The sequence below is a fragment of the Lepidochelys olivacea genome, assembly GCF_965140295.1.
Source record: "Lepidochelys olivacea isolate rLepOli2 genome assembly, chromosome: 7".
In the NCBI taxonomy this organism is placed as follows: domain Eukaryota; kingdom Metazoa; phylum Chordata; order Testudines; family Cheloniidae; genus Lepidochelys; species Lepidochelys olivacea.
The window spans coordinates 116,775,571-116,897,466 of NC_140417.1; the positions used below are offsets into that span (position 1 = coordinate 116,775,571).

General features: G+C 41.2%; 1 protein-coding gene across 3 annotated transcripts; it reads right to left on the reverse strand.

The window, feature by feature from the left end:
* Positions 1-16,469: 16,469 nt before the first annotated feature.
* On the reverse strand, positions 16,470-118,989 carry SHOC2 (SHOC2 leucine rich repeat scaffold protein). Of its 3 annotated transcripts, none has more exons than XM_084633276.1 (10): positions 118,855-118,920; positions 117,901-118,082; positions 67,962-68,907; positions 52,605-52,742; positions 38,380-38,510; positions 32,483-32,671; positions 30,178-30,300; positions 25,064-25,201; positions 18,754-18,871; positions 16,470-16,727 (listed from the first exon to the last, which is right to left on the reverse strand). In XM_084633276.1, exons 3-10 carry the CDS (start codon positions 68,662-68,664, stop codon positions 16,519-16,521), a joined length of 1,749 nt encoding a protein of 582 aa, XP_084489402.1. In that variant the 5' UTR covers positions 68,665-68,907; positions 117,901-118,082; positions 118,855-118,920; the 3' UTR covers positions 16,470-16,518. The 3 variants fall into 3 exon arrangements, with proteins under 3 accessions (XP_084489402.1, XP_084489403.1, XP_084489404.1); XM_084633278.1 differs by lacking the exon at positions 16,470-16,727 and adding an exon at positions 17,224-17,596; XM_084633277.1 differs by lacking the exon at positions 117,901-118,082 and having other exon boundaries at positions 118,855-118,989.
* Between the last annotated feature and the right edge of the window lie 2,907 nt (positions 118,990-121,896).

Genomic DNA, 121,896 nt, shown 5'->3' on the forward strand with positions numbered 1-121,896 from the left:
TGGGTTGGTCGGGCATGGTGGGCACATGTACAGAAGGGTATTTGTGATGCAGCAGTTTTCAGAACAGCAGCTCCATCACATTAGCCACAATTCATAAGCTGTAGAACCAGGTCCCCAAAACCATCACAGAAGGCGCCCCCAGCATGCACGGAGACATACATAGAGATGACTTCTCAGTGTTTGCAGTGCATCACCTGGATGGACTCCTCAGAGCCAGAGGAGAAAGGCAGCCCCATGGCTCCCTCTGAAGGCCACAGCATTGCCTCAGCAAAAGGAGCCCTAAGAGCCTCATGGCCAGCATCAATTCCAGGCCTGGAGTCAACAGGGTGCCCTCAGCTTCCAGCAAAAGAGGGAGGCTGGAGTCTGGATCCAAAGTGGCTCAGGTTCTGGGACACAGCTCTCCCAGCAGACACATCTTGGCCTTATCTTGTTCAGCGTCTGACTTCACAGGGCTGGCTCTAACTCCTCTATTTATCACCTTTCCACACTGACCTCTGGTGGGCTCAGCTCACAGCCGGTGGCCGCATGGAGTCTGCTAATCTGCTTAACCACGGTACAGGAAACCCTCTGCACAGCTTCCCAGACAGCTACTAAGCATACGCCGTAACGACCACACCCTCTCCTGCAGAGCAGCGGTTCTCAGCCAGGGGTACGCATGCTCCTGGGGTATGCAGAGGTCATCCAGTGAGTACAGCTCTGGATTTGCCTAGTTTTACAACAGGCTACATAGAAAGCACTGGCCAAGTCTGTACAGACTAAAATTTCATACAATGACTTGTTTATCCTGCTGTATGTACCACACACTGAACTGTAAGTACAATATTTATATTCCAATTGATTTATTTTCTAACTATCTGGTAAAAATGAGAAAGTCAGCAATTTTTCAGTACTCGTGGCTGTGACACTTGTGTATTTTTGTGTCTGATTTTGTAAGCAAGTCGTTTTTAAATGAGGTGAAACTTCAGGGTACGCCAGACAAATCAGACTCCTGAAAGGGGTACAGTGGTCTGGGAAGGTTGAGAGCCACTGATCTAGATACCTGGGCCCCTGCCCATTGCCCTGCGCACGGGTGCAAAGACAGAGAATTCAGCTCAAGTCCACAACTCCTGCCCCCTGCCTCTCTCTCCTCTTTAGACTTAACAACAAATCAGTTGCTGGAGTACAAGCATGTGGGTTACATATGTGCCCCCTAAGCTGGAGCCACACAAAGACCTGACAAAGCAGCAGGAATTATTCTGCTTTCTGGGCTTGTTCTGTGGATTTTACAAAGGCAATTTTACTATGGCATGTAATACACTTCCTTCTCCCCACTGACCTCCCATCCCCCCACACACATTAATTTGGAACCTGTATCCCTCAAAAAGGACAGCCCTCTACTGTGTGAACTAAAGGAATAACTCCATTACTTTGCACCAGTGGTAGGCTATTCTCCTCTGCGTGAGCTAACTGCTGGAGGGACATGTATCATACCCTTGACGTGCATATTACCCTAACACTTCTTGTCATTCCCATTGTCAGCAGCAGGGGATGCCGGAAGGAAGCAGTATCCATAGGTTTCTGCCTTATCACTTAAGCCCTATGGAAAGTAATTGCTCCCACTCCATGGAAGAGGATGGGCTGTCACACCTGGGAGGGAAATCCTCTGAGGAGCTATAATAAATACTGCTGGGTGACACACTCAGAAAGAGGAAGCCAAGCAGCTATGCCTGGGCCACATCTCTGCAGGAACAGGCCAGGGGTCCATGTTTGAACTCTGAATGGCAGATGTTGCCATACGGCTTGCGTGTGCCTGCCTGCCAGTGTCCAAGCTACAGCTAAAAACACCAGATCTAATGGGGGGAAGGGGAAACCTCCTTTCTCAAGCCAGCATCTTCTGTCCTGGTATTGGTTTGTAGACTCCACAGACGTGTTTCAGAGAAAAAATATTCTTTTTATTATCTGCAATTTTATTTGTCTAGTGTTTAATTTCTTACTACACAGATCTGAGGGGTATTTGTTTTCATAAGATGCGCTGGAGAAGTTTAATGCTGACTTTCAGCTTTATCACTAATTCAGCATTACTAGTTGCTTTCCAACTATCTAAAATAGCTCCCTGCCCCAAAGAGGTGACAGTCTGAGATTCTACAGGTACAGGTTCTTTGTGTGTAATGATATAGACATAATACAGCAAGTGAAGACAAAGAGATTGGGAGGCGGCTGGGAGAAGGGTTACAACAAAGAAAGAGCACTGTCTTGCTTTGTAATTTGCACACATTTTTGTTGGTTCTGATTTCCGCTCCCCAAAGAAATCCTAGAATCCCTGGATGAAATTCTGGCCCCATTGAAATCAATAGTAAAACTTCCATTGACTTCAAGGGGGCCAGGATTTCACCTCAGGTCTTTAAATGTCACAGATCCATTATTAAAACTCAAGTCAGTGTGTATTAGAGCTAGGTGAAAAAATGGATGTTTTGGTTGGCTAGCCATTCTGAAAAAATAAAAATAAATCAAGAAACAAAGTAATTTCATGTCAAACTAAATGTTTTGTTTAGATTTCGTCCTCTTTAAAATGCTTTTGATTTAAAAAAAATAAATAAAAGGAAACTTTGAAATGAAAACTCATTTCAAACCAAATAATCAACACGTTTCATTTCAAAAGTGTTGAAAAACTAAACATTTCAATTTTTCAGAATTTTTTTAGGGTGTTTTTTTTTTTTAAACTGAAACAATTTGGCAAAATCAACAGAGATTCACCGACTGTTTTCATATTGCTAAATCTGCATTTCCCACCCCTTTTAAAAAAAAAAACCCTTTAGTGCAAAAAATGTCACACAGCCCCAGTATGTACATCCAGCACACACAGGTCTTTGCTGCTCTGGATTAACTCTTTTTCGTTATTCCTGGGGTGTACATTTCTACCCCAGCATAGAAGAACAATGCAAAACCCTCCTGCTCCACTTCAGCCTTTGAACTTGAGTGAACACCACCTTGAGTGCATATCCCCGTCAATGATTTCACTATCAACATCACAAATCACATTGCCTCTGCTCCCCAAGTCATCCTGGGAGCAATGCCATTTAGGGCTGAAGAGACATATTGTTCCTTCACTTGTTATTCTGCTATTTACTGTATGTCAGTGTGACTTAAATCGAATGGCAGTAGGATTAAAAGGGAAAATAAATTTCGGAGAAATGCTTACAACCTCCTACAGCTGGTTACAGCTGAACTTTTCCTGAACTCGGCTTTCCATTTATTGAGCCTGAATGATTTGCTGGGTTACAACAGTAATGAAGTGGCAATTGCCATATGGTGTCCAAGTGTTACTGAAAACCAAGAGAAAGGAGTAAATGCAGCTGAATGCATTGAGAAAAAGAGAACACTCTAAATCTGGCACAGTGGCCTAACAGATCGAAAACTCACCACCATACAGAATGGCGGTTCTGGTCGGAGTTTTAATTTATTCAAAACAAGTCTGTTTTAATTAGGCATTACTTACTGTACTACAAAGCAACCTGCCACCAGACCAGGAGTGGACAGTAATGACAGACCGACACAGTGAACAACCCAGCCAAGTATGTAACCCTAGCCTAAGCAGATTTCCGTGCATAATCCTGACAGATATCCTAGGCTAGGGCTCCTACCACCAGTATAGCTTGTTGGGCAAATAAAATCTGATTGAATTAAATTCACTGCTGAAAATTGTAGTAAATCCCTCACCAAAATCTGTTCTGGGTTTGCAGTCAGGTCGGTGTGAGACGACAGCAACAAGTAATTGTGGAAAATTTAACAACATCCTACTGGAGAAAAAGCTACGTCTTTCAATGAAGAGCCTCAGGGATTGGGAGGGGAGAGTGAAATGTATGCGTGAATTGACTAGGTTATAAGCTTTGTTAATATTTTTCTAATAAATGACAACACTTTAGTGGGATTATGGGGAATGTGCTTCAATAAAATTAATTATAATTATCAAACTATTTCAGAACTCTGTAAGGAACGGAAAATGCTCTGTATTTAAGGTACTAAAACTAATGTTTGTTCTGATTGCTAAGTGGTAGGAGGAAAAGACTGACCATAGAAATAATTGCTATTTAACTAAAACTCCTCCTTACCCAAATCTTGGCCCTGGTCTACACTACAGTTAGGTCAACATAAGGCAGTTTATGTCAACCTAACTATGTACACACTACAGCCTTGCTTCCACTGATGTAAGTGCCCCACTACACCAACATCATAACTCCACCTCCCTCCAGGAGGCGTGGGGCTTATGTCGGCGTAGTTGAGGCGACGCAGTGTCAATGCAGACCCTGCCTTCCTTATATCAGCTGTGGTTGCAGTGGAGCAGTGAAACTGACAAGAAAGCCTGGCTCCTCAGCTGGGCTGCTGCTGGGTCTGTGCTCCAAACTGGATTGCCATCCAGGCTCCTGGCTTGGGCTGCCCCACAGGGTCCCCACCGGGAGCATGGCAGTCGACTAAACTCCAGGTGCAGATCTCCGGGCCGCAGAAGCCCAGGGGTCAGCTGGGTTCCCAGGGGGGCATGTGCGGAGCTGAGAGACCCTGAGAGCTCTCAGCCTCCCCCCCCCACACACACACACTGCCCCTCTTCATTCGCTGGAAGCTCTCCTGGTGAGGATTTGCACCGTCAATAGAAGTGTGGACATCAGCCACCTCAGTAATTACTAGGTTGACTTAAGATTGTAGTGTAGACATGCCCTTAGTTATCTACCCCACACTGAATCACTTATTCAGAAAGCCCCGTGATAATCCAACCCCTCCTGTTTAGCTAAATGTCTGTGACATCCCTGAAAGTCCAGATCAGCGTGGTTGCACGCTATTTTTAAAGGTATGATAATCAAGTATCCAATGAATTAACAGCAAAGGTATGAAATAAGAAGCAAATCTTCTGTTCATCTATCCAGCAAGGTTTTTGTCATGATGCCCATCACTGCCACCCATCCTATAGGTGTGGTGCAGGAGACTCAGAGCTAGTTTCTCAACTGTTCTGCTCAAGAGTAGGCGGGTGGACACCAGGCTGTTTGTTAAGACTGCTGGCTCTAGAAAATAGGCGAGACTATGGTATGTGATTAACAGGAAGCCATGGGAAAACTCATAAAATGTCTGACCCTTCTTAGCTGTTATTTACTACAGTGCATTTAAAAAGCATAGTGGCTTTGGAATAGATGTTAAATGGGTATAAAATGCTTGCATCTATATCGCATTTTGTTAGGTATGTCCTGACTACTGGAAACACTGATTAACAGCTCAAAGAACAAAGAGGACCAGGCGCTGCGTCCTGCCTGCCTCCACTTACCTCCAGCTGGATTTCATAGCTTTCATAATGACTGGAAGGTATGATTAGATCATCTAGTCTGATCTTCTATATTTCACAGGCCATTACATTTCATCCAGATACCCCTATATTGACTCCATATTAAACTAAAGCAGCTGAGTCCTCATGAGAGTAAATTGTTATTTGCCACAGGCAGAGAACAAAAGAGACTGAGGTGCTACCATAGTCTAAGGCCCCTGAAGTGACAAGAAATTGTATAGGTCAGATATGCCCAGATGATCCCGGCCGGCGATCCACATTCTATAGGAGGCAAAAAAACAAACAAACCCAAGGTCCCTGGCAGTCTCACCAGGGGAAAAATTCATTCCTAACACCAAATCTAGTGACCAGTTTGACCCTGAGCATGTGAGCCAAGGTATACCAGCCAGATGTCTAGAAAAAGAATTCTCTGTACCACCTCAGAGAACCGGACTAGTGTCCTGTCTCCACCTATGGCCAATCTTTGATTCTTCAGAGAAAGGAAAAAACAAAACAAAACCCACATCAGAATATATCTTGCCAATTGTGCATCGGCAGGGGGGGAAGGGGGATTCCCTCCTGACTCCTGCAGATGACTGGCTGAAGGCCTGAAGCATGAGATTTGCTTATAGTCAGTGTCTTAACTCAGAGCTGCAAGAGTTATGAGCCTATTGAGGGTAAGGCAAGCAATCTTGTTCTCCCCATGGCCCGTGAAGAAAGGGAATGAAAAGGAGGGGTTCATAGATTTACAGATTCCAAGACCAGAAGGAACCACACCAATCATCCAGCCAAAACCCTCAAACACAGGCCATAGAATTTCTCCCAGAAGCTGGATTAAGCCATATTCTTTAGAAAGATATCTATCATTGTTTTCGAGACTCCACACAAGGATGAGTCCTCCACCTCCCCTAATGAACTGTTTAATGTTCAATTAGCCTCACAGCTAGGAAACGGTCTTATTTCAAAGTTGAACTTCTAGCCATTGGATCTTGTGATGCCTTTGTCAAAAATACTGAAAAGCCCCCCACGATCAGAGCTCTTTTCTGTGTGTAAGAATCTAGACACGGCAATCAAAACACCTCTCGATAAATTGAGCACATCATGAGGCTTGTTTTCCAGCTCCGGGATAATATTTTGTGGCCCTGCTTTCAACTCTCTCCAGCATTTCCAAATCCTTCTTGAAGTGTGGACACCAGAACTGGCCACCGTATTCTAGTAGCAGTCTTATCAATGTTGTTAACAGAAAGATTGCTTCCTTACTTCTACTTGATAGTATATTCCTCTGTTTATACAGCCAAGAATCACATTCGCCCTTTCTGCCACAGCATCCTACTGAGCGCTCCTGTTGATGCAATTATCCATGATCAGCCCCAAGTCCTTCCCGTTAACCAGGATGTTCAGATCACTCAGTGGCAGTAACCCTGCCCTCCTCATTGTTTACTAGCCCACCCATCTGTGTGTCATCGGCAAACATTACCAGCAAAGATTTTATAGGGTCATCTAGACCGCTGATAAAAATATTATATAGAATTCAAAAACAGACCCCTGGGAGAGCCCTCTAGAAACAGCCCCACTCATTGGTATCTCCCCATTAATACTACATTTTGAGATCAGTGAGCCACTTTTTAATCCTGACCTGTCAGTGCCCCACAGTGCAAGTTTGTAATCAAAACGTTGTATGGGGCTAACTCAAATGCCTTGGAGAAACCCAAGTCTATTATATTGACATAGTGGCAGCAGAGCTGCCTCGAAGACAGAGCTCCACCCTCTCCTGGGAAACAAAGGGCATGTGGGGACCAGGTACTGTCTGCCTCATGCCTCTCCATCTTCAACAGGCCTTATTTTCAGTAGCTTGCACTCCAGCTGCCCTATGCTCTCACTGTCCTCCCCAATTTCCCGCTTTATCCCCTTTCCTTCTCCCTCATCTCATTTCCCCTTCTCCTTCACGTTCATTGCCTCCGCACCTCTCCAAAGTCCACGTCAAACTCCTGCCCCACCCCACTACCTCCCATTGCATCTGCTCTCTCCCATCCTCCTGGTTCTGGACTGCTCTGCTCACACCTTCTCTCTCATTTAGCCCCTACCCTCAGGCACACTAACTTTGGCTTCCATGTTGATGGCTCATCCCATCTTCACTGGGTTTCCTTAACTTCCTTATTCAATCTCCAGTTCTGAACCATCTCTTTTACTCAAGGCCTTGCCCTGAACTCATCAAGCCTTGTTCTCGCTCTGCTCAAAACTTTCCAGTTCCCTCCCGCTGTGGTCTTTAATATTGCTCATTGCCATGTCCTTCATTCAGCCTTGCACTGACTTCCAACTCATCCATATCCATGATTACTCTACAGCTCTCAGTCCCATAATTCCCTCCATTGATTCCAGGATGCTTGTACCTCCACTCCTGTCACCTCTCCATCCATTCCAACACACAGATCTCGTTCCTCACCTGACGTTTCCTTCCTCCACTGATATAACTGGAGAAAATCCAAGGAGTCTAGAATTTAAAGAGGCAAAAAGTAGGAGAGGGATAGGACACGGGGACAGTCAGGACACAGATTGTTGGTTCCATATTTTTGGTTCTCTCTCCCAGTCCATCTAATTATCACTGCATGGAGAGGAAAGGGATGGGAAAACAGGCCTTGAAGAATTGTGATCTGAAGCAGGAGAAAATGGAGGCAAAGAACAGGACCAGAAACCATATGGAAAGAGCTTTCAACTAGAGCTGTGCAGAGCAGGTAATTCCATTTTGTGGAAGATTTTGATATGTTGATTTTTGGTTCCATTCCAATTTGGAATGAAACCCCAGCATTTCAGAATTCTTCATGAAAGGGAACAGACCCTCAGCCCACCTGGCAGGCTACCCCAGAGCCACAGACTCAGAAAACCATGGGGTCTTGTCTCCAAGGCAGTCCACTTGGAGGGTTGCCCTACAGCTCCGCACGCAGGAAGCCAAGTCTCAGCACTTGAGAGCTACAGCTTCTAGGGGAGCTCTTATATTCATTTTGATGGCTTACATGGGCCCCAAGAGTCAAAGGCATTAACATGACCCTGAAACTGTTGAATAAACAGGTTTAAAGAAGGTTATGGGTTTGGCATACAAAGACCTCAGACTGTTTAGTACCAGGGCAAATGCAGCCTAAAACACCTTTAGTGTTTTATTAAAGGCAGAGGAAAAAAGGGAGGGAAGGGTTAAAGCATTTGAAATGTAAAGTATTATGAAAGGCTTTCATTTTAACATCACCCCGTGTTCCCTTTCCCTGGAGAGGGTTTTCAGATGGAACCCTCCCCTTACCATCTCTTGGATGCTATTAACGATGGGAATAGCTGTTCTTTTGCGAAAAAAAGAAGTTGGGTGAGATGGACTGGTGTTGTCAGCGTTGCTGTGGTTGTTAAAGTCTGATTCCATTTCCTAGATGACAAAACAAGCCAAATACACACAAAAGGTGAAAGCAAAGATAGAAACTGCATTTTCTAGCTCTGGTGTTGATGCTCACTTGCAACCTCACTGCTGAAAAAACAAAGACACAGCACTCAGGGTTATCAGCCACTCTGACGCCTGCCAAACTTGTACCAGCATCAGGCTGCTTCGGGAGAGTATTGCTTTTAGCTGCCTCTTTCTAGTCACAGCAGTGTTGCAAATTATACAGTCTTGGCAAACTGAGCCAGACTAATTGAACCAAAGACAAAAGGAGGCTAGAAAAGGAGAAGAAATGGGGGCGGAGGGGGAGAGAAAAAGGACACACAAAGTAGGTGAGGACAAAGTGTCAGATCTCAGATGATGGTGAGAATTTAACTGGAGCTGGTGGAGGTGACCTTGAATTATATCATTAGTCTTTTTGTTTGCGCTTATTCAATCTGTCACTTTTTTGCATCTTTTCCCCTCAACATTTTTTGTTATAGGTTATTGTGACATTTTATGAACTTTCACCCATTTTTCACAGTTGAGCTCACAATTAAGGTACATTTGTAGGCCCATTTATCACAACAGACCCTGGCTTCATGGCAACCTGCCAGGTGAGCAGAAGAGGAGCTTAGGAGGATAATTAACATCATGGTGCAGGACGCAGGCTGGTCTCACAAACTATTGTTATACCCTTACTCCAAACCATCACACTGCCAATCTAATTACCTCCTGCTCTCAAGATTTTCTCTTCCTGCAGAAGTTGACTAAGATGACTGGTAAATTAGCTTTGGTGCCATCTGATTTGCTTGACCCATAGATATAAGTCTAGCTATGGTTAGGAGACTGGTTTTTTTTTCATTGATGCTCTCTACTCCTGGTGACAGACAATGGTCAGCTGTCCATGGTTTTATTTCTTGATCTGCAATCTTTGATACTGGTGATCATGTCCTGCCCGACTATGGTGCAGTGGAAGAGACTACTATTCAGTGGTTCTGCTCTTTCCTACTTGATGTGTTCCAAAGAGTAGCAGTGGTGTATTTCTCATGCTCACCAAGCTCTCTCTTGGGTGTTGGTGTGCAATTTTCCATTCTGTTGACCCTTTTATTTTATTGTCTATGCACCAACATGCCTTGTCTTGTACAAGACAATTTTTTTCAAAATCCCATTAGGCACCTATTGACATTTTTAGGTGCCTAAATACATTTAAATATCTAGCTCTGGGGCACTTAAGGCCCCGATTGGGTAATGAACCCTGTATGAGTCCAGAGTCCTAGATAATCCTCACCCCACATTCCTTCCTAGCATTTGGAATCACCAAAAGGAACTAATTTAAGAGATCCAGACTTCAGACTTGTTGGCCAATGATATAGTGTTTATGAGGGAGGATGCCAGAAACTGGAACTTTATTCATTTTTCACACCACCAAAGGCAGTTTCTTGAAATTCAGGACCTGGTCCAATGCTTATCAGTTCACTTTACCCAAAAACTAATCGGAAGAAGCAGCAGATCACGATTGGTTGGGGATGTTGTTTCTGAGTTCCGTTAAGTCTCAGTGGTTACTGAGGATAGTCTAGCTGATGCCAATTATCAGCAGTCCGTTACTAATTTTGGTCGTGGTTGTTTTCAAGTGGGCATGTCTTAAATACAGAATTTTTCTGAGAGGGATCCAGTAAATAAGGAAAATGTAAAACTAAGTGATGCCCTGTGACAAATCACCACCACAGAAAAGGAAAGGAAGAGCAACTGAAGAAAAAACACAGCAACAATGGAGATTTATAAATGGTTTCAGAAAATTCTGAACATTAAAAGCTTAAGAAAGGCCCATTAAAATATTAATAGCTCTCCTGTCAAGCAATGTTAAAGCCATATCTTCCAGCACCATGGACTCTCCAATAGCATGAAAAAGTGCTTCTACGACTCGTATAGATATTTCCTCTCACTGTGTTTTAATCAATAAACTATTTTAATAAGTTGAAGTCATTTAAAACGAGGGCAATTTCTATTTGTCTCAAAATTAACTGCAGGAGATAGTGTAATTCTTGCAATTATGGTTAATTCAATAAAGCATAGCAACTGCTGCAGTAGTTTCTATAGAACAGATTTAACCCCAAATTGATCATTTTGTAATGGGATCATTTTCCACTAATAGAATACTTGGCATTTATCTTCAGAGCTTTAACTAATTAATTTTCATGAAATACGTGTATTATCCCTATTTTACAGATGGGGAAATTGACACACTAAGAGGTGAAGTGACATGCCAAAGGCGACCATGGGAAAGAGGATCAGAGCTAGGATTTAGAACACAGGAGTCCCTGGCTCCTAGTTCTCTGCTCAGGTTGCTAGATCACTCATAGTATGCAGATTGACATACAAGTCAAAGATGTCATACTATAATTATCAGACACTCTGGCCAGGTCCTCAGCTGGTGTAAATTGGCATAGCGCCATTGACTTCAGTGCAGCAGGGCTCAAATACTATAGTGATAAGTAGCAGTGATGCCTGTATGCTAGTTGAGAATCTGGCTCACTATTTTAAAGATACTCAACTATGATTAGCATTTTGATAGGGGCTGACGGGTTGGAGGGGAGCGGCGGGGGATGCATCGAAGTTGAACCCTTAAGATGTTCTCATTTCAAACAAGTATTAAGAACTCTCTTTTTGGTTTGCAGAACATGATGTAAATATTTACTACTTGAAACACTGAAGATGTATCATACGAGCTACACATACTTGCAAGATAACTTTCAAAGCTACATAATAGCACTTTGAAAATGTTTTCTTTTATTAAACCAAATATTAAATCCAGGTGATTTCTTGTCTCTTAAGAACTGTAGTTTCACATCTATTTTCATGTATGTGGTTATTTGGAACTCATTTTGCACTAAAATCTATAGTCACGGTTTCTTTTTCCTTCTAAACAGAATGATCCTATATTGTTTTCTTTGAGTCTTACTGTATAATAATATAATAACATGAAAGTAAAAAGTTTTACCAACATTTGCTTTATAAAGGTGTGCAATTTACATTTTTATGTTTAGAGCAGTTACTGTCATGCAATTTTTGAAGTATAAGTTTCCTGAAATCGGTATACATTAAACTTCATATTTTACTTGGAAAAACATCTTCAAAAGAGTGAAGAGGTATATAATGAAAATGCAGTTCTCAATCATTTGTGACACTGCGAAAGTATGATTTACATCCAGGTTAAGTTAGATTTTAACACTAGAAAACTTTCAAAAGACTCAGTGGCAGCTCATTTACAAATATACTATTTATAATGAATGCATTGATACAGAATGACATTTATAAAAAAGCAAGGCAATCTTTTATATTATAGACATAACAATCAACATTACAATAATTCAGATTAAAAGTACATTTTTTTGTAGACTGTTTACACTTTTGTTTAGCTTTTGATCACAAATTAATGTGATCTGGTATTTTTCCACAGCAAAAATCCTGTGCAGACCTGTTTAAGACCGAAACATCAGAATAATAAACATAAATCTTCTGATCACGAGAATAAAAACAAAAACCGTTAGATACTGTTTGTAGATACTATCGTTTGTTTGTAATTGTCCTAACTGTGCCTTTTAAGTTTGTGTGTTGTGCAAATTACTGCCAACTGTACGTCTAATTAAAAGCAAGTTCTGGCATGCCGATTAAAGATACAATTGAGGTGCAATATTGACTATACAAAAATACTCTGCTGCATTCAGATTCCTTACTAATACAAAAGATATTGTAACACTCCCTTGATATGTTATGATTTTGTATTGATCCTTAAGAGAGAAACAAGGAAAGGAAGAAACATCTGATAAAAGTTTTTCCATTAAAAAAGGTATTCTGCATACGTCCAGGATTAAAGATGGTACTCCAAGTTTTTGTTTTTCAGGTGCTGCAATGGGTTCAAGTGCTAACCAGCTGGACAATGTTTCTACGTCCTGTTTTTTAAAACCACTTAAGTGAACAAACTTTATTGTTCTTTCAAGAAGTTTGAACACATGATTTCTTACACAACTAACAAAACTGCACAAAAACCCTAAAACCAAAAGAGGCACTGAAGCATCAAATATTCTACAACACTAAGTTGTTTTAAAATAAAGTAACATGAATTTAAGAGTTTCCAATAGCATAGGGCAAGTTAAAAAAAGGCCAGGTATACAACCATATGACCAAACTGCACAGGTTGTGTTCAGCTAGATGTTTTTGTTTAGGAAATTAAATGTGAGGCAGCCAGAGAGGGAACATTATTATTTATGAAAACCAAGCATTTTCAAAGCCAAGAATTAGCAGCCAAATTTCTATTTAGTCACTTTAAACACAATATAACTTGTTTCAAAACTAAAAGTCATATTGCCAATTATTCTTCCTTTACATTTAATCAATGTTTTTAAAAAGACAACCCTTATAATCAGTTTTATACTTATCAGAGTACCATAATACTATACTCTGTAGCATGGTATTTTGCTTTTGTTAGTAAAGGCATAGTTCATGAGTGTCCTATAAATACAAGTGCTGATACTTCCACAGGCAGGCAATAGAGGTCATGATTTGATTTGCACCCAGATTTCTAAAGATTGGCACACTTTTTATAATCTCTTATTTATTTCAGAGATAGCACTACCCAGAACAGTATTACAAGGGACAAAAGTTTTAACAGAAATCTGGCTCACCGCTTTGACCATCCTAGTCTTAAAAAGTACCCCTTAGAACCTTATTAGTCCATCTTGCTCATGCTTCAATACCATATATTTTTCAGGACTGAGTTCTTTCTTCTCATTTTTAATTTAATCAGCATGATCCAAAATTCTTAAACATATATACAAACCCCACTCAATGGCATTTGGCATTAAAGACAACCTAAAAACTGTACTTAGTTAACAGATGCACAATGCAACATCCTGGAAAATTAAAAAAAGTTATGTCAGGTTATAGAATTGTTTTAAATGATCAAGGTGTCAGATAAATAGCTGAGGGACTAATAACATTTATACATTAAAGCTTATTCCAAGCAATGATACTCACCCATTTAACACCAAAATTAAATAACTCATTTTATAAGGAAACTTCTTGAATTCTTTGAGTTAATTCTTTGCACCAGAACTTAATATCTCATGCTGTTTTACTCACACTCCCTCTAGACATTGCAAGAAGTATTTACTTCAAAAGTACAAAATTGAACTCCCAAACAGGACTCAGGAGTATTTGGCTTTGAAGCTACTATTTTAGCACAAGGATACATTGAAAAATATCCTGTTTTTAACATAGCTATGTTTTAATTCATTACTTTATTCCTACAAGTGTAATGGAGATGGGTTTTTTTTTTTTTTAAGAGTGTAAAAAGTATTTTTGGTAAGCCAACTTCTCATCCAACCAAGTTTTTGGAAGAGGGGGTCAGCTCCAATTGTACAGTCATTAACCATGTACCTTAACAAGATGAATAAAACAGATCAAAATATTTACATACTAAACAATCTTAATTCCATAAATGCAGCCCAACAGCATCTATACCTGACTGTCTAGCAGTGGCAATGGAAACGCTTCAGGAGGAGGCAACCTGCTATTAGATGCACTATTACTTGGAACTTTTAAGAAGCACCTAAAATGACTCCTCTTGGGCTAGTTTCCTACTGTATTACACACCTAAAATCTTGCTCTATTGTAACAGATCGAGACACAAGTTATCTCATAAATTAAAGGGCAAAATTGTCTCATCAAAAATGGGAGATTAGGGGTGCAAACGGGGAACACAACTGATATGCTTAAGACACAGGGGCAGCCACCTTTGTTTTAAGGAATCATATTAATCAGAAACTGTTTTCCCAAGTGAACTGAGGGAGCAAGAAGTAGGTTTCAGCAGTAAATTCAGAAGTTAGATTACAGTCTTCAAAGCTACACATTTCAGCATCTTCATATTTTAACATATTACTGCTGAGAAAGATTAACTCCAGGCAGAGCTGTAATAAACTAGTTTCTTTTATAATCTAAAATCTAAACTGAAAAGCTACAGTAGATGTAAAAAACAAGGGAGGGGAACGGACATTACTTGGTAAAATCCAGTGACATCTACAATAGTTTTACAGCACGTTTGAGCCCTCTACGGTTTTATATCTCCACCTGCCTTCCATTTAAAAGCTGTTCCTCGTTAATAAAAAAACATCAGACAAAACAGAATGCAAAGTTACTGTTAATGCTGGAAAAAACCAGACCAAAGGCAATACATAAAATTAAGCATGTCTAAAAGCCAAAAATTATACTCCCCAAACTTCTGCACGGGATATAGATTTTTTCTGACATCATTTGATTTAATTTCATTCAAAAGATAGTCATCTCTAAGTCACAATAGTCCAGCAGCAATTCCATTATAATGAGTATAAATTGGACAGTTTAATCAACATCTGAAATGTAACTGCCTTTAGAGTTTCCATCTTCTTAAAGAAAAGATCATCTTAAACTGATCTTGCAAGTGGAGTGATAGCATCTATTTCACTGCAGCATCTTTAGCTTTCTAAGCAGTCAAGCAAATTCAAATAAAATCGCATGTGAACCACGTACAGTGTTTCTTCTGAGTGATCAGCATCTGTGCACAAATGAAAAGGTGCCTCTTTTTAACAGAACGTTCTTTAATACTGAAATTGACAGGATGAGGTTAAAAAAACAGACGTGGTACTGAACTGAATATTTTGAAGCAAGTGCCCCAGCTGTGGGGAAAAGTGCATTTAGTTCAGCAGCAAAACAGCACAGTGTGGAGCTATTGTGCTTGGACACAGAAGTTCCATAATGGAAGGAGGTACAAGGCAAGTCAAGATATAAAACCATAGTACGTTGTTAACCAACCTTAAAACTTACATATATTGCAGTGTTTAAAAGTAAGACATTCATTTATTGTACAAGGTCTATGAGGAATCCTTAAAATTGCCTGTTGTCGTTTATGACCCAACATTATAACAACAAAAAGATAATATATATTATTTCCTTGCCATTCAACTGTACTGTTAGACCTTATGAATCTGTAACTTCACAAAACAAAAACTGCTCTTCACTGAGACCAATCTGAAAAGGTTACTTGTGCTAGAAAAGACCAACCACAAAAGGCTCAGTTCAGATATGTTATGCCCACAACTGATAACTCAGGGAAGCAAGACTTACAAGAATTCAAGCTTTTTTGACTGCATCTTTTCCACCTACCAGTTGTTTTGATGAGTAAATATTTTTAGTATACAAACCAGCTGATAAAAATTCTTCAACAGAAGCATATAAATTCTAGATTGATTAAAACAGAGCAAATCAAAACAAAACAAAATCCAGTGATTTACTCTGACTGTAAACAATATAAAAACACCGCTTGTTTCAAATCTCAAAATAAATTAAAGAAAATCCCACCAACTTCAGGATGTGTGACCCTACCAGGTTTTGACACATAGGAGAGGGAGGAAAACAGAAAAGAAAAGTTCACCATAAAAGATTGCGCATTTTTTGCTAACTGAAAGTAGATCTAAGTAAAAACTACTCTTTTCCCTTAAATTTAACAACTTTTGAATTTGTTGGCAATTGCTTAAAGTGAACTGGCATTTCCAGATTACTCAGACAAACATCCACCAAATTCAGCAAAGAAAACTTAGACAAGCATTTTTACAGAATAAAAAAAATCTAAATGGCTATGATTCCTCTATTAGCAGAAACACATAATGCAGTCTTAAATTTGCCTTTTTATATTATTTATATATTTTTATATATAATATAATATTATATGTATATTATATTATATATAATGACAACATTAATGCAGTTTGTATTTTGTACAGTGTATGGGACAATCCAATTTACATCAGACCATGGCACGATATGGTCCCTGCATTTTTAGGAACTGAATGATGAAGGAGGGTCCCCCAGCAACGATCTGAGGTGGAAGGTGGCTGAGTGGGCAGTTCTCAATACTCATTATTGACAGTTTGCTGCAGAGCGCCAGCTCAAAGGGAAGGCTGTGCAGATTGGGATTGTCATTCAAATACAGTTCTTCCAGATTCTCCAGTGTACCTGGTTAAAATAAAACATTCATAAATATAAAAGTAAAATATCCCTTTTGTTTCACATGGTAAGCTTATAACATATACGTAGAAGCTTTTAAACTCACAAGGGAAATTCAGTTGGAAATTCTCTACCATGGAAACAACCCATGTCCACTTCTATTTTCAAGCATAGCAACCTCCTTGCCCACAGGGGTCTAAGTAAGAGTCACATTCAGCTTAATTCTCTGTAGTGATGGTCACTGAAAGGTTTCCATTCAAAGTGTGATTTCTACACAAATCAACCAATATGATGTGCTAGAGAGCAGAGTAACATTCTCTTTCTTGCCCATGCTTACCTATCTTGGAGGCCAAAATCCAAACTACATCCCTGTATATAGATCCTTTCATTGCAGTCCCTACAGATCACGTATACAAATACTATAAGCACTGCTCCTGTTCTGAGGACCAGCTCCACTTTAGATTAATAAAAATGGTAAAAAAAAAAAAAAAAATACAACACTTGTTCATGGCAGTATAGTATTGCACCATTGGTTTGTCAAAGCTTCCCAGTGATGTTGCATTGGGGACACTGGCAGGAGCATTAACTGAGCAAAGACAGGTTTACACAGAGTAATTCTTTAAGGGAGTGAGTGGCATGTGGAAAATGATGTGCTTGGACACATACCGCAAAATACCAATAAGAGTTTCAATGCTAACTGGAAGTAGGTATTGTTAGAATTGTTTTACTATTATTTGTATTACTGTAGTTACAATTAGCAGAATTTTTTCTATCATGTAACAGTTCACAGTCGCAGAGTCAGTAATGAGAATATGTAAATCTCTACTGAATACTCCTGCTGCCTTACAACACTCACCTCTTGGTGAAACATCAAAGACCTAGAGGAGAAGCAGAGAGGGTGACAGGCGTGTTAGAGGGTTAAAGAGCATGTTGGGGAAGGAAAGGTTTCAGGACCACTGGTGGACTGGGAGAGCGTGCGAAAGGTTCAGAGTACAAGCAGGGGAACCACATGTAGAATCTGAGGAAGATTGGGGAGCCAGGGTGAGAGACTGCAAAGCAGAAAGGGCAGAGTTGAGCAGAACTCTGAGCGCTATCCGATAATTCTACATGAGACAATCAAATTTGAAAACTTTAATAACCAGTCTCTACCACTCACTAGAGTGTTTTAAACATAGTCATTTATTTTAACTCTATAGATTAGAGTATAAGGCACCTGAGCTCAACTAATTTATGATCTAGAATGCATAGGGCCAGGTTTAGCTGAGATTTGGCCCTTCTCACTCCAACACATGTGCAAGATTTGCACTGGCTGTGATGGTGTTTCACTGGAGGTGCTGACACTGCTGAAGTATCTGTTTCCCTCTTCTCTAGCCATGTGGCGCTGTATTTCTCACTCGTTTTCATGGCGTTTAGGTCTCTTTTATTCTCTTTCCTCTCCTTTCCCTGTATTTCCTTCTCCTCTTCTCTTGTCTCAGCAAGGCGAGCAGCAGTGTGATGATATGCAAATGGAAAGATTTGTAGAAGGAAAGTGCCTCTCCTAGATTCCCTCTGCAGCCCCTTTCCTCACATAAAATTTTACTTCTGCAGCATGGCCAGAAAGAAAAGTCATAGGATTAGTCTGATTCCTTTCCTAATGAGTCCTTACAGGGAAATGGTTGGAAAGGAAAGTTGTCGAAACTGACTGGCACTACACAATCCTATAAATTTATCTTTAGCACAGTGTGTGAAGAGCTTGATAGAGAAGGGAACTACTTAATCCAAGTCAGTTTCCCGCTACAAGTTCTTCACACACAGGTTAATCAGAAAAAGCTAAGTCATTTCTCTCATGAAAATAGAGAACGCATGTAATATTGTAGTGCTGGCAGAAATTTCAAGTAGGGGTGCATACCTCCTCACAATAAAAGTTTCTCCTTGAATTTTATGGTCTTTGTTTATGAACACAATAAATTTCTATCATTGTGTGTCTCCCAGAGGTATTTGGAGGTTATTGCTTAACCATCCTGTATATTTATATTTATCAGAAATAGCACCTTACCAATTTCTTCAGGAAGGTGTGTGAGAAGATTCTCTCCTAGCCCAAGATGTGTCAGATTGATGAGGTGACCAATTCCTCTTGGAAGGGTGGTCAACTGATTATTAGTCAAGACCAATTTCTGGTGGAGAAATAAGTTCTTAAAATTACTAACAGTGCCTTCAAACAGCCGAGTAACATCAGAAAATGTAGTTATTGAATTGACAGATTGTATCTCCAGCATAAGAATCTCTAGTTCTCTATGGCATTCAAATTCTCTGTTAACTATTATTAAACTTAATAAATAACATGCACTTTTATCCAAGGATATGAAGGCACTTCATAAGCTTTACTGAAACTTCAGGACAATTCTGTGAAGTCATTATTTTATTCATTTTATACCTGGTCAAACTGGGGCAGAGAAGAGAAGTTACTAAGTGTAACGGGAGGTTCTTCGAGATGTGTGGTCCCTATCTGTATTCCACACATAGGCACACATGCACCTGAGTCTGGAAGTTTTTCCAAGCAGAGTCTGTTCATCTGTACATGCACAGTATCGCCCCTCGTGCTCCTGACCCAGGGTTTAAAGGGTGGTGCGGGTCAATGCCACTCCATTTCCACCTGTTACCGCAATGTAACCAAGTCCAAAGCAGAGGGGAAGGAGGGCGGGTAGTGGAATATAGATAGGGACCACACATCTTGAAGAACCTCCAGTTATAGTAAGTAACCTTTCTTTCTTGTGCAGCTCCCTATGTGTATTCCACATGTGGGTGACTTGCAAGCAGCAATCAACGTGGAGTTGGGTGCAAGGAGGCTGGCAGCAGAGCTGTTTGTAAGACAGTCCTTCCTACTGCCACATCCATGGCTGTCTCGAGTCAGGACATAGTGTGCTGTAAATGTGTGGACAGATTGCCAAGTCACAGCTTTGTAAATGGGATGTCAGATAATGCTGTGGAGGCTGCTTGTGGTCATGTGGAGCGAACTGTAACACTCCCGAGAGGGGGAAGTTTTGCTATCTTATAGCATTTTAGCATGCATCCCCCTCCTTAGAAATCCTCTGTGAGGATATGGCTTGCCCCTTAATCTTTCTACTATGGTGACAGAGTCTCGAAAACTTTCTAACGGGCTTGGTTCTTTGCAGGTAGAATGCCTGGGTACATCTGACATCTATGGAGTATAGTTTGTCCTCAGGAGAGGCATGAGGTTTTGGAAAAATATAGGTAAGTGAGTTGATTGGCTGATATGGAATTCGGACACAGTCTTGGGGAGGAATTTGGGGTGTAGCTGGAGGGAGACCTTCTTCCTGGAATACTGTGTAGGGAGGGTCTGCCATCATGGCCACTAGCTCACTGACCCTTCTGGCCGAAGTGATGGCTATCAAGAATGCCACTTCCATGGGCAGGTGGGTCATGGCACAGGTTGCCATAGGTTCTAAGGACAGCCCTGTGAGAGCTGACAGGACAAGGTTAAGGTTCCACAAGGGCGTGGGTTTGATGACTGGTGAGAAGGTTCTGATCAAGCCCTTCATAAACCGCACTGTTGTCAGGTGTGCGAAGATATAGCAGCACTCTACTGGAGGAAGGAAAGCGATAATCGCTGCTAGGTGTGCACGCAGCAAGCTAAGGACTAAAACCTGATGTTTTCAGGGCGAGGAGATAGTTGAGGATAATCTGAATGCCCACCATGGCGAGGGAATGGTGACAGCAGCATGCCCAATCAGCAAAGTGGCGCCATTTAGCCCAGTAGCACATTCTGGTAGATTCTTTCCTGCTTTGGTTAAGGATCTCCTGGACCAAGGCAGAGCATGAACGTTCCATGTCTGACGCCCATCCAAACACTGGGCCATGAGGTGGAGTGAGCTTGGGTTGTGGCGCCTGAGCCTGTTCTGCAGATGGACAGATCCTGACGGGTGGATGTATGGACAGCCTTAGGAGATCCATGAATCAGAACTGTCTGGGCCAACAGGGTGCTAGAAGGATGATGGTGGCTGTGTCTCAGCGAATCTTCTGAGGAACTTGTGGTACAAGGGGAATAGGGGGAAAAATGTATTGGAGGTCACCCAAGGGAGCAGAAGAGTGTCACTCTGAGTTGCTGCCGATGGCCCTCCCGGAGCAGAACATGAGAAGCTTTCTGTTAATCTGGGATGCAAAGAGGTCCCATAGGAGAGTACCCAACTGTGCAAAGATGTTGGTCAAAACTGTGTTGTGTATTTCCCAGTCATGGTCTACATGGACACTTCTGCTTAGTCTGTCCACTACAGAGTTCTGAGTGAATGGGAGATACGCAGCCTGTAAGGAAACCTGATTTCTGACATACCAGATCCACAGTCTGACTGCCTCCAAGCAGAGGAGACAAGATCACACTCCTCCCTGTTTGTTTGTTTATATATATACAAAACCATAGTGATATTGTCCAATAGGATTTGCACGTGGAGGGAGCATATGATGGGAAAGAAGGCCTTGCAGGCTATGCGGACTGCTCTCAGTTCCAGCAGGTTTTTAGGCCACCTGGCTTCCCATGGTGTCCATGTACTCTGGGCCGCATGGTAGGCCAGGTGAGCGTCCCATCCTGTAAGGGAGGCATCCATCACAATGGTGGCCCCTCAATATGGGAGGGCTGCAGGGTGTTTCAACCACGGTCTGCGTCGGGTTGGACTACCAAGCAAGAGAAGCAAGAACTCCTGAGGGAACAGTAGCTCTGTAGTTAATGTGGTCCTTGGTTGGCCTGTAGGTAGAGTGGAGCTGGGCAAAAGGTGTCACATACTTGCATGCAGCCATGTGGCCCATGAAGGAGAGGCACCAACACAGCATAATGTGGGGTTTGCAGGTGATGTGCGTGATCAGGCTGCTCATCGTGTAAAATCTGTCCACTGGAAGGAAAGCTCACACTGAGACAGAGTCCAGCCTTGTTCCTATTAAATTTATTGTCTGTGTAGGTGACAAAATGGACCTGTCTTCGTTTATGCAGACACCTAAGGAGGCAAGGAGACATTGAAGGGAATCTATCGTGAAGACAACTTCTTGTCGGGAATGTCTCACCAGAAGCTAGCTGTGCAGGTATGGGAATACCGTATTTCCCTGGCATTGCATCTAGGCTACTACTACCGTGAACGCTTTCTTTCACAAAGCCCCGTGATGCTATCGCAAGACCAAAGAGAGGATGTGCAACTGGTATTGTTACTGTGTAATCCTGATTTGTAGGAATTTCCTATGTGATGGGTGAATGTCCACAAGGAAATATGCATCCTTCATGTCAAGAGGTGTGAACTACCCCACCCCCGCCTTCCTGGAGGAAGATGATTACTGATGCCAGTGTAATCATTGTGAATTTCAGCTTCCTGATGAAAATATTGAGCTGTCGAAAGTCCAGGATGGATCTCCACCTTCCACGGGGATGAGAAAATATGGGGAGCAGAACCTTCTTCCTCGCTATTGAGGCAGGATGCTCGCTATCACTCACTGGTGGAGTACGAAGTCTGTCTCTTGTTGATTAATCAATTGGTGGGAGGGGTCCCCCAGGGGTGGTCAGGTAGGAGGTTTGTGCGGAGAAAAGGAAAGGAAATCTTGGAGTATCCATGATGGATAATCTCCAGAACTCAACTGTCCATGGTGACCTCACTCCAAACGTGGGTGAAGGAGGTAAGGCAGCCTCCAAAGATGATGGGTGGTGAAGTAGGCATAATCAGTGGTGGTATGCAGGTCTTGATCTGGATATCAAAAGTGGCCTTTGGCTTGCAGTTGGGAGTACATGGACGGCGTGGTAGTGGTTGGAGCCGGGAAACAGCCTCTCTGGGATCTCAGGTCACTTGCAAGGGGGTTCAGGTGGATGATGGTAGTAAGAGAGATAGGAAGGTGGCCATGGTCTGAAGGGCTGTTTCTGATGTATTCTTGTGGGGGCTGAAGCACAGATATCAGAGACCTGAGGGTGGATCTCGAGTCATTCAGGGAATGCAAAGTCTCGTCTGCCTTTTCACTGAAAAGATTGGCCTCAGCAAAAGGGAGGTCCTGAATAGTATTTTGGACCGCCCTTGGGAAGCCCGATGATTGGCGCCAAGAGTTTCTATGTATGACCAACCCTGTAGCCAAGGACCCTGTAGCATCCACCATGACCTGGAAAGCCACCTTTGCCACCAGCCTCCCCTCCTTCATCAAGGAGTGCAACTGAGCCTGATCTTCCTCAGGGGCCTTGTCTTTGAACTCCGTCAGCCTGGCGTAGGTATTAAAGTTGTATTTAGCCAATGATGCATGGTAATTGGCTATATGAAACTGAAGGCCTGCGGAGGACAAGACCTTACTGCCCAGGAGATCCAGCCTCTTTGACCCTTTCTCTGGCAGGGTGGATTTCTGAGGGTGCTGCTGAGCCCCTTCCACAGCCACTTGCACCACTAGTGAATTAGGAGAAGGGTGTGTAAAAAGGAAATCAGCCCCTTTGGCAAGCTTGCTTCTGGATGGGGGCACACTGTGCAGCTATGGGCCAAACCATTCTGGCCAGTTGTAGTACGGCCTCGTTTATGAAAAGGGCCACCCTGGATGGCCCCTGGGGTTATAAGATGTCCAGGAGATGGTGCTGGGGGTCCTGGACCTCCTCCAATGGGATTTACAAGTCAGTAGGCACCCTTTGGAGAAGATCTTGATATTGCCAATGGTCATCTGGCAGAGAGGGTGGCAAAAGGGATGAACAAGTCACCCAGTGATGAGGCGGCTCCGGTCGGAACTGGTGGTACTGGCTCAGTGTCTTCCTCCTCATACACCAACGGAAGCAGCTGACAAGAGGGCGACGAGTGGCAAGATTCCTGCACCGGTGCCAGTGTCTGCTATAAGGGTGCCCAGTATGGACAGAAGGAGGGATCTATTGGTCACAGTGGGCCCACAGGAAATGATATCAGGCATCCCTGGGGAAGGGGGGTCATAGCCAGGAGGATAGGGCTGCTGCAGCTGTCTGAGCTGCACTGTGTCGGAGATATCAGTGGGACTGGCTCCTCCGAGTCTCAGCACAGTGCCATCGGAAACAGTGGTATTGTTGGTACTGGGAGGCCCCTGTATGATGGAAAGGGAAGGGGTCTCTCCTGTGGCAGTAGCAGAGGTTCATGCTCCACGGTAGGAACCTCCCTGAGAAGTGTCAGACCCAACAGAAGTAGAGACTGCAGATAGTGGAGGAAGACCTCATCCAGTGTCAGAAAAGCGTCCATATGGCCTGGAGTCCACAGGGTTCCCATCAAGACATCGGAGGGACCTGGTTTCACTGCCGGAGCTGGCCAGTCTCCATATTGCTGAGGCAGAACCAATGGTACATCCGGACTGGCGCTCGTGGACACAATTGGCCTATCTTTGTCCCTATCGGATCCCTCTTCCTCGCCTTACCCTCCAGCCGAGGGGCCCCGAGTGACAGTTCTGTGGGATCTGTACATGACATCTCACCCAACCTGGCATGGCTTGTGGAGCAAATATGCTTCTTATAGGCAGTCCGCTGTGTGGATATGCCGTTACGCCCATGAGAGTGTTTCTTACTGTCACGGGCAGCCCTGTGCTGTTGGGCTTCAGTGCCAGTGGCTCCGCTCCATTGTTCATGCTCAGAACTGTATTGCTGGCCAGCTGAGGCTGATGTACAGGGGGGTCTCCCAGGCCAAGCTCAGATCAAGGCCTCTTCCATCAGATGCTTCCTCAGCCTGAGTTCTTGAGCCTCTCTGGTTCTGGGATGGGAAGGACTTACAGATGCTGCACTTCACCGAGATAAGGGCCTCACCCAGACAATAGAGACACCACTGATCCGTGTTGAGGATGGAAAAGGAGCAAGGACAGGAAACGCAGTTCTTGAAGTCCAGGACCCTGGGCATAGTCCCCGGGACAAAGAGAGTTTCCCCCCCCCGACTTGGGGTGGGGGTGAGGAGGAAAGAGAAGATATACACACACTCTTTTAGAGACTTAGAGTGAAGGGCAGGATTTCAACTCAGGCCACGTGGCATCGACCCGCAACACCCCTTAAACTCTCAGTCAGGAGCACGATGGGAGATACTACGCACATGTGGGTCAATGGACACTGCTTGGAAAAATTGCTGGATTCGGGCACGGCACACATGCATACCCACATGTGGAATACACATAAGGACCAGCACTTGAAGAATTAAATGTTGTTTTCCCAAGGTCAACCAGAGACTCAATGGCAGAACCAGGAATAAAACTCAAGAGTCCTGATTCTCTATACTCTTCGCTAACAGTAAACTCCTTCCGTTAACTTTCCTTAAAGAGCTAGATACCATCAATTTAAGTGGGAAAGGTACAAATTAGCCTGTTGTAAGTAAAAGGCTTAGTATGTTTATCTCCTCTCATTGTTTCACCTGCAGATCCTTAAGGTAAGCAATTTCATTTGGCAAGGATTCCAGTTTGTTCTCCTCTAGATCCAACTCTCTTATTTTCCGTAGGTTTCCAATACCATGGGGAAGTTTCTTCAGAAGATTATTTGACAAGATAAGAACCTGAAGAAAAAAACAGGGAAAATTTTAAGTAATGCAGCAAGTGCGAACTAAAAGAGAATCCCTTTAGACTTCAGAATTAAGTGTTAAGTATTGCTTAAGTAGCATTCAATAGAATGCAAAATTAACACACTGTTTAACAAGTTTTGTAAAACTCCTGTGAAACTGAACTAAAGGACAAAGTTAAACTTAAATCAGTAATCAAAGTTAACAGGTTACAAAATTGAGTTTAACGGAAGTGAAGTTTAAATTCAGAACAACAGATTTCAGATTAACAGGACTATTTAAAAAATGTACATATTTTTAAAATAAACAGTGGAGAAACAAAGAGCTAAGCGCCCATTTTAACCAAATGAATCAAGACAGACTACTACATAATTCCCCTATCATTTATATTCTTTCACATGCCCGCCTCAGTGCTATCCCTTATGCTCAACAAACCTCCCCACCTCCTCTTACTTTTTATGCCACCTTCAAGAAGCTGGTTTTGGGAAGGGACTAATAACAAAATACTTGGCCACTCTACACACATGCATTGGTCTCCTATAATGACCTCCCTCATCAGTCCCCTTTTTTAATTCCTCTGGTGCTCTCAGTTACTGTTTGCTCTCATTTTAAATTAGGACTTGCTTACCGGGGGACATGCAGGAAAATTAACTTAAGGTCTGAATGTAAAGAGGATTAGTCAAACTGCATTAAATCCCTGTGTGAGCATTCTTATTGAGAATTCAAGTGTCATCGACTCAATTTAGATTAATTCACTTCCAAAATACATCAAATTAAGCCCACTTTAATTCTGAATAAGAGTGTCCACACAGCATTTTCTCAACTTTAACTAATCCACTTTAAAAATTATTTTGGATTAATTTTCTTGAGGGTCTCCATCTAGACAAGACCTCAGATTGTAAACTCCTTCAGGTAGAAAATTTGTCTTTTCTATGCTGTAAAGTCGCATGCTTATGTTCTTATGTTATGTTCTTATGCTCATCTACGAAGCCACATAATTCATTCAAGAATAGTTTGCAGTAATATAGCACCTTTCTCCAGAGCAGCTTAAGGTTGCTTACAGGCAACTCAACTCCTCAGTGAGGTAGGTAGTTAGGCACAGAGTGAAGGGCTGCATTTTTAGTGGTGCTGAGCACCCACAAATCCCTGTTAAATCAACAGAGCTGCAGGTGCTTAGATCCTGATAATCCATGCTCTAAAAGCAGGGGTGGGCAAACTATGGCCCGCGGGCTGCATCCGGCCCCCCAGCTGTTTTAATCCGACCCTTGAGCTCCCGCTGGGGAGTGGGGTCTGGGGCTTGTCCCATTCTGGCACTCCAGTGGGGGAGCAGGGTAAGGGGCTGCGCCGCGCGGCCCCCTCCAGCTTCTCCGCACACTGCCCCTGCCCCCAAGTGCCTCCCACACAGCTTCCATTGGCCAGGAACCACGGCCAATGGGAGCCGGAGAAGGGACATGCTGCTGCTTCCAGGAGTTCCTTGAGGTAAGCGCCGCTCAGAGCCTGCACCCCTGAACCACACACCCCCACCCCCGCACCCCAACCATCTGTCCCAGCCCTGATCCCCCTCCCGCCCTTCAAAGCCCTCAGTCCCAGCCCGGAGCACCCTGCTACACCTCAACCCCCTCATCCCCCCCCCACCCCATCCCAGAGCCTGCACCCCCAGCCGGAGCCCTCATTGCCCCCCATACCCTCCCCGTGCCCCAGCCCTGATCCCCCTCCTGCCCACCGAAACCCAGTCCCAGTCCGGAGCACCCTCCTACACCCCAAACCACTCATCCTCAGTGCCACCCCAGAGCCCACACACCCAGCCAGAGCCCTCACCCCTCCCACACCCTAACCCCAATTTCATGAGCATTCATGGCTCGCCATACAATTTCTATACCCAGATGGGGCCCTTGGGCCCAAAGGTTTGCCCACCCCTGCTCTAAAGGCTATTTCTACATTGCAGCTGGCAGCAAACCTCGCAGCCCAGGTAGACAGACTGACAGATTTGTGCTAATGGGGCTCCAGCACATTAAAAAGAGCAGTGTGGATGTTGCAGCTCCCATGGAGACTCAGGCAAGTCACCCAAGCTCAGACCTGGAGGATTGGGCAGGCTCAAGAGCCCAAGCTGACACCCAAGCCACAACTTCCACACTGCTACTTTTAACGTGCTAGCTCAAGACCAGCTAGCACAAGTCTGTCTAACTAGACTGGGAGGCTCGCTCCTTGCTGCAGTGAAGACTTACCCTTAGTGACATCACCAAGGCCAGACAGCTCTGGAGGGGTGTCCGGCTGTCTTTGGATAGTTAAGATCTCCCAGCTAAACCCAATAGGGTCTGGGAATTGATCCCAGCACTGTGCTAGAATTGCTTGATACTTCTCCTTTCCAATCCTACCATGTTATTATTTTACGATATTAACACACACACAAACACAAAAGTGAGTAGCTTAACAGTTAATGCAAAATTCTACAACAATGCATCATTAGGGTTGTCTGCAGTATTGTTGGAGCTGTGTCGGTCCTGGATATTAGAGAGACAAGGTGAGGGAGGTAATATCTTTTATCGGACCAACTTCTGTTTGTCAGAGAGAAAGCTTTCATGCTTACACAGAGCTCTTCTTCAGGTCTGAGAAGCTTAATCAGGTTAGGATTGCACAGTTAAAGTCAGGAAATGCCAAAGTTAAGGTTAGCATGTCAATAATAATGTGGTCTGGTTGCATATCCTGTGTATTTAAAGGTACATACTAAACAATATGAATAGTAACGTACTAAACTACGAATCTAAAAGAAAAACAGAACAGAAAATATTACTGTGATACAGGGCGTGGAGTTACACAACTAGTAGGTTAACTGATCCAGATTCAACCTTTAGAGACATATTAAAGGATATGTAAATGGTAATTAGGGCCATTTCACGTTAGATAGACTAGAATTAGAAATGCAAACCTGTCTGTTTAGAGAATTAGAGGTAATGCTAACTGTAAGTGTTTTTTCTTATATCTTGTTAGGTGTTAACCATGTAACCGAACAGTTCCTGTCTACTGCTGAATTCTGTTAATTCAGAGATCAAAAGAAAATGTTAACATTTAAATGAACTGTGAATGTAGTGATATCACTGTCAATCTCTCTTTGAAGTATGTAGCAAACTACCTGTAAATAACGGGAGATAGGCAGTTGCCTTATGTTAATCCATGTAGCTAATTATCAGTGATGCTTAGGAAATAGGAGGTCTACTTCAAAGCTAGGATAACTGCCTACTGTTCACCCAAGGACTGCATGCTGTCAAGAGGCTGCCTGGGAACCATACAAAGGGCTTTTGGGACCTGATCCTTTCATCTCAGATGTGCTTAAGCTTCATCGGGGGAAGTTTGAGTCCCAAAACGGAGATCTCCAGTCCCATCTGGATCACCCTGATATTGGACATTAGACTAAAACTATGGACTAATTCTGAAAGAACTCTTTGCAACTCTGAAGTTCACCATATCTACTATGAAACTGATATACATACAGACTGAATAGAGTTTTTAGAATGATCTTTCAACCAATACTCTCTTCTTTTTAAATAAATTTTAGATTAATTAATAAGAATTGGCTGTAAGCATGTATTTCGGTAAGATCAAAAATATTCAGTGACCTGAGGGTAATGTGTCCAATTTTTATATGATGAACAAGATTTTCAGTAATTCTCTTCATATTTGACTTGGATCTCTAGGAGGAAGTCCAAGGCTGGGCTGCTTTAAGGGAACTGTGTTTTTGGCTTCTGGGTAACCAGTAAGGTATTGTGGAAGCTGTTTTGTTGCTGGCTTGGTGAATCTAAGTATTAGAATAACCACCAGTTTTGGTGATTGTCTGCCCCATTCTTCGCAGTTTGCCCTAATTGAGCAATCTCAGCATAATTCCCCTGTGATCCCAGTCCACAATTACCAATGTGCAATGTGGCTGAATTAAAATTGCTGTACGAACTTTCACTTTTGCATAAACATTGCATAAGCAGTTCTGTTTAATTCCCTAGTGTTTTTACCTAATTTTACAACCTAAATATGCCCTTAGCTATTGCACTCTAACAACAAAATCTGTTTAATGGGCCAATTTGGTTCATGGATTCCATCTACAGAACTCTCTCTTTAATCTCTTGGTGGTTGGTTTCAAGGCCCAGTCCAATGCTTTCTAACTGAACTCAGTCCACTTTGTCATCCTTTTGTTGGAATATTTTGGCCCACTTTGTTTGCATGCTGGTCTCTCTGGGTGTTCAGCTCAGATTTCATTTTATTTTCTGCACTGTACATTTTGTGGTGTGACGTTGTCTATAGGTTAATAAATTAAATAGGCACACAGGCTTAAGGAACAAAACATTTAAAAAGCTATTCATGAAAGCCATAAACTCATGACAGGTTTCAGAGTAACAGCCGTGTTAGTCTGTATTCACAAAAAGAAAAGGAGTACTTGTGGCACCTTAGAGACTAACCAATTTATTAGAGCATAAGCTTTCGTGAGCTACAGCTCACTTCCTCAGATGCATATCGTGGAAACTGCAGCAGGCTTTATATATACACAGAGAATATGAAACAATACCTACTCCCACCCCACTGTCCTGCTGGTAATAGCTTATCTAAAGTGATCATCAGGTGGGCCATTTCCAGCACAAATCCAGGTTTTCTCACCCTCCACCCCCCCACACAAATTCACTCTCCTGCTGGTGATAGCCCATCCAAAGTGACAACTCTTTACACAATGTGCATGACAATCAAGTTGGGCTATTTCCTGCACAAATCCAGGTTTTCTCACATCCCCCCCACCCCCATACACACACAAACTCACTCTCCTGCTGGTAATAGCTCATGAAACACTCATATGTTCGGTTAGCACACTTATTATTGGGACATATACTTTTCTTTTTAAACTGATTATGCAAAATAATATTACTTAAATTTGAAATAGGAAAAGTTCATTTCTGAGGATTTGCTTAGTCAGATATTCACTGTATTCCTCTCACCTCAAGGGAAACTAGCCCAGACACATCCTCAGGAATTTTTGTGAGCTGATTAGTGGCTAAATTCAGTTCCACCATGCTGGTCCAAGTCCCAAAGTCCAAGGGGAGTGAGGTTAGCTGATTGTCCTGCAATTTAACAAATAAAAGATGTAGGTTTTGGCATGAAAAAACAGCAAGGTAGCCTGGAGATTAAATAAGATGAAGCATTTGGATAAATCAAAAATTTGATTGGTTCTTATATAAACCAATAGCAAAAACGTGGCTGAATCTCTAAAATGCATTCCCAAAATGTAATGAACACTACCCAATCTAGACATGTGGAGCTGCATTTGTATTACCAATGTGATAGACTGAAATGGAAACAACATATTACAGAGGCAATAACTCATGAAATTTCAAAGGTCTCAGTAGTTAATTTTGACTTCTTACTCTTTTCAACATTATGTACTGTTAGCTAGGATGTGAACACTTAAGATATGAATAAAAAAAACCACCACCACATCATGTAAAGAAGCTAGCAACAATTCTGCAATCCTAAGAATATGGAGGGTATAAGGTAAACAAAAAAACCTTAATAATAAAAGGTCAAGTACCGTTACAAAACAACTTAAACGTCAGACATTATTTCAGGATCTGGCCTAGGGCAGGCAGTTGGAACAGATACCAGCAGTGCTCACAGGCTCCATGTTTGCTAACACCGGGGTAGTTTTTAAAATAGCAAATACATCCAAATTGCTTATGTAGAAAAAAAAACTGGAATGAAGTTAGACACTCTCACTATTTAGAGTGCTAGTGATATAATTTGGTCTAGAGTGGACACTGTAAATTCTAAGAAATCAGGCTGTTCGAACAACTGGTACATGTGTGACATTAAAGACAGATTGGTACTTTTAAAGAAATGTTTTTCCAACTTAAGGACCCATCTAGATTACAAAAAGGAAGATGTTGCCTCTTTTGTCTGACTTTTCCACATTGCCCTTACACCTGAAAAAAACAACTCTTTCCAAATAATGTGCCAGGCACTATCCTCTCACCATTCAAATCTTTCCCCAAGACTAATTTCTGTTGTGAGGTCAACAAAAATTCAGTCATCTAATAATAGAGGTATTGGAGGAGAGTTAAACATAAGTTTTTACAATACAATAAAAATTTTAACCCCCTTGAAATGACTAAAACGTGCACCAGCCACTTTACTTTTATGTTGTGCCCTCTTCATCTGGTTTAGACTGAAAATAAAGCATAAATTTTTAACAGTGTAAGTAATTAACCATTAAAATAATTTACCAAGGGTTGTGGAGGATTCTCCATGAGTGACAATTTTTAAACCAAGATTGGGTGTTTTTCTAAAAGATCTGCTCTATAAATTATTTTGGGGAAGTTCTATGACCTGTGTTAAACATGAGCTCAGACTAGATAATCACAATGGTCCCTTCTGGCCTCAGTATCTATGAATCTATTTTTGTATTTCAGAAGGCAAGCTCTTCAGGGAAGAGACTATCTTACATAGCTTGAAAGTGCCTTGCACATTGTAGGTGCTGTCACAATTATATAAATATATATATTTAAATATATATAAAAATAATAATTGCTATCATTTATTGATAAATACATTTTCTAAAATTTAATTATATCAAGACATGGGAGGGGCGATTTGTCGAGTTTCAAAGATATATTGAAAATCTCTGAATGTGTATTCTGTTACATATTAAACTAAAGTCACTTCACTGTTACACTATCATCCCTCGTGGCTATTTTCTCCACCTTTAATCTGTCATCATATGCTTATATTGTGATCTTTAGAGGATGTAAACAGTCTCTTTAAAAATATACAGTATCTAACACAATGGGACATGAGTTTTTACTGTGGTCTCTAGGCTACCTCAACGCAAAAATAATAGTAATAACAAGGTCTTAATTTTAGATTTTGTAAATATAAGCTAAAAAAAGGCAATAGATATTTCTTTCCAGGATTCTGTTTTTAATTGAAATGAAATTGCTTTAAAACAAAATATTCTTCTGCAACGTTTGCAATTCAACCATTCAGGTTCCTGAACATACAAAGTACAACCAGCTTCACTGATTTTCATTGTCCAAATGTGAAGGCAATGTGAAAGAGCTAATAGAATAAATAGTGAAAAATGAAATGGATCAGTTACACAGGTAAAGGACGTGTGTCTATGATATCTGAGTAAGGTGACAAAGGGTCCCTTTCATATGCTACAAGTTTATTCTTTGTATCATTAAATTTGTTACAGCTCAAAGAATCTGCTATGGATGTTACAAGCAGTGGAGCATTGCTGTGGCTCACCTTCATGTTCAGCTTACTTAACACTTTAGCTCTAGAGAAAATTCCAAACGGGATTTTGCTGATGCGGTTGTGTTCCATGTTGAGAGAGTAGATTGTGGAGAACTGTGATGGGCCACCCACTGGATATGACTGGAAGCAGTTCCTGGCCAATGTTAAGCTAGTCAGGTTCACAAGACTCGATAAAAGACCCTGGAAAGGGAGAGAGGGTAGGGGAGAACCACACACACACAAACATTCAGGATCTAGTTTCACTTGAGCTTTGCGTTTAGATTTATTTTAACATGTATTCTTTCACTGTATTGGGTCTCTTAAAAATAGCTTCCCCCAGCCCACACAACAAGATAAGTGTTGCAATCAACTTCAGAAAAAGTTCTCCCATCCATACAGTCTCATCCACAATCACTAGGAGAGGACTGTATTCCTCTCCTCCCACACATTTATGGTGCTAGTATATAAAAAGTACCAACATTTAAAAACACAGCTACTGCTTTTTTTGTAACCTTTTTCTACTTGTAAAAAAAATAAAATAGTGGTTTTGAGCAACACTGATAGCACTGGCTAGAGCCACCCAGAGTGCAGACAGAGGTTGTCTGGAAAGCTCAGTGGGAAAAAAATCACATCAGTCCTCACCAGCATTTCCAATACTGGAGGAAATGCAACCAGTGCTGATGTGACAAATAGAATAGCTATTGTGTAGAGGAGGAGATGCAGCTAATGGTGCTGAATTGTCGTAAGTCATGCTCAAACTGGAAATCAGATATAATTTTTTTTAACAGTGAGCGTAACCAACCATTGGAACAATTTAGCAAGCGTCGTGGTGGAGTTTCCATCCCTGGCAATTTTAAAATCAAGACTGGCTTTTCACTCCATGCACCTGAAGAAGTGGGTTTTTTACCCACGAAAGCTTATGCCCAAATAAATGTGTTGGTCTTTAAGGTGCCACTGGACTCCTCATTGTTTTTCTCTCTCAAAGATATCCTCTAGGCATGATTCTGGGGACGTTCTACAGCCTGTGTTATACAGGTGGTCAGACTAGATGACTACAATGGTCCCTCCCGGCTGTGGAATCTATGAATATAGCAACTGTCCTTTAGAGAATCAGAGACCAAACTCATCCTCACTTTGATGCCACCTCAGTTGAAAATGGATGGAAATAGGTGTGAACCCAATATACTGCATTTCAATTAGGTTTTTTTTTAAAAAAAATACAAATCTGTATTAACTTAATAAAAGTCTATACTATGAATTGACTTGACATCAAGAATGAATTTGCTTTACAGGTTCCTACAATTACTACTAAAGCTTCAGCCACTGATGTCTGGCAGGTCCTTATTTTAAAAGCATCTTGAAATTCAGATAATGTACATACTAACAGAAATAGCCCCCACCTCACCCCCCATGTTTAGGCACACTTGAAAAAACATTTTTCAGAAACCCTAAATTTTTTCTGATCTTAATCCTACCATAAAATAATCTAAGTTACTTGTGTGTGTCTTTTTGTGACAAACCAAGAAGAAAAAAAAAATCAAACAGATCCAAAATAAAACCATTAGAATTAACCAACTGGGTGCTAAATTTTGTTATTCAAACCAACTGCTTTTAGTCTTGCTTCTTGAGAGTTTTGTGTGTGTGACTAATTAGATTGTAACATCCTTTAGGCAGGTGTCATAAATATAAGGGGAAAGGTAAACACCTTTAAATCCCTCCTGGCCAGAGGAAAAACCCTTTCACCTGTAAAGGGTTAAGAAGCTAAGATAACCTCGCTGGCACCTGACCAAAATGACCAATGAGGAGACAAGATACTTTCAAAGCTGGAGGGGGGCGGAACAAAGGGTTCTCTCTGTCTGTGTGATGCTTTTGCGGGACCAGAGCAGGAATGCAGGTCAGAACTCCTGTAAAAAGTCAGTAAGCAGTCTAGTTAGATATTCGTTAGATTCTGTTTTGTTTAATGACAGGTTTCAGAGTAGCAGCCGTGTTAGTCTGTATTTGCAAAAAGAAAAGGAGTACTTGTGGCATCTTAGATACTAACAAATTTATCTGAGCATAAGCTTTCGTGAGCTACAGCTCACTTCATCGAATGCATTCAGTGGAAAAGCATCCGATGGAGTGAGCTGTAGCTCACGAAAGCTTATGCTCAGATAAATTGGTTTGTCTCTAAGATGCCACAAGTACTCCTTTTCTTTTTGTTTTGTTTAAACGGCTGATAAAATAAGTTGTGCTGAATGGAATGTATATTCCTGTTTTTGTATCTTTTTGTAACTTAAGGTTTTGCATAGAGGGATTCTCTCATGTTTTGAATCTGATTACCCTGTAAGGTATTTACCATCCTGATTTTACCAATGTGATTCTTTTACTTTTTCTTTAATTAAAATTCTCTTTTAAGAATCTGATTGCTGCTTCATTGTTCTTAAGATCCAAGGGTTTGGGTCTGTGTTCACCTATGCAAATTGGTGAGGATTTTTATCAAGCCTTCCCCAGGAAAGGGGGTGTAGTGCTAAGGGGGATTTTTTTGGGGGGGGGGCGGGGGGAGATGTTTCCAAGTGGGCACTTCCCCTGTTCTTTGTGTAACACTTTGGTGGCGGCAGCTTTTAAACTAAGCTGGTAAGAATAAGATTAGGGGGCCTTTCATGCAGGTCCCCACATCTGTATCCTAGAGTTCAGAGTGAGGAACGAACTTTGATAGCAGGAATCTCAGGTTTGTATCTGTCAGTAAAGCACCCAGACACACTATTGGCACCGCAGAAATAAATAATGAATGTCATATTAATGCTGAAATATCATCTTTCGCTCATTACTATGCCAAGCTTAATTCAGCCCTATTTGTTTAGGTATTGCAGGGATTAAAGATTCACGCATGATGTTACATACCAGAAATATTACAATATCTTTGGAGGATTGGGCCAAAAGAAATCTGATGAGGTTCAATAAGGATAAGTGCAGGGTCCTGCACTTAGGACGGAAGAACCCAATGCACAGCTACAGACTAGGGACCGAATGGCTAGGCAGCAGTTCTGCGGAAAAGGACCTAGGGGTGACAGTGGACGAGAAGCTGGATATGAGTCAGCAGTGTGCCCTTGTTGCCAAAAAGGCCAATGGCATTTTGGGATGTATAAATAGGGGCATAGCGAGCAGATCGAGGGACGTGATCATCCCCCTCTATTCGACATTGGTGAGGCCTCAGCTGGAGTACTGTGTCCAGTTTTGGGCCCCACACTACAAGAAGGATGTGGATAAATTGGAGAGAGTCCAGCGAAGGGCAACAAAAATGATTAGGGGTCTGGAACACATGACTTATGAGGAGAGGCTGAGGGAACTGGGATTGTTTAGTCTGCAGAAGAGAAGAATGAGGGGGGATTTGATAGCTGCTTTCAACTACCTGAGAGGTAGTTCCAGAGAGGATGGTTCTAGACTATTCTCAGTGGTGGAAGAGGACAGGACAAGGAGTAATGGTCTCAAGTTGCAGAGGGGGAGGTTTAGGTTGGATATTAGGAAAAACTTTTTCACTAGGAGGGTGGTGAAACACTGGAATGCGTTGCCTAGGGAGGTGGTGGAATCTCCTTCCTTAGAAGTTTTTAAGGTCAGGCTTGACAAAGCCCTGGCTGGGATGATTTAATTGGGTATGGGTCCTGCTTTTGAGCAGGGGGTTGGACTAGATGACCTCCTGAGGTCCCTTCCAACCCTGATATTCTATGATTCTATCTACAATCACAGACAGAATAGCAGCAACCTCTCAAAAATTTCAATCAACTTCAAATATCTTTACTTTTTCTGGGTTGCAGTTTTAATATTACAATTACAATAACATTTTTATAGCATTGTTGTTTCAGGAATGAAAGTTTTTTGGTTTTTAAATTAAGGGTCGCTTCACATTCATTATATAAATAAACCATCAAATTATAACTTGCTTTGCTTCATGTCATGGCTCAACAAATTTGCAGGTATTTGAACACAAGAAAAAAAGTCTTATCTCAGAAAAGTCAGTGCAGCAATTTTTTTCCTAACCGTAAACAACAGAACTTTAAGTTGTAGAGATATTAGTCGTATTAAAATCTCATTGTTATTTAGCACAATCTTTCAAGAGGAAATCCTGCCTTTAGTGATTTTATTGTTTAGTTGGCATTTTTGGCTCTGTATTTTGCTACAGTACTTTGGGGTTCCTAACACCTTATGGTTTCAAACTGACCTTGGAATTCGCAAAGGCTGTTTTTCAAGTCTGGGACTATACATAAATGTTGTTGATAATATGTATATTATCTAGTGCATATAATTTTTCTAACAGCTCACAAGTAACTAACAATTAAAATGTCTTGGAGGGGAAGATGTAGAGCTTAGTTATACACAATCTAAAGAAAAACAATGCACTCAACATTTATGAAAGCTGTGGGACTGCTGCCTTTCCCAACATATCCTTTTAAGATACAATATTTATTAGGCATTGCATCACGAGCTCTGGCTCATTTTGTATTTCAGCAATTTCTTTGCAAATGGATTTTCTTTCTATTGCAGCCAAGAATGCTTAATTTTCAATGGATTACACTACTGCATTAATATTTGAGCTGCTCCTTTGTCACAACATATAACTCATTGTTAGACTAACACATTTAGGTAAAATAGCACTATTTGTTAAGGGAGAGTTTTTGATTAGGAGTCAACTTACTTTAGGATAAGCAATCAGTTCTCCAGTCAATTGCTTCTGTATGTGTAATCACATTGCAGTTACTTTCATAACATGCTTGGGGGGGTTGGTTCATCTTTGTTCTTAAAAGCAGCTGAGCAACTTTCTCTCAACAGCATTTTCTTAAAGCACAAGCCTACCACAATATTTAATTCTCTTTTGTTTCCAGTCAGTTGTTGCTGAATTTAATAATTCATACACAGAAAAGCAATTATTGTACTTGGGTGCTTTCAATGGTCCTCTAATTTATGTTCACATCTTTTCCCCCTGTATACATGTTCTCTCTTTTCTCATTAGGTAGATTTTAACGATATGATATTTGCAATATAATTTTAGATGTCATTCTTCGTAGAACAGGTTAGGTAGACTGAACAAAATAGTATTAATGTTTGGATCACTAACTGAAATAGAGCAGAATAAACTGTGTGTGTTTTATCATGAAGCCTAAAACTCACCAGTTCTACAGGGTTGAGGAGGGTGGAACGTCCTGTGACTTGGCTGAGGCAGGAGGGAACAGCACAGGACTAGCAGGTGCAACAGCAGAGGCAGGGAGCAAGAGAGCTGGTCCCTGCACAATCCTAACCACCCCAGGATACTGCAGACTGCAAACCTTTTGTAGCTAGTGGGTAGTGAGCCACCCAAGTGAGGGATGCACTGCACTGGGAGCGAAACATTGCTGTAAATTGCAAAGTCCTACATTACATTATGATGGAAATGTTAACATTAAGCAGCAATGACAAACATAGGGGCTTTTTGTCCACCTGTCTATCAAAACAGAACAGTCCTGCTTCAGTTGGAAGTGGACAGAGATCCCTCTTAGTTTTCGGTCTCCTTTCCCCCTGAGCAACTGCAACAGGAATCTCACGTCCATCTAAAATGATAGGCCCCTGGCTTCCTTGTTTAATTGTGTCATAAAAACATTTAGAAAATGGATAAAATGAGTTAGTGTCTTGTTGCCTGATGATTCATCAATTGAATTACTGTCTAACTGGTTAGATATACATGTCAATGTGGCAACACTGGTGGATTTATAGATCTCCAATGTTTTTTTTATATATATATATATATATATATATACACACACACACACACACAGGTTAAAGTGAGGCTCATTCTTTAAAGCTTTTGATGTAAAAATCAATCTGCAATATTTTGATGTGCTCACAAAACAAAAAAAAAATCTATTACATTTCCCCCAAAGTGAACATCTTGTGCCTCTCACCTCTGGTAAAGTGGAAATGTTGTTGTTCTCCAAATTCAGTTCATCAAGTTCACTACATTTTGCTAAAGACTTGGGGATTGCTGACAGTCTATTGTACCTTAGGCCAAGACGACTTAGACTGGACAAATTTCCTACAAATGCAAAACAAAGTGTTGTTAATATATGTCAGTTAGGGGTTAGGGCACAGGACAGAGTAAGGAGTCTTGTTCTATTTCTGATTCTTCCACTGTGTGTGCTTAGTCAAGAAACAACCTCTCTGAGGCTCAAGTTTCCCATCTGTAAAATGGAATTACCGCTCCCTTCACAGGGACACTGAAAGTATTAGCTGATGTTCACAAATTACTGTATTTCCTTAGATGAAATATGCAATAAAAGCATAATAATGCATGTGGTTTTCTAAAAGTTTCACAACAGAGAGATACAGTGAGCAATCAATAAGTCAATTTTGTAGATGTTCCACCATTCTGGTCTTTTCACCAGGAAGTTCAGCTTTTACCTGAAATTTTCCAGTTTTTCCCAAAATAACTCATCAAAAGTTACAGTATTTTTCCTATATGCAGTGTTGTTGTTGTAGTCATTTTACTACATTATTATTACAAACTATTACAGTGGTACACAAAACATGATTAGATGAAATGAGATGAAGTTAAGTCAAAGGAAAAGGAGGCTGAATATTAGGGAAAGTATAACCAACAGAGAGATCTGTTAGCTGGGGAATAGCTTCCCCAAGGAACATGGTGAAAGCCCCATTGCCTTGAACTTTTGAAACCAGACTGGACAAAGTGTATTATAAGAAATAGTCAAGTGGATAGACTGAATGATCTAATAGGTCTTTCCCATCTGTAATCTCTGATTCAGCCCAGTTTCTATAGAGACTTTCTGATGAGTCTCTTAATAAGGCAGGAGACACTGAGAGCAGTAGAAATATCTGCCCTGCAGATATTGGGCTGAAATCCCAAAGAACCAGAAGGCACATCTGTACTGGATATCTGTGGCATTTTGCCCAAGAGCACGGGAAAGTGTTTAATTAATTGCAGGTGAAGACAAAGCAAAAATTAGGGAAATGAAAGGAACAGTGGCTGAGCTGGTGGCATGTGTTTATAATTACTACTATTATAACTAAAATTGTTAACTACATACAAAGTTTGTATGTCCTAACTTCATTTATAACATAGGAAACATCTCATTTCATTTTGCCCATATTCACAAAGATCTTCAGGGTGAAACAGTCTAGGGATGAGTCAAAACATTCTAACAGCATTTCTCAGAAATGAAATAACTTAACAATCTATTCTATAAATGAACAACAGGCAAACATCACACAAAATCCATCACTTGTTTTTTGCTCTCCGACACGCTTCTGGAGATAGATTTTGAATTCTGAGTGGTGTCATCAGGCACTATGGAGGAGAATGCAATATGAAGTAGAGTAAAGGATATACATTGCCGACTGCTGTTTAGCAATACAAACGTGGGCTATGCCAATGACAAAATTGAAAACACAAAGTGTACTATGTCTAATCACACCAGCAATTTGGGAAAAAGGGAACCTCAAAGCAGCTGCTGTCAGAGGGTCAGAATTATACAGTATTTTCCAGAAAATAAGGTACATTGGAAAATCATTTTTAAATTATCAAAAGTATAAATACCACCTTTCAAACCATCTCCAAATCTGATCTTTGTTTCTACCCCTTTCCGTTAATTCTTCTCCTCCTAATGAAAGACACTTACTAGTGGCTTCAATACATCATACACTAGTACTGACCCTGCAGTGTGCAATATGCCTACTGCATCAGCACACACAGCTCTCCCGAGCCCAACAATTTGGTTGCTAGTCCAGGAGCAGTTAAGTGTCAGACCTTAAGTGGTTCTCATAGCACTTGCACCAGTCTGCTAAAGCTTTTCTTTAATCCAAGCAGGTTGATAAGAGACCTTAAACATCACATTTTTATTACTATCTTCCCCTCTCCCCCCTTTCATTTCCATTCCAAAAATTAATTCAGCAGCAGATCGCATGAATGGCTGGAGTTATGGGACTTGACTTTCAGAGATGTTGAGCATGCAGAGCTCCCATTAACTAAAACTGCAGTTGTGGGTGCTCAGAACCTCTGAAAATAAGGTCCTAATGCTTTGCACACCTATTTTAGCATTTTTATCATGCTCATCGAGACAGTCACTAAACTCATACTAGAATTGAAGTGGGATTGTGGGTGGAGAAGCATAATGGTCATCAGAATGAATATTAAGGTCCACAGAAATTGCATTACTGGATAAGACTAGTGATCCTGCTATTCCAGTATCCTGTCTATCTGTGACAAGTACCACATGGTTCAGAAGAAGGTTCAAATCCCAATTATGGAGCAACTTGTCCACAAGAGAAATTTCTTCCTAACTCCCCTCAATTAGTGTTAGGGAGTTTTGTTTTGGGAACATGAGGGTTTATATCCCTTCTAAAGATAAAAATGGGGAATAAGACTGCAGACAGGCTAACCATCTGACGTTATCACTAACAATAGGTAAACCAAAAACAGCATGTGTCCACTTGATTTATTTGGCATGAGTATGTAAAACGAACAGCAACTACAGAATGACTAGGTTCACGTTCAGTTGTATTTTTGTCATTAGATCCATACTTCAACAATTCTTCTAGGCATAACCCTGCAGATGTGCAGGCAGAATGTCTCAAAGGAGAGCAGCATTAGGTATTTATGAGCCTGTCAGTTTGGCATCAAACTGAAGAGAAGTATTAGAGAGGAAAAGCAGCAAGCTATCAATAAACAAGTAAAGATACCTCCAACTCCTCTCTACGGCAAATGTCTTTCAAAAATATTTATACTCCCAATTTTGTGATTCTTTGATACAACTTTTGTTAAGCATGACTTGCAAGCAATATTAAGCCTCAACTTATTGTTCTTCTAATGGAAGACGCCGATCCTAACAAAACCTCTGCAAAATTATTTTTCGTAACTTTCTTCATGCAAAATCCAGATTGCCTTGAAGAAATCAGATTTTAGACATCCACCTTTGTACCAGTTATTTCAGTTCTCTTTTACTAAATGCAAATTTGGTCAATATTAGAGCCTTTCGTTGCTCTTAGCAGGCTCCGCTCCTTTTCAGGAGGACATACCTTTCATGGGGTCCTAGTTTTGCAGCAGCTGAAGCACAGAATTCCCAATCGCTTCATTAGGGTGGCTAGAAAACCAGGTACTACATGCTTCACAAAGATGTGGCTATTTCATTTATACAAAACTGAATTTAAAAACTGCTTGGGAGAACACAGAAAAAATTCCACAAATTATTTAAATTCAATGTATGTTACTATAAGCAGAAATCTAAATAGGTTATTATAAAATAAATTCTCTGTTAAGGACATTTTCAGATGCCTGGGGGGAACAAAAGATTGATTGCTGCTGTCCGCCAGTTGCTAAGAGGGAAGGTCCGAAAAGAACGAAGAAATGCACACATGCAGAAAGATTACTGATCTGCAGAAAGACCATTTAAGGTGGTTTTTCAGTTTCTCCTACATGATCAGTTTCTGTTTGAGAGAGGAGGAACAATCCCTCTTCTACTCTTTCAAAATTTGAAGAAACATTGTCTAGCAGTCTCAACACAGAACTAGGAACTCCTGAATTTACTTCCAGCTCTGCTACTGACTCTAAGGGACTGAGCAAGGTCCCTCTTTACTGCAGCTTCACCATACTTCCCTCTCCCCTACCTTCAGTTATTTTAAGCCCCTCCAGACTCTTCAGTGAAGAGCACTACAGAAGTGTAAAGCATCACAACAAAGTGAGTAACGATTACTCTGCACTATGTAACTTAATTCGTTATAGGTTAGTTTGCAATCCATCTGGAATTTTTTTTTTAATGTAATGGAAGCACTCAGACCAACAAAATAAAATATGTTCACTGGAACAAGTGACTGTCATATAATTACATTAAAATACAAAGCTTTTTACGTTTATAAAACCTGTGCATTAAAAAGTCTTTCCATTATAGTTCTCTCCCCTTTTAAGATTTATTGGTTATCAAAGGATTTTGATAACCAATAAATTGTCTGCAATAGATAATTGCAGTCTGCAATAGATAATTGCGACAATACATCACAGAGAACACTGAAATCTATTAAACAGAATTGTTAAGGGGGCACATTTCAAATTCTGCAATTTTATAGACATTTTGCAGCAAATTTTGATATCACACTCTCTCTAAGTAGTCGTGTTAGAATGTATATTTGCATTATTATGTATCGGTACATTGTCCTGGTTCACTCATAGATCATTTTCTACTGACTGTTTATTGCTATCACATGTATGAAAGGGCAACTGATGCCATCTTTAACATAACAGGGAACTTGTGGGAACAGGTTAAGTCAAACTGCAAGGCATTTTTCAGATGACAAAAAGAATGTAGTATGCTTAATATGAGGTGTAGACTTAATTCAGGGAACAAAATGTGAGGTTGCAGCATGGCAGAATAGAAACACAGGTTCAGTCAAATATAAGATGCTACAACTGAATACAAGACCTAAAGCAGACAAGACCTAAGTGTTTCTAAAAAGTTGAGAAATGGTGTTTAGTCACCTTCTAGCAGAGGTTGGGTAGTCTTATAGGCAACCATCAATCCACTGGATCATGGTGAAGTGTAAAGGGTTTAGTCAAGTGTCTGATAAATAGTCTAGAGGTAGTCTAACACATATGCAGGCTATAGTACTGTGTTTAAACATGGTTAAGATGTTCCTAGTCAAGGTTAGGCACACAGTGTGGTATAGAAGCTGCCTAAAGCTTACTTACTCTATAGATATCAGACTTTAGTCTTTGCAGATGTCAATCAAGCACCATCCACAATCACTAAATGTTACTTCAAGGAATACAGCAAAAGAATACTCTTCCCCATATTTTTAAGACAATGATACAGACCACATAATCTTAATTTTGAAATAAGGAAGGAAGAGGGCAAACAAATGAACTGGTCACCAGTTTATAACTTTCATTAATGACTGTTACCTTCAAAGTGTGTGCACACGCAGTGGATATTAACAAGTTGCTCACAAATAATTAAGCACCCCAAAACCGGACTTCACATTTTATGTTTCATTTTTACAATATTGGCAAGCATAAAACATTGGCTCACACTTCTGGAATGTTTTCTCAGCTACGAAAACTAGACTTGATTTGTGGTTCAATCACTCAGGCTTTGAACACAGAATCATAGGTCTGGAAGGGACTGGAGACGTCAAACGAGTGCAGTCCCCTGCACTCATGGTAGGACTAAGTATTAACTAGACCATCCCTGACAGGTGTTTGTCTAACCTGGTCTTAAAAATCTCCAGTGATGGAGATTCCACAACCTCCCTGGGAAATTTATTCCCGTGCTTAACCACCCCGAAAGTTATGAAGTTTTTCCTAATGCCAACCTAAACCTCCCTTGCTGCAAGGCATCAGCACATATGCAGTCATATCAGACTTGCTTTTCTTCATTCTGTCTTGTTCCTTCAGATCTTTCTTACTTTGCCTGATGCCTCCTCCTTGCATGAATAAAATCATCTATTATTAGTTTTGTTTCTTCATACCATAAAAAAATACTTTTTAAAATGCTGAGTCACAGCTTATATTCCTATATCCATAAATATCATCTGATGGTACCTACCACTGACTAAAAAAATCCTATCCCCAACCTACCATGATGAATGAGTGACCAACACGAATAATATGGGAAATAAAGAACGTTAAAAACATATACACACAAAGCAAATGAAATCCAGAGTTAGTAAACCACAGTTAAGACATCAGAATCAATCTGATTTATACAAAACAACAGTATGTAAGTATTCACTCTATTTAATTTGTTTGCATTGGGGGATTCCTTTTAGATAAAATATGGAAAGTTTAATTTTTCCATTTCAGAGTCGTGGGTGATGGATCCAATAACAAAATGCTTTAGAATATATATTACGGTATTCTGCAGCAAATTGTAAAACACAAGCCAGGACTTCTTCCTCTTAGTATTTTAAATGAATTAATAATCATTAAAGTTTAGTAAAACTAAGTATTTCAATTTTGTTTCTCTGTATTTTTACTTGGTATTCACCCATCCCTCTTATTTAATCAAGGTGCAATGGCGAGTGTTAGAGGTAAAATCTGAAGTTAAAACTTTAACACCCTAAAGTAGCTTCCAGCAGAATTTCAACTGTCTCACACGCCAATGCCTCTTCCCAAAACATTTGGTCCCATGTGAGTTGCCATTTTAGCATTGGGCTCAAATACAGTGGAGTTGGGCATGGAGTCTAATTTCAGAACCTTGCTCTCTTTTTACTCCTGGACCATCGTTCAGAAATCACACCAGTATCAGAAAATGGAAAATGTGTCCAGCAATGTACCTTTTAATGCCATTAATTAAAGAATCATTTTGGAGCTACCACTACTCCACTTACAACTCACTATTCTTTTCCTAGTAAAATGCCTGTTGCTCTAAATATTCGTAAATATAAGACATATCTGACTATGATCAAGCTAAACAAATTTTAGAAGAACATGTACAAAACTGCAGAATGATGGAAGCAGGTAAGAAAGCTTGTAGATATAGAAAAATAATTTAAAATGATTTCTTACCTGAATTCTAATGTTACCTGTTGAATTTCTCCCTCAGATAACTTTTTTACCTTTTTTAAAAATAAGAAAACTATTAAATTTACATTTAGGGATGAAACTATTTAAGTTTGCTGAAGAGAAATTGTAATTGTAATGTGGTATTGAGTGAACAATTTAAAAAAAACTTGTAGTCCGATGGCCAATTAATTTAAACACTTTACTTCCCTCTGCCTCAAAGGTCTACTAAATTGTTCTTTACCTCATTTTGTGTCTCTTTTGGATGCTTCCCCCAAGTTAACATTAGCTGTACTTCAAGTTGGCATAAGGCACTTCATAACTAAAAGCAGATAAACTGTATATTTCCCAAATATGTCTTCAGCACAAAACATTGGCTCGTTAAAAAAAAATCACATTGTATCATAATTGTTTTCATTTTGACTCTAGACTGTCTCTCTCTTTTGCTTTATGGTACTCGGAAAATGCTAGGCTATTGCACAAAGCATATTTTTCTTACAGGAAGTGATCTACATGTAAAGTAATTTACTATTTTCAATCAACAGAAAATACTGATATGACTGCATTAAGCCAATATCTGTAGAACAAGACATTAGGTCACTTCCTGGTAACTAATATCTAAATTGCCATTTGTTACAGTACAAAAGTGCACTTGGAAGAAAGCGTTACTTGAAACAAAAATGATACACTTATACACAGTGACTAAACTGGCTTTGCTGCCCTTTTTAATCTTGGATGTTGCGTAGTTCCTTCCCTACCATTCCCTTCACTCTCCATTACAATTATGCCCTTTTGCTAGCAACTCTTCGTACAGTACTATTAATTTGTGAGGAAACATTCTTTTAGAGTTTTCTGTTTTTATTAGAAATCTTACAGCACACCCAGAAAGCTGTCTGCGGTAAGACAAGGCTCAGCTAGCTAACCAAGCAGTAAATGCTTCTTACCCAAGAAACACCCAGCAAGTGAACAGAAAACTTGACAAATCTTCCCTCTTATAAACAAAATAGGATTCCATTAAAAGATGTTTCCGGGGGGAGTCGGGGGAAAGAGAGAGAGGCTGAGCAAACTAGAAAGGCAAAATAAATTGTTACAACAACAGATTGATTTTAAATTAGATATTTATGATTAACAGATGTCTTTGGCTAAGTTTTTTGCACTGACTAAATCAGTGAAACAGTGCTTAGACATCAAACATGCTGGAACCTGGCAGTGTGTAGATGTTGCAAGAAACACTCACCACACCCAGCCACCAGGTAAGTGTCACAGCGGAAAAATAAAGGGGGTGGGGGGGACTAAGAAAAAGAGGAGAGATTCAAAAGTTGGAAAGAAAATTCTCCAGCCTAGAAAAACACAAACATCTGAAATAAAGCAAGCCAGACTTTGGATTCCAAGGCCATAGGCGATTCACCGCATCTATCTCCATGCTAAAACTCTCTCACTGAACTATTCTAACCACAAAACAAGCTATAATCTAAAAATCAAGCCACAACTTGCTTTAATGTTGTACCAAAACCGTCATGACTAAGAAATAAAGCCACTGTTGCTGAACTGGCTAAGACTGCCTCTTTTGTACTATGCATAAATGTAGGCCGATCATTATCAATCAGTGGAGTTTCGTTCCCCCCCCCCACTACCACCAGGACTTAATCGACTTATTCTGAACTTTATTTTATACAGCAACAAATAATGCATTCTGAATGATAGATTCATCCTCGATCAGTAATACTGATATATGACTTTCTGATAATGGCTGATAGAGATTTTTTTTTTCCATTGGTGGAAAAATATAATCAGACTAAAATCAACGACAGTTAGCACAGTGCAATGCTATCTTCCACTAGTCAGCATCTGACTTGGCAGACTGTAGAGCTGCAAAGCACTGATGTTCTGTAGAGATAAGCACCATGCAGGTACAGCTATACATTTAGAGAAAGACCACAAGTAACTTTAAAAGGCTATAAAAATGCCTTTAAAAGCCAAAAATGCGCCACTGGGAAACTTAAACTATCAAGAAAATGTACAGAAAAGCTATCTTTGGCAGATGAGGAGTTGATTCATTGACAGCAACATACTAAAGATGACTATCACTTTTTCAGTAAACCTCACGCCTACAAGAGGCCCGAGCTACTTCAACTGCATTGCCAGTAATTTCCCACTCCTGTTAACTTATAAACTGATTATCTAAAAGTTGTGTGACTCTTTCATATCCTCTTAAGACTATCTTCTGTAAGCATGGTCTTTCCATGTAGCCTATTCTAAAGTAAGTAATGATTGCCTTTCAACAGATCTTTCAATATAGTGTAATCAATATTTTGCATAGAAATTAACACTAATGGCCTAGAACAGCTACGTGGCAAGGGAAGGTGTTCAGGTATAACACATAGGTATTAGCCCATTTAATTGGAGACAATTCTTTCCATAGTTCTCTAGGTGGTAAGCTGCTACTAACCCTTACAAATAGTTTCCATCAAGCTGCTAAGGTAGAAAGAAATTTATCTTAAATATAACTTGACTCAGAAACCTTTTAACAGTCTTTATACTGACTAAATCAAAGGCTAAAAAAAAGAATGAATACATTCTTTTACTTTAATTCTTTCTAAAGAATGAACCACATACTTAAGGCTAGAGAATCACAAATACATTAGAAGTACTAAATGACAAGATTCTATTAGGGTGATGTGAAGAAAGGAACTTTAAGATATCCAAGCTCATTTTCTGGAATTTATATGTCAGTTAAAATTTCTAGAAATTTTGTGTAGAAATCTTTGAGGCATATTTGATGTCAATTAGAAGAGCATTTATTGGTAGAAAGTGCAAAAATAAAACAACAAGATAAAGGTAGTATATTAGGCGCGCACACATAAAAAAAAAGTTAAAATCAAACAGTAGCAACTAGAAAAGGAGTACTTGTGGCACCTTAGAGACTAACCAATTTATTTGAGCATAAGCTTTCGTGAGCTACAGCTCACTTCATCGGATGTAGCTCACTTCATTGGATGCATCCGATGAAGTGAACTGTAGCTCACGAAAGCTTATGCTCAAATAAATTGGTTAGTCTCTAAGGTGCCACAAGTACTCCTTTTCTTTTTGCGAATACAGACTAACATGGCTGTTACTCTGAAACCTGACAGTAGCAACTGTTTACTGGCCACATACTTAAGGAACAGAGGTGTAGCTACAAAGAAAAGCAACGGAAAGGGGGAAAAAAAAACAACACTATTTTTCCTGAAACATTCATATATTTTTTAAAAAGAAACGGACAGAGCCCTCTCCCACAAAAAAGTCCACCAAACAGGAAAATGATAAATATAATAGCTTTGAGAAACACCAGAAAACATTGCTGGTAAAAAGACATAACCCATAGTAGTGGAGAAATAATACTTAGGCTTACAGAACATGTTTCATTATCTTAAAGTGTTTTACATAGGCAAATATATATTTTTTTCCTTTTACAAAGGGGGAAAAGTTAGGCACAGAGCACTTATGTGACTTTCCCAAGGTCACATCCAGTCAGTAGCAGAGCCAGGAACAAAATCCAGGTTTCCTGATTCCTATGTGTTTCCACTACAAAAGAGCAGGTCTATGGGAAAAATACTAGGAATTCACAGAAACCATAAGTTAGAGAGCATATTAAGTGCTTATCTACACAAAAAAGTTGAACCAGTTTAACTTAAGGTGTGATTTTAAAGCAATTTAGTTAAACTACTTCAAAAGTCTTCATGTACACTTACTTTGGTTTATCTTAAATCAATTTCAAATCAATTTAATAAACTGAAGAACTGCTCTTATTCTGAAACAAGTGTTTATATAGGGATTTGCACTGTTTTAAAAAACAACTTATGATGAACAAGTGCACCTTTCTCATGTAGACAAGGCCTAGGTCATCTTAACCATCCTCTGGTAATGCAGAATTGTTTCATGCAGTACATTTTCTAGTGCTCTGTCTAGCCTAGCTTCACATGTTTTAGGATATGAGGTTTCTACCCTCTCGCTTGGAGATTATGCCTATAATTCTCACTGGTCAGGAACTTTTCCTAATTTTCCTGTCTGAGACCCTGATCCTCCAAAGCATTTAGGCATTTGCTTAACTTTACAGACTGATTTAAATAAGATTACTAATGTGTTTAAATTTAAATACCTGCCTATGTCTTTGGTGGATTGAGGCCTTAATTTAATCTGATGCTCTAATTTAGCTGAGATTGCAAGGCCATATACTCAAGGCATTTCTCTGTTTGTAACTCGATAACCTTTTAATACTGCATCTGACGAATTCCAAAATTTCAGGGAACATTCTAGGTATCAATGACCAGAACCCTACTGATTTTGGGAAAACTCAGAAACTGAAAAGGGAAAAATGGAGACCCATTGGCCCCTGGCCATCTGTTTAGTACTGCCACAGCCTCAAGCACCTCTGCAATGGCCTACAGATCAAACAATTGGTGGATAGAACACATTAATGCCTTCCAGCATAACAATAGTCCTATCTTAGGGCATGGCTACACTCGCAGAGCACTTTGAGTTAAACCAGGCTTCGGAGAGCGCAGTAGGGAAAGCACTGCAGTCTGTCCACACTGACAGCTTCAAGCGCACTGGCGTGGCCACATTTGCAGCACTTGCAGCAGCATTGGGAGTGGTGCATTATGGGCAGCTATCCCAGCATGCAAGTGACTGAAACGTGCCTTTCAAATGGGGGAGTGGGGTGGAGTGTGACAAGGAGCGTGTTGTGTGTATGTGGGGGGAAGAGGGTGGGTTTTTGGGGGGCTGAAAGCATGTCAGCATGTTGTCTTGTAAGTTCAGCAGACCCTCCTGCCCCTCCCCGCCCCTCTCACACACAGCATTCCACACTAATGGTTGTTTTGTCTCAGAGCAGATAAGTAGCCAGCTGTCTGAAACGGAGCTTTCAAAGGGCATATCCACATTCCTGCAGCGATTCAAAAACAATGACAAGAGTGGCCACTTGACTTAAGGGGATTATGGGACATTTCCGGAGGCTGATCAGAGCACAGTAATGCAACACCTCGTTCACACCGACACCCAGGCGTTTAAACCAAGGCGCAGCAAGCGTTAATCTTCTCGCTGAGGTGGAGTACCAGGAGCGTTCTAGCTGTGGAGTCAGAGCACTGTATGTGCCTTGCCAGCTTGGACGGGTAGCGAGCTAGGGCGCCCGGGGCTGGTTTAATGCGCTCTAACTTGCAAGTGTAGCTAAGCCCTGAGCTCTGCCCAGATTCCCAATAGAGTTTAACATGTTGACAGCCTAAGACTGTCTACACTGCAGTTGTGGTGTTAACTTTTGTCGGTCAGGGATGGTTTTATTTTGCCAGCAAGAGAGCGCGCTCCTGCTAGCAAAGAGTGGCTACACGGCGTACCTTATAGCAGCATCGTTGTAAGGTACACAGCATAGACACAGCCTAAGTGACTTCTCTCCCAGCAACAAAGAAAACAAACAACAGTTCCGGAGGGAGTGCACACAGTCCCTGGCATTGAGGGGAAGGGAGGCTGGTATGGAGGGACTACACAGAACCCTTAGCATGGGGGGGAAGTGGAAGACAGAACTCCTGCCAGGGGGCAAGGGGTGCACATGCAGCCCCATCATGATGGGGGAGGGAGGGTGTCAGATACAGAGCCCCAGGCATGAGGGGGTGGGGAAAGTTGCAAGGAATCTCTGAAACAGAGGAGAATGGGATGGTGATACACAGGGAGCTTGGTGTGTGGGTGGAGATGAAGGAATACAAGGACCCCCTGGTTTGCCAAATGAGCTCAGCCTACAGAAGCCACAAAGTATGTGACTCTCTAGTTCTAACTCTTGTACCATCCTAGTTCCTGTCGTTTTCTTGGTGTTTATAACCTTCAGATATTTGTAAATGTGTGTACCCTTAGTTTCTTTAGTTAACTAGGCTACCTGTATTTGCTATTTTTAATCTTTGAAATAAATCAATCCTTGCAGCCCCTGAAACGTTTTTCTGCCTCTCTCTAAATGCCCTCCAATTCTAAATCACTTTGACAGCACTTTTTTTTTTTAAACTCTAGCCCTTATCCATTTTGAAGACTCAAGGTTTGACCTTTCCAAAATCCTAATTACCTCCCTAATGTAGACTGACGCTTTACAAAATCTGATGGACATGAACAAAGATAGTGCAGTACACCTGTAGACTGAAGTTAGGACAATTCTATTTTGGTAGTGACGCTGCCAATCTTGACAAAGGAGTTAAAGTTAGAGCTATGCGTACAAATTGTGCAATCAGATGCAAATTCCAGCTGGAAAGAGGTCTCCCAGTTTTTAAACATAAAATTAACTGGAGAAGATGAAATTCAGCAACAGTGGGTATTTCATCCATATAAACTCAATTCAGGTAGAGCTCTCTGGGTAAAAAGGCCCAATATCTTCACGGTCAACAATCTGCTGCTAAAAAATAGTTGGTGTCTATCTAAATGGTTCTTCAGTCTTCTGCCCCCTCATCCATTTATTTCCCCATCATATATATAAAAATAATAATGAAACGTTCTATTAACATTAGATGTTGCCCTAAGTGGTGCAGTTTTGTCTTTTATTTAAGCTGAAAGAGCTTACAACCATGATGGGCTGTGTTTTTTAAACAATTTGTTTTATTCCACCATCTGTTCAACACAGATTTAATTAAATAAGAAAAGTCCTCACCTATGCAGTCCTATATGAGCTTCTGAAGCCAACTAGGGAAGAACCAGTTTATTTCGGTACTCTTATTCCCAATCCCAACATGAAAACCTGTATTTTACTGAGAGTGATAGTAAGTTTGGGAACTTGGAAGTGGATTTTCAAATTATATTTTTAAAAAGTAGAAAATACAAAGAATAAATTAGTACTTGAAACTGATTCTGTAAGTCTTTCCTATTTTTCTCTATTCAAAGCAAACACTGAAATACAACCCCCAGCTCTTTATCCTTAAACTAATAATTTTTAGCACTTATGTAGCACCATTCATCTACAAATAGATTTATTAACATGAACTACTCACTACTCAACTTCACTATGTGGTGGATAAGCAAACAGTATTCCTATTTTATAAATGGGAAATCTAAGACAGAGGTTAAGTGACTTGCCCCAGACCACAGAAAATGGTGGTGTCAGAGCCAGGTTTAGAACCCAGGAGTTGCTTGTTCTCAGCCTCATGTTTAGGCCACACTTCTCAGGGTACGTTCCCACTTAAAATGCTATAGCAACACAGCTGTAGTGTAGACACTACTTACACCAATGTGAGAACCTCAAGAGGTGGTAGCTAGGTCAATGGAAGAATTCTTTTGTTGACCTAGCAAGGTCAAGAAGGGGACTTAGTTTGGCTTAACTCTGTCACTCAGGGGTGTGGATTTTTCACACCCCTGAGCAACTTAGCTGGGTTGACCTAATTTTCAAGTGTAGCCCACCCCTTATAGTAGTTAGGATTAACAGCGCCTGGGTTTGAGAGAGTTTACATTTTTAGAAAGCGTATATCCCTTTGGGATCTTGATAGTGAAAATGCCCACAACAAAATTCCTATCCCTTCTATAGTTATGGGCCATGTTTTATTCTTAGATTTTATATTCTTATTGTTCAGTGACTTGAACATTTGGAAAGCTGTGATTTCTCTCCCCAACCCCACCTTCACATACCTATGGTTTCTGGTAGGTCCAAGAGCTCATTGTGCTGCAAGTCAAGGTTGGTGATTTGTGTGCAATTTCCAATCTCCTTTGGAAGATGTTCAAGCTGATTGTGCGCTACATCCAGAGTTATGAGGTTACACAACTCGCCTGTGAACACACCAAAAAACACAGACTTTTTAATGTCTAGTTCCACCAAATAAAACTACAACATGGAAGTAAAAATAAATGGTCAGACATACACATCTATGGTTTTAAAACAAAGTAGTGTGTACCTTAAAATTATGGCTGCAAAATATTTCTGATGTACCAGGATCACAATCTAGTACAGTCAGATTCAAAACCTCATCAGCATTCTTTGAAAGCATAAAGTGTAGATTCCAGATATCTGAATGAACCCCAGTGTATTAAAAAAGACCATGCTAGCTATCGCTGTTTTGTACTGTAAGCTCAGGAATGACATGAGAAGTATAACAGCTTGGTTATTCTTCTCATTATTCATCCTTCTCGGCTTAATCGAAGCTAGGAACATCATGGAGGTAAGCAGTTTGCACTGAATTTTGAAAAATTCATTACAGTAAATTACATATAGGGAAACCACCACCTAGAATTACTTTCAGGCTGCAAAGAACGAACAGCTTGTGAAACATCAAAACAGAACCAGTTATTTTGCTGACAAGCTGGAAAACCAAGAAAACTACTGCTGATTGAGACTTAAAAATGGCCAATTTGTTAAGGTAAACAGTAAACCTATTCCTACAGAATAATGTATTTTAAATACTCAATAATAGCCAAACATGTAAGGAAGGTTGAAATAAAATCTTAAGTCTTAAAGAAAAAGGGCCTGGATTCTCTTCTGATTTATATCTGTTTTACACCAGCAAAACTTCACACCGGATTTACCCTGATGTATGGGAGGTAAGAACCAGGCACAAATCTCTGCAAGGATAAAGTTTCATTGACTTCAGTGTCAGCAACACAAGAGCAAATATAATAGGTTTTTTTTGTATGTTTTGATTTCAGTGGAGCTGAAATTAACACTGCAGATTTTAATAGCTTTAACTTCTATTCACTGGATAAGTGACAATTTTTGGAACAGCAGTGAATCGATATTGCAGAAAGAAAGCCTATTTTAGAAATATACCCTCCAGTGCTATTTTATTCACCTCCATCCCTCAAGGGCCTTCTTGCAGACCTCAAGGACTAGCTTGGGGTAAGCTTTGATGCCATTTATTATGCTACACAGACTAGTAGGCCATGGATTACATTGTAAGAATGAATGGTAAATTTCATTACAAATTCTAAATACTTATGAATTTTGTTTACTTAACCTCTTCAGATGATAGTCTGGTACTTTTCTGAGGTAAAAAAAAATTTACACCCATTTACCAAAAGGCTTGCAAAGTTAAACACAGGTGGTCTATTCAGTTTTATTATTCTAATTTTCTCAGCTTATATCACTCTTATGCTCTGGAAAGATCTACACAGCTCAGTGGTACATAGTACAAATAGTATTTTGTCACCAAATCCCACACTATACTGTCTAGGTTCACTCCACTTCCCCAAAATACTCTCACATCAAGTATAAAAGTATTGCTTATGATATCCCACTGGATATCCATTTATGCATGTATTATAAGCAATGAGCATTGCAATGGAAGCAATCAAGAGAGGAGTGAACCCAACAATACATGAGCAATGAGCAGCAATCCCACAATACACAGAAGAGAATGAAAGAGCAAAGAGGGTAGGCAACAATAATGTCCTACAGTGCCCCAAGATTTTGGGAGTGTGTGCCCCACTAGACTATTGGGACATACAATTCCTCTTTTTATGATGAAATATAAAGGGGAGGGAGAGAACACTTTAACCTGTTTTTATACCATATTGCATGGGTTATTAAAGGTAATCTTGAGAATCTTGGCAGCATTTTAGGGCACTAGTTCTCAATTTATGATCAGCAAAGCTTAGGTTCGGAACAACATTCAAGTTCTGTGAGACAGAACAGTAAAGTTATAACCAATGAAAAAGTCAAGTTTATGCTGTGGCACAATTCCATTTCATCATATTTAATTCTCATCCTCCATGGCCATTTGTGGGAGGGAAGGGTCAGTATATCTGCTGAAGTTGGCGGAGCACTTTGACTTGGGGAGCAACATTCTCTCCACTTCATTCCTTGCACCTACAGAGAGAATTTTGGCAACAGACACACATGGTTGCGACAACACATACAGACAGTTCATTTTGTTTGGACACAGCTGCCTTGGATGCTAGGAATATTTGGATTTTGAGTCTTGGGAGAAAATTAAGTATCAGTACCTATCTAGCATTCTGACTCTATTCCAGATAGTTATAGATGAAGATCATGCTGCTTTTGCTTGTGTGGGATTAAAGACAGGTTTTATTTTAGACAAACTGTTGGTACAAAAAATGACATGTGCAACAGATCTTTATTTCAAGTAAGTAAACTGAATCCTAAAACCAAGTGAAGGCTGTTGCCCTATATAAATTAGATTTTAGAAAAGGAAGTGGATGACTTCATGACGTCTAGTGACTTGAAGAAAAGAATTTCAAGAGACACAGTGTAGTAAACACAGTATAATGACCACTGTTAGGCCTTCATTTCCACATAGCATATAGACCATGTGGTGAGAAGCTGTCAAACCATGTGATGGTCCAAAATAAAGTGCAACGTTTTATAATCTTTTTTTGGGGGGAAGGGGTTGCAGAGACGTGAAATATTTTTAATCTTTGTTTCATTCGTACTCATCGGTCCACACGGACATACAACTCAGCAGAAAGAGCCTGATGAAGCATCAAAACCAAGTTTCCCTTCTTGCCCACTTCATTGCAAAGGGAAAAATTCTCACATTGGAGATGCTTTCCTTACCGATATGAAAAAAAAAACACTTAAAGTGATTCTGGCAGCTAATATAACCAAAGATATTGGTAGAGTTCCACTGTCCAAGATCAATAAACTGGGTGGATTGAATACACATCTACTGACGACAACAGAGAACACCGAGATGCTATAAGAAATCAACTGAGTAAGTCAACAACCATAAGTGGGCATGTTCCACTAGATGATCATGACGGTCCCTTCTGACCTTAAATTCTATGAGTCTATTTGAATCATTTGCTTTGTGGACACAGATGCTCTCCAACAGCAGTTCTCTAGAAAGGAGAGCCAGAATGAACAAATGGAGTCAACCATTGTTATGACAAATAGCTATCTGTAAGAACAAACATTTCTCTGGCCCAAATATGTTGCCATCTGCTCAGAGTAGTTCTGATAACAGAAAACGTAAAGGGATTTGTGTCATTAGTGAAAAATCTATCACAGTAACAATATCTCACTGCATTCTTCACAAAGAATTTCTCATAGTCTCAACTGTGCCCAGTGAACTAAGTTGTGAAGATGATAAACTTCATCAGAATATAACTGAATTCTTGGATCTTTGCCTTGTCAACGAGATAACTGTGAGCAGAGCATTGAAGCATACAGAAGATGGCTCTCTCTCAAAGAAAGATTCCTGTAGGAACTACAAGAAGAAACATTGGTGAGCTAAGAACTCAATGATATTCAGACTAGAAGAATCAACTTTTTTGGCTCTCATGATTTCTGGTGTGCTAAATTGGATTACTTTTTGAAATGTTGGTATCTGAATCAATCAAACACAAACATGGGAGTTACAAACGTTCCAGATCTGTTGATTAGAGAATGAAATGAGCCTTATGGAGACAACATTTTAATGCATGGAAAATTGTAATGTTCCCATTACTTTTTGAGGAAGATCCAGAATCACCTCCACACCTGAAGAATATTTTGGACACTAGACGTTATCAAGAGATGAAAATGATTGTTTTAGGAAGAAAACCTACTCATATACGAATAATCCAAATTGAAGTAAACTTACTCTTTCAGCTACATCTAGCGGCTAAAATAAAACACAAACAACAAATTAAATAGAGTATAAAGTGACCTGCTAGACAAGTTCTGGCTGGTCTCATGGAAAGGTCATCTCACAAAGAAGGGCAAGATTAGTAAAATAATTGAGCAAGTGCCATTATTTGGGGCTGGAGGGGATATTCTCCCTCACTGTAGCTGACAAAAGAAGCCATGAAGTACAATAATATTTGTCACCAAAGCAGACAAAATTGTGTGCATCAGCCCTCTTGACAGAGAAAACCACTATATGGGAGCAATTTTCATATAAAATGCATTATGGAGAGACGAAAATTTCTCCATAATTAAAATCTCTCTTATAAGGTTAATTTTCAATTCCACAATAGCTTCAAAAATTTTAAAAATGCCCACTTTCTGCAAACTCTTAGAAGGTAAACTTAGTAGATTGTTCATACAAATGTGCAGAGAAATAAAGTAGTTACTTTGAAAGATGCCCAAGTGCCTTCTTTTTAAACACGTCCGTAAAGTGTAAAGACCAGCAAACACCTCACCATCATCTTCTCACGCACAGTATAAGTTATGCAAGCAGCATGACACAATCACACATAAATGCTGATTGACAATCATATTGTTATTATGAAAAGAATAATAATGTCTCCATAATTAAGGCTGAAACCTGGGACCCACATAAGGCTGATTTTGAATACCTGTCATGACAATGAGACCAACTAACATGTCCTACATCCAGAATTTTTAAAATGCTTGAGTTACTCAAAAAACAGAATGCAGCTTTGTTATATTATTTTTATGTTAGTATGTACATATGTATTATATACACACATCTACAGATTAATATTAAATTAGGGGGAGCAGTTATGTCAATATCAAACAGGGTTCAGTACCTCCTGCCAAAATTTACTTCGGGGAAAATAACCTTGGGCTGTATATGCAATTTGCAATATAGCCCCTTTTCCACTGGATTAAATCTTGTGACTGTCCATTCTCTCTCTTCCCATATTTAAGACGACTGAAATTCTGAAATCCTTTACTACATGGTAAATCCAGGACCCAATGACATAGCAACAGAATAAAGAGCTCTTGTTGGACAGTACAAGGAAGAGGACAGTGCTAGTATTAGTGACATCTTTTCATTTTAGTATCAATTAATGTTTTATTAAGTAGTATATCAAGTTGTATTGCTTTCAAGTTTATATTTTTTTAAAAATTAATCTACGTTCACTAGCGCCAGCAACAGATTACAAATATTTTCCATAACTGTGGTATTTATTAATCCCTCCACCCCCACGAACATGATACAGTTCTGTGGTGACCTAGAATCCTATTTTCGACGTCTCCGACTCAAGGAATATTTCCAACATACCTCTGAACAACATACTAATCCACAGAGACCTCCCTACCAACACTACAAAAAGAAGGATTCTAGGTGGTCTCCTACTGAAGGTCAAGACAGCACACTGGACTTCTACATAGAGTGCTTCCGCCAACGTGCAAGGGCTGAAATTGAGGAAAAGCAGCATCACTTGCCCCATAACCTCAGCCGTGCGGAACACAATGCCATCCACAGCCTCAGAAACAACTCTGACATCATAATCAAAAAAGCTGACAAAGGAGGTGCTGTTTCATCATGAATAGGTCAGAATATGAACAAGAGGCTGCTCGGCCTCTTTTTAACTAAAGCAACTACAGCATTTGCTCAAGAAACTCCCTGAAAAAGCACAACATCAAATCCGCACAGACACACCCCTGAAACCCCAACCTGGAATATTCTGTTACCCAAGATCCATAAACCTGGAAATCCTGGGCGCCCTATCATCTCAGGCATTGGCACCCTGATAGCAGGATTGTCCGGCTATGTAGACTCCCTCCTCAGGCCCTACGCTACAAGCACTCCCAGCTACCTTCGAGACACCACTGACTTCCTGAGGAAACTACAATCCATCGGTGATCTTCCTGATAACACCATCCTGGCCACTATGGATGTAGAAGCCCTCTACACCAACATTCCACACAAAGATGGACTACAAGCCGTCAAGAACACTATACCCGATAATGTCACAGCTAACCTGGTGGCTGAACTTTGTGACTTTGTCCTTACCCATAACTATTTTACATTTGCGGACAATGTATACCTTCAAATCAGCGGCACTGCTATGGGTACCCGCATGGCCCCACACTATGCCAACATTTTTATGGCTGACTTAGAACAACGCTTCCTCAGCTCTCGTCCCCTAACGCCTCTACTCTACTTGCGCTATATTGATGACATCTTCATCATCTGGACCCGTGGAAAAGAAGCCCTTGAGGAATTCCACCATGATTTCAACAATTTCCATCCCACCATCAACCTCAGCCTGGTCCAGTCCACACAAGAGATCCACTTCCTGGACACTACAGTGCTAATAAACTATGGTCACATAAACACCACCCTATACCGGAAACCTACTCACCGCTATTCCTACCTACATGCCTCCAGCTTTCACCCTGACCACATCACACGATCCATCGTCTACAGCCAAGCTCTGCGATACAACCGCATTTGCTCCAACCCCTCAGTCAGAGACAAACACCTACAAGATCTCTATCAAGCATTCTTACAATACCCATCTGTGGAAGTGAAGAAACAGATTGATAGAGCCAGAAGAGTTCCCAGAAGTCACCTACTACAGGACAGGCCTAACAAAGAAAATAACAGAACGCCACTAGCCGTCACCTTCAGCCCCCAACTAAAACCCCTCCAACGCATTATTAAGGATCTACAACCTATCCTGAAGCACTCTCACAAATCTTGGGAGATAGGCCAGTCCTTACCTACAGACAGCCCCCCATCCTGAAGCAAATACTCACCAGCAATCACATACCACACAACAGAACCACTAACCCAGAAACCTATCCTTGCAACAAAGCCCGTTGCCAACTGTGCCCACATATCTATTCAGGGGACACCATCACAGGGCCTAGTATCATCAGCCACACTATCAGAGGCTCGTTCACCTGCACATCCACCAATGTGATATATGCCAACATGTGCCAGCAATGCCCCTCTGCCATGTACATTGGTCAAACTGGACAGCCTCTACGTAAAAGAATAAATGGACACAAATCAGATGTCAAGAATTATAACATTCATAAACCAGTTGGAGAACACTTCAATCTCTCTGGTCACGCGATTACAGACATGAAAGTTGCGGTATTACAACAGAAAAACTTCAAATCCAGACTCCAGCGAGAGACTGCTGAATTGGAATTCATTTGCAAATTGGATACAATTAACTTAGGCTTGAATAGAGACTGGGAGTGGCTAAGTCATTATGCAAGGTAACCTATTTCCCCTAGTTTTTTCCTGCCCCCCCCCCGACGTTCTTGTTAAACCCTGGATTTGTGCTGGAAATGGCCCACCTTGATTATCATACGCATTGTAAGGAGAGTGGTCACTTTAGATAAGCTATTACCAACAGGAGAGTGGGTTTGGGGGGGGCGGGGGGGGGGGAGAAAACCTGGATTTGTGCTGGAAATGGCCCAACTTGATTATCATACACATTGTAAGGAGAGTGATCACTTTAGATAAGCTATTACCAGCAGGAGAGTGAGGTGGGGGGAGGTATTTTTTCATGCTTTGTGTGTATAAAAAGATCTTCTACACTTTCCACAGTATGCATCCGATGAAGTGAGCTGTAGCTCACGAAAGCTTATGCTCAAATAAATTGGTTAGTCTCTAAGGTGCCACAAGTACTCCTTTTCTTTTCACTAGGTTCTCTGACTGCAGAATAAAGCAAAATAATCTAGTCTACCCAGAAACCTATATGAGATACATTAAAGATAAAAAAAATGTCCTGACCCTAGGAAGTATTACAAAGTAATCGTATAACTTCAGCACAAAATACTTCCCTCTCCCTCCTTCCCCCCCATTGGATTTGAGTGCATCATTATAGTGGTTAGAATAAGCCTTTTACTGTTTATTTCTGACCGTGCTAAGGAACAGATGAGAACTACAAGCTAATGGTTTTGATTAATAAATGTCATTTATGTGAAAAATGTACCGAATAGAAAGAATTTAGCCTTTTGGAGGTGAATGGTCACAGTTATAATTGTTTTATCATTTTTCTGTACAATGGTTATAGCATTTGTATAAATGGAGTTCATGCATATTTTAAGAGAACTCGAATAATATTTTCTTTGAGTTTAATTTAGGATCTTCTTAACTTATAACATGAATTAATTACAGCACTCAACAGGAAGGAAGGAGGGTACACTAAAACCCCAAAATTGTTTCCCCACCTGAAACCTGAGGTAAAGGGTGCTTGTACGAGTGCGCCATGTAACAAAAGAAATCGATTACTTTCAAGTGAAGGTTGAAAAATTCAGGAAAGTTAGGAAATTTTCAGTTAATGTCCTCGCACCAATTTCCCAAGCAACACCACACCTTGGTTGCAGTTAGAATTCCTGAAATGGGGAAGGGGGTTCCTGTCCACAGTTAATACAAAATAAATAAATTCCCCTGTATTGTCAGATCCACTGAAAGGGGGAAATGAAATGGACGATAGTACTGGGCAGCCCTTGAACTGAAGTGTCATTGAATAGTAGGACACAGTATTATGAGATGGAGCTAGGAGGAGGACTGGCTATACCAGTGCAGCTGCTACACCAACTGTCTATACTAGTGGAGACTGAACAGGTGCAAGCAGAGACTGTATGTAAACTAAATGCAAAGTGGTGTAAAAACCGTAGGATGGTCCCAACATCTTGGTGAATTTTGTGTATGAGCAGAAGAGACATTCCAGGTCTAGAGTAAGCAGACCCTATGATTCCCAGAACTCCAATCCAAAAATATTTCCCTTGCAGCACAGACCAGACCAGCTTCAGCCTAGCATAAAGACTGCATTCACAAAGAAAACAGTATTTGGTCCCCTTAAGGAGAGAAGATAGGTAACAGCAATTTAAACTGTGTTGAAAATTTATTATTGATCTGTGTGCTAAACCAAAAAGTAGACATTTTATAAAATGCAACATTTTATCTCTGTAAAGATTAATATCAACATTTTTATGCAAGACATTTCTATACCACCACCATGAAAAAATGTAATAAAAAATGAGATCAAAGGAATGCACAAGGTTAGCCTAAGTAACAGGCTTGCAACCTGAAATGCTTTCTTGACTTTACCATCCAAGACTTTTCCTCTGGTTCTTCATACATCATGTGCACACAATCTGACTCACTGTTGCTTTTGCATTTTTCTGTCCCAATCTTCATCATTGTGACCTCAATGGAATAGAGATTTGCTAGAAATGGAGACTAAGCTGGAGGCCACCTTGGAGGCAGATTTCCACAGTTATTGTTAGGCAGTTTACGGAGCTCAGCATTAGCTACTGGCAGAAATATTTTTTCATTTGGTATCTTTCCCATGGGGAAGAACTAACGATTCAACAGCTAGGTGAAAAGAAAAAAGAGCTCTCCTTGGTATCATCCTCCACAGCCATTTTACTGACCTTCATTTCTTTTGTTTCTGAGGCTAGAGCAGAACATAACTAAAGGCAAGATTTCAAGATTTGCACTAAACCAGGGTACGTCTATACTGCAATAAAAAATCCGGTGCACTGAGCCTCAGCACTCAGAGCAACTGACTTGGGCAGGTAAGGCTGCTGGACTAAATACAGACATTTGGGCTCAAATGGAGCATGGGTCTGAAACCCACTCCCATCATGAGGTTTCAGAGCCCAGACTCCAGCCTGAGCCTGGATGTTTACACTGCAATTTTTAGGCCTGCAACCCGAGCCCCATGAATCTGAGTCAGCAGAAGGGCCTATGGCAGCTGCCCCATGGATCTTTAATTGCAATGTAGACCTACCCCTGTATCCTACCAAAAAATGGAAATGCAACACTAGTGAGGGATACAGAAAGGAATATAAATTATAGCAAGTAAAATGTAAGGTGGAAATTTGAAGTTAAGAGTAATTTTGAAGAGCAAGTAACCAAAAGCCTCCTAATTTTATGTCCTTCATAAAAATAAACAAAGCAATCTTTAAGCCTATTTAGAAGCAAAAACACTGCTGAGTCTACTGGAGCATAGGAAGCAATTAAGAAAAACAAGAATATTGCAGAGAAACTAAAGTTATTTCTTTACATCAGTCCTCAAATACAAGATGTTGGGGAAATAACTATTCAGAATCTACTTTTTCAGGTAATAAAGAAAAAGTACTGCCAGAAACTGAAGTGTCAAGAGAAGATGGTTCTGGAACAAGTTTTAAAGGCAACAGGTCACCAGGACCAGATGGTATACACCCAGCACTTCTGACTGAACTACAGGGTAGCAAATGAACTTAAGTTAAGTTACTTAAAAGGTATTAGATGATCCTGGGAAGTACAGAGCAGCAAAATAGTAATACAGCAATAGTTAAATTAACTAAAATGGCCATTATAATAGAACTATTAAACTGCTTACATACAGTAGAACCTCAGAGTTACGAACACCTTGGGAACGGAGGTTGTTCGTAACGCTGAACAAAATGTTATGGTTGTTCTTCCAAAAGTTTACAACTGAATAATGACTTAACAGCTTTGAACCTTTACTATGCAGAAGAAAAATGCTGCTTTTCCTAGTAGTCTACGTTTGACACAGTACTATACTGTATTTGCCCTTTTTTTGTGTGGGGGGGGGAAGAGGGGGGGGTCTGCTGCTGCCTGATTGCATACTTCTGGTTCCAAATGAGGTGTGTGGTTGACCGGTCAGTTCATAACTCTGGTGTTTGTAATTCTGAGATTCTACTGTACATGTGATATGACAGCGACAAATCAGCATTTGTTAAAGAAAGAAAGCTGTTAAAGAAAATCTCAAACCAATTGACATGATTTATTTGTATGCAGTGTATGTAGCTGTAGCCACGTTGTGATTTGTTTAAGACTTTTAAAAAGACTTCGACAAATACCCTAACAAGACTCCTTTGGGGGAGAAGGGATAAAGAAGGGTCGCAAGAATTAGTTTGGGAAAACTTTCTTTTGGGGTAAGAAAATTGTGCATTTGCATTTAGGATGGGATTGTGGAGAGCATTTGGGGGGGGAGGGAGAGAGAGAGAGAGTGTGTGTGTGTGTGTGTTGTAGGCAGGTTATAATTTTGCAATGGAGAAATTCTCTCACCCTACAGGGAGCATAACAAAAGTTCTGCTTCAGGGCCTGGGGAGAACAGCTCTACCAGACACAAATGAACCATCATCATTATTAGGGAAGAAGAAAGATGAGGGTGGAGTAAAAAACGGGTGAAATAGTTAGTGATGAGTACACAAATGAAAATGTAAATAATTCATTTTTGATGCGGTACTGTAGGCAGGCCACCAAGGACCTGTCTCATTCTGTCTATGAGGCACCTAGCATACTTTTGTGTTCTGCGTAAATACTAATTTGACTATATTTACAAAGTCCTTTTGCCTCTGAACGTGTGATCTGAGAATATTCCAGGAATGATATTTCTTTGGTACTATGAACATTTTATGGTATTGTAGAAGTAAAAAGTGGAGGGAGGTGGGGAAGAGAATAATGGTAACAAATGAAAGAGGTGATCAAATTATGACACAAAGCACCTGATTCTGAGAAGTGGTTCCTGGTTTTGACAATTCATAGCATTGTGAACAGCTAGATACTTGATTTGAGGGTTCAATCAGGTAGTTAGACATTATGTGCTATAAGAAAAGGAGTACTTGTGGCACCTTAGAGACTAACCAATTTATTTGAGCATGAGCTTTCGTGAGCTACAGCTCACTTCATCGGATGCATACCGTGGAAACTGCAGAAGACATTATATACACACACACAGAGACCATGAAACAATACCTCCTCCCGCCCCACTGTCCTGCTGGTAATAGCCTATCTAAAGTGATCATCAAGTTGGGCCATTTCCAGCACAAATCCACGTTTTCTCACCCTCCGCCCTCCCACACACAAACTCACTCTCCTGCTGGTAATAGCTTATCCAAAGTGACCACTCTCCCTACAATGTGCATGATAATCAAGGTGGGCCATTTCCAGCACAAATCCAGGTTTTCTCACCCCCCCACCCCGATACACACACAAACTCACTCTCTTGTGTGTGTATGGGGGTGGGGGGGTGAGAAAACCTGGATTTGTGCAGGAAATGGCCCACCTTGATTATCATACACATTGTGAAGAGAGTGGTCACTTTGGATGGGCTATTACCAGCAGGAGAGTGAGTTGGGAGGGGGGAGGGTGACAAAACCTGGATTTGTGCTGGAAATGGCCCAACTTGATGATCACTTTAGATAAGCTATTACCAGCAGGACAGTGGGGCGGGAGGAGGTATTGTTTCATGGTCTCTGTGTGTGTATATAATGTCTTCTGCAGTTTCCACGGTAGGCATCCGATGAAGTGAGCTGTAGCTCACGAAAGCTCATGCTCAAATAAATTGGTTAGTCTCTAAGGTGCCACAAGTACTCCTTTTCTTTTTGCGAATACAGACTAACACGGCTGTTACTCTGAAACCTATCATTATGTGCTATGAAGTACACCCACAAAAATCACAATTTGCACTGAAACCTATATATAATTAGAATCATACAGTGCTTCTGGCGAACAGAGCAGGAAAAACCCATTTTAGCATCCTTTGGTACACATTCCAATAAATCCAGTAAAATAGTCAAGTTTTGCTGTTACTTTATAGAGAGGACTTCAAAGTGGGATGGCAGTCAAATGCAGCTCAGTAAAAATGGCACATACCAATTCAACATTTCTGCACACTGGGTTTGAATCAGTTCGGCTTACTTTACTTACAAAATTTTCACTCCTATGGGCATAGAGCCTATAAAGCTCTGGAAGAGCAAGATAGTTTCTATTCTGCCTTGCACACAGTGAACTAAATAATCACTTAGGTACTGATGGAAGAACCTTTGTTACTGGTGATAATTTAAAAGGGGAATGGGAAACAGTTTGATTTTCAGATTGATTCTGCAGAACTAGCAACTGGAAAAAAATAATCTGATTTCTAATGTGGGCACATTTGAAGTACATTTTGATAAATATGCAATCTTAATGTTTTTACATTTTTTATTTTCTAAGTATTAGGATGTTGCAATATGACTACTGTTTAGCATTTTTTCTACAAAGAGGTCAGAGTTCACGTAGTCCTGTCCTATTTTCCCTTTTCTAAATTCATATTATTCTTAAAACAAACCTCACCAATTCAGCTAAAATCTTTGCTACGTTTAATTCTAAGTAGTACCCCTCTTTCAGAAGGCTTAGATTTCAAGATAATGCACACTGTGGCAAATCAATACAGTTTTAAAAAGGCTTTCAATAACACAATCATATCACCCATGCAGTTTTGCACACAACACTTTTTTCAAAGATATATTTACTTTTAATTAGGTGTTTTGTTTTATTTATTAGAAACCTGTTTTACAGACCAACAATCTCCTGAAGTCTTCATCATGAAGCCATCACAGTTATGAACTTTAAGGATATTCTCTACTTGACTGAAGAGAAGGCTATCACAATCCCCCATGCATCATGATAGTAGACAATGAAATTTCAGTTTCATGACATAATTCTACCCAGCCACCTTTGTTTTTTTTAATACCGCCTCTCACTGTAGCATATTAGCAATATTCCCGCCTTTTATGCAGCAGATTAGGATTCTATTCCCTGTCCAGGCCAACACTCTGTAAAACACACTCATTACCACAGGGATGAAACTCAGCACCTTTGGCATAGGATTCTACCAATTTAGCTAAATGAATTGGCAGCTGCAGTAGGGTCTTATTCTCCATGGACCAGCCACTAGCAAAACACACTTAGCCAGCATGTTACATAAATCTGCTTGCTAATATTTTTACCACCAGACATGAGAATCTTGACCCTTAGAACAATGTTATACTTAAAAAGTGAATCTGACTTGCACCATGTGATACTGTTTCATAAAAAGATAATGGTTCATTCTGCCTCCGGCTTTGGAACATAAATCTTGGACTATTTACAAACTGATATTACATTGCATTTATTATACATGTACTAGATCTCTATATATGAAAGGAAAGACTTAAAAGCATGTAAAGGGACTTATGTCAAATTTGGCCAAAAATATAGATTTTGAAAAAATAAGTACATTTGTAAAAGCTTAAAACCAATAAGAAATGCTTCAATGACATTTCTGAAAACTAACCAGAGGAAACAAATACATTTCTCTGCAATTCAAAAGATATGCACACTACATACTACCCAACAGTACAGCTTTGTGCTAGAATATACCTCCGTGAAATTGACTAGAAACTGATTACAAAAGTGAAACTGATTAGTCTTCTCATTGTTTAGGCTGAGAGAAATGCTATAACTGAACATAAGTGAAAAACATAAGACTTTTTTTCAGTGCTAGGTTCTCAAATTTAGGTGCATATGCCTAATTTATACACACAAACCAATTTTTTATTAACTGTAACCTGTTATATGCATTCTCATACAGCTGATTTGCACAGATCAGGTGAGCAAAAATTTGTAAGAGCCTAACTTTGAAAGCTAAAAATAATTTTTCATCTCTAATTCTTCAAGTTATAAGTAAACTAAGTAAATATCTTCAGCTTAAATTTTTAAAACTGGAAATACACAAAAAAAATCTTGTGATATACTCACATGCACACACACTTCATGCATGTGCGTAAGTACTATAAGGTATTGCTTAAAATGGTTTTCTGAACTGAGACGCTTTCCTGAATCAAGGCCTGTTAGAAGGTGGTTCAAGAATTCCCGACTATCACTACATCAATCACTGCTCGAAATGACTAAACAACATTAACTGATACCCCATTTACTTTAAAGTTTGAAAGATAAGTCTGTGTAATAGCTTTAGAATAGTTATTTGTGAGTTATATACTTTTTCATTCATTCAAAAAATGTGTATACTTTAGCAATGATGCAAGCAATACCTGGTCACAACACTAAAAGATTCCATTTATAAATAAATTCATTAACTGTTTCATAAGCAGCTGATGTTTCATATATGGTTGACCAATTGTTATAGATTGTTACATTGTCCAATATGTTTCTTATAACTTTTGCTTATAACCATCCATAATGCATTTTATTGACGTGCTTGTAACCATCTATAACACTTCATATTCATGCCTGTAACATGCTTATAACACTTATCAATTATTTATTACCCTTTATAAATGGAACCTAAATATCAAATGTGACCCAACATCTTTTTTAATTAACAGATATACATACAATATATTGATTATACCTCAGCATAATCTAACATTGTGGTAATGTGGATGAGAGCCAAAGAAACTAATCTCAGATTCTTCTTGATGACGACGACATTAAAAGGAGGCCAGTATCTATAAAAAATTTCATAAAGCAGGGATCTGTGTGTACCTACCTGCATTACAAAGTGAACTAAAAAAAAGGTTTACCATAAACTTTAAATCACAGTGTAAATGCTTACCAATTTCAGCAGGTAGTTGCTTGATTTTGTTCTCTCGTATGCTAAGCATGGTGAGTTTTGACAAGCTTTTGATATCCTTTTCCACAGTAGTTATACGATTAAAGCGTAGATAAAGAGTGGCAAGAGAATTTAGCCTGTACACCACTGAAGGAATTTCTCTAAGTTTGTTATGCCGTAGATCAAGCATGCGCAGTTTCTTCAAGTTATCAAGAGAGTCAGGCAAACTGGTAAGTGAGTTCTCACTTAAAGCCAGTGTCATCAGATTCACAAGACAGCCCACCTCTGCAGGTAGAGACTGCAATTTGTTACTGTATAAATAAAGTTCCGTTAACTGTGTCAACTCTTTGATAGATGATGGAAGCATGTGTATAGACCTCTTGGACAAGTCCAAGCGCATTGAATTCTCTTCTCGGCATTTATTTAGCTCTTTGATCACCTCAGCATTGCTGGATTTTTTGCGAGCGGCTGGGGCTGGATTAGGTCGTTTTATTGTGTTGTCTACTGAAAAAGCTACCCCAGGCTGTGCACTACTGGAGTCCTTTTTTCCATCTTTGGCATCTTTCCCTTTGGTCTTAGGCTCTTTTTCTTTGCTTTCTTTTCCAAATCCTCCAGAGGCCTTAGCCTCCTTCTCCCGTTCCTTTGCCAATGGGACTTTTGGATCCTTCTCTTTACAGTCTTTTTCTTTTCCTAGATTACTACTCATGGTGATTCAATGTTTAGCAAGCACCACATGAAATCCACTTTTTTCAGTTAACAAAAAAACAATTAATTCACTGCTGAAAGTGCAAGGATCCTTAAAACACAAATATGTTGGCTTGAGGGACCAACTTCAGTTGAGTGATACCCATTTGCTACATATTGATTCTGAAGACACTTGTTCCTAATCCTGATACTGAAAGGTTCAACTTTAAGAGATCAGATGGTCAAATGCTCCTTATTAGAATTTCTGCAACACAAGAGAAAAAAATAAACCAATGTTAATGTAAATATAACTTTCTTTTAGCTCAAATATTGAGTATTTTGATAGCAAGCATGTGGATACTTAATCAGGTCTATAACTTCCCCATATATTTCATATGAAGAACCCAATCCTAACGTTCAAATCATAAGAACACTGCTTAGGAATGATTGGTATGTAACCTAACACTTAAATCAGCCTCTGTACCAGATGACTGGAGAATAGCTAATGTAATGCTGATTTTCATTTTAACAGGCTGGTAAACCTGACTTCAGCACCAGGCAAAATGGTTGAAACTATAGTAAAGAACAGAATTATCAGACACACAAATAAACACAATACGTTGGGGAGAAGACAACATAGCTTTCATAAAGGGAAATCATGCCTCACCAATCCATTAGAATCAACAACCATCTCTTAATGTCAACAAGCATGTGGTCAAGGGTGATCCAGTGGATATACTGTACTTGGACTTGAGGAAAACCTTTGATAAAGTGCCTCATCAAAGGCTCTTAAGCAAAACAAAACAAGGTTAGTTTTCACAGTGTAAAGAGGTAAACAGTGGGGTCTCTCAAGGATCAGTATTGCGACCAGTGCTGTTCAACACACTAGTAAATGATCTGGAAAAAGTGGTAAACGAGTGACAAAATTTGCAGATGATACAAAATTACTCAAGATAGCTAATGCCAAAGCAGACTGTGAAGAGTTACAAAGAGATTTCACAAAACTGGATAACTGGTCAACAAAATGGCAGATGAAATTCAATGTTGATAAATGCAAAGTAATCCACATTGGAAAATATAATGCCAACTATACATACAAAATGATGGTCTAAATTAGCAGTTCCCACTCAAGGAAGATCTTGAGGGATCGGGGATAGGTCTCTGAAAACATCTGCTCAATGCACAACAGCAATCAAAAAAGTTAACAGAATGTTAGGAACCATTAGGAAAGGGATAGAAAATATAATGCCACTCAAAAATCCATGACATTTCCGCACCTTGAAAACTGAGTGTACTTCTGGTTGACCCATCTCAAAAGAGAGAGATTAGAAATGGAAAAAGTACAGAGAAGGGCAACAAATATGTACAGGTTCCATAGGAGCAGAGATTAAAAAGACTAGGATTGTTCAGTTTAGAAAAGAGATGACTAAGGGGAGATATGATTGAGGTCTATAAGTGTGGAAAAAGTGAAGAAAGAAGAGATATTACCCTTTTACATAACACAACCACCAAGGGTCACCCAATGAAATTAATACGCAGCAGGTTTAAAACAAACATAAGGAAATACTTCTTCACACGATGCACAGTCAACCTGTGGAACTCAGGGATGTTGTGCAGGCCAAAAAGTATTAGATAAGTTCATGGAGTATAGGTTCATCAATGGCTATTAGTCAAGATAGTCGAGGACACAACCCCATGCTCTGGGTGTTCCTAAACCTGTGACGGCCAGAAACTGGGACTGGATGACAGAGGATGGATCACTCAATAACTGCCCTGTTCTGTTCATTCTCTCTAAAGCATCTGGCATCAGCTTCTGTCAGAAGACAGGCTATTGGGCTAGACAGATTATTGGGATTTGACCCAGTATGGCTATTCTTATGTTCTTGTGTAATGCTACTTGACTGTGGAAGAACTGACTATTAAATATAAGATGAAAAAGAGTAAGCTTCCATTTTTATATGTAATATTGCCTTCATTAAAGTTTATGGGTCACTTGTTCCTGTCACTAGAAGCTAATGCACAACTTTAGTATATTCCACTGATCAGTGTGTATGGCATATCTCCCTCTGTACCTGATCCACTTTACTCTTTAGTAAATGTTTAGTAAATCATGGATAAGGGTCCATGTTACAACTTTCATCCGAAGAGCCTTGTTCTTTTGTTCAAGCTGTAGAGACTCGTTTTCAACTCTAGAGACCCCGGTCTAAGCTCTGGTGTTAGCCAAGCTGGAGCCGTCAAGTTAATGTTTCATATCAAGAAATCTCTTCTAACCTATTCTGAACCACAATCCTCTCTATTTCTGCAATGCATTAAACAAAACTACCAACAGGTTTGTGGATTTTGAGATGCAAACAAGCAGTTGAAATTAGATTTGAAGTTCAAACAATCGTACCAAAACAAACAAACAAATACATAAATTAACCAAAAAAGTTTTGAAGGGATATAAGCCCTGATCTTTCTAGACAGGCAAACCTGCAATTAAGGTGGTAAGGAAGAAACCTCTCCTACAGGCAGGTTTACTCCATAACTGCTCGTTTCAGGATATTTTGCATCTTCCTCTAAAGCATCTGGTATTGGCTAAAAGATTTGAATGACCTCTGGTCTGAATCCTGTCCGGCAATTTCTATGTTCCTAAATAAATAGAATTATTAATAGTTCCAATTTGATTCAATCCTGTGACAGTTATCAATCCTGTGAACCATCTGGTCATTTCAAAACTCACCACCAACACAATTTGAAGCTGCCCCTCAAATATAGGTCTATAAAAGACAATAAAATGTCATTTTTACCTTCAATATTAACCTGCCCTTTTGCCTACAAAAGCAACATACCTTAAGAACATAAGAATGGCCATACTGGGTCAGATCAAAGGTCCATCTAGTCCAGTATCCTGTCTTCTGAAAGTGGCCAATGCCAGGTGCTCCAGAGGCAATGACCAAGTGATCCATCTTCTGTCGCCCATTCCCAGCTTCAGGCAAACAGAGGCTAGGGACACTATCCCTGCCCATCCTGGCTAACAGCCATTGATAGAATGATCCTCCATGAATTTATCTAGTTATTTTTTGAACCCTGTTATAGTCTTGGACTTCACAACATCCTCTGGCAAGGAGTTCCACAGGTTAACTGTGTGTTTTGTGTGTGTTCTGCAGTATTTGTTAATGAGGAGTTTCTTAGCATTCTACAAAAGGGTTTTGTTTGCCTCAACCACAAAAACCATTTTCATTCTTATCAACACCACGTTGGGAACTGCGGTCCCTTTCTCCCACTTATCTTCTGTACTAGTCCATATGGCCCACAGTTACAGTCATAGCAAAATTAAATTTTATACCCTTAAGTAACTCATCAGTAAGAACTGAAGACACTGAAATCTTACAGCTAAACGCAAACTTCTATTAATGTTTAAAATACTCATTCACTTACTTATTATGAATAGGCATGCATGTGCACGTGCAGTTTTTTTGTTTCCAGGAAGCCTCTGATATCAAAGTATGATCACTCACTAACCACCATTTTCAGTCACACCGAAGTAGTATCAAAGATGAAAAACAAATCCAGTCCTCTGCTCTGACTTGTTACTTCTATAGCATCATGCTTATGCATTACGCTGTCAAGTAATCTCTGTGCCTTAGTTTACAATGCTTTGGAGAACTTGGCTGAAATGTGCTAATAATAATACTTTGTAGTCTGTAAAGTGGATTAAATTTACAGCAGCCTACGTGATACCACATTAGTCTCACTTTAATGTACTCAATTGATCCTGTTTTCTTTTAATCCCTTTCTGGGTTCTAGTTTTTTGCCTTTAAAAAAAAAGGATAATTCAGTTTGAACACTCTTATAATAGAAAATATCTCCAATGTAGATTCCTCTGAATGTGGGCCAAATGGGGTCAAGGAACATCAGACACATTTTCCATTATAAAGACTCCTGCGTGACTTTTAAAATACCCAATAACCTGCATTGTCTTCTAGCATTGCAACCCCACTATGTTACATTTTAAACAAATTTTCAGCACTGTATAATTTGTGTGCTTTTATGTGGGTAGTACAGGAAAAATATTGACAGAATCCTCAATACACCCAAATCCAGGTGGAGCTTAGATGCCTCACTATCAGCTGACTAAAGAGTAAAGTCTCAAATGGCAGTTAACTTGTTTTCAGTACAGTTGGAATAGAATACAAACATTTTGAGGCATAAGTCACAATACTGTCAAATACTATTTCGAAGTTTTGATAAATATGGGAAACTATATACATTTATTGTTAATAAAGGTCACTCAGGATCTAGGTCCCATTGCGCAAGATGCAGTAAAAGCCACACAGTTCCTGCTCCCCAAAAGAGCTTTCAATCTAATCAAATTTAAGACACGGCAAGTGTGTTTTGCCTAATACGTTATAGGCAGCGCAAAAGAGGTGGCTCTCAAAGGTATCTGAAAGAGGGGATAGTTCAGGGAGTTTAGTGGGGATTGGTCCTGCTTTGAGCAGGGGGTTGGACTAGATGGCCTCCTGAGGTCCCTTCCAACCCTGATATTCTATGATAGGACATTCTATGTGTAAGGGATGGCCTGACCTGAAGAGTCCAAATTATTATTATTTTTTATACATTTCAATTACCTATTAGCAATTAATCACAAGTGTACCATAAAATCATTTGTACTTGCTCAGTAACAGATTAAGGTTTTTTTACAAATATAAAACTATAATGAACACATACACATTTCCACCATTACAAAGGCTCTCCCACCCCCATTTTATCCCATTTTCACATCTGACACCTCTTTCTTTTTTTGGGGGGTGGGGGAGGTTCAGTATTCCTTTCTAAGATCAAAACAAGATAAAGGGTTACGACCAGAGAATTCAATCTTTCATAGCTTTTCTCAAAGCTGATGCTGTCTGCAGGCAGGCAGCTCTGCAACCAAACGACATGCAGAAATTTAAGACTAACGGCCAGATTCGCAGCACAAAACAGACATTCAAAACAGTAAATTAAAAGCACAGAATGGAAAAAGCTAAACGTTAAATTTATCTTATTTTATTTTATTTTTTAAGTTTGAGAATGGAGGCTGTACTAGAAACATACTGCGTCTTTTCAGACCCTGTCTCTTCAAATTAAATGTTTCTCCTACTCCGAGAAAGATTTGCAACTAGCTCTTTCTAGACAAACTTAAAATTAACAGAGAGGAAGCAGTTACTGAGAAGTTCTTTGGACAGAACATGCCTCTGAAACCAGACTAGAGAACACAGAAATACCGTTAAGTCTGGAAACATGGTTCTACAGAAGATAAGAATAAGGAACTGAAGCTGACTACACAGCCACTTTTGCCTAGTATCTTACATACTGGTAGAGCGCCCAATGTAACAGGGCCTTGGATCCTGATGAGCCCTCTGGGATCTAGCTCTATAATTGTAGGTGGAGCTGGTAGCATCCCCTATTGTTAAGGTTGCTTAACACTTCCCCTTATATGACCCAGTTTTCAGTTGGTTATAACTAGGGCCCGACCACATTCACTTTCCATTCTGGTCAATTTCACAGACATAGGATTTTAAAAATAGTCAATTTCCCGGTTTTAGATATTGAAGTCAGAAATTTCAGGGTGTTATAACCCTGGGGGTCCCAGCCTCAAAAAGGGTTGCTGCCTAGGCCAGTATCCTTTGTTCCTGTGAGGTTGGTCTGGGTTTGCCCATACATGCCCTGATGAGGTGTGAACTGCCCCTCTGTTCTTGCAGAGTTTTTGCCTGGGCTTGTTTTAATCCGTGAGGACACATTTTCAGCCACGTAACTATATACATGAAATTATAACCTATAACATTAGTATAACAACAATGCTCAGAGCATCATGAGGCTTCTGAAGACACCCGACATGACAAACTTTGGATTGGACACCACACAATCATTTTAAAAGAATGAACATGGGGGATGTAGGGAGTTTCCCGGAGGCACAGGGTGTCACAATGTGATCATAATTAAAAACTGAATCATAAAGCACCCACAACAGGGAGCCAAATTAAGGTTAATTTATACCTTTATAATAATTTAATTCTGGAATTTCTTAACTTTTGAATGCTTGAGTTTGCCACCTTAACAATGTTCTTTAAAATAGTTTGTGTGTGTAGAAATACAAATAGCTGACAATCTATATTGACGGTTGCAACAAAATTTGCATTTAGCAGGATTTTAGTCCTGCTATTTCACAACTTAAAGACTGAATTTAGCCATGAAAATTAATACAGTAACTTCAGGCTTTTTTCTTTTTTTTTTTTGGTAAAGTTGGTCCCAATCTTCCAAACACTTACGCAAGTGAAGTGCTTTACATTCATGAGTAGTTCTACAGAATCTTGACTTCAATGGAGCATCATTCAAGTCAAAGAGAATACTCGTGCATAAATTCAGAAATTTATCTAAGTGCTTTTAGAACGGGGGACAGAACTACTAATTTTACAGAGGCAACACATATATTCATGTTTCATTCACATTTTTCAGATCCCTGTAGCTAAAGAACCAGAGTCACCACCAATTCTAAGCTGCACACAAACAAACATTCATATAACATTTCAAGGAGAGGATTTTTTCAGCTTTTAACACTTGACCTATTTTTAGCAAAGCAAAGTTGAACAGAACTGGCCAGCTCTGCCAGCTACTTCTAGTTTTCAATGCTGTTCAGACTATGTTCCTGATATACAGAGAAAAAGTAGGTTAGGTGATATCTTTCATTGGACCAACTTCTGTTGATGAACGAGACAAGCCTTCAGTCTTACACAGAGTTCTTCTTCAGGTCCTGATATACTGACATAGAATATTTTTAAAAACAATAATATTAGGTGATGAAGGGCCTAGGGGGAAACAGAGGGTTACTCTTGCATAGGTGGGGATACCAAGCAAAAAAAGAGTTTCAAAAGAGTTAAACAAAAATCTCTCTCATGGTATGTTCTGAATATTACTTTTAAAAAAAAATAGATTGTGAGACACTGATATTGGTTATTCGTAACTCAGAACATTGTTTTTCTTGTTTTATATGACCAAAATATATTTCCCAGAACTTTTTAATCTAGTTTAACTGTGGAAGTCCAGAAGGAGACACAATTAAACTCTTCTAAACTAAGTCATCTTTCTTTAGTGGTCTGAAAAAGGACTAATACCACTTAGTTCTTATATAGAATTTTTCATCTATAGATCTCAATGCACTTTACAAATGGAGGTCAGTTTCATTATCCCCATTTTATAGATTTGGAAACTACCTATCATACATGTTATTTGCTAAAAACTTTAAAGATTTATGGGTAAGAACATAAGAATGGCCATACTGGGTCAGACCAAAGGTCCATCCAGCCCAGTATCCTGTCTACCGACAGTGGCCAATACCAGGTGCCCCAGAGGGCGCGAACTTAACAGGTAATGATCTGATATGTATAAAAGCTAAATAAAAAAATGTTAATTGGATCTAAGTTACCTTTATTTCACAGTTCAGGAGTGGTATAAACTTAGTGCCAGCTGTGATGCTTGTTTATGTGGTATAGTTCACTGAGACCGCTAAACTCATTTCATTCAAGCCAATGAACAGTGAGATGGTAACTTTCAGACTATATCAACCTGGTCTGAATTCAGTATGTAAACCTCTGAGCTCCATGGCACACACAAGCAGCAGCTTATGTCAACACACATCCAGCTCTGTGGGCTCATGTCAGGGGACAATGGGTTGGCTGAATGGACTGGCTAGGAAAACCAGTTCAACCAAATTTCTCTGCAGGGAACTCAAAGTGGGGAGTGGAAAATTCCCAGCTGCAGAACAAAGGAATCAAGTGTTGCTGGTGGAACATATTAATTTGAGAAACTCACTAACAGGAAGCTTTCGTTACAGAGTAGCAGCCGTGTTAGTCTGTATCCACAAAAAGAACAGGAGTACTTGTCGCACCTTAGAAGCTAACAAATTTATTTGAGCATAAGCTTTCGTGAGCTACAGCTCACTTCATCCGATGGAGTACTCCTTTTCGTTTTGAGGAAGCTTTGGGTAGGACAGAAGAAGTGACAGGCATGCTTTCATGGGAAGGGAGAAGGTATGGTTTAAGTGCAGGAGTGGCCAAGATCAGAGAGAGCTGGCTGACCTAGAAAGGTTCCTTGATTCTGAAGAGAAATCCTGAGCTACAGGAGAAGGATCCCAGACACCCCAAACCCAAGAATTCTCTAGAGCCGTGAGGAAACTGAGACAGGGAAAATCTGTATAGGTGTGTGTTATTTTGTCTCAATATGTGCATTTCCCACACTGCTAGGTAAAGATTAAGTCGTGTTTTAGAATCCTGTGCAAAGTGTGCCTGTTAGCATTCACAGTTATGTCTCTCTGAAGAGTTAAATTGTAAACTTGGAGTGCCTACGGCTGGAGATCTGGGGAAAGGATGTGTTTAAGCTGCGGGGAAGCCTGATGGGTCAGCTCTATTCCCAGGGGATAGGCAGATGGAAAGCGGGGTCCTAGCTCTCAGGAGGAGGTGATATACAGAGGAGCTGTACCCAGAGTATGCCGAGAGACACCAAGCCAGGGACAGTGCTTGGACTCTGTTCACACTTCTCAGACAAAGCCCAAGAGGCCCAACGGGCTGTGAGTGTCCAGCCAGACGGGGAGCTCTACTGTGTGTGCGCACAGAGCATGGGTGGCAGAAAGTATATTACAATGCCTCAAATTTCAAAACATTTCAGCCCACTACAGGATCCTTTATATATCATCAATTCCATATTAAAAGCCTAACAAGCAAAGCCAAAATGAAGGAAGAGTTATAATGAAAACAAAAAATAATAGTAGAAAGGCACCAGTGTATTAACATATATTATACATTCACATCTTTCTACTAAATACTTGTTTCTATATTTTCACTTCTGTCCTTTCTGGATTATCATCTTGCATGGTCAACATACAATATTCCAGTCTTAAAATACCATTTTGTATTGGTTTGCAAAAAATACCAGAACCCCTTTTCTGTGTATTTAGCATCTAACTCCTGAAAGCAGCTTGTATTAATACGTAGACTGGTAGCTTCTGCACATGTGGTTCCTCAACATGTACATTTTGAGTGTTCTCACTGTCGCCATGGTAATGTGTAGTGCCACCAGACAGTGTAATCTTGCATAAATTATGAAACCTGAAAACTACAAATTGTCATGTGAAGTGAGTTTGGGGCTCCCAACTCACTTCATCAGGGACACAACACAGTGCCGCGTGAAACTTAAGGAGCTCAGACAAGCGTACCAGAAAACCAAAGAATCAAACAGACTCTCCGGGACAGAGCCCCAGACACGCCGCTTCTATGCTGAGCTACACACAATTCTAGGGGGGGCAGCCACCACTACCCCACCCCTGTCCGTGGACTCCGATGATGGGGTACTCTCCACCATGCCTGAGGATTTTGCAGATGGGGAAGAGGAGGAGGAGGAGGACGACGAGCTTGGGAGAGCACGCAGCACACTGTTCTCCCCGACAGCCAGGATCTTTTTATCACCGTGACTGAAATACCCTCCCAACCCAATGAAGCCAGAGAAGGGACCTCTGGTGAGTGTACCTTTTAAAATATAATACATGTCATAAAAGCAAGCGTTTTTTAATGATTAAGTAGCCCTGAGGACTTGGGATGCATTCGTGGCCAGGACTGCTACTGGAAAAGTCCGTTAACGTGTCTGGGGATGGAGTGGAAATCCACCTGTCACAAAACCAACCTGATCTCCTTCTTTGAGGAAGTAACAGATTTTTTAGACAAAGGAATCATAGAATATCAGGGTTGGAAGGGACCTCAGGAGGTCATCTAGTCCAACCCCCTGCTCAAAGCAGGACCAATCCCCAACTAAATCATCCCAGACAGGGCTTTGTCAAGCCTGACCTTAAAAACTTCAAAGGAAGGAGATTCTACCACCTCCCTAGGTAACGCATTCCAGTGTTTCACCACCCTTCTAGTGAAAAAGTTTTTCCTAATATCCAACCTAAACCTCCCCCACTGCAACTTGAGACCATTACTCCTTGTTCTGTCCTCTTCTACCACTGAGAATAGTCTAGAACCATCCTCTCTGGAACCACCTGTCAGGTAGTTGAAAGCAGCTATCAAATCCCCCCTCATTCTTCTCTTCTGCAGACTAAACAATCCCAGTTCCCTCAACCTCTCCTCATAAGTCATGTGTTCCAGACCCCTAATCATTTTTGTTGCCCTTCACTGGACTCTCTCCAATTTATTCACATCCTTCTTGTAGTGTGGGGCCCAAAACTGGACACAGTACTCCAGATGAGGCCTCACCAATGTCAAATAGAGGGGAATGATCACGTCCCTCGATCTGCTCGCTATGCCCCTACTTATACATCCCAAAATGCCATTGGCCTTCTTGGCAACAAGGGCACACTGCTGACTCATATCCAGCTTCTCATCCACTGTCACCCCTAGGTCCTTTTCCGCAGAACTGCTGCCTAGCCATTCGGTCCCTAGTCTGTAGCTGTGCATTGGGTTCTTCCATCCTAAGTGCAGGACCCTGCACTTATCCTTATTGAACCTCATCAGATTTCTTTTGGCCCAATCCTCCAATTTGTCTAGGTCCCTCTGTATCTTATCCCTGCCCTCCAGCGTATCTACCACTCCTCCCAGTTTAGTATCATCCGCAAATTTGCTGAGAGTGCAATCCACACCATCTTCCAGATCATTTATGAAGTTATTGAACAAAACCGGCCCCAGGACTGACCCCTGGGGCACTCCACTTGACACCGGCTGCCAACTAGACATGGAGCCATTGATCACTACCCGTTGAGCCCGACAATCTAGCCAACTTTCTACCCACCTTATAGTGCATTCATCCAGCCCATACTTCTTTAACTTGCTGACAAGAATACTGTGGGAGACCGTGTCAAAAGCTTTGCTAAAGTCAAGAAACAATACATCCACTGCTTTCCCTTCATCCACAGAACCAGTAATCTCATCATAGAAGGCGATTAGATTAGTCAGGCATGACCTTCCCTTGGAGAATCCATGCTGACTGTTCCTGATCACTTTCCTCTCCTCTAAGTGCTTCACAATTGATTCTTTGAGGACCTGCTCCATAATTTTTCCAGGGACTAAGGTGAGGCTGACTGGCCTGTAGTTCCCAGGATCCTCCTTCTTCCCTTTTTTAAAGATTGGCACTACATTAGCCTTTTTCCAGTCATCTGGGACTTCCCCCGTTCGCCACGAGTTTTCAAAGATAATGGCCAATGGCTCTGCAATCACAGCCGCCAATTCCTTTAGCACTCTCAGATGCAATTCGTCCAGTCCCACGGACTTGTGCACGTCCAGCTTTTCTAAATAGTCCCTAACCACCTCTTTCTCCACAGAGGGCAGGCCATCTAATCCCCATGTTGTGATGCCCAGCACAGCAGTCTGGGAGCTGACCTTTTTAGTGAAGACAGAGGCAAAAAAAGCATTGAGTACATTAGCTTTTTCCACATCCTCTGTCACTAGGTTGCCTCCCTCATTCAGTAAGGGGCCCACACTTTCCTTGGCTTTCTTCTTGTTGCCAATATACCTGAAGAAACCCTTCTTGTTACTCTTGACATCTCTTGCTAGCTACAGCTCCAGGTGCGATTTGGCCCTCCTGATTTCATTCCTACATGCCCGAGCAATATTTTTATACTCTTCCCTGGTCATATGTCCAACCTTCCACTTCTTGTAAGCTTCTTTTTTATGTTTAAGATCGGCTAGGATTTCACCGTTAAGCCAAGCTGGTCGCCTGCCATATTTACCATTCTTTTGACTCATCGGGATGGTTTGTCCCTGTAACCTCAACAGGGATTCCTCACCTGGAATACTGTGTGCAGTTCTGGTCTCCCATGTTTAAGAAGGATGAATTCAAACTGGAACAGGTACAGAGAAGGGCTACTAGGATGATCCGAGGAATAGAAAACTTGTCTTATGAAAGGAGACTCAAGAAGCTTGGCTTGTTTAGCCTCACTTAAAGAAGGTTGAGGGGAGATATGATTGCTCTCTGTAAATATATCAGAGAGATAAATACCGGAAAGGGATAGGAATTATTGAAGCTAGGTACCAATGTGGACACGAACAAATGGATATAAACTAGTCATTGGGAAGTTTAGACTTGAAATTAGACAAAGGTTTCTAACCATCAGAGGAGTGAAGTTTTGGAATAGCCTTCCAAGGGAAGCAGTGGAGGCAAAAGATCTATCTGGCTTTAAGATTAAACTCGATAAGTTTATGGAGGAGATGGTATGATGCCATAATATGATTTTGGCAATTAATTGATCTTTAAATATTCATGGTAAATAGGCCTAATGGCATGTGATGGGATGGGATCTGAGTTACCCAGGAAAGAATTTTCTGTAGTATCTGGCTGGTGAATCTTGCCCATATGCTCAGGATTTAGCTGATCGCCATATTTGGGGGTCGGGAAGGAATTTTCCTCCAGGGCAGACTGGAAGAGGCCCTGGCGGTTTTTCGCCTTCCTCTGTAGCATGGGGCACGGGTCACTTGCTGGAGGATTCTCTGCTCCTTGACGTCTTTAAACCATGATTTGAGGACTTCAATAGCTCAGACATAGGTGAGAGGTTTTTCGCAGGAGTGGGTGGGTGAGATTCTGTGGCCTGCGTTGTGCAGGAGGTCGGACTAGATGATCATAATGGTCCCTTCCGACCTTAGTATCTATGAATCTATGAAGCTCTCCTGGAGATACTCTAAAAGCCTTTGCAGGAGGTTTCTGGGGACAGCAGCCTTATTCCGTCCTCCATGGTAGGATACTTTACTACGCCATGCTAGTAGCAAGTAATCTGGTATCATTGCATGACAAAGCCTGGCATCGTATGGTCCTGGTGTTTGCTGGCATTCAAGCAACATCCATTCTTTATCTCTCTGTGTTATCCTCAGGAGAGTGATATTCATGGTAACTTGGTTGAAATAGGGGAATTTAATTAAGGGGACATTCAGAGGTACCCGTTCCTAGTGGGCTGTTTGCCTGTGGCTGAAAAGAAATCCTCCCCGCAGTTAGCCATGCAGTGTGTGGGGGGGAGGAGGGCATTGGCGCTGAGCTGTTCACGTTTGGCTAGCAGGGATTTTCCCTGATACCAGCCAGGCGGTGGGGGGGGAGAGGAAAAGCGATCATCCCAGAGAATTGGATGGGGGGAGGGGGTTAGTTTGGTTTCTGCTGCTGCACGTTAACAGGAAAACCGCAGCACTAAATGGCCAACTCAATGGGCTTTGCTTGGTATGGGAAAGGAGGGCGCTGCTGTTATGAACTTGCAGAAGCCGAAAGACTAAGGCTTACCATGGCCGCCTGGAAGCCGAATTCTGTTGCCCGGCACTGCATGTGTGATCTCTAACACCAAAGCCATAGGCGCTCAATATAAGATGCAAAATGCGACCTTGTACCAAAATCACATGTGCTATGTAATGTGAATAGTGTTGTTCACCGTGAAAGAGTATAGCCATTGTTCTGTAAACTGTATCTTTTTAAATACTTCACTCCTTTTCGAAAAAAATGCACACGCGATGACATGTTCTCTGAGCTCATGCAGTCGTCCAGCACTGACAGAGCTGTGTGGAGGGACACAATAGCAGAGTACAGGACAGTGGCCGATGAACGTGAGGAGAGGTGACGACAGGAAGATCAGAGGAGGCATGAGGCAACGCTGGGGCTACTGCGGGATCAAACGGACATGCTCCAGTGTCTGGTGGAGGTTCATGAACGGCAGCAGAATCACAGACTGCCGCTGCAGCCCCTGCTTAACTGCCTTCCCTCCTTCCCAAGTTCCATAGCCTCCCCACCCAGACACCCAAGAACGTGGGGTGGGAGGCTCCAGGCACGCAACCACTCCACCCCAGTGGACAGCCCAAGCAACAGAAGGCTGGCATTCAACAAGTTTTAAAGTGGCCTTTTCCTTCCCTCCTACCCTCCTCCCACACCCCACCCAGGCTACCTTGTGAGTTATCTCCCTATTTTTATAATCAATTAATAAAGAATACATGTTTTTTAAATGATAGTGACTTTATTTCCTTTGCAAGCAAGCTGTGATCGAAGGGGGGAGGGCGGGTGGCTTACAGAGAATTTAGAGGCAACCAAGGAGGCGGGTTTTCATCAAGGAGAAACAAACAGAAGTGTCACACAGTACCCTGGCCAGCCATGAAACTGGTTTTCAAAAGCTTCTCTGATGCACAGCGCTTCCTGCTGTGCTCTTCTAACTGCCCTGGTGTCTGGCTGCGCATATTCAGCAGCCAGGCAATTTACATCAACCTCCCACCCAGCCATAAACATCTCCCCCTTACTCTCACAGAGATTGTGGAGCACACAGCAAGCAGCAATAACAATGGGAATATAGGTTCGCTGAGGTCTGAGCGAGTCAGTAAATGTCCAAATGCACACTCTACCACCATTCTGCACTTGCTCAGCCTATAGTTGAACAGCTCCTTACTACTGTCCAGGGTGCCTGTGTACGGCTTCATGAGCCGGGGCATTAAGGGGTAGGCTGGGTCCCAAAGGATAACTATAGGCATTTCAACACCCCCAACAGTTATTTTCTGGTCTGGGAAGTATATCCCTTCCTGCAGCCGTTTAAACAGACCAGAGTTCATGAAGACACGAGCGTCATGAACCTTTCCCGGCCATCCCACGTTGATGCTGTGTTGTACCAATAAAATAAAAACCAGCAGGATCTTATTAAAGGGAAAAAGGCAAAATGCCACATTTATTGTAAATATAATAAAGAAATATAAATCTCACACTGTCCTATCGTTACTTATTCCTTACTTAATTATATATATATATATATTCATTCATTCATTCATTCATACAAACACACACACATACACACCCACACCCACAGGTTCTGCAAGGTTGTTATCATAGTTACCAGCCTTAGAGTTGCTCATGCCAAGCCACTGGCCAGGTGGCCTGGACATGAGGAGGGAGCAGGGCCTTGTCAGATGCTCATCTGATGCTCCTGGAAGTTGGTTTGCAGAATCAGACCCCAAAATTCTCACTTTTTAGAGTCTATTTTTATAGGAATTTCTTCCTATGCCAGTCTATGGGAATTGCTTCATCATGCTGTTGCTGAATCAATCAGCAGATAGCACATTCCTGACGGCTCCAAGATGTTATCTTGTTCTTTGGTTCTCCCATTCTTGAGGCTGTTGGGTGGATTCCAGTCTGCCCTCCGGGGGGGGTCCTCTGGTTATTTCCACTTGACGCTTTCTTCAGCCGATGGACACTGGATTCTTAGGCTGGCACCTCCCTGATCATTCAGTTATTATCCACACTAAGCATCCATCCACATACATCCTCTATCTCTAGTTTAATCACAATGGTTAATACAACAAAAGGGTGGGGAGTCTCTGGGTGCTGTTTCTGTTGTTAGAGTATTGCTTTGAGTCTCTCTCTCTGTGAATTGCTTTGAGAACAGACTCTGTCTTAGAATGTACTAACACAATTAGCAGCTTGCAAGTTTCATACATAGAGGGAGAGAAACAGTACCAAAAACCAAGAGACCTCTTAATTAGTAATACCCTGGAATTTAAACTCTGGGGAATCAAACTCATTTGTGATTTCAATACAGAACTTCTTTAATATGATCCAACAGCTGGTGAAACATCCCTTGTGATCCACCAGTGCTTGCAGCACCATTGAAAAGTACCCCTTGCCGTTTATGTACCCCTCGCTGCCCTGGTGGTCTGGTCCCAAGACAGGGATATGCGTTCCGTCTATAGCCCCACCACAGTTAGGGAATCCCATTGCAGCAAAGCCATCCACTATGACCTGTACATTTTCCAGAGTCACTACCTTTGATAGCAGCAGCTCAATGATTGCGTTGGCTACTTGCATCACAGCATCCCCCACAGTACATTTGCCCACTCCAAATTGATTACTGACTGACCGGTAGCTTTCTGGCGTTGCAAGCTTCCACAGGGCTATTGCCACTCGCTTGTGAACTGTGAGGGCTGCTCTCATGTTGGTATTCTTGCGCTTCAAGGCAGGGGAAAGCAAATCACAAAATTCCATGAAAGTTCCCTTACGCATGCGAAAGTTTCGGAGCCACTGGGAATCATCCCAGACCTGCAACACTATGCGGTCCCACCACACTGTGCTTGTTTCCCGGGCCCAGAATCAGCATTCCACAGCATGAGCCTGCCCCATTAACACCATGATCTCCAAATCATGGGGGAACGTGGTTTTAGAGAAAAGCGTGTTCACGTCCTCATCACCATGCTTCCGTCGCCTCCTCGCCTGGTTTTTCAGGTGCTGGTTCTGCATAAACTGCACCATAATGCGTGAGGTGTTTACAATGGTCATGACTGTTGCGGTGAGCTGAACGGGCTCCATGCTTGCTATGCTATGGCATCTGCTCCTGCTGGGGTAATCCACGGGAAAGAGCGCAAAACGATTGTTTGCCGTTGCTCTGATGGAGGGAGGGGCGACCAACAACATGGCTTACCGGTTTGGCTTACAAGGAATTAAAATCAACAAAGGGGGTGGCTTTGAAAGAAACACAATGCCCCCCTCAAGGATAGAACTCAAAACTGGGTTTAGCAGGCCGTTGATTTCATGGAGGGAGGGAGAAGAAAATGAATACAAAACAAATCTGGTCTATTTCTTGTTTTGATCCACTTCATCTATCTTTATACATCTTGCTGGCAGCAGACTGTGCAGTACGACCACTAGCCATCATCATCTCCTGGGTGCTCGGCAGAAGACGGTGCAGTATGACTGCTGGCCATCGTCTTCTGCTGGCTACTCATTAAAAGACGGTGCGGTAGGACTGCTGGTAGGCCTGAATCGCCATGAGACGAAACTTAAAAGGGTAATAACCTGGCTGAATCCCTCCCATGTTTGCCCAGGCGCCCCTGACCTCATCGAGGTCGGTTAAAAGAGCACCCTGGACTACACTGACAACAGCTACCAGTTATACTGCACTGTCTGCTGCCAAAAGGCAATAAGCTGCTGCTGTGTTGCAATGCAGTACTGCGTCTGCCAGCACCCAGGAGACATACGGTCACAGTTAGCTGAGCGGGCTCCATGCTCGCTGTGGTATGGCGCCTGAACAGGTAACCCAGGAAAAAAGGCACGAAATGATTGTCTGACGTTGCTTTCACGGAGGAAGGGCGGGAAGGGGGGCCTGACGATATGTACCCAGAACCACCCGCGACAATGTTTTAGCCCCATCAGGCATTGGGAACTCTACCCAGAATTCAAATGGGCGGCGGAGATTGCGGGAACTGTGGGATAGCTACCCATAGTGCAACGCTCCGGAAGTCGACGGTTGCCTCGGTACTGTGGACACACTCCACCAACTTCATGCACTTAGAGCATTTGTGTGGGGACACACACAATCGACTGTATAAAAAATGCTTTCTACAAAACAGACTTCTATAAATTCAACCTAATTTCGTAGTGTAGACAAGGCCCAAGATCTAAAGAGGTATGAGTTATGTCTGTTTAGGCTACGGCCGAAGCACATTTAGGAGCATGGAGAACAAAACAGTGTACTGTCACTGCGTGTACTATACCTGTTTTATAAATACAAGACTTAAGAATTCAAAACTTTATGTCACCTTTTACCATCGCAAAAGGTACAAACTCACATCTTTCAAGGAGACATCTATTAATTTCTCTTTCAAAGACGGCTACATTGCTGTAGCGAGGCTTTCCTTCCCTCCCTCTGTGGGGAAAAAAAACAAACTTCACTACCATCACTTAATCACTAGAAGTTGCCCTGTTACCAGATTCTGCAATAATTATTCTTAAAAAGGCACTTACTATTTTGCTACTATTGAATATGAATTTCTCAAGTGGGAGCTATTTACATAAAGAAAAGGAGTACTTGTGGCACCTTAGAGACTAACAAATATATTTGAGCACAAGCTTCTCACTTCATCGGATGTATTTCATTGGTCTCCTTAGAGGAAGGATGTGGATACAGAGGGAACTTTGTTTAGCATGGAAGAGAACCCACGCTAAAGCAAGCAGTAGAAAGCCTTTCCTTTTGCTCATTCATTTCCCCTCAAGACCATAGCAATATACCCGAAGGTGAGTGAGGAAAGAAGAGAAAGAGAGGAGGTGATAATTATGTAATATATTCTCTATTATACACTTAATTTATTTGAAAACTGCCTTGCCACCTTCACAGCATAGGTACATAAACAATTTCTGAGACAAGATGAGTGAGATAATATTTTTTTATTGGACCAACTTCTGTTGGTGAGAGAGAAGCTTTTGAGCTTACACAGAGCTCAAAAGCTTGTCTCTCTCACCAAAACAAGTTGGTCCAATAAAAAAAATATTACCACACCCACCTTGTCTCTCTAAGATTCTGGGACTGATACGGCTACAACAATGCTGCAGACAAACAATTTCTGATCAGATATTGCTTGATGAACGCTGCAGCATCTTTCACCCAACTGACTCCTCTACCACCTGTCCATTTAGCATCCTCCTTTGGTTTCCACCAACACTGATTACAAATCTCTCCTCCAGAAAATTAAAAGCATATTTACTCTAAAATGTTTGGTTTCTCAATCTGAGTGTGTGATCTAACAAGCATCCTGTTTGCTCCAACCCAAAATACTTTTAGATGCCAAAGTTTTGGCCTGTACTACAAAGTTTAGAACTGCATGAAACTTTCAGTGCTTGAGTTTTCCGTCCGTAATTAGGAAGTATCTGGAAGTCACAAGATCTTTTTCTCAGAAAGTAAGGATTCTAAAAAAACCAGAGTGTTTAAAGATGCAAGCAAGAAATCCTATTAGGTCAAGATTAAACAAGAAAAATTAAGGATATCTGCTAGATAACGTGACAAAGAAACTGTGCTACATTAACACCATAATACACCTGCACACACCGCAAAACCTGCATATCGTTAAATGCTTTAAAACCAAAATTTATTTTTTACCCTTGTTCTTTGAGTTTTGCTCTGTCCCAAATTACATTAAAGAGAAAGGAGGCAATATCTTAAACCTGGGGTTCTCAAACTTCATTGCACCATGACCCCCTTCTGACAACAAAAATTACTACACAACCCCAGGAGGTGGGACCGAAGCCTGAGCCTGCCCGAGCCCTGCCCCCCAGGTGGGGGCTAAAGCCTAAGGGCTTTGGCCTGGGACACTGGGGCTTGGGCTCCAGCAAGTCTAATGCCAGCCCTGGTGACCCCATTAAAATGAGGTCCCAACCCACAGTTTGAGAACCGCTGGTTTAAATACTGACAGACTTAAAAATAAATGTATGAAACATGGGCACCTACAACAGATTTCTTTTCCAGTCAGTCCATCTAGTTGTTTTGGAGGAAGCACGACTGCCAGGTAAAGGCCAGAAATTCCAAATTTATTTAGTAGACCGCTACTACACCCACCTTCCCCAGTAATAAATATTTTTTGCATCTAAACTTTTTGCATCTAAATTGCTTCCAGGAAATGAAGATCTAACTGAACAGACCATCATCCTCTGAAAGACAACATAACCATTACCAGTTTCAGCTGTGTCCAATATTAATTACATTTAATATGCATTAGAACCAACTGAAAAAATGAATATTAAAATAAGCTAAAAGCTTCTGTCTTCATAGGATGACTTCATCTATAATTGCTCATTTCTAATTCTGTTTAATACATGAGTGTCTCAAACCCTCATTTACTATTAGTATAATTTTTTTTTTTGAAGGACTGCATCCTTTTCAGATATTTATCTTGAAAATTTAAACATTTAAGACTGCAAACAATCAAAACTCTGTAAACCTGGAATATTCTAAATGGAAAAAGTAGTTTTCCCCACTGCTGTTGAACTCATTATTTTTATGTAGCCTCACCACTTCAGACAATGATTTCATCAGATCTCACAAGCTAAACTGATGCAAGCCTGGTTAGCACCTGGATAGGACGAGGGAATCAGGGAGCTGTAAGAAGTGTTTCTGGAAATTCAGTAGGGAGTACTGTATTCTTTCCTTGGAATTAGTATTTTATCACTTCCCCAGCATGGCATGCTAGGGGCACTGTTCTGCTGACAGTGCCTCCATTTGGATGAAAGAGAACTAAGGTCCTAACCACCTGCGGCCAATAGAAATCCTCTCTCTCTTTTAATCATCTTCTTTATCCAAATCTTAATACTTATTGTTACACACTGAGGTCAATTACATTCTGCCTACCTAGAATCTCATTGCGGTTTCAATTGCATATTGTATTGTTTGCTTCCTGTCCTTAGCTTGCTGTGCAGTGTTACTGTGCTCTGTTAAACAGTTGCCACCTTTCAACCAAAAGATAGCTGTATTGCAGTGGTTGAAGTGATTCTTACATATAACTTGCAAATCCATAGACAAATTTATAGAGAGCTTTGGAAACTTTGTGGATAAAAAGGTGCTATATAAACGTAGGTTTGTTATGCACTGTGACAAGAAGGTGCAGAATAAAATTATACTCAATTTTTTTCATAATCTCCAAATGTTTGCCACTAATAGCAAAGCAGATTTAAAAATACTGACATGCAGGGAAACCCAGTTTAAGGATTATTCAACCAGACACATGCATATTATAGGCAGAAGTAGCAATGTCCTTAAAGTTGTCCAACATTTTTCATTATAAGACCCCCTTTTCAGTTGCTTATAACTTTGATACACTTAAACTGTATAGGCTGAAATTTTCCATGTCTGGTGTTTGCCTAAGACTGAATTGGGAGGTGTATTTCAGCTAAAATTGTTCAGCCATTTCCGATAATTAGACCTGAGAAAAATACATTTTGTCCATGTTAAAAAATCCTTATAACTGTTTCATTGAGAAGCTCTAGTGCCCTTCCAGCTTTGAAGCAGGCACCTGAAATTTGTCCGGAGGGGGGTGGGGGGGGTGAGGGGGGTGGGAAGGGTCTTCTGGTGTCAAGGATTTGCGCCTTTTCCCATCCATCTGAAAATTCACCAAAATTTGGCAAAGTTATAAAACTTTTAGAGACTTGTTGCAAGTCTGGCAACTAAAATCTCTGAAAATTTCATCTGCACTGAGCATGAGCCATCCCCTGCACTGAGTATGGCCACCCTTACTTCTGCGCTGCCTTCAGAGCTGGACAGCTGGAGAGCAGCTGCTGCTAGCCGGGCACTCAGCTCTAAAGGCAGTGCCACCACCAGCAGTGCAGAAGTAAGGGTGGCAATACCATACGTGCCACCTTTACTTCTGTGCTGCTGCTCTCCAGCTCTGAAGTTAGTGCAGAAACAAGGGTGGCAATATTGTGACCCCCCCGCAACCTTGCAACCCCCTTTTGAGTCTAGACCCCCCCAGGTTGAGCACAGGGTAAAAATACACACAAGTACAGATTTCACAGTCCGTGACGCGTTTTTCACAGCCAGGAATTTGGTAGGGCCCTAGGCATCGGCATACAGCAGAGAGACTGACTCTTGGGCTCTCAACACTTCCCTGATACCAACCAGGAAGTGCGGGGGGGGGGATGGAGAAAGCAGCCTGAGTGGAATGCAGAAGGTTGAGCAACAAGGGGCAGGGAAGAGAGGCAGGGCAGAAGGGCAAGGGAAAAGAGCAGGGTCTGTAACCATGACAGCACGTTCTCATATGGAACTTGGACTTAAACCCAGGATTCCTAAGTCTCAGCATTCTTTCACTGTTAAGCTACTAGCTGTGAAACCCACTGGCAAAGCGTGTGACTCCATCCCCCTGTAGTGGTAGGTCTACAGAGAAGATAATTGCCTTCTACTGCTGTTATTTACTTCACTAGTTCCAGTGGTACAGAAATGTTCTGTGAGTCTAACCTTAATCTCCTGATGAACCCATATGGGAGGGTTCCCCTTGATGGAATTTTTTCAATTATTAAACATTTCAAAACCTTAGGAAATTATATCCAAACAACTAAATTAAAAAAATAAGGTTGCAAAGTCAAGTACTAAAAGGTTAGGAATGCCAGTGAAACCTTGATTGGGCCCCTTAATTCCACATGTGGGTGCATATGTGCATCATGCACCAGAGCCACAAGTTTTTCAGCAGCACTGTCCGTTGACCCGTGCTCCATGCAAGGTTATAAGAGGCGGTGCAGGGTGATGTGTACTCAGTCTCCCTCTTACCACAGCATAAAGAGTTCACAGCAGAAGGGAAAGTGTACAGGTATTGGAATACAAATAGCGACCACACATCTTGAAGTACCTCCAGTTACAGGTAAGTAACCTCCTCCTCTGCTTCTTCGAGTGGTGGTCCCTATATGTATTCTAAAGGTGGGTGAGTACAGAGCAGCGATCAGCTCACATGTGGATGCAAGAACGCGATGGGTAAAGCCTCCTGCAGGATAACATGGCCTACAGTGGCGTCTGCAGCTGCCCACGGGTCAATGACATAATGCATTGTGAAGGTGTGGACAGAGCGCCATGTTGCCACATGGCAAATCTCATGCCAGGAAATGTCTTCCAGGGAGGCAGAGGTGACCATGTGTGCTCATGTGGAGTGTGCCGTGATCCTGCCGGGTGGTGTCACATTGGAGCGTGCACAGCATTCTGTAATGCACTTAGAGATCCAACTTGATATGCGCTGCGAGGAAAGGGCCTGCCCTCTCGACCGTTCCGCAATGGCTATGAAGAAGTGTGATGAGGCACGAAAGGCGCAAGTCCTGTCCAAGCACAAGGCCAGTGTCCTGAGACCATCCAGGGAGTGCAGTGTCCTGTCCATGGGAGTGGCGTGGGGTTTAGGATACAAGACAGATGGACTGGTTGAGATGAAACTCGGAGACAATATTTCAGAGGAAGTTATGGTGAAGGCACAGGGACACCTTGTCTCTACGGAAAACTGTATACAGGGGGTCAAGCCATCATAGCCACCAGTTCCCTGACCCGCCAAGCGGAGGTGATGGCTACCAGGAAAGATAGATGGGCTACGGCGTGTGTGGCAAGGGGTTTGGAGGCCGGGTGAAGGCAGACAGCACAAGGTTGAGGTCCCGGAGGGGTGGGGATAAAGACCGATGGGAAGAAGTTAGTCAGGCACCTCAGAAAACGGGAGATGTTAGGGTGGGTAAATACCAATCAGCAGCCCACAGGAGGGAGGGAGGTGCTGAGTGCCTTGAGGTGGACGCAGATCAAGTTGAGCGCTGGGCCCGAGTTCTTGAGCTCCAGGAAGCAGTCAAAAACAACCGGCATGGAGATAGCGTGGAGGGGAAGGTGTCAGTCTTTTGACCAGGAGCAGGGAGGAGAGTATCATCCTTGGAGTTCTGTCCTGTCCCCTCGCCCCTCCAGAGCAGTAAATCTTGCAGTTTGCATGGGTAGCAAAGAAATGGGGGGGGGGGGGCCCAGTGATGGCATGGAGTGTGGAGTCATGGAGCTCCCACTTGTGGTTGAGGTACCAAGTTCTGCTGAGAGTGTCCACAAGGGGCATGACGTTGTGGCGGAGACACCAATTCCAGACATGGATGGCCTCTGTGCCAAGCGACTGGGATCTGGTGCCGCCCCTGTCTGTTTATGCATGCCATGGCAGTGGTGTTGTCTGAGAGGATCTGAACGTGTCAGTCACAAAGAAGAGGAAGGAACGCATGGCCGGCCTAGTGGACTGCACCCAGCTCCAGTGTCTTGATGTGCATGCACGTTTCCCTGAGAGTCTGCCTCCCCTGAGAGGCCTGCCTTACCAAGAGTGCGCCCCACCCCGCTAGGGAGACTTCCATGGTGAGGGTGGCCTTGGGGATAAGGGTGGTGAATGGCGTGCCTCGGAGCACCTTGGTAGGGGTAGTCCACCAAGTGAATGATGTGTGGATGGGAGGACCCAAGGCAGAGGCCGGGTGGTTGATACGGGGTTTACAGACCAAGAGGAGCCACAGCTGTAGGCAGCGCATATGTAGGCACACGCGTGGCGTCACATAGGTGCAGGCTGCCATGTGGCCGAGGAGGCAGCAGCAGTTGCGGCACGGAGTCCTGACGAAGGCCGAGAGGGTGGCGAAGCTGCCTGCGGCGAGGAAGACTTGCGTTATGATCGAGCCTAGGTGCACTCCGATGAAGTGGATCGTCTGTGTTGGGAGGAGCACAGACTTCTCCAGGTTGACAGAGATGCCCAGCAAGGCGAGAAGATACCGGAGGGCTGCAACTGCTGATGCCACTTCGGCAAGGGACAGAGCCATCAACAGCCAGTCATCCAGGTAGGAGGATACAAAGTGCTCCCCTTGGTGGAGGTGGGCCACTAAGACCCTGCAAAGACCTTGGTGAAGACCCCAGGGACCATGGCAATGCTGAATGCAAGGACCCATAATTGATAGTGGTTGTCGCTCACACAGAAGTGAAGGAACTCGCGGTGGGCCAGGTGGACCTTGATATGGAAATATGCATCTTTCATGTGGAGGGCTGCAAACCATACCCCCTAGGGGAGGGAGGGAATGATGGAAATGAGCATCACCATCTAGAACTTGGTCTTTCTGATGAAAGTATTGAGGAAGCAGAGATCGAGGATAGAGTGGAGGCCTCCGTCCTTCATCAGGATGAGAAACGTACGGGGAATAGAAGGCACTGATAATGAAGGGGGCGGGCACGTGTTTGATAGCACCCTTCCTCAGGAGGGTGTCTGCTTCATGTTGAAGGAGGATGTCATGGGCGGAGCTCCCCAGAGAAAGCCCGGGAGTGTGCCCTGGTGAGGTGGGAAGGTGAGAAATTCTATTGTGTAGCGTGTCACATGATCTCCAAATGTCATCTATCAGTGGTGGCCCCCAAAGATGGCACAAGGGGCCACAGGAAGTGACGTGGGGGTTTCGCAGCTCTTGACCATCACATCAAAATTGGGCCTTCTGCCGGTGGCAAGGCATGGCGGCGGAAGTGACTGTGGCCGAGGGCTCTGGGAGTGGGGGCACCAGTGGGCCCGCTCCTGGTACCTAGTGTAGGTAGGATGGCCAGCCTGGGTGCTTCTAAAACTGCGGCTTGGACCAGGATTTTCAAAACAAATTTTTTGGTGGCCTCAGACTGCGGTGGCAGCACTGACACTTTTTCCTAAAATTATTTATTTTTCCGTAAGTTAATAAAGTAATATGCACATATATGCAGCTAAACCATTGTAATTTATTGATGCAAGGCTTTGGGCTTATTTTTGCAGACTCAATAATAAAAATAATGTACAATTATCTCTATTCTTTACTGGACCTAACAGAACAGAAACACAAATAAGGTGCTTTCATGTTCTTGTCTTTATCATTGTTTCTTTTGCTCTTTTGGTAAAAGTGGTTGTCTGCACAACAATTCTGAAGTAAATTTAAAAATGCTTTGACATCACAGAAGTCCAAATAATAATGAAAAACACATCTGGGCAGCTTGGGTCTGGGGAGGGGCGGGGAGGCATAGCTGTGGCTGGCCCAGGGCTCCTCTGGGCAGGTTGGGGGGCTCCGGGCTTCAGCCGACCCGGAGCTCCTCTGGCCAAGAGCGTGTGGGGGGAGGGGGTGCTCCAGGCTTCGGCCAGCTCGGGGCTCCTCCGGTTGAAGGGGGGTGCTTGGGGTTTCTCCGGGAAGGGGCTTGTGGCTCCAGCCACGGGGCAGGGCAGGGGATTCTGGCGCTCTGGCTGCGGGAGTTATGGGCAGAAGGGGGGAGTCAGGGGCTAGCCTCCTCAAAAGGGGCCTCCACCCACTGCCCATGAGCCCACCACTCACCCCCTCACTTCCTGAGTCCCTCCTCAGTCCCCCACCCACCGCTTGCCTCCTCACTCCCCTGCCACAGATACCCCCCTGCCAGCTGCAGATCAGGTGGTCGGTAATATATCCCTACTCCTATATTCTTATTATTAGAGCATGGAATTACTATCAGTAGAGACTCTATGGTACAGTTTGATTCATTTAAGATTTTTACTTAATTTGATTCTATGCTTTCTTTCACATATAGTGCCACTCCCCCCACCAACACAACCTGTTCTGTCCTTCCAATATATTTAGTTCTCAGGTATTACTATGTCCCATTGATTATCCTCATTCCACCAAATTTCTGTGATGCCTATTGTATCAATATCCTCATTTAATATATTTTGTTATATTTAATCTGTAGCATGCTGAGTATGCTAACTTTAGGAACAGGCATTAGCTATGGCAACCCCTGGGGGAGCCTAGGGGAGCCAGAAGCCACTGAAATTATAAACAGGTCTGTATGGAATATTCCACCCGGTGCATAAAGTTTTCCACATGTATCATTGGGAGCCTTGTACCATTATCAACTTTGTGAGAACTGCACTTACATTTTCAGTTTGCAGAAAAAACTTTACAATAGGATGAGAATCCATTTTCAATGTCAGCAGCTTCCCTGTCTCCAGAACCACCCTCCTGAAAATCCCCCTACTCTGGGCCCCCAAAACCACTCCTAGCTCTTTTCCTGCCCCTAATGAAACCTGCACAGATCATTCTCCCATACAGACCTTCAGAGGCCTGCAGAAGCCCTTCCTCAAGCTCTTTACAAAGAGCATGTGCACCTTCAGTTCACTCTTCACTATGCAGGTGAGTGAGCTATGCACACTGCACCCTTCCTTAGCTCCACATTTTATGAGCGCAGCATGCAAACCCTGATTTACAATGTAATGCTTATGAACAAAATATTTTCAGAAGGTCACATCAAATCAAAACCAAATTCACCAGAATGCTCAAGACACTCTTGATGATTATTAGCATGTGTCTAGGCTGTACATCTCATCAAGAATGGAGTGTTTTTTAATAAATACAAAATTGGGAAGGCTTCCCCACCCATTCCCTCCTGCTTTCCAAGAGATGAACTCTGTTTTCTTAAACTTTAAACTAAACTAAACTAAGCTAAACAAACAAACATTTTTTGATAAAACCCAAGCCTGGAAAATTTCAGCTAGATAAGTGAGTTTCCATAAAAAAAATATAAGCAATAATACAGGTGTTTATAATGGAAACCATCAACCTCAAATACAATGGCCTCGACAGCTCCTGATATAATTTCATACAGACTGTCTGCTCATCGTCAGAGCTTGCTTTCAAAAATCTCTCAGGTCCTTGCATGTGAGAAATAGGACTCTCTTTTTAGGAACACGAAGCAGGTACTAGCTCTTCATTCTGGATTCTTTATCTCCTAAATAAATTCCATAATATTTAACAGAAGACCTTGCCTTCAGCATGGACAATCCAGCTTTACGAAGGATCTTCCAAAACTTGTTTACTGCAATCTCTTGGATCTCCTTTCTTTCGGGTCACTGCAGGCAATTCATCCAATGACTTGAACTCTAACATCCTGGTCCCAATGCATCTGCATTTAAGTTCTCTTGCACCTACGCTTCCTTTGTACTCTTATTTCTCTTTTGTTTTATATTATTAGGTTGTTTAATGCTTATTTTAATTTTATAACGTACAGTTTAAATAAAAAGTTAATTAAAAATTAAGCAACAATAAAAGGGACCCAATTCCCAGTCTGGCTGATTCTCTTCATTACATCAAAGGTTGTATTAGATAGAATGTGTGCATCAGGAGAATCCTTTTTCTTCCAGAAATTGCATGTGTAACTACAGATAGCAAAAATATGGCATATCAGCTTAGATATAGCTGAGCTTTTATTTGCTTAACTAATAACTCTTAATAGCCATGCCAACAGGTCCATACAACTGTACCCAGTAAAGGCTGTTTTTCATTTGAGCAGAGATCTCACCCCAATATACCTGAACCCCAAGCATTCCTAACATATGGAAGAATACTGCTCTAGCAATACTCTTTACCGTGTAAAATTTTCATAAACCATTTTAAGATCATGCCAACGTATAACACCACTGGGAGGGAAGCCGGCTGGGGCTTCTTGCCTCCCCAATCCACAGCGGAAGCAGGGGGAAGCTGACCAGGGCTTCTTGCCCCCCGGGGAGCAGGGTCCAGCTGCCCTGTTTCGCCACCTCCCACCAGGTGCTGGGCAGCCTTGTCAAAAATTGACAAGACAGCCAATATTGCCAGCTAGGAGCTGGGGGGTAGGAAGAAGCTGCCTAGGCTTCTTGCCCTGGCTCCCAGCCAGGAGTGGGGTCCAGCCACCCCAGCTCTCTTTGGAAGTGAGGGCAACTGGGCTCTAGCTGCTTGGCTTTCTTGTCAATGTCACAGTGTCACCCTAACTACACCAGCATAAGCCCTATGGCTCTCATGGAGGTGGGGTTATGTCAGTGTAGTAGGGCACTTACACTGGCAGGAGCAAGGCTGTAGCATAGACACTGACATTATTAGGTTGACAAAAGCTGCCTTATGTCGACCTAACTGAGTAGCGTAGACCAGGTCTATGTCTACATTAAGAGGCCAGTATAGTTATACCAGCAGAACTTAAGTGTAGACTAGGACTTAGATCAAATCAGCTTTGTGAACCAGTATCAACAATTATTGTACCCATGTCCATGAAAAAACTGTACTAGTTGTGTCAGTTATAAAGTTGTTAGTGGAGATAGAACATTTTTATAGGATCCAGTAATGCTGCTGCAGTTGACTTTAGGGGACAGGGGTGCGCAAACTGCGGCCCCCAGGCCTGATCCGGCCCCTCAGGGCTTTGGATCTGGTCCACAGGACTGTCCCCCGCGGTACCGCAGGCCCTGCCTGCTCTCAGAAGTGGCCAGCACCACATCCCTAGGGCCCCGGGGGGGCAAGGGGGCAGAGGGCTCCGTGCGTTGCCCTTGCCTCCAGACACCGCCCACCAAGGTTCCCATTGGCGGGGAACTGTGGCCAATGGGAGCTTCGGGGGAGGTACCTGGAGGTGTGGCAAGGGCAGCGCCGGGAGCCCTGTGGCCCCTCCTCCCCCAGAGGCTGCGCAGGGACGTAGTTCCGGCCACTTCCCGGAGTGGTGCGGCGTGGGGTCAGGGCAGGCAGGGAGCCTGCCCTGGCCCCGGTGCGCACTGCTGCCACCCAGAGCCGCTTTAGGTAAGGAGCACCAGGCCAGAGCCCGAACCCCTCCTGCACCCCACCCTCCAACTCCCTGCCTGCACCTTGCACCCCTCCTGCACCCCAACTCCCTGCCCTGAGCTCCCTCCTGCACCCCAACCCCCTTCCCTGAGCCCCCTGTCACACCCTGCACCCCTCCTCTGCCCCAATCCCTTGCCCCGAGCCCATTCCTGCACACTGCACCCCTCCCACACCCCACACTCCCTCCCACACCCAAACCCCCTGCCCCGGCCCTGCATACAATTTCCCCACCCAGATGTGGCCCTCAGCCCAAAAAGTTTGTCCACTCCTGTTTTGGGAAGAAGGAAACAAGAGAGTACAGGTTAATTTCTTGGCAATGAAAGGCTGGTTTAGAAATATGCATGCAGCACTATATACTTGGGGCCATCAAAACAGCACTATCCCTACCAAATCTGGAACAGAGGAAAGCAGCAGAAAATCCACACCAGAAACCTAAACCACATCAGAAGGAAGAGTCAGATTGGCAGTGCCTTCCTTTCCCCTAAAAGCCTCTCTGTGAAATGACACAAGAATACAGCCAAGTGGAGTGTTGCAGGGGACAGCCAGCCTCTGTGGAATTATTTCCTAGCAAACTATCAAGAATTTTCACCTTGAAAGTTAATGTTGATCACAAAGAGAAGTCACCATCACAAAGAGGCAGTCAGCCCCTGTGAAGATTTCTTCACAGACCTGGACATTCACACAGCTGAGGACAAGGGTTCCTACCTTCTCTCATAGAAACTTTAGTTGGGGACTCAGTTTCATGCTTCCATGAATGTTCCCAAAATAGGGCAGAATTTGATTCTAGACATTTAGAATATGGAGTATGCTGCTCGTCAATACTAAGAGCTCATTGGAGGCTAGGGACCTAAAACAGGTGAGATACTTGGCCCCAACTACTGAGGTGTTCTTCTATGTGGAAAAGAACAGAAAATGTTGTTGCATAGAGCCATTTTAGCACTTGGGATTGTATATGAAATCTAGTACATCACCACAAAAAAATGTTTAAACATAATGCAGCATTTTTATTTGAAGTTTAGCAACACAAGTCAAAATACTCTGAAAATTGAAAATTAAAAATTATCTTAGATTAATGAAGTAGTGGGCACTGTTTTTTTCTGAACTATGAGCCTGATACAATTAGTTTGTGCATGCTTACAATTTTGAAAATGCTATCACAATAAATTGAGTAACTTCTCAGGAACAAGATGCCTTCCTTCATAAGAAAAAAATCTGATCCTTTCTAAGCAGATTCTTCAGTCTGCTAGGATGAGACATTTTTTTACACAAAACAAATGTCTTCAATGACATTTCTACTGTTAACAGAGAAGAAAAACACGATTTCTTCTTGCCATGAACCCGTTGGACCCTAAAAACTCTTTAAAATGTTTTAATCATTTTTGTACTGTTTTAAAAAAGGGCAACAGGAGCAACTTTTGTATCTTAAAGTTTCCTGTAACCTAACCAAGAAAAAAATCAGAAGTGAACAAAACTACATTAAACAGTTTGGATCAAACTATTCAAGCTCCAGGGCACCTCATCGCTACATGGGAGTTCATACTATTGGTATTGTTGACATACAAAAACCAAAAAGAAAATTCTACTGTATACTGCTTTTAACGAATTCACTGATTCTTAGCTCTTTTTGTCCTTCACATTAGACAAAAGCAAGTAATTCGGCAAGAAGTCATCTCATCTGTTCATGTTTATACAATCTATTCGTGAACATTTAAAAACTATTATCAAAGAAATAACTGACAAAGAAAAATGCAACCTCTCTACTATTTCAGCACATTTTCAACAGTAATTAACTGGATTGACTGATATTATCCATTCAAACAGCACAAGTATTTTGGTCTGTGGGATTGCACCACTGGTACAAAATCCATTCCAACACCACACAATTTTTCCGTTCAGGACAACATGGCATGCTGCCTCATCAGAAAATTGCTAGTATGAACACTTGCATTAGACAAAAAGAAAAGGAGGACTTGTGGCACCTTAGAGACTAACAAATTTATTAATTTAATAAATTTTATAAATTTTATTAATTAATTTTTTATTTTTTATAATTTTTATAAATTTTATTAATTTAATAAATGTGTTAGTCTCTAAAGGTGCCACAAGTCCTCCTTTTCTTTTTGTGGATACAGACTAACACGGCTGCTACTCTGAAACCTTGCATTAGACAGTGTCTGTATTAGATAAATGAACCAGTGAGACTATACCAGTTTGAGAACAAATGGTTCAATGCTTCCACACTAGTCATGATTACGCCTATTTTAAACTGCTTACATAATGTCCGCACTAGAAGTACAGTGAAGCCTTAAACAGTTCTGATTCAGACAGGTCAAAGCAAGTCCAATCCAAAATAGCACATAACACACGTACAAACCATTGACATCACTTGAGTGTGGATTTACAAGCCTGTCACAGAGTACTAACAATTAATTCTTAGCATGGTAATTTTCTCTATAGTAGACAGGGCCTTAGATGTCTACGGGTGGTAGCGCTTCCAGGGTAAGACACTAGAATTAGAGCCAATATTTAATTCTACAAGAATACTCTTGTGTGCAGGGAAGAGCTAAGAAGAAGGGGGAAAAAAGAGCCCTGAGACCAGAAGAGGAGGAGAAAACACAGGAGATAAAACTGAACCTCAAACAAAAGTAACAAAACATGTTCTAGAGATAGATGTTCACATTTTATTTGTTAAGCACAAAACACTTTTTATCAAGTTGGTCCTTGTCTACATCACTCAAATTCCTAGCCAAAAAATGTTAATATAATTCTCAAATGAGTCCTGCTTAATGTATCTGCCCTGAGCATCCTTGTAATTGGTTATTGTTTAGTATTTAAAAGCACTGAATGCTGCAAACTTACAGTTACTGGAAGAGAGAAAAATTTGAAGATGTGCAAAATGAGATCAACTTACAGAGTGGTATTCTGTGGGGACCCAGTTCAGCCCTGGCATAAAAAGGAAAATTTCCACTGAAATTAACTGGGGTCCTACTTATGCCAGGGCTGAATTTGGCTTTATGACAGTTGGGGATGATATAGACTGAAATGCGTGTGGGAGAAATGAGGGCCTTTATCATATAGTCCATTGTTAGTTGCTTTTCCTGTAATCCCCCTTTTACCTCTATGCATGTAATTTACATTTGTTTTGATACCAAATCTGTGCAAGTTAAAACGGGTATAATTGTAAACTAGCGTATGACCAATTTACAGAACCATTTACCCTATCACAAAATTAAGCCCAGAGGACAACAGTAGTAATTGGGGCCATTTACTCCAGGCTGCATTTGGCTAAGCCTCACATATGTTTTAGAATTTTTTTTTCCCGTATCTTGCTAACATTTTAGATTTGTAAAATTGAAAGTTAGTTTTTGAACCAGGGGCTCTCAAATTTCTTCTTTGAAAGGGATCACCACCTCTCAGAGATAGGCTTGTGAATGCACTTCCCTCTCCCATTCACAATCAGATAACATACCTGTGGCAATTTCATCAATTGCCTACATGGAACAAGTAATAGCAGGAAGATATTTAATGAGTTTTTAGATGTCTTAACTAAATACAGGCACCATACAACAAGCCAGCTCTCTACAAACCACTAAGCAAGCACTGTTTGTGAATCTGTTTTAAACAATTATTTTTCACTTTTTATGCTGATCTACTTCTTACATTTCTTTAAGTTTGGGCAAAAAAAATCAGCTCAGTTTCTTTCAGGTGCTCAATCATTGCAGCATTCTGCTAGTATGGGTGGCAAATACTGCAGGGGAAGTTTATCTAAAAACTTTGTTTGACCTGCTCTAGCCTACAAAGTGTGGTTGACATAAGCCACTTTTGCATTGACCTAGCTATGCACATGTCTACACTTAAATCTGTCTCATACCGATATAAATGTCCCATCAGAGGGACACAGTAAAACCACCTCCCCGAGCAGCATTGAGCCATGGTCAATGTATAGACATGGGATGGAAACAGTTGCAGGCTAGGAAGTTGACCCCTTGCTCCCAATCTCACCTGTGTGACCCATTTCTGCCCCATCATGCATTGCCAAAACTTCCCAAAAGACAGTATGGTGGCAGGCAGAGGCGCCAACTTTTGTCAGCACCAATGGGTGCTCACGCCCTCCCCAGCCCAGCCCCAACTCCGCCCCTCCCTGCTCCTATCGGATCCCTCCCCATATCCCCACCCCCTCCCCCAAGCGCACCTTGTTCCCCCTCCTTCCTCCACCATCCCAGGCTTGCTGCGCAAAACAGCTGTTTTCCCCGTCAGTGCTCCAGCCCCAGAGCACCCACAGAGTCGGCGCCTATGGTGGCAGGTTGAACTCTGAATTGACACAAGCACTCCTGGTGAATACACACAGCGCTGAAGCAAGAAGCCAAGTATGCATACACACAAGCAATATACTAACTGCGGCGGCTTTATGCCAACATAACTAATGTTGACCAAAGAATGTTGTATAGACACGCCCTTAGAGGATTTTCGGGGGGGGGGGGGGTTAGGTCAAGGAAATATTTCTATTTGTCTTTTGTTTGGTTAAAGTTGTTTAGAAAAAAATTCATTTTGGGCCAAATTTAACCAAGAACTTCTTTTAAGAATTACAGATCTAATTGGAATGTAGTGATTCAACTGGAATTTGAGTGGCTAACGATGAAGATTGTATCTTTATAGATATAAATCAGATGTCCCTCCTCAAAGAAAAATATTGCTCCAAGTACATAACTCAGTGTTTCATGGGCTATCCACCCTCCCAGAACATTTTACTCACTGTTCTACATGGTTTCCTTTCAATGGAATACTGTTTACCACTTAAATTACATAGGATACTGTGCAACATTAGGAATAATACAAACACAAATTACGTAACCACTGGATTTCAAAAACTTTGCCTGACTGAAAATACTCAGGGATAAATGTTAGCAATAACATTTGGAAAAACCACCTTAAATGTTTTAAGAGCATATACAATGACTTCATTTTTAGTTTAGGAAAATGCTACATATTTGCTTCCTGAATTCCATGTAATGATGGAATCTCTTACTGGAATGCGCTTGGAATCTCTGAAAAATGTTTTACATTCCTTTAAAAGTTAATTGTTTATTGCTCCACAACTCTCTGCAAGCGGGGTCTGATGCAATACCCAAAGATATCCCACATTCTAAATTCAGCACTTCTGTTCCAACAAAAGATTACCAAACTCAATCTCTTGAATTTAACTTGATATCACAACAGTGCTACATATTACATGTTTAATGGTAGTTTACATGCAGTAAGTGCTACTTTTTTTGAAGGTGCTATAATTATCCATTTCAAGAACTAAGTTCCAAAAACAGTGCGAGTTTTTAAGACCTCTTGCAATCAAATGGAAAAACTCTCAACACCTGAGGCCAAACAGAAGGCTGCAGCTACAAAAATAAATGTTTTTTAAAAGGATCACTACTCTTCCATTATGAAGACAGAGCTAATCAGAAAATCTATTTTGTGAGATTGCCACTTTCCTTTTTTTAAAAAAGGCTTTCTAATGTAAAATTATAGAATTATCTATCCTCCTATTCTAGATCATCAGTACAAGTGTTTATTGTGTCTTATTTTTAAACAATCCCCAAAACACAAGAACTCTGTGCAGGTGTGAGAACAGAATAGTATTGAGCAGATTTTTGCTATGTGAATTTAAGAGACAAGACTTTTATTCCAAGTTTCTAAGCTTGTGGAATAGACATTCTCTAAGGGTTTGCCTAGTCACCGTGAACAAAACATAGGACTGCAAAACAGCAATCCCGCATTCTACTGCAATCTCTGCCATTAGTTTTCCATTTTCTGAGCATGGGCAAGCATCAAAAGGGAAAGAGGCACAGAGTAATGGTGTGACTTGCCCCAAGGTCATCTAGCAGGTCAGTGACAAAACCAGAAACAGACTCCCAGTCCTGTGCCCTAGCCACTGGACCATGTTATACATGTACATATATATAGCCCTTAGGTTTCTGAAACTCTGTGGGAACCAAAGATTTGCGCATTAAATGAAACGACACAAATACCAAAAAATTAAGCAAATCTTGCTCAGATTACCATGCCTTTGCTGATATTTTCAAAAGTGAATGAGGGTGAGTGGGAGAAACATAAGAGATCCATGGGCAACTTAAACAGAAATGAGACTGAAAAATCATCAGTTCCAAAATCAAGCTTAAAAGACTACATTCTATTCTGACTTTCAGAAATCTGACAATTTGGAGGACCCTAATGCTGAGCTGGATGCTTAAAGATATTGTCATGATGTAATACTTTGGATGGGAGAGAGTGAAAAAGTAAGAGGGAAACATGCATTTGAGTTTCATTTTCTCCCGTACATTAGTATAGCAGAAAAAGATGATTATAGAACATAGAAAAGGAGAGGAAAGCACTGATTAATTAGGCATATACTTTTGTCTATACTTGAAATTCAGCAATCAATAGCCAGTTACCAGTAGTACTAGTGCAAACTCCAAGCGCAAGCAAGGAAAACCACAATTTTTCCCCATTGAGCTTTTCCCACTTGAACCAGGAGTAAACTCAACCATTGCAAATTCAGTGTTCCTTATACATGCTCTGGATATGCAATGGTGCAAATACATCTCCTGCTGGCCATTGTTTACTGAATCTGGGGGAGTCAGGCGTGGGGGAGGCTAATCCTAAATATAGACAAGACATCAATGGAACAGATTTACTATTAACTAAACTGTTTGGCCACTAAAAGAAAAGGAGTACTTGTGGCACCTTAGAGACTAACCAATTTATTTGAGCATGAGCTTTCGTGAGCTACAGCTCACTTCATCGGATGCATACTGTGGAAACTGCAGAAGACATTATATACACACAGAGACCATGAAACAATACCTCCTCCCGCAACACTGTCCTGCTGGCCACTGTGCATTTAGTGCAACACTAATATAAACTTTTAAAATGAAACTTCATTTCACTATTCCATAGAGTGACACTTGGTACTATTTACACTTTAATGAGAGGATTTCAAAAAGGCTTCACAATGCTAAACCTCATGGCATCTCTTTGAGGCAGATACAGGAGGTAGGGGACATGGGAATCTCCACTCACCACTGCTACACAACCTGTAGAGGGAGAAATACAGTAGCTGTCTACACACTTATCAGAGAAGAAAGTAGAACAATAAGTGAAGAATCCTGAAGGCAAATGAAGCTACACAGAGATTTTTTGGTACACCAATTTTAATGCCTGAAATTGGAATTTAACTATTAAAGACATAATCATGAATATGCTATTAAGGATATTGTCTCAAGATCTTCAGTGACCAGAAGTAGGCAGATCTTTGCATCCCCAGTACCAATACTTCAGGACTATCTGAATTTTCCATTTAAGACTTCCTTCCACATACTGAACCGGCCCATCCTTGCTTAGTTTAGGAGATTTAACAAGCCCATAGCACAAGATGTCTGATTTCAGGCAACAGATCTTAGGTATTTCAAGAGATGAGAAATTATCCCAGTGAGTCAGAGACTTTGAAATTTGTGTGTTTTTTTTAAAAATGCTATTAAGACCACAGAAAAATTGATAAAGAACCAGCAAATCTGTGATGCTGATCTGGGTTGAAAAATACCATCTGTTGCAATTAAAGTTTCTTCCTCTCCAATTTTGCAATCAAAGAGCTCTCAATTTATTAATTATGATATTTCTATATTGTATCAAATGCTAATGGATTTGTTTGAATAAAATGTACATATTTCACTAAGAACTACAGAATGGCAATCAGAGATATCAAAAGAAAGCTGAGAACAATTCACAATAGTCTTTTGCAAGTCTAGTTTAACTTAAGCTATTTAAAAAGACTACATTATGACACATTTACATGAATACCGGTACATTACACAAACATTTCCAGCACCAGATATCAAAGAGTGGACCTTTCAGTAAATTAAGCAGCTTGATTTGTAAAAAGAAGCTGAATCACCCCACTGGACCATTGTCTGTTCTCTGGAAAACAATCATGTTTTTCCTGCCTTAAAATAAAACACTCATTCCTGAATGTCAACATTTGTTAAGTTTGGCTATTTTATACTACTAACTTCATATTAGGCCATAGGTATAATGCAGATGCAAGACCTATAGCACAACAGCAGTCAAAAGCAGCCAGTTCTTTAATATTTAAGGGGTTGAGGATACTGTCTGTGGAGGGGACAGGATTATACACCCAAATCCCCCGGACATTAAGATTATTGTCCAATGATTGCTAATTAGAGTTTTGGAAGCAGGGAGATCAAAATCCAACCCCAATTCTGAATTTTGCAGCTGGTTCCTATCTCTACCGTGGGCCAAACCAAATTTCACATCTGAACAGAGTCACCTTCAAGAGTGTCCAAAATTTGTAGTCACTGAATAACTTCTTCACACATTTTGTGTGTGTATGTGTGTGTACACACACACACCCCGCAACTTGCAGCGTACACTGAAGAGCAGCTAAATAATGTATTACCTGAAAAAAATAAACTTGTTTAAACAATTTTGTTAATATACACACACAATAGCTTATATATACACAGTGCATAATTTAAAGAAAAATCTTAATAAAACAGACAACCAAGGCAAAACTCTGTCAAACCTGGCCCTTTCCCCTGTAACTTGCAGTCTCTCATTAAAAAAATTCCCCTAATATCAAAAGGAAAAATCCTTAAAACAATACCATTTGAAAGGCAAATTAGAGAGGGGGAGGAAAGCTAAATCTGTGTTGGAATATAAATTGTGAGACTGCATGTTATAGATTATATCTAAATGCCTTAACATGAACATTATTTGCAGCATTGTCTGTGTTTTAACATGAATAGTGGGAGAAAGATTGATTTTAATTTCAGTTTGCTTTCATGACCCACATATAATACACACAAGACTCTGCCTCTTTGGCTTATTATGCCTGGATCATCATTTCTAAACATGGGGAAAATCATGGTTTTCCAACTGCAAAAAAAGAATAAAATACACATAAGCAAAAATAATCCAATTAATTTTCTATTAAAAACGGTTAAATCAATGTCATCAATAGTTTAAAAGACACTGTTCAACATGAAAAAAAAATCCACACACCCACCTGTAAAATAAATTTTTCCTAAAGTTTGAGAACTAGAAATTTTCTGTGGTACCTCCCCACCTCAGGAAATTTTCTGTTTTATGGCATCCTATGTATCTAACATGCTTATTTTTACATGCTGAAATTAAATAATGCCACTTAAAGATTTCACACACAGAGAGAGAAAGAAAGAGAGAGAGAGAGAGAGAGAAACAGCTTTATATCTGCTGCTTTGCTATGCTTTTACTTGTTTGAAAAGGGAACCTGTCTAGAGGTCAGAACACACAATTAGAAGTCAGGTGTTCTACGTGATAATCCAGCTCCACTACTTACTCATTGTGACCTTAGACCCAGTCACACAGAGGCTGATTTTCAAAGTACAGATAGGAATTTGACATTCACCTCCCATGGCCACAGAGTCAAATGGAGCTGATCACCTAACTTCTATTTCTTGTTTTGAAAATCTCCCGTGGTCTACCTGGCCCAGCTTTTCCATCAGTAACACAAGAGGAAATAGTGCCTAACTGACAAAAGTGTTGGAAGGCTAAAATCTATCAATTCTCTGAAGTGCTTTGAGATCTTTGGATGACACGAGCTATAAATGCAAATTGGAGTATTTGTTATATTACATCAGTTCAAAAATTTCACAAACTATTTTTAAAGCTGCTTTTGAAGCAACACACTAAACTAAGAGAAGTGCTGTATGTTGGGAGGGGCAAATGCTGAAAGGGAGAAATAGTTCCTTCCTTTCATCCTTTTCCCTCTCAATTTTACATAATTTGATGTCTGAGAAAAATGTTTTGTTTTTCACTACCACCGGAGGGCAGCAGTATGTAAAGCTGCTTCTGATCTGTATGAAAAGAGTAGAGGAAACAGTATGGGCTGAAACAAAGAGAGAGGAAAGTCAGAGACCCAGAGAGGGATGGAAAGTTAGTTATACCAGTGAAGCTAACTGCTTGTTAAAGGAGGAGTGTGCATCCCATCTGTCTGTTACAGAAAGGCTGGAACAGTTTCAATAACATTTCAGAATACACAAGACAATGAATATATGGTCCAATCATGTAATCCTTCCTCTTAAAAATAGACCCACTGATTTCAATGGGATTACACACACAAATGAGGGTTGCAGAGTTTGAACCCACATCCTTGTTATACATTAACTGTCACTGAACTTTGAGAATGAAGATCTTCCTGTTGCCAATACTGCAATTTGTTTATACAAATTCTGCATTTCTGAAAGAGTTCTGATTTTCACTCAACAGCTAATTGGTTCAATAAATAAAATCCTGCTTTAGAAGAAAAACAACAACACAGATAAGTTTGTAACTGAAGCTTAATCAATGACTGTTTGTGTATAACTGAAGTCTTCTAGAATGATGAGATTTGCATAAAGCCATTTTAGAATCATTAGTCTGTAAGTCTTATATGAAAGAAATACAAGTCAACCAACACCTCTCTGCACACACAGCCCTAACCAGGAAAAAAAAAAAAAGTTTTTCATAGTGGTAGCTGTGTTAGTCTGTATCAGCAAAAAGAATGAGGAGTACTTGTGGCACCTTAGAAACTAAGATGCCACAAGTACTCCTCGTTCTTTTTGCAGAAAGAAAAAGTAAGTGTGGTGGCTAAATGATTGCCCAAGACAAGGAAAATAAAATTATGGGCAAAGCAATGAAAAAAAAATCCATTTTGATCTACTCAGGGCAGCACTAATTAAAGTTTTACTTCCCCCACCAGACCTGATACTTCCAAGTAGAAACCACACCACACATTAAATGTCATCAAGCAAGCTACTGATCAGTTTTCCCAGTACACCAGCCAGAAAATACATAACCAGCAGTAAAAAACAAATATAACAGGCTACAATCTGCCCTAATTTGCACCTTGTACAATACACTTGTACCGTGCACTTCAAAGGAATTACACAAGGTGCAAGTCTGCACAAAATTTGCCTCTCTTCAGTACAAGTTCCCACTGTTGTAATTCAAATAATTTGCTGGCACAAATCTCTCTCCTCTTATGACTGAGCAGAAGTTTAGATTAACAAAACCCTGATAAACTCAATACAAAAATCATCATCCCAAATTAAATTCAATACAGTTGGAACACTTTGCCAGTAGTATAAAATTCTGTTTGGCTTGAAAGTAACCTTTTAGTTACTTTTCAAATTTTATATATGTTGTATATTAATAAGCTCAGAAGGATACGTTTTTATTGATAAATGTCAGTAAACATCCATTTCATTGTACACACACAAACTGATGAAAAAATATTTCCACTGATAATTGAAGTTTACTGATAGGCAAAGTAAGAAAAATGCAGCTCGAGAACTAGAGTTTGATTTAATAATATTTACTTTGTATAATTTGACATGTGATGTTAACAATTTGTGTTTTAAGTTATAAAGCTTTAACTTTTCGAATCTCAACATCTAGTCATTAAATAATTGTCTGCATAATCTCCTGCAACTGTGAAAATTTAAAATAGATAATTTAAAAATTCTTAACCACCAAACCTTATCCACTGAAATTATTTTAAAAAAAAAATCAAATTCTGCCAATCCTATACGTTACACACAGACAGCTACTAAATTTTAGAATATATTAGAAAAAAATTGTTACAGGCTTAACAGCAGCTCAAACCACTTTTTATGTGCATTATTTGGTTTCACTCCTCCCCATAATAAATAAATTGTGGGAAGCAGCTACTTTTGCATATTTTCTATAAGATGGGTTTTTTTTAATCCCTTTGATTACATACTCATCTGTCAACAATATACAGATGTAAAACAAATGTAAACAAATACTCTATCAGTGGCAATACCAGACTCTGTGGGTTTTCCAGGTGAATCCCTCATATTCTTCTGTGACCAGCATTTTATACAACACATACTACTATATACACAGCTCCTCTGGTAGCCCGTTACTTCCTTGTTTAGGAGGTAATTTTTTGCACTGTTTATTTTTATGAAGACCTATTTTAGGCTGCTATGGGCTTTTGTTTACATATTAAACCACCTGATGCCTCCAGCTTTTACAGGAGCCATATAGTTTGCTAGTGAAGTCGTGTTCTCTCCAATACATTCAGTGAGTTCCCTGGAACAAAAGGATTCTAAAAAGAACTTAACATTTATGGAAATATAAAATTAATCGCCTCTGCCTACTCATCCTTTAGGATTAAATAAACATTCTTAATACATGATTCTACTTTTCAGATGCAGCTGACTGAAGCCATAGGGAAAATACTAAGGAATTGTCTTGGCAGCACAAAATCCACAAAGTTACAACTTCACAAATACTAGAATTCATACAATAAAAGTAGCAAGGGTCAAGTAACTTATTTTTATCTTGGCCAATCAAGTAAGTTTCCTTTCGATTACAGGACTTGTTAAAGGGAAAGGAAGTAGATATCAATATTTTACTTGACCGCATATAACACAGGAGAAACAGATTTGTTGCTTGGTTAAGGATTTGAATTAGTCTTTCATATTCTACATGCTACATTTGCTTTCTAAAGGGAGCATTAGACAATTATTCAGAAATATTCTATTAACTTAGACTTACTGTGCTGTTATACAAAGCTTTAAATTACAGTGACACTGAATTGGTTCCTCTTGTTAAAAAATAGACTATCCTGTGCAAGCTTTTTTTTCCCAGAAAGTTAAAATAATCAAAAACATTTGGAGATAACGTAAATGTTTCTACTTCCATACTGTTATTAGTAAACACTGTTAATTTCGCAAAAAGAAAAGGAGTACTTGTGGCACCTTAGAGACTAACCAATTTATTTGAGCATAAGCTTTCGTGAGCTACAGCTCACTTCATCGGACGCATACTGTGGAAAGTGTAGAAGATCTTTTTATACACACAAAGAATGAAAAAATACCTCCCCCCACCCCACTCTCCTGCTGGTAATAGCTTATCTAAAGTGATCACTCTCCTTACAATGTGTATGATAATCAAGTTGGGCCATTTCCAGCACAAATCCAGGTTCTCACACACACACACACACACACACAACCCACTCTCCTGCTGGTAATAGCTTATCTAAAGTGACCACTCTCCTTACAATGTGTATGCATACTGTGGAAAGTGTAGAAGATCTTTTTATACACACAAAGCATGAAAAAAATACCTCCCCCCACCCCACTCTCCTGCTGGTAATTTCACGAGTTATAGCACAAAGCAATATAATTTAGAGAATATAAAAAGGCAGTGAAAATCTTAAATACAAGAGACTGGTAGCTCAGATATCACTGTTATAGTCAGCATTTACGGGAAATGCCAGCAGAGAAGCCACAGCCTGACTAAAACATGGAGACTGAACTCCCATTTTATCAAGATTAGGGTGATTTGGGAGGGTGGACGAGAGAGGAGGAAAGAAGTTCATGATCAACAGTGGGCTTCAGTCTCCCTGGCTGCCAATCAGGCAGCTTTCCAGCACAAAATTCACTTTAACCAATTTATTTGAGCATAAGCTTTAGTCTCTAAGGTGCCACAAGTCCTCCTTTTCTTTTTGCGAATACAGACTAACACGGCTGCTACTCTGAAACCTTTAAAAACATGTTAATCTACATAAACTGTAGGGGCTGGTGGTGGTTCTAAGAATTCAAGCTTTCATTTAAAGAGATTATTCAGTTTCTAGCAGTGATTTTGAGTACAGATAGTCTAGATCTAATGATCTGAAAATCCCATGGCAGAACTGGTAACCAGTTGTGCTATGTTCCTCAAGACACCACAGCAAGGTTACATGTGTTACACTAGAAATAATTAAAATCCAAATGCGCATGAAAATTCAGAAGATCGGCTAAAGTTTCTCAGTCTCTTGGTTGCAAGATTATTTTTAGTCCTTCACTGAATACTCTTGAATCTAATACTTCATGGAAATGATTGCTGTCACCATAGTTACTTCATCTAAACTCCTGGTATTCACACTGCAAGATTTCACTGTCACGAACACTGTTAAAAATGAAATGTTCAAGTAATATCTATTACACCTTTTTGGCAGCACTTTGCAGGACACTATTGAGAGGTTCATGACTGCAGGAGAGCTGAGAGAAATTTTATGGTTTTGCAATATTTGACACTTGCAAGTTGAGGCCCTCCCAGATGTTAATAATTAGACATCTTTAATTCCAACAACAGGACCAGTCCTTATTTCACGAAATTTCTTAGCTATCCCCTTGTCATATTATTCAAGGAGCTTTTACATATTTAAACATGCCAATTTACTTACATTAGACATTTAGAAATGGGAAAAGCTCAACGGATCAAACATGCCTATCATTTTGGGGTGTTGTTTACATCAGCTTACAAAGACAATGTAAAAGAGTGAACCCTAAAATTAGAGTTGATTAAGCAAAACAATATAGATAACTACTTGCTATGTAATTCTGTCTGCCTATATATATTGTTGCCACACACGATAAGGCACTATCTAAGGAAACTGAATTTTTAATTAACTGCATTTTGTCCCTACATGACTAGCAATCATGAGGGCCCCCAAAACTTCAGTGGTGCAATAAGATTGCCATTGACAGACAAAGTGAATACTCAGCCAAACCACTGTAAGAACCTAACCAGAGATCAAGCCAGGCGGTGCTTGATCTGCAAGGAGGCCACATCTCTTTGGGATTTGCCTTGATGATGATGATAACTAAATTCAAACTGGCAAAAATTGGTATTTTATGCTAGCAAAACAACACAGAACATCTGCTCACCAATACAGTCAGGTAAATGGCACGCTAGTTAACATCACTTAACAGCTCTGAAAAGGAACCTCATAACAGAGAGAGCACCTGTCCCCTTCAGTTCTCATAAATTGTGCCTGGGTTCAGTCATATCAGTGCACAGATACAATCAACAGAAACGAAGAATGCCTTTAGCAACGTTAATCATAAGATGTAGACTTTATTACCATACTACCTAAACAACAAGGGAGCCTGATTCTGCATTCTTTGCACACTCAGCATTCCCAGTGAAATCTACAGGAGTTTGGGGTACGCAAGGAATGCAGAAGCAGGTTCCAAGTAAACAACAGTTCTGCAACCTCATCTATAAAACAGTTTCGGAAATAGTTGCTGAAAAGAATCACTTATGCTTAAAAAAAAGTTGTTTTATCTCCAAGTGCCTATATCAACATGTGGGCAGAAAGGGTGGGAGACTGGAACACGGACAAATGAAAACTGTACCTCATCACAAACAGGCTTCACCACTTAATGACGTGCTTCAGAACCTCCTTCTAAAACAGTGCCAGCCATGAACAAGATCTATGTTCAAATAAAGAGTCTATTTTAAAACACCAACAGGCTAGGCAGTGAGAGAGTGAACCAAGATGTGCTGCAGTATTTAGGCAGCCATTATAATGTAAATGTGTAAGGTATTAAAAAGTCTATATATGGTGCAAAAAGAAAAGGAGTACTTGTGGCACCTTAGAGACTAACCAATTTATTTGAGCATAAGCTTTCGTGAGCTACAGCTCGCTTATGCTCAAATAAATTGGTTAGTCTCTAAGGTGCCACAAGTACTCCTTTTCTTTTTGCGAATACAGACTAACATGGCTGTTACTCTGAAACCTATATAAGGTGCACAGTTTCTGTGGTCTATATATAATGCCAAAAGAACGAACAATCAGAATCCATACATAATGATAAGCCTCTGAGTATTGGGGTACACAGGTCCACTGAACCAGACCATGTCTGTGTAATCATCATGATTCTACAAGCATATTGTCTTATGGATCACATCATATACCCTGCCCACACTTTGGATGTGTGCCACTTTAGGAGGCAGCCATAGGCACACAAAGAACTGGTATGAGAAAGGTAAGAGTAAACTACATCCAATTTGCTCTGAACATCACATTTCCCATGATGAACATTTAGGCTCCCATATGGCTTGCGTCACAATATCTCTTTTAGCAAGATGATTACCACTTGCAGCCAAGTGTCAAGTTTTAAATATAAACTTTTCAAAATATATTTACATGATTTTCATATGATGAAGTGTACTCTTCGGCACAAGAATGTTCACAACAAAAGGGGTACATATTTACGCAACTTAAAATTCAATATATATTTAGAAAACAAAGATGCACTTTAACATCACAGGCACACAGACTACAAGCTATCCTTTGGCACACATAGGAAGGGAACTCAGAAGGAAAAGTTAAAACTGTTCAAGCTTTTCCTGTTTCTTACTTTTCAAAGGACCGTGATGTGTCTAAATAATTAACAGTAAACCAACAAAATGCTAAAAGAACTAAGGATACAGTCATGCCAAAATCATTAAAAGAGCTCTTTGAGCGTCCACCGTGGGACCAATTTATACTACTTCAGGATATCCTAGCATGTTTTAGCTCTGAGCAGTATGTATCACTTTACGAGATTATGTACTATAATATTTTCCTTACAATATACCACAGATCCTTCTTACTCTGTACTGATCTTTACAGGGGCTGAAATTAACTCTCTGATGTGAAGTCTGAGGTTTTAAAAAAAAAAAAAAAAATTACAAACACAGCACAATCTATTTATTTTTAAAGAGAAGCACATATATTACCTAGAGGTTAACAACTGTACAACTCCTTTGTAATTAGAGCCATCTCTTTATAAAGAATTACTTTGCTGAACAGAGTTTGATTTCAGAATATGCCCCTATTTAAAGAGAGGTTTAGTACTATGTTACCTAAGAAACATCAGACCTTGATAGTGCAGGCACAGTGAATATAAAAATGTTAGTACCTTAAATATTACTTTATCATCAAATGCTACAAGTTGTATCTCAATACATTTTGTAACATACCAAACTGTATTTCAGACACACAGAAAATATGCAGTATTGTCAGACAGGGTAATTGTAATGTAAACAAGGATTATTTTAGTCTTTACAAGCTTGCTGGGGAGGCTGTTAATTCTTCCATATCATCAGTTCTTTTCCTCCTCCACCAAAAATATTTCCATAAAGAAATGCAGTCATCTCCTCCAAGATGAAGCACAACGCAATGTGTAAGCAAAATTAAATATATGGATATAAAAAAGAAAAAGGGAAAAATACAAGGATTTCTTCAATCCAAAAAGCATCCACAAACCACCACCCCAGGAAACAAGTACACATAATGAACTTCAAATAATTTCAGAAAACCTGCTGATCAATCATCAGGGCTTGTTAACAGGACTTCCCAACAGTGGGTTAAATTAACGTCTGGGCTAGTGCAACATAACGTTTACCTAACAAACCCCCCACCACCACCACACACACACACACACACACCAGGGATGTAGCAAGAAGCCTCACAGTGGTCCCACACTACCAAGGTAACCTGTACCAGACACAGCAAGCGTCAAGCTCCTCTGAAAGACACTGAAAAAGCCAACACCTACCTAAAGATGGGAAAAGAGAAACAGCCATCAGAATCTGATGGGAGAAGGAAATAATTGAGTGAACCATCCCAGCTGGAGCTAGGTGGAGGGAAGAGGAAAGAGACAATCCCCAGCACCTCACCTACCAAGCACAATTAGCGTGGAGAGCAATTCTTCATCATTCCTCAGAAGTTCGGAAAAGCCAGTAGCAAGGGAGAATTTTCTGTATTTAATTATCATTCAAATTTAAATTATAAAGGCTGATATTTTAGCCACATCTGAAATGTTCAAATACTCTCCCAGTGAAAATTTTATTCCCTTATTGTAAAATGCAATCTTTCCAAAAAGATACTATCCTTGGACCCTGAGCACATCTTCCCCCCCAATCTTTAGATATCTATTAGACAAGCCTGATACCAATGTAAAATTTGATCCCTGTCTAGTTTTACATTCTTAATCCCGTTAAAATATGTACATGTACATACCTAACGTTCTTTACTAAACAGTCCTAGACATGGTGTACATATATTACACACACACACACACACACTAGTGAACAGTTCCTTCATGATGACAATACTGAAATAAGGACCATCACACATTCTTTCAGCAGAAACGCTCATTTCATAGAAAGCCATGATCATGTAACAATAAATCCAAGAATTTCCTAATTGGAGCGCACACAATGAAAATGTTAAAAGAAAACCACATGCAGAAAGCTACAAAAATTATTCACTGGTCAGATGGAAGCCTTTCAATAATCTAGTGTTCTTAAAGTACAGTACTTCCATTAGTGTGATTTAATTGTCAAGATAACAAAGGAATGCCCCTCCCCATATCTCTTGCCTTACTGATCAGTCATGTTGGGAAGACAGAATTATACCAGGATCAGCAGCTAGCCACAACCAGTACTATTTACCAATCCTACCTCTGCTGTTATGTGATGTAGGGGATTCTGCTTTACATTTCTATAAAAAGTAGAATAGGGAATGTTATGTTGCTCTGATTCTGACAAAACATGGAAAAAGCTTTCCCTTTTCAAATGAGGAATCCAAGACACATCAATGATGTTTTTTGTTCAAAATCATCTTGCTTTATCATCAGATTATACGGAGGTGATTGTTTCCTGATCATTTCACTTGTTACAGAAATCCAGCACCTCAGCAAAACAAGTATATATATATATATATATATATATAATGTTTAACATGAACTGAAAGGATCCAGCTGCAACCTCCTAAATCTTTCATTTTACTTGCTCAGAGCTCAAGATTAACCAAACAGGAAATCAAAATATTCAAGCTCAAATCTTTTTAACAAGAATTGACAATTAGGGTATTTTTTAAAATTGGAATGTATCTACAATGCAATATTAAACTTTCAAGATGCAGAAATCCTTTTCATAAATCAGCCTAGGGTTATATTGAGATCATTATACAAGCTATGCTTAAAATATGGCTGTACATGTTGTATTACTTAATATGACCACCACCTTCTTCAGGCCCTTAATTTTATAAATAGATGCACCCAATAATACCCGAAGATAGTTAGATCTATAGTTCCATGAAGAGTGTATGATTTTTAAGGGTGTGATTTTTTCTTTATTAGAAACAAGTAAATAGTTTATATATAGACACCAAAGTAATTTGTCAAAAAATCATTGGCTAATTTTTGTTTCAGTAATTTTTGGTTCCAGAAGGCTGAGACTGTGTCACTACTGCAGCAATTACAATACATGCAATTAAAACTCAATCGTTAATATTCTGCCGTGAAAAGGTCTTTGTGCACACGCATGCATAATTACATAAAATGCATGCTTTCACAGTCTATATCAATTTCAAATACATTAACTAAAATTACAATTAGCATAATCTTTTACTACTTTTTAATTTTATATATAAAGACTTTTTTAAAAATTTCCATATCTACTCTTATAAATCCATGTGCAGTCTGAACGCAGTATTTCTCCATTAAACTTGTCATGCTGAACTGCTACGTAGTCCACATACAAACACAACCGTAGTCAAGTATGTGCAACAATGCAATACAATTATGATTACTATAACTCTCTAGTGACTTAAAGATATATTTGTGTAATTTACATAGACAATGAACACACTTTTTACAACCACATGTGTATAAGAAGCTGTCACTAAATGTTCTTCACAACACATCTACAGTTCAGATACAAAAATTATTTGATTGCAGAATACATGTTTTTAAAGAGAGGCTGTTTGTATGGCTCCAACAGAATAGCCACAAAATAAATGCCGTGAAACAGGGAAATGTCACACCTATATGAAAAGATGGGGGGAGAGAGATAGCTAGCACAACCACATAGTACTGTAGATGTAATGATTACCCTAACGTCAGGTAATCATTACTCTGTATGTCAGTTGTTACTAAGCACATACATAAAGCATCTTTAATTTCTCTTCAGCCTGCTCACAATGTTTTGGTTAGAGGAAAGACAGTATTGTAAAAACTGTGCTTCCTTATTTTTTTAATATTTTTCACCATTTTACTATATGAAGAAGATGTATCATAAAATAGTATCCCAAAATGCAGGGAGGGAAGACACCACCAATTAAGTGCTAACTATACACTAAAAAAATTCACACCCGGGCACACAATATGCAGTAATTTGAGTTTATCCCACCTGCTCATAAACCTAGAGGCTACACAGCTGATCTGTACCATAGCTAGCAAACAAATTCCAGGCAAAGATTTATTAACATTGTTCCCTGCAAACCAGGGGGCAACACACAATATATTTTTTTACTGATGACTGCTATGTTTGTCTCCTGCAAGTGTTTGAACCTGTCCATAACCAGTCTCTAGAAAGGGTTTCCCCTAATAATTATAAAGCTGACAACACCCCTCACTTTGTTTATAGCGGGGGTGGGGAGGGAGCAAATAAAAGATATATTTTTAAAGCATGACACCATGGCATTTTATTTCAGAACCAATATCCACCACCTCCACACACCCCCCTTCTCCCAATAAGCCTGTTTTACCTGCTCATAAAGGGGCCTTAGTGCCTTTGTGTTTGGGGCTTCCTGCTTCTGCTCTCTACCATCTCGGCTGTTGTTCCTGCTTCTTCTGTCTTGCTGCCTTTTAGGCCCAACCCCTGCCTGCTGTCAGCAACGGCAGCCTCAGCACAGCCCGGAGCCGAGACTCCTCCACCTACAGGCTCTCCCTGGCAGCAGCAAGAGATGTGAGAGTTTCTGTGGCTAGTGCTACAGAACATACTCCACAACCCTGTCACCACCACAGCAGCCTCTCCCGTCCCTTCTCTCGCCACTGCCACTGACTTCCCCTCCAAACGCAGCCCCCCCCACCCCATCCCTCAGCTGTCCCCCCACAGCCCTACTAGCGCACCCCCTCCAGCCCCTATTCCCCATCTTCAAACCCCTCCATTCCCCAGCCCCCATATCCGATCCCCTCCATTCACCAGCCTCCTAACCCCCAACTCCCTCCACCCCCCAACCCCCTCGTCCCTCCACCTCCTCAGCCCCCTCTTCCTAACCCCCCCAGCCCCCTCCACCCCCGCCCCCTCTTCCCTCCACCTCCTCAGCCCCCCTCTTCCTAACCCCCCAGCCCCCTCCACCCCCGCCCCCTCTTCCCTAACCCCATCCCCATCCCCCGCCCCCTCTTCCCTCGCCCCCTCTTCCCTAACCCCCACCTCCCTCCACCCCCTCTTCCCTAACCCCACCCCCACTCCCGAATCCCTCCACTCCGCAGCCCCCTATTCGCGCCCCCTGCTGCAACCCCACCGAGTTCCTCTCCGCACCCCAAGCTCCCATCTCACACCCCAGCTCGCTTCGCCGTGCCAACCGCCCAGCCCCCTCCTACTCCCCAGCCCAGCCCCCCGCCTCTCCGCACAACCTTCCCTCGGTGACCCCTGCCTCCCGCCCTGCCCCCACCCGCGACTGCCCAGCCCCTGGGCTCACCGCCCCAGCCCCACTTACCGTGAGGGATCCGCCATCCTCCTCAGCCACTCTCAAGCCCGGCCCTGCCGGCCCCCTACCGGCCGCCGTCACCGCGCACCGACCCGTCACGGGACTCCCCACCCACAGGCCTCCGCCACACCATCGAGAGCGCCACCGCCGCAGGTAGAGCGCCGCGCGGCGCCGCCATCTTGGATTAGGGCGGAAGTGCCCTTGTTGCCATGGGCAACGGTTGGGCAATGACCGTGATTTTTTTTTTTTAAAGGGGGGTTAAAATAAAGGAAACTGGTACCTTCTACAAGACAGCGAGTAAAAAATAAGGGGGTGGGGGAAAAAGACAAAAATAGCCATGTACCCACTCCCCCACCATGAGGGGTCCCACCACAGACACTCAGGTGCCCTGGCCTGGGTTGATGAGGGGCCTCATGATGTGACACCCACTGACCCCTTCCCAATATCACCAGAAGCTGTAGAGGCCAACACCCAGCATGTTCGGCCGCGAACAGCCCCTTCTTTTACTAGTGTTCTGACAGTACTTGGTCTATCGCCTTAAGGAGCTCAGAACAATCAAGTCCAGCCTCCCTGCCCCTGCCCTGGGGTCTAATCTAATGCGCGGATTCAGAGCTTTCTCCCCTTTCCTAAGCATGCAGGGGGCAGGTGCTCATCCCACAAAACCATCCCTCCGTGCAAGCACTCCCTCGTTAAAGAGACGTTAACGAACGCCAACTCTCGCCACTCTATCCCACGGCTTCACAGTGTTGGCTGGAAGCCCCATCTGCTGGAATCAGCAGACTGAGTGTGAATCTCAGGTTTCATTTTAAAAAATAGCAAGTGGTTGCATAGAAAAGCTAGAAAACATGACTCAAGTGCCCCCTCAAGGCTCAGAAACTGGAAAAAAAGAACCAAAAATTTGTTATTTTTAATAACATAAGAATGGCCACACTGGGTCAGACCAATAGTCCAGTATCCTGTCTTCCAACAGTGGCCAGTGCCAGATACTTCAGAGCAAATTAACAAAACATGGCAATTATCGAGTGATCCATCCCATTGTCCAGTCCCAGCTTATACTTTTGGACTTCCCAACATCCCCTGCAGCAGTGGATTAACGCACTGGCCCATGGGGCCCGTGCCCAGGGGCCCTGGCCAGTTTGGGGGCCCCCAGGTCTGGCTGTGGGGCCCAGACTTCAGCAGTGAGGCTTCAGGCTCGGATCCTGGGATCCCAACTGCAGGCTTTGGGATCCGGCCACATTGCAGCAGGCTCTGGCCCTGGGCTTTAACCTCCCCACCTTCCCGCCGTCGCCTCTGGCTCCCTCTGCCTTCCTCTGCCTTCCTGCCCCAGGCTTTGGCTGTGCAGTGGCAGGCTCTGTTCCCCAGCCACAGGGGCCTGGGTTCCAGCCCCAGGCTCATCACCCCTCCCCCATCGCCCCTTGTCCCCACTGCCTTCTCCAGCTCCTGGCCATGCGGCAGTGGGGTCTGGCGCCAGGCTCAGTACCCCACTACCCCCATTGTCCCTGACCCTCGCTGCCTTCTCCAGCTCCAACACCCAGCCATGCAGCAGTGGGTGCTGGCCCTGGGTTCAACCCCCGACCCGCTGCTCCTGGCCCCAACTGCCACCCCCATCCCCTCCCCACCCCACCCCCATCACCCCTGGCCCCTACTGCCTCCTCCAACACTGAGCTTAGGCGGCATGCTCCTTCCCCCGCTGCAGGACTTTGGCTTGGGCCCCACGATCTGGTCGCGGTGCTTCCGGCTCCAGCCCCAAGCTCTAGCCCCCGGCCATTTGGCGGTGGGTGCTGGCCCTGGGCTCAAACCCCCAATCGACCCTGGCCCTCACTGCCGCCCTGTCTCCTCCCACTCCTGCCCATGGCCTCTGGCCCCTATCCATTCGCTGCATCTAGGGAGACCAGATGTCCTGATTTTATAGGGACAATCCCGATATTTGGGGCTTTTTCTTATATAGGCACCAATTACCCCCCACCCACTGTCCCGCTTTTTCACATTTGCCATCTGGTTACCCTACCCGCATCACGCCTGGCTCCTGCTGCCTCCCTGCCCACCTCCCCATCCAGGGCTTAATTTGTCCCTGGGCTTGCCAGGGCTTAGTAAATCTGCTGTGAAAAGTGATATTTGTATGTTTGTTAATGTCACTTTTCACAGCAGACTTAGTAGCTAGCTGGGATGCTGTGAAAAGTGATATTAACATACAAGTATCACTTTTCACAGCAGCTGACTTACCAGGTAGGAAGTCTTAAAAAAAAAAAAAAAAAAAAACAACCAAAAAAGCAAAAGTAGTAACAACAAAAAAGAGAAAAACATGCAAAGCACCTTAATTGTGTTTCTATTCTGTTTAGGTACAGTAAAGAATAGAGACAACTGTACATTTTTATTACTGAGTCTGCAAAAAGAAAAACCGTACTTAAATAAATTGCAATGATTTGGACATGTATATGTGTATATTTATTTATTTTTCCAAAAGTTAATTAAGTATTTTAGCGAAAACTGTCAAAACGGCTACCAGCAAGAATCGCAGCTGCTGATGAGGGTCTCCCCCTGCATAAGGGTCAGGTTTAAGAAAATTGGGGGAGATGCAAGAACCACTTGTTGACCTCTGAATTACTGATTCTTACAATACCAGTGTTGTCTAGATTAGCAGTGAACATCTTTGTGTTATGGTATGGATAATATCTAACCATATTCATTGTCTATGAGGAAACATTGAGCAGTTAATTTAGGTATTATGAACTGGGATATGATTTGCTTCATTATTAATGCAGTGTGTAAACAGTGAATGGAGTCTTTGTATTAATGCGTTCTGATATATTCGTGTTTTTAATAGGGGCCCAAATGTTCTATGCGTCCAGGGCCCCAGTAAATTTTAATCTGTCTCTGGTCCCTAAACAATGAGTTCCACAGGTAAAATATCTCATGATTTTTAAGCCAATCTCATGATTTCTTTGGGGCCTGACTCTTGATTTTTGAACTCGCACAGTTTTAAACAGTCTGATGCAAATCCCGTCAGTTGCTGAGACTTCAGTCTCTCAGTTAGCATGTCACAATTTTTAG

Coding starts and splice junctions, on each gene's coding strand:
- SHOC2 (XM_084633277.1), bottom strand. CDS start 68,664: ATGAGTAGTAATCTAGGAAAAGAAAAAGACTGTAAAGAGAAGGATCCA. Junction 25,202..30,177: donor CTGGGCTAGTTTCCCTTGAG/GTGAGAGGAATA, acceptor TTTTTTCTTCAG/GTTCTTATCTTGTCAAATAA. Junction 16,728..18,753: donor ACACCTTCCTGAAGAAATTG/GTAAGGTGCTAT, acceptor TATTTTAACCAG/GTACACTGGAGAATCTGGAA.